General features: G+C 36.3%; 1 protein-coding gene and 1 long non-coding RNA gene across 5 annotated transcripts; both read left to right on the top strand.

The window, feature by feature from the left end:
- The first annotated feature begins 13,659 nt into the window (after window positions 1–13,659).
- On the top strand, window positions 13,660–118,017 carry CABCOCO1 (ciliary associated calcium binding coiled-coil 1). Of its 4 annotated transcripts, none has more exons than XM_009214862.3 (8): window positions 13,663–13,785; window positions 22,976–23,079; window positions 30,925–31,094; window positions 36,379–36,523; window positions 41,146–41,218; window positions 111,694–111,816; window positions 112,498–112,638; window positions 117,564–118,017. In XM_009214862.3, exons 1-8 carry the CDS (start codon window positions 13,711–13,713, stop codon window positions 117,636–117,638), a joined length of 906 nt encoding a protein of 301 aa, XP_009213126.2. In that variant the 5' UTR covers window positions 13,663–13,710; the 3' UTR covers window positions 117,639–118,017. The 4 variants fall into 4 exon arrangements, with proteins under 4 accessions (XP_031508072.1, XP_009213126.2, XP_031508073.1 ...); XM_009214863.4 differs by lacking the exon at window positions 13,663–13,785 and adding an exon at window positions 14,009–14,319; XM_031652212.1 differs by lacking the exons at window positions 111,694–111,816; window positions 112,498–112,638; window positions 117,564–118,017 and adding an exon at window positions 52,317–54,617 and having other exon boundaries at window positions 13,660–13,785.
- LOC116269438 lies at window positions 112,645–115,425 on the top strand. The gene is made up of 2 exons (XR_004176956.1): window positions 112,645–113,907; window positions 114,022–115,425. It is a non-coding gene; the product is annotated as an uncharacterized LOC116269438 (long non-coding RNA).
- Window positions 118,018–144,179: the final 26,162 nt, after the last annotated feature.

Raw genomic sequence — 144,179 nt, forward strand, 5'->3', positions numbered from 1 at the left:
TCTATGTGTCTATTTTTATGTCAGTAGCATGCTGTTTTGGTTACTATACCTCTGTATTTGAAGTCAGGTAATGTGATTCCTTCAGTTTTGTTCCTTTTGTTCAGGATGGTTGTGGCTATTCTGGGTCTTTTGCGATTTCATATACATTTTAGAATTATTATTTCTATTTCTGTGAAGAATGTGATTTGTGTTTTGACACGGATTGCATTGAATCTGTAGATTGCTTTGGGTAGTATGGACGTTCTAACAATATTGATTCCTTGAATCTATGAACATGGAATATCTTTTCCTTTGTGTCCTTTTCAATTTCTTGCATCAATGTTTTATAGCTTTCATTATAGAAAACTTTCATTTCTTTGGTTAAGTTTATGCCTAGGCATCTTGTTTTATTTGTACATATCGCAAATGGGATAACTTTCTTGATTTCTTTTTCAGATTCTTCCCTGTTGGCATATAGAAATGCCACTGATTTTTCTATGTTGATTTTGTATCCTGCAACTTTACTGGATATTTTTTATCAGCTCTAATACTCTTTTGGTGGAAACTTTGTCTTTCCAAATATAAGATTGTATCGTGCAAACAAGGATAATTTGACTTCTTCCTTTCCAACTTGTATGCCTTGTATTTCTTTCTCTTGTTGCTGTAGTTAGGATTCGCATTCTATGTTGAATAACAGTAGTAAAAATGGGCATCTTTTTCTCGTTCCAGATCTTAGAGAAAATGCTCTCAGTTTTCCTCAGTTTTCAGTAGGATGCTAGCTGTGGGTCTGTCATATATGGCTTTCATTGTCTGGTGGTATGTTTCTTTTATACACAGTTTTTTTTAGGGTTTTTATCATGAAGGGATGTTGAATTTTATCCCATCCTTTTTCATATGATCAATTGAAATGACCATGTGGTTTCTGTCCTTCATTCTTTTGATATGATTTATCTTATTGATTTGTATATGTTGAACCATCTTTGCATCCCTGAGATAAATCCAACTTGGTCATAATTAATTATCTTTTTAATATGTTGTTGAATTTGGTTTGCTAGTATTTCGTTGAGGATTTTTGCATCAATGTTCATCAGAGACGTTGGCCTGTAGTTTTCTTTTTTGATATGTCATTGTCTGGCTTTGGTATCAGGGTAATACTGGCCTCATAGAATGAGTCTGGAAGTGTTCCCTCCTCCTCTGGTTTTTGGAGTAGTTTCCTTAGGATCTGTATTAGTTCTTTGAATGTTTGGTCATATTCAGCAGTTAAGTCATCGGGTCTCATGCCTTTTTTGCGGGTAGACTTTTTATTACAGTTTCAATCTAATTACTTGTTATTCGTCTTCAGGTTTTGAGTTTCTTCATGGTTTAATCTTGATAGATTGCATGTGTCTAGGAATTTATTCATTTCTTCTAGGTTTTCCAACTTATTGGCATATACTGGCTCATAGTAGCCTCTAAAGATCCTTGAATTTCTGTGGTATCAATTGTAATGTCTCCTTTGTCATCTCTGGTTTTATTTATGTGGGTCTTCCCTATTTTTTCTCAGTCTGGCTAAAGATTTGTCCATTTTTTTATCTATTCAGAAAACAACTTTTGTTTGTTCATTATTTTTATTGCTTTCTTTGTTTCAATTTCATTTATTTCTGCTCTAATATTTGCCATTTCTTTTCTTCTGGTAATTTTAGTGTGGTTTGCTCTTGCTTTTCTAGTTCTTTAAGATGCATCACGGGTTGCTTATTTGAAGTTCTTCTACTTTTTTGATGTAGGTGCTTACTGCTATAACTTTCCTTTTAGTACTGCTTTTCCTATATTGCATAAGTTTTGGTATGTTGTGTTTTCATTTTCATTTGTTTCAAGAAATGATTACATTTTCTTCTTAATTTCTTCATTGGCCCACTAGTCATTAGGAAGCATATTGTTTAATTTACATGTGTTTGTGTAGTTTCCAAAATTCCTCTTGTAATTGATTTCCAGTTTTATGGATTTCTCTCCACGGTAGTCAGAGAAGATCCTTAATATAATTTCAATGTTTCTGAATTTTTTAAGACTTGTTTTGTGGTCTAACATATGGGCTAACCTTGAGAATGACTCGTGTGCTGAGGAGAATAATAATATGTAGTCTGTAGCCATCAAATGAAATGTCCTGTCAACATGTATTAGGTCCACTTGGTCTATCGTGCAGATTAAGTCCAATGTTTCTTTGTTGATTTTGTGTCTGGATGATCTGTTAAATGCTGAAAGTGGGTGTCGAGGTCTCCAGCTATTACTGTATTGGGGTCTATACAATCATCTGTCCTTTAGTTCTAGTATTTGCTTTATACTCTGGGTGCTCCAGTGTTGGGTGCATATATACTTACAATTGTTATACTCTTTTGATGAATTGATCCCTTAAATCACTATATAATGACCTTATTTGTCTCTTGTTATACTTTTTGCCTTGAAATCCATTTTGTCTGACATAAGGATAGCAATTCCTGCTCTTTTTTGGTTTCCATTTGCATGGAACATCTTTTTTCATCCCTTTATTTTCAGTATATTTGTATCTTTATAGATGAAGTATGGTTTTGCAAGAACAGATCATTGGGTCTTTTTTTTTAAACCCACTCAACAACTCTACATTTTTTTATTGGAGAATTTAGTCAATTTACATTCAATGTTGTTATTGATAAATAAGGACTTATTCCTGCCATTTTATTTGTTTTCTGGTTGTTCCGTGGTCTTCTCTTCCTTCATTCTTTCTTTCTTGTCTTCCTTTCTGTGAAGGTGATATTCTTGGGTTGTATGTTTTAATTTCTTGCTTTTTATTTTTTGTGTATCTGTTCTAGGTTTTTTGATTTGAGGTTACCATGAGGCTTGCAAATAACATCTTCTAACCTATTATTTTAAACTTATGACAACTTAACACTGATTGCAAAAAAAAAAAAAAAGAAAGAAAGAAAGAAAAAAGAAAAACTAACAAGCAAGCGAAGAAAACTAATAAAACCTCTACAGAAAGACCTTTAGTTGTAGGTCTGCAAGTGAATGGAAGGGACAGGTTCTGTGTACATAGCAGTGGCAATCTTAAACTCAAGTGAATTTTCCTTTACCCCCACCACTCCAGCAATTACCCTTCCCCAAGTTTACTCATCTAAAGTCAATGACTGAGAAATGAAATTGTGAAGGTTTTCATATTATTTTACTTCCTTTAATGGTACAATTATACAGATTAAAATAGGTGAGAGAAAACAATTTTTTTTTTTTTTTTTTTTTGAGACAGAGTTTCACTCTTGTTGCCCAGGCTGGAGTCCAATGATGCAATCTTGGCTCACCACGACCTCCAACTCCCAGGTTCAAGTGATTCTCCTGCCTCAGCCTCCCGAGTAGCTGGGATTGCAGGCATGCACCACCATGCCCGGCTAATTTTGTATTTTTAGTAGAGCCGGGGTTTCTCCATGTTGGTCAGGCTCATCTCAAACTCCCAACCTCAGGTGATCTGGCCACCTCAGCCTCTCAAAGTGCTGGGATTACAGGTGTGAGCCACTGTGCCCGGCCGAGAAAACAGATTATTTTGGTCATTAGACTATTTATATTCACAAAACGTGCAATATTCCTTAGCTTCGGTTAAAGCAAGTGTGTGCACAGTCTATGTTTTCTATTTCCTTTTGAACAGCAGACACTCCTCATTTTCAGGGATACATTCCAAGACTCCCAGTGGATGCCTGAAATTGCAAGTAGTGTTGAACTCTATAAATACTGTGTTTTTTCCTACATATACATACCTATGACGAAGATTAATTTAAAAATTAATCACAATAAGAAAGTAACAATGACTAAAAAAATAGAACAACTATGACAATACACTGTAATAAAAGTTACATAAAAGTGGTCTCTCTCTTCCCCCTCCACACCAAATATCTTATTGCACTGCACCACGTGTATGAAAAGCAAAACCATGGAAAAGGGGGGATTACTGTAGTTGCCATTTTAGAAATCCATGTCCATGTTTACATCACTGGATTTTACCCCATTCATCTCCCTTGCTAATTTTTAAAAAATTAAACTTCAAAGGTAAATAAATGAATGTGTTGTATTATTTATATAAATTACTGTCTACAGTATATTTTAATGTACTTATTATAACTATAAACATATATTTACTTATTATAACATACATTTGTTTGTTATTGTAAAAGCTAGTGTAATGAGACTCTTCCAGTCACATCAGTCTCAACATCAAATTTATTTCAATATTCTGACTTGGTTTCATAGTACTAAAATAAATTTTTGAACTACATAAGTAATTACAAATGATGGTTTGGAAAAAGAAACAAAAACCTTCCCTAGTTGTCTCAAGATGTGGTTCAATTAGGTAATTCAGAGCTTAAAATAAAATCAAGGTTTAATCACTAATTGTATCCCAGCTTTTCTCAAAATAAGGCAGGCAAAAAGCACCTAAACCTAATAACACTAGAAATACCTTTAATATCACACTACATAAATATGTTATAGGTTCCCTTATTAATGAGCTATCAATGATTCCACTACGATGTGAACATGTAACCACCAGACATACTTGATTCTACTCCATGCTATATTTGAGCTGTTAAGCAATTTTATGTAAACAGGCATGCTAAGGCCTGATTTTTTTTTACATCATGAAAAATCAAAACACTCCTAGCCAAGGAAACATTTACATACTGTTCAAATGCATAGAGATGAGAAAACATTTGCACATCTGCAAAAAGTACCTACCTAACACAGTTTAGTAAGTTGGGTCCCTCCAATATGGTAATATGTGGACTATAATATATTTAAGTATGTGCTTTTAAGTATAGCATGAAAATATGGTTAATAATAGATGCTTTAAAAGCTAATAATATCCTGGTGATCTGTATTTATAAATATGAATACAGTTTGTAAGCTACTGCTTTGAGACATAGTACAATGTATGTAACTTGGGTTCTTAATCAGATAGTCCTGAGTTAAAATTCTATTGTCTCTATGAAATAGCTGTGTAATACTGGGTAGATAATTAACTTTTTTAAGCCTCGGTGACCACATCTGTTGCAAGGTTTAAGGAAGAAACACACAAAAGGCACTTAGCCAGAATGCTAGTTACGACAATAGCGATGATACACTTTGCTCAATTCTCATCTTTTGTCTAAGGCCTATCCTGACTATCCTATTCAAGACTGCAACACACCTTGATTTTTTTAACCCCACACTTCTGATCTCCTCAGTCTGCCCCATTTTTCCCACTTTCTAAACAAACTATTAACCATCAGCCCACAGGTTTTCCAGTTTTTAAAATAATCACATGTAATTAGGCTCTTTGTACATCTTAACTTCTCAGAGTCACAAAAACAGGATGCCTTCCAAAATAATAATTAGCAAGTTAGTGAATCTTCAGATAGAATGTAGATTTTTTCAACTCATCAGAATAGAATTTCTGAGAGGACAGAGTTTTTGCCTCTTTTATTGACCAAATGCTTAGAATAGTACTGGATACTTATACAGTAGTCCATAAGTATTCGTTGGATGAACTCATGATAATAGGAAAATGTCTCAGTATGCATTTTCAACAATTTTACCTGGTCTTAAATTGTGGAAAAAAATTCCTTACTCCATTTTGTTGTTCCTGATTCTCAGTGTAATAGCATAATTAATCACTAATCACTAAAGGTGGAGTTAGAAACCGGGCCTTAATAAGGAGTTTGACTCTCCATATATGGATACAACCCAAGCCAGCTTCATTGGTATCCCCCAGGATTTAGGGTTTGCATAAGGAAGAAAGGGACAGCTATCTGGGCAAAGACAGAGCTAAAGTCTACAATGTTTCATCTAGCATATGCTGCTGCCAGAGAAAAATTATTCCAACATTATGTGTCCACAAGAAAAATGGGCCCTTCTTTGTCCAGTCAAGGAAGGAACAGCAATTTTGCCAACGGTTTTTAGAGGATGCAACAGCAACATGAAATCGGAAGCATACTCTGCTCTACTATCTTAAGCTGTCCTTGGACCCTGGACCTGTGACCACCAGACTCTCCCATTTATAGAGTCCATCGAGTAGTCTGACTCTTCTTGAGTGTGGCTCAAGATTTGATGGGAAGGCTGCCACATCAAGAATAGCCAGACATTCATGAGAAGACTGCCCAGGCAAGAGTAACCCACCAAGTCTTTAAGAATCTAAGTTTAAACAAATCTCCACTACCTAATTCATCTGCTGAATTGTAATCAAGTTGCATCAGTCATACAACTTGCATCTATGGCCATGGCATCAATTTAAGTCTAACGATCAAAAGGGAAAAAAAGACTCATTTCAGAGTGTCATTTGTCTAGAGGATGCAGGTCCCAAAAAGGGCATTGTCCTAGTGACCTTCCTAGTAATTACTAGGCCAATTCCTGAGCAAAGCAGAATCTACTGGAATACTGTGGCCTAATCTCATATGACTCCTGATGACAGCTGTGTGATCTCATGTCGTGGTGGTTTTGACTTAGATGTTCTGTTTGACTCCATTTTCTCTCTCCAAAGTCTGAACATCACTTCTGTTCTGCCATCCACCTTCCCTTCTTTTCTCTTTTTCAATTGTCTACTTTTGTTTTTCTGTGCAAACATTCTGAGTTTGTATTCCTTAGCATAAGGAACTGCTTAAAAATTTTCTGAGAAGAATCATCGTTACACGGAGATAGAGTAATTTTTCCTAAGGTTTCTTAGCTGGTCAAAAATATCCCTCAACCGAATTCACTATTCTAACTTGCACCAAAGCTATGCCTATCTGTGTACCAGTGACCATGAGGTGGCACCATAAGGGGCATGATGAGACTATCATCAAAATAACAGGCTGGAGACCAACCATTAACCATCAAGAGGCTATGATTTCTAGCTTCAGAAATATCATATATAATCTTCTCATGCTCTTTACAGACCTAGATTTCCAGCACACATAGGCAAACAGCCTATTTCCTCCCAAAATCAATGACTTCTATTATTATAAAATAAAATAGAAAATGGCTAGTAAATCCTGTGATCATTTGTTACAATCTTCTGAAAGCTGCACAATGACACCCTGAATTTCTCTCACGTAGATGCTTAACCTAGCTTTGAGGCATATGAAATGCATTTCATTCAAAAAGAAGGCACATGGGCCTTTTAGCAATGTAGAAAAATAATATTTAAATTTTTCCTGCTGGTCTCAGTGGCTCACACCTATAATTCCAGCACTTTGGGAGGCCGAAGCAGGCGGATTATTTGAGGTCAGGAGTTTGAGACTAGCCTGACCAACATGGTGAAACCCCTTCTCTATTAAAAACGACAAAAGTTAGCCAAGCTAACAGGTAGCATGCGCCTGTAGTCCTCGCTATTCAGGAGGCTGAGGTGAGAGAATCACTTGAACCTAGGAGACGGAGGCTGCAGTGAGCCAAGACTGAACCACTGTACTCCAGCTTGGGCAACAGAGTGAGACCCTGTCTCAAAAAAAAAAAAAAAAAAAAAAATGTGCACTCGAATCAGGATTAACCATAGCTACAAGGATATTTTCTACTGATTAATTTGCTTTTTTTCATCATCATGCTCTACCATTTACTGGATGTTTATCAAAGCACTGTAACAGATTCTGTGGAGGGTAGAAGAAATCATCATAACAGCTTCTGACACTAGTAAGTGGAATAAAGCTGTCTCTCAGGTGAAGTCTTTGAAGGCACCAGAAAAGACCTTCTGTTTTGAAAATATAAGCCCCACGAGTTGGCAATCCTCTATTAAAACCTCGTTCATTTGAGCTGCGAAAGAATTTTCCATCTTCAAGTGTCTCCTAGTACAAAACAAAACAAATGCCTCCTGGTAAGAGCTAAGCCATATCATCTCATACTTTAGTTATGACTATACACCTGGCTTGATAACCTACAAGAGTAACACACTAAATGGATTAGCAATTATTGTGAAGACCTTGGGGAAGTGGGAAGTACGTGGTGAGAGGAGAGGCACTGAAGGAGAAATGGAACGGCTCCAGAGATAAATTTCAACGACCCGGCCAGGGTCTTGAGCACGGCACACAGCTGAGGTAGTGCGGCATAGCGAGCAGAGTGGGCGGGCTGCAGAATCATAGAAACTAGTTAATACCTGTGCCTGCCTGCCACATACTTAGCCATGAGACATTAGGTCAGTTACCTTGGCCCTCTGAACCTCAGTGTCCTTGTCTGCAAAACAAAAATAATACCATATGCCTCTTAGTGTAAGTCTGGTGATGAGATGAAATAATGCATGTTATTTCATTTCCCTGGAATTATAAATGTGCAAATACACCAGAAATATTTAATAACAGTAATGCTTTGTATTTGCCAAGGTGAATGTCTCAGGCAATGAATTCTTTGGGAAATTACATCACAATAGAATTTTCAGAGATGAAGCTTCCTTGGAGATTATCTAGTGGCTTTTAAACTTCTTAAAGCTCAAAATGCTTCCTTCTAACAAAATTTATAAGAAGGTGTTATGTAAAACAGGTAAAACTAGAATTGCTATTTTTCAAAGTTAGGGGGGCGAGAAGTAGTACAGAGAAGGGGGCAATAGTTGTTCAGTGGAGGCACTTCCCAGAATCTCCTAGAAGAGGTTTCCTCAAAAATGTCTTCAAAGAGCAATGGAGTCCCCTGCCATTAATTAAGTGGCACCCAGTGACTTTTAGGCAGCTTCAGAAGGAAAAAAGAAAAAGTCTGTGAAACCGTTTGATCATACATATTTTGCAAATTTCAAGTGCAGGATGAATTTTGATTTTTACAAAAATTCTTCATAGCTAGCTCAAATCATCTGTTTAAAAATTCTGCCTTTGCTTTAGGAATTTGGGTAAGTCTACCTTGGCTAACATTCTGGAAATCGGGTGCAGTGTTTCCTCAGCTGAAGTATTTTCACATAATACGTATGTCCCTGCTTAGGACGGTTAACTTGTTTTTTGCATTAAACTACCAGTTCACAAACATGGATCAGTGACCTAAAAGTGGTTCACTGAAGCATAAAAGGAGTGATGAAAATACTAACGTAAATACTGCCATAAAGAACAATCTGTAAATGGAAATAATTAACAAGACTTGCGTGCAAATACAGATTATGAATCTAAATGTGCTGGGACAAGTGAATGTGTGAATGACACGCATTCTCACAAGCAGCAGCCCCTGCCAGGTATGATCCTCCTGGCTTCCAAATTCACAACCTCCTGTGACATGGGATAGGTTTTATTGGGAGAGGTCAAAGCTTCAAGGCCAGGATCGGCAAGAACAAAAAAGGAAGCCACTGTTGTTTCTCAAACACACCCCAGCATCTATGGAAAGGCTTGCCAGGGCCCAGGACCTGTTCTTTTGACTTTTTATAGCACAAATTTTAAATGAGTCTTGTCAACAGGGGGACTATACTACACAGTCTGCTTGACATTGGAAAGTTAAGATTTGAGGAACCAGCAATCTACACAAGTTGTCTGAGACAGCCAGCTGTCCAAGACAGGGATAACACAGGTCCCATGGGTAGTTACAGTCTCCACTGTCTGCCATCAGTCCTGAGGGTAATTGGGTACAGCCTCTCCAGCTGGAGAAAGGGGTGGGCTGGGGTGCAGCCCTACCTAGATAATTGTGCAAGAAATCCACAAGAAGTAGCCAGGATCACTTACAGACAATACTGCTTGCTGCACAGCAACTAAGCAGTGGGCAATAACAACGGTGTTGAACAAGCCAGACATCTTCCTTATTAAATGTTTTGGAGTTAGTTTTTGCTGAAATCAGTCAAAGTCCCATCAGGAAGCAGAACAAATGTGGTAACTGAGGAGAGCTTATTAAAGGAACTGTTCACAAACAGGTGAGCAGCCATAAGTAAAATCAACAGCAGCAGGAGGAAGCCATTACCACCTCTAGGCCTGGAGGGGCGAGGGGAGGAATCGTTACCCAAACCCCAAGACGGCTCTAGCTGTGGAGGGGTCCGAAGCACAGAAGGTGGCCTTCAGGGCTTTTGGTGTAGGAATCCAGCTACTTCTAATCTGTAATCCTGCAGAGAGGGGACTGGGAGAATAAATACCCTGATCTCACTCTTCCACCTTCCAAACCCCTGGTGATGCTCCCATTGGCAAAACCCAACCACAAGTCAGAGGGCAAGGAATGTGGCAAAATCAGCTGGTGAGGCCCATAAAGGTTGGCACGAGACCAAGCGGAGATGGGGAGAGAGTGGATATGAGGGGTGAGCGAAAGTGTCCACATACTAAGAAAGACAGGAACCAGTGGCAATTTTGGGGAGGTTGGCTTAGGAGAGCTAAGGAGATGAGAGACTGATTACAGAGCTGGAGTGGGTAAGGAGAGATGATAAGAGAGGGACTATTTTTTCAGTATTTTGATCAGGAAGGAAAGCAAAATGGCATAAAACTATCTTAAAGAGATCTCTGTAGTTGGAAAAGATAGTATTGTCTGGTTTGGAAAAAGGACTTAAGTTTCATCTGAAGAGCAGAAGGATCCATTGTAAAGGGAGTGACTACAGAAAGAGGGACAAACATATGGACCCAAAATGGGAAAGGACAGAGTTTTGAAGACAAGTATTAGTGTTACATAAATATTCTCAAAATAGTATTATACCAACTGTTTTCTGGAAATCATTATCCCACCCTACAATAATTACTCACTCTTAGAATGTATACTATAGTATGTTTACTATATCATGTTCTAAGTGTGTTTTATTAAGGTAAGACTTCACAATGTTCTCACATATGACCTGAACAGACTATAGTACTTGGTTGAAATGAGAAGACCAGATTTAAGTATTAGGTAAAGGTTAAGAAAACTTTAAATACATTTCAAAATTAACTATTGGAATACTTTCTTTGCTAAAAATAAAATATGTAACCAGAGTGAAGGCAATTACAAATTAAATTGCTTTCAGTCTTTTTTCATTCTGCATCTATCAAGTTTCACGGATCTCAAGGCAAGAAACAATGCGCTGTCTAAATTCGATCACTAGAATGATGAGATCTCTCATTACCATTTAGGGGCATACTGAATTGTTTCCTGCCTGATCTTCTTAAGATTATCATTATCTATCACTTAATAGATTGAAGACCTCAGGAATCACAGTGTTTGAACTACTAACATGTCATTAATCTCATGAATGGCATTATTTTGTTTATTGTTGAAGAGCCTCACCATATTTAAAATGAGCCAGAGACACAGGAACCACAAAGAATGGAGTAGAAATGTTTACCCACTCTAAGAATACAGTTAAAATCTGTCAGTATTCATTGCCAAATATTGCCACACTGGACTGTCGACATCCATTATAAAATTATCTAGCCCTTTCTTAAGCGTTTTCCTGATACTTAAAAGTATGCTTTATTTTAAACATCCAATACTTGGTTAAACTGGTAGAATTATGAAAATGCCCCTCTTCAAGAGAATTTGATTTTATTTATAAAGTGTTGTACTACTCACAGGTTTATGGACACATCGATTGGAAAACTTTCTTTAGAACAGGAACCTGAATTCAATTGATCAAGTAATATCAAGCTACCCCACATTTCAATGTGATGGGGTAAAAGTCAGTGGTCTTTTAAAAAAATAACTGTGAACTAGACCCATATGCTTCCTTTTCTCTTCCAGTCCTAAAACAATAGACTAAGATAACAAATGGAATTTTGCAGGCTTTGGTTAGAGGCCTGTATCTTCAAAAGAGACCTAGGAAGGAAGACTTAAATGACTTCCCACGTAAGAAAGCATATCACCTACTGAGATTTGTCTTTCTTGTTGGCACCTATCTACAAAAGAAATGGGAGGCTAAAATCAGCTTCAACTTGTGCAAATTAAAAGTAACCTTCAGGCTAATGGGTTTTCAACACCACTTCTTACTGAGCAAAACATTTGTGTCCCATAAAATTAAATTACCTCCTCAAAACTGACTTCTCTAACAAATTACAACATTGAATTTTTTCAAGTAAAATTGTAATTCCTACAAAACAATTCCCCACTCCCTGAGGTAACCTTCCTATTACTGTTAGAATTGATTCCATTTTTAATGGAGTTTTGCATCTGGTTCTGGGGTGCAAAACCAAAAACAGGAGAAGAAAAACTAAAAACTGTCAAATAAATGGCAGCAAAATTAAAGGCCTGAAAAGTAAGCCAAATCTTTGAGATCACTGGAACTCCCCGTTAGAGAAATAAATGCTTTACCATGTCACCAAACACTAAATTCAAGGAATATGGTAGGGTCCTTACCTTGAAGAAGGTGACCAGCTATCTTCAATTTCTTTGGAGCAGTGATCAGAAGGAAGTAATGAAAAAAATTAAGCACTGTAATGACTTTCTAAGGTGGTGACTTTTGCATTAACTCTAGCAATCACTAAAAAGTGACTATATTTTCACCAATTGAAGAAGTTTTAATATGGTCCTATTAATGTCCTATATAATGGGGTCCTATATAATGGGGTTGCAAGTCATAAACGTATTGTTGCATGCATTCTTTGTACTGAGAACTAAACTAGCCCCTTCAGAAGTGAAAATATCAAGGGAAACAGTAAAACCCACTTGAAAAGATGGGCCATACAAGACTAGAGACGACTCAAAAACACAGGTTGACAGTACAAATTGTATAATTTGAACTATGAGACAATTTGAAGGCAAGGCACAGTTATAAGGTTATATAAAGCTAATGTGTTAAATTTGGTCTAAAAGACAATGGGCTAACATAAAGGAGAGGTTCATGATGAAATATTATCCTGGCAGCTGTGTACAAGATGGACTAACGTCAGGAGAAGCACAATATTAATACTAACACTAATAATATCAAACACAGACCACTACTAGGTGTCAAGGCTGATATAAGCATTTTCATATATATATTAACCTGTTAAATCCTCATAGCCATGTTTGAAGGCCAACACTGTTATTTCACTCAACAGATGAGGAAACTGAATCACTTAAATAATGTCTGATTTTTACAGGAAGTGTCCTGCATAGCAACCTCCATGCAGGTAAATATAAGCCAAGTACATTTCATTTTCAAAGCAGGAGTTGATCATCCAAAGAAGTCAAGAATACTCATGCTGCTATGTGATATTTCTTATTGTTTTTAAATGTTTTTGTTGTGGGACACTTCAAACATATACAAAAGTAGAAAGAATAGTACACTGACGGAACCCCTTCCATTCACATACCTAATCTAGATTCATCTACTATACCTTCACTCATTTCCTGTGCCCCTCCCTCATTATTTTGGAATAAATCACATATTTTACATCATTTCATCATCACTAAATTGTTAGGCATGTATCTCTAAAAGATAAAGACATATTTTTCCTTCTAAACATGACCACAATACCACCATGATACTTTAGAATTTACAATGATTGCTTAGTATCAAACATCACTCAGTGGTTGAAGTTCTAATAATATATCTTACTTTAATACTTGTTGAAACTTGCAATGTGCTAGCATTAGGTACTTTGACATATATCATTTCATTTAAATTACTGCTACTTGAATTGCCTTTTCCCCACGTTCATTCCTACTAACTGGAACGACTCTGTCTCTTCAAGAGGATTCAGAGCCTCCGCAGCGGGCTGCTGTCGGCCTCCCTCCCGGCCTCCTGCTCCTCAGCGCGGTCCCCAGCCCTGTACCCGTTGGGAGGAGGCTCAGGCCCGGCGCCGCCTTCCGCTGGGATCTGTTCCCAGGCCCAGGGACGCCGGCCCCACCCCAGTTGCCTAGGTGACGAGGGGCCGCTTCTCTCGGCCGGCCGAGATCGCGGCGATGTCGCAGGGGACGACTCCCTGGGGGCCGACCCCAGCAGGGCCCACCCCGGCGGGAACAACGCCCGAATCGGAGGTACGCCGCCCCTTTCCCTTCCCGGTCCCAGTGCCGCTACCAGAGACCTCCGAGCTCTCATTCCCCGTCCGCGGAGTCAGCGGCCGAGCCAAATCCGGTCTCTGAAAAGGCGCCACACGTCCGGCCCCGGCTGGTGAGCGGCCCGGGAGGGCGGCGGGGCTGGGAGCTGCGCTGGGGTCCCGGACACCCTCTGCTGCCCGGCGCCCCCCAGCCGTTCCCGGCGCGCCGTGCACGGTGCCAGCGGGTCTAAATGTATGAATTCTTCCATTGGACGGCTCTTGCCCAAACGCCCTCATAACCACGCGTTTCTACCGCAGGTTTTGTTTTTTGTTTTTTGGGTGTTTTTTTTGTTTTGTTTTGTTTTGTTTTTTGTTTTTTGTTTTAATTCTAAGTAAAATAAGTGATCTCAGATTTTTTAATGGGCCAGTCTCTTTGAAATTGCTACTAATTCTGTAATGATTACAGTTGCGATTGCTCAAAATATGTCATGAAATAATAGCTGTTTACTGGTGATGGACTGATTAATATTAGAAGGTTGGTGTTTCCATTATTTTGCCATTTTTTCTAAACAAATAAATACAGGTCAAAGGACACTGGCTGGAAAATCTTCTCTCGTTATGGCTTTAGTTGCTCATCAACTTGACTTTAAGGAATGTTATTTAATCTCCTTGGACACCAGCGGCCTCCTGTGTGACAAAAGGTTGATCTTTAGGCCCCTCCCGTCACCAACTCTCCATAATAAATGGGTTTTAAGTAACTTTACTCATAAACTTAATATCCTGAGATTTTAAGAACACATCTGCCGTGCCAGATATTACAAACAAAACATGTTTAAATCTTTGCACACAGAGTCTATTATTATTGTTCCTGGGAAGTTGTTTTTCTTCCATCAAGGCTCTAAAGGTGAATAATCATGTCTTAATTAACATTGCTTGTCTTCATTATTCGTTGTTTTAAACAACATTCTTTGTGCAGAAGATAAGTGTTAGCTACAATTTTATAATGAGGAAACACAGAGAGCCAATAATTCCATGCCTTGCTCAGAGATATGTAAGCTGTTCCCAGCCGAGATTCCTACCAAAATCAAATGCAGACCGCTAAGGCATGCGGACTCTCATATGAGCCTTTTGAAATTAGCAGACATTAAAGTACATTTTAATGTGATAAACTGGTTATTAAGCCTATTACTCCCTTGTGATCGCTAATGTAAGTAATACAATTTCAAAAGTAGCACAGGAAATTTTCCAGTTAAATTGTGTTATTTAAATATATACCAAGCTTAAGACAATGCACAATTGTCAGTGTACACATACACATGCTCACCCATGTAGATCATGTCCTTTCCAAAAAGACTGATCATTTGGGGTCTTAATGAATCTGGACTTTAAAAATTACATAATTTTTTAAAAGATGTAAAGAAGTGCTATGCTTCGGGAGAAAAGACATCATTTGATAATGGTTGAGTCAGATGAATGAGCTAGTTACAGGCCTTACATGATTATCTACCGTCTTAGGATTGTCAGCTTGCACATTTGTCAACTTCTTGGAGGGGCAGGTATTCTCATGACATGCAATTCAGGATGTGCTCAATCACTTAGTAACAAACAGAAGAAATCAAGTTGAAACAGAGACTCAATTAGCAGTGCTCATTTACTAACATAACACACTAATTCGCTGCTTGGTGGAAACTCCATTTTCCATTTTAATGAAAGCAGAGTTCCTGTAGTTCATGGGGAATATAGTTGATCCACAGAGCTGTGTCATTCGTTAAAACAAGTCCTGCCTGCCACCCATTTGTGCTGGTTGGGGGTGTCGTATGTTAGCTAGAAAAGATGGCAAGATTCTCTCTTGTGGTCTGTTCCCAAGGCCACCACTTTTTAGCTAAATACTGAAACGTTCTTCTCAGATCAGATTATTTGCAGTGTTGATCCCCCAACAGCTAATCACTTATGGTGTCATTTCTAATAAATTCTGTATCCAAAATGACTTAGCCAATAGCCCATGTAGTCGACTGAGCCAAACAGTACTGAATTAGTTCCTTTCTTGCCAAGTGCATCAGAAAGAAAGCATAAGCTTTCAGTAGTCCCATGTTTCCCATTTGTTGTTTGTGGCCAATATCTAGAATAGAAGTAATTATCCCAATCACGTAGTAGGCGCTCAGTAAATTATGACTAATTAAAATCATGGATGGTCTGAGGCATGCTAGGAAAGGTGGTTATCATAGATTAAAATCTACTCTATGAGTTACTGTGAACAAGCATATATGAGGTGCAGATCCAGAGAACTAATTTTTTCTGTGGCATTGAATAAGTCCTGCTTGCCAGCCTTCTGAATTCAGCATCCCGAGTTCTTTAGTAATACTGGAGGAAATGCCTCCCTTTACATGGTAAAACTAAACTTTTGGCAGATATCTGTATGAGTGCATAACAGAAAAAAATGACAAAAATCTGAAAATAAATGTTTGTTATGAATAGACCTGTAAGTGAAAGGAGTTTATAAATGTGCACTTGGAATTCAGTGATCAATCTTGTATTAATAAATTGTTCATATACTGACTTTCTTAATATCTTCAAAAATATCTAGGGAATAGAATCATAAGTAGTATACTTACAAGGAATATACTTCAACTTACATCAGAGACCTCAAAGAAAACACAAATGATTATTTCCCAATTGCTTCTTCTGAATAGTGTCTCTTGAAGTATGACCACATCACCCAATAGGTGACAATTAATGCATTCACGGCTTTATCAGGATAGGACACTTACATCATTTTGAGGGGCAAGATGATGTAACCTGTCTAGGAGATCATCAACATGTCCTGGAGCAGGCCATAGACAACTCTGTCTACATTGGGTGGTCCCTAAAGACTTTAGAAAACAGACCCCACTCCATCATTACAGAGAAAACTCAGGGCTCAATTGAGCAGCAAAAGTATCAGTTTCCTGCAACATCAGTGTCATTCAAGAAGTATTTCTTGAAATTATGAATAAGTCAATGTAAGGGAACACGTTGTGATCACATCGTACAGATCAACCTATGCAGGCTGTGGGGAAAATGCCAAAAACGTCACTTAAAATATTGTTGAGAAAACAGTACTAATGGAACTCAAAATGTGAGTACATGGTAGTTGTATTTATCAGACACTTAGAACCTGTAGCAAATTCTGGCTGCAGCATGGAGATATTGACGAACACTTAGGCTTGTCATTCTTACTGTCGATCTTTGGGTTTACTGTCTTATTTAGGAAGTCCGGCTCCTCCTCTCCCTTTTGTCTTCCTCCCTAGATGGCACAAATCATCTTCAAAATTTTTCTAATATTGAAAGTTGTATTTTACTATGAATTTGGTCTTTAGCAAGTCTAGAATATTTTTATATTTGAAATGAGGATCTAATTTTATTTCCTTCTAGAAGTGAATTACCGATTATGTCAGCTTCATTTACTAAATAAACTATCCTGTCTCTTCCTATTGAGAATAGACTGACTGTTGCTATCACATTATACATATATATGAATGGACAAAATAGGCAGCAGAAGAGAATAGCAAATCCCAAAATATGGGTGTATATTATATATATAATTTTATATATTATATAAATATAATTACATTATATATAAATTTTATATACTATATATAGTATAATTATATTACATATACATTTTACATATATAAGTATAATTATAAATTATATATTTTATTATATACATTTTTATTTAAAAAAATTTATATATGCATACATATACACATGGTTATCTATATAAAATAAATTTTTGGATCCTCTATGCTTTTCCACTCACATGTTTGTCCATTAATGTGTCAATATCATGTCGTTTTATATTCATCTTTAAAATCTATTTTGGAAAGTTCACTCTATTTTTTTTGACAAGTATGTCTTCTTCCATAGGAACTAAAAAGTTATTTTGTAAAGTTCCAGAATAATCTCATTGGGGCTTGAGATTGTCATTACATTACATTTATAATGTAGGAAGGACTTAGTTCTTTGAATTTGAAAGTTTTTAATAAATCTCTTTTATCAAGTCTTGTTCTTGAACTTTTGATAGTTTTATAATTTATATAGATACTCTACCTTTCTCATTATATTTATAACCAAGTATAATTCAATCAAGATTTTACCATTTCTGTTTCTAATTAGCCTCTTATATAGGAGAAAACTGACTTTTATATATTTATGTTATATAGAACCATCTTGCCAAATTTTTTATTAGCAATAACTTTTTTGTTAGTACAACATCAGCTTTCTTAGGTATGCAACCTTGTAATCTTCAAATAAGGATTTTTAAATTCCCTCATTTCTGCTATTTAAGTTACATATTTAGTTTTCTTATTGTATTAGCTAGAACATCTATAGTGTATTGAATTACAATAATGTTAGCATCCATAACCTTTTTTTAGTTCCTTGTTTTCGTAAGAAGGACTTAGGATTTCACTATTCAATATGATGCTTGCAATATGATTTTGCCAAATAGTCTTTTTCATGTTTAGCATTTTTTTCTTTTCATATTTTACTGGGAGTTTTGCTGCTGAGTCTTAGTAAGTGCAAGTTTATTATATATTTAAATAATCATAAAATTTGCACCACTTAATTTGACATAAAAATTATATTAGACCTGTTAATGATGATCCATCCTTGGATCTCTAAAATTAATCTTATGTGGTCATAGGTATATCTTGTAATTGTTTTAGTACATTTTAAGATTTGATTTTCTAAGATGTATTTTAATTATAATTTTTGCATCTGCATTGATATGTGATTTTGGTTTATAATTTCCTTTTTTGTTAGTTCAGGGTTTTGTGTGTAGACTATGCTGGCCTCTTAAAAATGAACTCTCTACAGTCTGTAAATATTAGGCTAACATAGAATTTATGTGTTCTTTGATTAATAAGTAAAACTACAAGTGTAAAACCATCTGGGCATGGTGACTTTTTAGAAAGCAGACTTCCAGTTTAGTTCATCTTTGATCAGATCAATTTTGTCATCTACCCCTGACCAATTTTGAGAACTTAACATTTTCCCAGGAAACCACCCACTTTCTTACAATTTTCTAATATATTGCCCCTGAATGTGACAAAATTTATATTATGTTTTAGTCACATTTGTCAAAAATTTGCCCATTTTATTAACTATTCTAAGGAATCAGCTCTTGCTTTTACTTATTCTTCTTTCACTTTTTTTTAATTGTTTTTTAAAATACTGGCTTTTTAGCTTCATACCAGGACTATGGTAAGGTGAATGAGGCACTCTCCTTGGGCACGGAATTGAAGGAAGTACCAAAATACTCAGTAATCAAGATAAGTTGTATTTTAATGCAATACTTTAAAACATCAAACCTAATGCCCCAGAAAAATCCCTGGTGGATTAAATTTTTCAATAAAGACCAGATCTGTATTACTGACTTTTCCTTTCGCTTCAGCTCCAGTATGGCTTAGCACAGCACTGCTCCTGCTCCTTGGTTCATTTACTTTCAGGCTTGAAAACAACAACAACAACAACAACAACAACAACAACAAAAACAAAAACACATTCCAAGTCTAGAATTTGCAGACCAGTCTATGTCCTCTGTGACTAGGAAACTTCTCCTTAGTAATCCTTGGTGAAATCTGTTATCTTTCTTTTGATGAATACTTATTAAGAATCTTTTTAATATAAAGCACCACCAGTGATGGATACAAAGATGTCCCTAAAAGTTTACATTCTAGAAAGAAAAAATATATACAAATGTGAAAAGTTTAGTTGACATTAGAGAGGGGAAAAAATTAGAGAAAAACATTATCTGGCAGATAGTATCAGGCTTATAGTTTTATTGCTCTTGGAATAACTCCTAAAATCCACCAGGTGGTGGAGTAAAATGAATTAACAGTGCCATTTAACTTACATATTTTCCTAGTTGGAGATGTAATTTTACAGAGAAAGCCACAATTACATAGCACATATTTTAGCTTATTTATGAATTTTCTATTATATCTTTAATTTTTACAAAGCAGAATGTATGTGTTGAAAGATTAAACATTTTTAGCCATCTGATATCTTTCTCATGCAAGGCACTGTATAAACAAACAAGAAAGCAGTCTGGTTTAAAATAGGTCCAGGAATATAATTTAAAACAAAAGAAAAAACCCAGAGGCAAACTCCCCTAAAAGATGATTATATGAAGCCTGCAAATTTTAGTAAAGGAATGAGGCTCTAATATTAGGCATCTTAGCTAGAATTAGTACTGTCCAAAAGGTTAAGATTATTGGATTCTCTTTCATATAGTTCTTGTGTGACCTACTTTTCTCCTATCCAGAGATTTTTCAAATCAGATAAATTGATCTGAATGTCTGTATAATTCACTTTTCATGTATATCTTTATTCATTATTAATATGACAGTAATCTTGTGTGTATTAAAACACATAAAAATGATATTTAATATGAATTCAAATTTAGGTTCAAATGACTTGCCTTGAGTCATAAAATTAATCAGTAGTCAAACTATCATGAGATCTGGAGTTCCTCTAAGTCCTGCTTTTCATCATGCTCCACTATCTAACAATGTCATCAGATGATGAAGATGAATTTAGACAGTCAGTTAGCAACCTATGTTGACATATCAAGAACTGCGGAATTCTAAAAAGAAATGAAAGATTGAATGACTGTCCCTGAGGAATTTACAATCTAATGAGATTGACACCATAGGAATAATTATACTTTACCACTAATAAAAATGTGTATAACCAAAATCATTTAAACAAACATATAACCATATATTATAGATCAAAACAGTATCCTCAACAAAAACTGGGTGCATTTAATTCAATTTGTAAGTATCTGAGTACCTACTAGATGCAGCATACTAAAATACTTTTTCCTTAATGAGTTTATAATCTAATTATATGACCTAGTTTAGATTAATTGACTCACCCTAGCTTACAAAAAAAGTGGCTAATAATGTAGCATATTTTATTTCTAAATTAGATTTTCAAAGATAAAAACATAGCACAATAACCTAACATTAAATTACAAACATTAAGCCAATTACCATTACCAATAAGTGGTAGGTTTGATATTTTTCCACTCTTGAAAAAGAAAAAGAATTTGGTATGTTATCTGGTAAACTACAGCAAGGCAGTTTTTTTTTTTTTTTTTTTTTTTTTTTTTTTTTTTTTTTTTTTTTTTTTTTTTGCTGCCCTTATCTATCAGAATTCAGTTGCATGGAACACTCAATAACTATTTGTTGAACTGAGAAATATTTGCCCTCTTTCCCCACAAAGTCTCATAATTTTTTATTTTTGTGTAGCTGCTGCTGTCTTGCCTCTATTTCCCAATCTCTTCTTCCGTCTCCCCTTCACAGCTCTTCTCTACATGCCCTGGCTTTGAGCAGTCTCATCCATTGTCACCGTTGCAGTTGACTCCTAAACCAACGTCTGTAAACTTGACCTTTATGACTCCAGCCTTTCTAACTAAACTCTAAACATTTCTTTCTCGCTATTGGTATTCCACCTTAAACTCAGCCACTGAAATCAACTCATCATCTTGCTATTTAAAAATTAGCATCATCTTCCAACACTCTATTTCTAGCATATAAAAAGGGTTGGCTGAGCGCGGTGGCTCACACCTATAATCCCAACGCTTTGGGAGGCTGAGGCGGGCGGATCACGAGTTCAGGAGATCGAGACCATCCTGGCTAACGCGGTGAAACCCCGTCTCTACTAAAAATACAAAAAAATTAGGCACACGTGGTGGCGGGCGCCTGTAGTCCCAGCTACTCGGGAGGCTGAGGCAGGAGAATGGCGTGAACCCGGGAGGCGGAGCTTGCAGTGAGCCGAGACTGCGCCACTGCACTCCAGCCTGGGTGACAGAGCGAGACTCCGTCTCAAAAAAAAAAAAAGTTGACATGTACAGTTATGCAGGTTGTGCTCTGAACAAAAGCACTTGGCTGAGGGGTGAATGGGGTCTAAAACTAGACTCTATTCACAGGCAATATACTTGGACACAGGGCTGTGTCAGCCTTAGGGAAATCTTTTTAGCACTTCCTCCACCCAAAGAGGATACCTTTGTCTAACGCACATAAAGGTGGCGTATGTATTATTAGTATCACCACCATTTTCTCCAACTCACCTATTTCAGAAACTCAGAATCTCCATTCTTTCTCCCCTCTTTTAGGCCCCCATAACATGACTACATTCACCACTTTCTTTTTCATCCACACTGCCAAGGAGATCAGAGCAGTGCAATGCTTCATCCCTGCACTGTTTAAATGACCTCTTTGTTTAACTCTTCCTCTGCTCCTGTCTTTCCTTCACCCTCCAGTAGATTACCCTTCCTTAAAGCACAGTTTTGTCTTGTCATTTACCTGCTCAGAACCTTCATGGTTCTGAGCGCTACTAGCTGTGTTACCAGAAACAAACTTCTCAGACTACCATTGTTCAACCAGCCAGGGTCTAAAATATCTATGATGCCTTCACAATGTCCTGTATTTTGTGAGCGCTCACTTGTTGAATCATTAAATTTAAGATCGCCCACCATACCTTTCCAATGCCCACTTCCACCTAAGTCCAACTAGTCCTCCTCATGTAACCTAGGTAATATTGTGAGTTGCTGATATTTACAGAACTCATTCCTAACTATCCTATCTTCATAACCTCGGTGTTGCTGGTTCATTCACATGGGGCATTCATTGGCCACACCCAACCCTCCAAAGCCTATTCCTGGAACTCCTCTCTGTGGAGTTTGCTTGTCTTTTGCCTATACTTGTCCTTTCTTTTAGACTGAATGCTGCATTTATTATGGCTTATTTGTGTTCTTTTCTTCTTTTAACATCATCCTAGGCTTGTTTCTCTCACTAGATGTTAAGCTTCTTGAGGTTAGCACATCTTTCTTGTTTATATTTGCCTCCTCATAAGCCCTAGATTCAATGAAGAATGTGCAGATAATAAATATTTGTTGAATTGGAAACCATCGCCCAGTTGTACATATGCCCCAAAGACAGATTGACTGTTAGCCATTTGACTTTTCAGGTAAAAGGTACCATTGCATAATATGGAAAAGAAAAAATGTCATCTCGAAGGTTGTTGTTTTTAAATGTTTGTCCTGACAACAACTAGACCATAAGAAGAATCAATTTTGATTTATTGGGTTTAATATATGAATGTACGATTGCAATAACTCACTCCGCATTGTGTTTTGGTAGAGAGACACTGAATTCCAGGAGCATGAAAAGATTCTGTCTCCAGATTTTCTTTCAGCTGAACAAATCACTGATTTGTTAATGGAGGACATCGATGGAGTTCAAGAGTAAGCACTTCACTATTACAATCATATGTAGAACAGTTCGAGTTTTGCATCTGTAAACCATTGTGATTACGTATTTAAGATTTCTTCAAAATATTTTTTATGATATTATGCGCTGAAATATATCTGGACTCTGAAACACAAAAATTCTCAAATAACTGACTTTTTGCACTACTCAACAGTCTCCTTTATAAAGAAAATGTATTGCAAACCAGCTTACTAATACTTACTAATACCAAGAGCAGAGGTTTGTTGATAAAAGCAAGCTCTAGCATATGCCATCTTCTTTTCTCTTTCATTCATAAAACTGTCAGTATGCACATTAACTTAAAGGATGTTCTCCCTCGTTGTAAGAAAAGTAAGTTGTATTTTCTGTAATGATAATGGCCAATACACTTTATTTTTTGGAAATCTTGAGTATTTGCCATCCACCTGTGATTTTCATCAGAAGTAATGCTATACTAAGTACTCTGATTGAGTACATGTTACTTAAAAATGTGAATACGATGGAATTTATAGTCATTAATTCCAATATATGTACATCTCACTCTTTAGGCCATTTATTTCTATAGTAGATCATCTATTTAGAACTTTTGTCAGATCTATCCAACAACATAATATCCTAAAAGGTATTTTTAGTAATCACCCATTAAAAAAATGATCCTAATTTAGAATGGAAGCCTAATTGGCCATCATGTGTGGAGAGTGGGGATGATGTCATGCACTAGCATCCTGGTATCAGGTCTCTGCAGACCAGTCCTTGGGACACAAGCAGGGTGTCGTGGACTATAACGGACAAATAGAAAATGGTTCTGTCAGTGGTTATCACTGACAAATCTTACAAATGTTATAGCATAAAGATGACTTGCTACTGAGAAGGGAATATGACAAATGTCCTGGCTGGAAGAAAAATCCGAGAAGGGAAGGTTTATCAAGAACGGGTGAATAATACTGACAGGGCGTTTCCCGAACTCTCAGCTCCAGCGCTGGCAACCTCTGCTGGAAATTGATGATCTGTGATCAGCCATACCGCTTACTATCTGCATCTCTACAAGCATGAGTGAATTTAAAATTTCACAGATTTTTAAGCAAGTATCTTCTGATGATTTTTACCATTTTTATAGAAATTAAGATTTGTTAGGAATTCTGATTCTTAATGTAAGAATTGATCCATGATACCACTGATCATGTCTTTACGTAAAATGTTGTATTACTTTTCCAGGTAACCCCAAATGTTATTGATCATTGCAATGCAAAACAATAGGTATTTGATACTAGGCAAAATAGCACAATGCAAATAGCACACATTTTATACAGTTCATAATGTATTTATATTAAATGTCAAGTAAAAGATATTATATTAAATACAATTAATATTAAATAAAAGATATTGCAAATAAGTGCTTTTTAGAATTATTTCTTCCCACGTTGTAAATTTTGCTATGTATCATACTTTGTGTGATGATTTTTTTTAAATTATAGGCTCTCTTTGTTGTTGAAAATCTAAATTCTGAACATATTTTTAATCTTTAGGGGGTAAGGCCTAGGATACAGTAAATGATACAGAAGGTGTTGCAGAAGTTAGTGGTATAACAACAGCCAGGTTCAATAGCAGGTTGACCTTTTTAGACTGTCTCATTAATGTAGAAATCACCTGAAGTGACCTCAAATTTTAAGACATCGTCTTTGGATAAATAACGTCAGTATTATGTTAGGAGCCATTTCTTTGTAAAACAATTTTCTTGAGATTTTTTACATGATTTTTATAATAGTAATCCTGAAATATTTGCAATCTGTCACTCACTTTCAATTTAAAATAGCATTATTATAAATGGGGGTTATATGCTTTTCAAAATGACAGAAATATAGTTAAAATATCCTATCACCAAGTGACAGAAGTATGTGAAAATCATAGAGTCTACAAAGTTATAAGCCTATTTAAATAAGTTAGAAGAAATCAGCACATTTCTCTACCTCTTAAAATTAAAAATTGCTCTCCATGAAAGCAGCCAACCAAATGAAACATTAAAGTATCATTAAAACATATTTCTGAAATTCACTGTAAGCAGTTAAATGTCTGGGTACATCTCTCATGATCCCTTAGCTGCTATCCATCATAAATATTTTAATGTAACCTTGACTTTATTTATAGATCCATCTCAATCTTTTTAAAAAAGAATAAGGACTAAAATGAAAGTAACTATATAAACACAAAAATAACACTGAGACATCTTTAATAACCTTTCGGTAACTGGGCCTCCATGAGCTATTTAGCTCTTGCCTTGAGGCTTATTTCTGCATGTCATATTTAAGAATTAAAATGCACCCCATTGTCCAGAACATGCAAGAATAATGTAATATTTTTACCCAAATTCTCGGTGAGACAAAATAGATAGGTATATCACCCATCATCACTATACCAAACTTCCTAAAACACAGTGAATCATCTTTCTCTTTCCCTACATTCTCTCATGTTACAGCTGTAGCCATCTCTCCCCTCTCCCCTGTTGCAGCTCCCCTTATTCCCAGAGAAAAAGTTTACGTATTTGCCAGTAAAATACTGGAAACTGTGCATTCAAACCGTAGCAGTATCTTGCTCCAAATGCCTCCCTACATAATCTTTGGAGTGAAATGACTGAGCAAAGAATGGAAATGATAAATCCTTAGCCCTGTGGTTCCAGTTAAAAGGGAAGAGACAAATGGTATTAGGGAAAGTGGTGGAGAGAGTGTCGGGGACAGCAAAAGTGAAGAAGGTCAAAGAGATTTCACCAAAATATTCTTTGGCAAGTAGTTACTGTCATTCAAACACTGCTAAACATTGAAAAGTAAAAATAAAAAGCAAAGAACATATGCAAATATTCAGGGCAAATACTTAATTAAAAATACATAGTATGCAGATGGCAGATGATGAGTACACTTAGAAGGAAAACTAACTGCTAGAAACAGAAGAAAATGTTAGGTTGAAGCTAATAATTAAAAAGGGCATCAGTTTCACAAAACAAGAGACCAAAAACTAAAAAACATGGTAAAATATATAGAGAAGTAGCTTTTAGAACTAAGGCAAGAAACTAAGGCTAAGAGTAAAACCAATGTAGAACTTACCTTGCTGAAAATCAAGTCAGTAACATGAAAGACAAATTTAAGAAAACTTACATAAAGTGTAGATTAAAGCAATTATTTGAAGAAGTTAGAATATACATTCAATATAGTCAATCAGAAAAAAAAATCTACACTTCATAAAAGCTTTGATTTTAATATTTTAGTAGAATAAAACTTCATGTATTGCCTTTTTGTGGGATAAATTTAAAGCAAGTCACCTAAAGAGGAAAATAACAGGCCTCAGACTTTTCCTTAGCAAGGTTAGTCTGCAAAAATCAGTGGTGCAACAAGTAACCAAAATTTAGGAAGTCAAAAGAGTATGATTGCAAAATAAAATACTAATTTTGTCTGATGTTTAGTTATAGGGGCAACAAGACATTGCAATATTTAGAACAACTCAGAAAATACAGTATTCCTGTGGTCTTATTAAAAAATTTACTTCATAACCCAGCTGAAAGATAAATTGTGAATTTTAAACAACAAAACTGCCAATGAGAAATTGTGATATAAGAAGCCTGGTAGTATGTACGGGTCATTTAAAATTAAAATAAAATCCAATATGATAATAATAGACTGAAATAGTTATTCTAGAACTTGTCAACAAAAATAGACAAGCACATGAGAAAAAAGGTAATTGAATTTCCTTTTCTCACCAAAATAAAACCGAATTGAAGCAGATGACCCTTATTTACAGTAATGCTATTTTAAATTGAAAGTGAGTGATTGCAAATACTTCAGGATTAGTGTTACAAAAATCATAAAATCACAAGAAAATTGCTTTAAGAAATGGCTCATAATAAAATGCTTTTAAAAACTTGTATCATAAATCTAAAGGGTTAATATCCCTAAGTATGCAAAAAACTTTTATAAACTTACAAGAAAAAGTAACCAATAGAGGACATTAAAAAGAAATCCAATCTAGTAAATAAGCAAAGAAATACATAAGATTGTAACCTTTGGCCAGGCGTGGTGGTTTACGCCTGTAATCCCAGCACTTTGGGAGGCCTAGGCGGGCAGATCACGAGGTCAGGAGATCAAGACCATCCTGGCTAACATGATGAAACCCCGTCTCTACTAAAGATACAAAAAAAATTAGCTGGGCATGGTGGCAGGTGCCTGTAGTCCCAGCTACTCGGGAGGCTGAAGCTAAAGAATGGCGTGAACCCGGGAGGCAGAGCTTGCAGTGAGCCGAGATCGCGCCACTGCACTCTGGCCTGGGTGACAGAGTGAGATTCTGTCTCCAAAAAAAAAGAAAAAAGTAATCTTTTCTATTAGATTAGATTAGTAAATTATGGACAAAATCCAAACTAGATTGGAGTATAGAGAAGTGGACTTTTCTGTGTGGTCTTGATGAAAGACCTATTTGGCACTGCCTTTCTGGAGGGAGGGTTAGCAGCGTATCTCACCATGGCCAATATAATCCAGCAGTCCCAATTTTAGGAGTTTATTGCAAAAGATAATTGGAGTTTTGGAAAGATCTTAACTGATCATTTCTCTTTACTTTGGATTCTTAACCAATGGAGGACATCAAAGCCAATTTGGGAATACATACTTCTGATCTATTATTAACTGTATTTAGACCTCTCTCCTACTGATAAGACTTAAGAATGTATGAAGGCTTCCTACTTCTCCTTCCTTACTGAATACTAATCCTTTTATGTTCATTACAATTTTTTTCCCCGTCTGCAGCTTGTCCTTTCAATGTAGTTAGATTGTCTCTGGTTCTCCAGAAGTGTTTCATTTGTTTAACAAGGACCAACTTATTAGTCTTTTTCTTTATGGTTTGTATTTTGTGGTGTCACTTTTAAGAAATTTTGGCCTATCCAAATGTCAGTAATATATTTTTTTATTAAAAGGTTGTAATTTTTGCTATTGCCATTTAAATCTTTAACCCACCTGGATTTTATTTTAATGTATTGTATGGGATGGTATTTTATTTTATTTTCCATTTGGATAACCAATTCTCTCAGCACCATTTTTGAAGAATTTATACTTCCTCTACTGATTTGAAATAATACCTCTGCCATATACCAGGCTCCCACATGTATTGGGTCTGTTTCTGGACTTTCTACATATTCCACTGGCCTACTTACTTATCTCATAACAATACCACAAGTTTTCACTATTGTGGAAGTTTTCATACTGACTTTCACTTAAGAGTAAATGATACTGTACATTAAACATTGAGAAATAAACCTTGCCAAGTAATGTCCAGTGCAAATTAAAGTTCCCTGGCTAATAGACTAAAACCCTGCCACCACCATCATCAGGATGTCTGTATCTGCCATTTGAATCGAATGCCTGAAAAAATGTATCAAAGTGCATAGTGACATGCAATATAAAAAACTGACCTTATTGACCTAAAAATTAAAAATATACAATGTTCACATATATACATATATGTACATATGTATGACATAACAGGAAATTCAGAGATAGATTAACTTCAAAGTTAATTGAGTCAAGGTCTAAATAGTATCATCGAGAAATGAGGCTTAATCTTAGAAGCCATTTTTCTTAGGGTTACAAGATAACTGGCAGTAGCAACTAAAGCCACTTATTTGCTCTTTTTTATTTTTATTCAACAGGAAAAAAAGAAACTTCATCCTCTGTTATGAATTATTTAGAATAATTTAGGAGTGTGCCCATCATAGAACAACAATTATTATTCAGACATGCCATATACCAAATGGCATTAAGGCAAGGGGTGAAATTACCATGATTAGCTTAGAATAATCAGAACTCGCTTTTGGGTTTGAGGTCTACCCTGATAACCACTGTAGATGAAATGGATGTTGAAGAAATAGACCCATATCAACATCAGCTTTATTTGTTCCCAAACTTGTTTAATCTTGCTGTATTTATTAATCTGATTATATCATTTATTTTGATGTTAAGAATAATAAGGACTTCCATTTTTGAAGACGGCAGTAAAAAGTTGTCACACACGTATTACCCCTCTCAAAATCACATAAAAACAACAAGGAAATACCACCTTCATCTTTGTCAAAACCAAGAGAATGCTAATGGTCCAAACCACAAAATATAAAGATAATGGCTACTGTCATTATAGATCAACCAGAAGTGCAGGAGAAAATATAAGGAAGGATGCTCATAGTCACAGAGCTTAGAATGAGCTAATATCTATATATCTATATCTATATCTATCTACCTATCTATCTGCTAATCTCCCAGGAGGAGAAACCCTAAAGTACCATTCCAGGAACGCTTATCTGCAATAGCAGGACCAGGGTGTGCAGGCTTGGAGCAGATTCTTTCTGTAGCACAGGAAATTGACTGTTTATATGATAATCAAGAGAGCCTATCTGTTCTTTTCTTTCTTTTTCCTTACCAATTAAAAAAAAATAAGTGCTAGAATAAATGACACAAAGTTACTTCATACAGAAAATGCCTACTAGTTTGTAACTTGGCCAGGTCTCCACCTCCAGTGTACTTCCCAAAAGTAGGTATTCAAGGACAAAAACTCACTTCATCCAAAGATAAGGTGTAAACAAAGAATATGCATTCCAGGACACTGCAAGAAAAAATAGAAGAGGAACAGGAAAGAGAAATAGCAAATCAAACACACCAGAAAGATACAACCATGAGCAGACAAAAAAGATAATCAACTATTTTATCATGAATTTTAAAACATATGAAGCAATTACAAAAAGCATACAACAGAGATATAAAAGCTCAAGGAAGAGATAAAGAAATAAAAGATTATAAAACTTGTTTTTAAGAAAGAGTAGAAAAGGAAAGATCTTGCAGAATTTGGGGGGAAATTTAGAGCCACCCACAGAAGAAGTAACACTGCTGAAAACACACTAAGACACATAGAAGACGTTAATGAGAAAAGTATCCAAAATGAAAACAAAATAGACTTGAAAAATTTTTAAGGTTGAGGAGAAAATTATAACTCTAGAAAAAAATGACTAAAATATACATAATTGGAATTCTTTTTAAAATATAGCAGAATGAACTGGGTGCAGTGGTTTACGCCTGTAATCCCAGCACTTTGAAAGGCTAAGGTGGGCAGATCACTTGAGATCATGAGTTCGAGACCAGCCTTGCCAACATGGTGAAACCCCCTCTCTACTAAAAATACAAAAAAATTAGTCGGGCGCAGTGGTGGGCACCTGTAATTCCAGTTACTCTGGAGGCGGAGGCAGGAGAATCGCTTGGACTGGAGAGGCAGCAGTTGCAGTGAGCCAAGATCACACAACTGCACTCAGCCTGGCCGATGGAGCAAGGCCCTGCCTTAAAAAAAAAAAAAAAAAAAAAAAAGTGTGTGTATATATATGTGTGTGTGTATGTGTGTGTGTATATATATGTATATATATCATAATATTTAACAATTTAGTTCCAGAACATTTTCAGAAATAAAAGAAACTTAATTTTATAAATGCAAAAAGACATTGAATTTCAGAGAAAAAAATACTAGTAAAATTGCTATACATACACAAGGAAGAAAGAAAGGGAAGGGGGAAGACTGAGGAGAACCAGAAAATAAAGAGGAAGAGGAGGCAGGAGACCAAAAATAGAGTTTGCTCCCCCCTCCTCGTTCTGTCTCTATTTCTTTTTTGAATGTCATTTTGGTTTTATGAAGTTTGATGTAACTGAATATTTTCAGATTATGGGCATTATAGAATTTTCATTAAAGAAAAAGACCTGTTTTCAAAACTTAGGAAAAGAAATGGTTCTATATCTAATCTGACTTAATGTGTGGATTTTTCTTTTATTTTACAGAAAACTGGGAACATTTTTGAATTTCAAAAACCTTGAAACTTGTTTAAAGGATGCTATTCTACTAGATTATTATGTATCTGGATTTTTGTGGGCTAGAGGAATGGATTTTTCTATTATTCAGTATTCAAAATTTATGACTTTACTAGCTATGTTACTTCAAAATCTTAAAAGTGAGTACATTATTTTTCTTTTTTTAAGTAAAACAAATTCAGTTTACCATCTAAATTGAGGTTCTTAAGCAAAAGTTACAGATTTTATTGTAATTTCTTTAATGAAAAATAAGGGTTCTTCCTGAGTATAGCAAATATATAGTTCATATCTCCATTGAGTTATAAAACCTCAAGTAATACTTAACAAAGGTTACAGTTTTCTTAATAGTCAATTTGCCAAAGATATGTTAATTTCATTTTAAAGTTGTATCAGTGTCATTCACCCTCTAAATATCTGAGGACTCTGTGATATTCTTGTAACCTTTCCGTAAATTTAAAACTACACTGAAATTAAAAGTTTATCAGTAATGATTAGCCATCTCTAGAATAGAATACTAGGAAGCAATAAAAAGGAAAAAATGAAGAAGCTTTCTGTGTACTATATGGGAAGCAATATATAGTTATTAAGTAAAGCAAGGTGCAGAACTACATGCTTTCATTTATAAAAGAGGCAAAAACAAGAATCTATCCATATTTTTATTTGTGTGTACACAAAGAAATGCTGGAAGATACAGAAAAAAACTAATAATAGATATTCCCTGGGGTGAATGGTAGTAAGAACCGGGCATGTGGGCAACAGATATTGGAGGAAGTCTTTTCATAAGATTTCTTCGTTTGTATTTTTGAAATATGAATACATCACTTATGCAAAAATTAAATTTTAAAAGAGAATATGTAACATGGACAGTCCTAAGTTTTGGCAACTTCTGAGCTGAGTATTCATACACTAGAAATAGAATAAAGGAAAGTAAAAATTTTCATGGACCTCACATCCCAAATTTGAGAACATATTTCTTTTTTAACCTTTTCCCGTAACTTATAACTGACTCAATAACATTTTTTTCTAGATGAAACTTTATATTGTTGATATTACTGCAAAAATGAATTTCTAAAACCTGAGCAGGATCCCTCCAGCTCCTCATAAACCATGAGAAAGAAAGTACATATGTAGAACCTAACCAGAAAAAAAGCAAGGAATCTAGTTTTACCTTCTGGCAGAAAAAAAAAAAAAAAAAAAATCCCTCCACACTTTTAAACTGAACAAAGTTATAGTCATCATTAGGAAAGAATGTAATTTTAGCCAAATGTGCCAAGGAAAAAGGTAAAGTATGTTTACACTTCAACTAGGTAGCAGTAGAGTCCTGAGCACATAGCCACCACTCCCATTCAGCAACGTCATAATAGAAAAAGCCCAAAAGCACACACTCTGGGCCTCTGGTAGGGGTGTACTCTGTCCAGTGTGGGAATTCCATTTCATGCTAGCTCAGTCTCTGATCGATCCTTGTCTCAAACTTGGCTGCATATCTACCAGGCATTCTACAGTCAACCCATCTGGAATCAAATTAGATCAAGCTAAAAAATATGGGACACAGAATTTGGAGACTCGTCTTAACAGTATATATTGTGAGGTCTGGTTTTTCTAGGACCTGACCGAACATAAGCTGTAGAGCAAGTTTATCCAACCCATGGCCCGCAAGCTGCATGTGGCCCAGGACGGCTTTGAATGCGGCCCAACACACGTTCGTAAAGTGTCTTAAAACATTACGGGATTTCCCTTGTGATTTTTTTTTTATGCTCATCAGCTATTGTTAGTGCTAATGCATTTTATGTGTGGCCCAGGGCGATTCTTCTTCTTCCAGTGTGGCCCAGGGAACCTAAAAGATTCGACGTTCCCACTGTAAAGTATTGGATAGACTGGATATTGGGCCTCCAGCCAGGTCCATAGGCCTAGATGGACTCCCCTCTGTATGATGTGAATGTTTGCAAGTAACTGTAGAATATTTTTTAGTTCTTATGATGCTAAATTGGTTTTCCCCTCAATAGGAACGGCAAATTCAGGTAACATTTATGTAGATTAACTTGTGCCAGTCACAGTGTCGATTGCTTTAAAAATATTGTCTTATTTAATTCACATGCCACCTTATGAGAGAAATTGGTAAGAGTCAGAGGGGTTCAGTGACTCCTTAAGGTCACACAGGGTCTACACTAGCAAGTGAAGGCCCATCCTCTTAAATACTACATCAAATGTGCTGGCTTCGGGCTAAATCTAGAAAGCACTATACACATATAATAGTACCAGGAGTTCCATATGAACTTTTTTTTGTTGAGACAGAATCTAGCTCTGTCGCCTGGCCGGGCTGGAGTGCAGTGGCATGATCTTTGCTCGCTGCAACCTCTGCCTCCTGGGTTCAAGCAATTCTCCTACCTCAGCCTCCCAAGTAGCTGGGATTACAGGCACGCGCTACCACGCCCAGCTAATTTTTGTATTTTTAGTAGAGACGGGGTTTCACCATGTTGGCCTGGCTGGTCTCTGAAGCTCAGGTGATCTGCCCACTTTGGCCTCCCAAAGTGCTAGGATTACAGGCGTTAGCCACTGTGCCCGGCCATGAATTTCTTATTTAATCCTCACAACGGCACTATAATTTTGAAAACAGGTATTGCAGCATTCTCATTTTACATAGAAAGGAAATGAGGCCAGATGTAGTGGCTCATGCCTGTAATCCCAGCACTTTAGGAGGCCAAGGCAAGAGAAGCATTTGAGGCCAGGAGTCCAAGACCAGCCTGAGCAACATGGAGAAACCCCATATCTAAAAAAAGACTGAAAAATTAACCGGGTATGGTGGCCCACATCTGTGGTCTCAGCTACTTGGGATGCTGAAGTGGGAGAATCGCTTGAGCTCAGGAGGCTGAGGCTGCAGTGACCCATGATTGCATCATTGCATTCCAGTCTGGGCAACACAGCAAGACCCTGTCTCCAAAAATAAATAAATAAATAAAAAGAGACTCAGGTCACCTAACTACTAACAGTAAAGGTCAGTTATGAGGTATCATCCTACATTTTCCAATTAATTTTAAGTCTGGTATATTCTTTCATTACTCTAAATTTTCAAGAATACATTTTGTTTCTAGAAGCTTTTGCTATTTGAGTGGTTTAATCTTTTATATTTTAATCACATCACTAAATGTGATTTTTAAAAGAGCAAATATTTCAGTTCGATAAATGAAATTATAACTTCCCTAATTTTTAAAGCAATTATCTACAGAAAGACATTAGACATAGAAAAACAGTTTTAAAGATTCAACTATTTTCAGAAGGAAATAGTCATATAAATTATTTTTGTTTGATAAGTATAATTTCATCTAGAATTATAATCAATTATCTAAGAATTTCTCTTTTCTCTGCATCTCTAATTAATATCATTTTATTAATAAAATGATTCAGATTTTCCATTTATTTATGAATTGCTTTTATCCAACAGATTTTTCATTTCTGAAGCTACTTCCACTATTATCAAAAGAAGTTTATCATGGAGAGAGAAATGTACAATAATAATTGAATTCCACTTCGAATGATATAGGAAAACCTAGTTATCCAGAAATAATTCACTGTATCTGACATACATAAAAGATGATCTGGAGGGAGGCAATGGGAAATGAACCAATTGTAATTCATTAAACCAGATTTTAATTGTTGTATATAGTTTTTATGCTTCTTTCTAATTCCTGTAAGTAGAAAAGAAGCTATACTAAACAAATTACAAGTTCGTGTTTATAGTGTCTTCCTAATATTTTAAATTACTTTCCTTTCACCTTATTAGTAATTTTGGTATTTAGGGTAGAGCACTTACACCCCAGTGGGAAAGAGCAGCTGTTTAATCCAGAAATACCTGGTCCAGCAATCAGCCTATGTTCTCGTAACTTCTTTTAATCTCCACCCCCTCCCTTCCAAATCAACTCCATTACAACAAGTGTAATGTTGACTGATGACTTCAGAGAGAGAGAGAGACAGGGATTTGGTTGGTGGGGTCCACACTGAGCAGCACAATTCCCGCAGATCCCACATTCAGGCTCCCCGCTGACATTCACCTCCCCCAGGCGGCCAGTCCAGCCTGGCTTTAGTGTCTTTCTACTCTCCACCTCCAGCATCCTCGGTTTTATGTCCACATACCCATCGCTTTTCCGCAAACATAGGACAATCTGGCCAGTCCACTTACCTGACTCCATCTTCCCGGGGAAGGGTGGATAGTGTGTGTGTGGGTTGTAAATAATATTTTATCTGTCACAAGTAACACTGAGCATAATGGAACCAAATGAGAAAAGAAAATGGAAGTTTATGTTTTTATTACAGACACTTTAAAAGTTAAGTCTAAGGTGTTCTTTTTCAACTGGACAAATGCCACACAAGACAGTTTCGGGTGTTTGTTTGCGCTGGTGTGTAGCTGTGAGAGAATAGACGAGAATCACTGAGCTGTTTACTTCTGGTGGTGGTGGCCAGGTTGTGTCACTCTGTGCATTTTCATCCGGCTCTCACCAGCACCACAGGGCAGACATTTGAGAAACAGCTTACATGAGTTATAAGTCTGTGGCTGTGGAAAAGAAAAAAAAAAACTTGATGTTTTACATAAAAATCCATATTTCTGACTTCCATTGAAAATCTTCAGACCCAGATTTACACATGGAAACAATTGGCTAAAGCCCGGTGTTGATTGACTCCATTCATTTACATTTTCAGCTCTAAGTTCAGTTCTGCTGTCTAGTAACTGAACCTCCCATCTAAGTCTTCCATTCCTCACCAGCTGTCAAACATCTTTTTTTGTAGTTTTCATGCTTTTATTCTAAGATTGTAGAAAAAAGAAAAAACAAACCCTTTTCATTTTAAAGATTTTAAAGTACAATTTGAACTTTTTTCTTTTTTTAATCCTAAAATGGAATCATAAATTCTACAGACAATTGTGTAGCATATAGTAATTCACAAATGTTGGGGCGGGGTCAGTTGCTATTCCTGAGACAGAGTCTCACTCTGTCACCCATGCTGGAGTGCTGTGGCACCATCCCAGTTCACTGCAACCTCTGCCGCCCAGGCTCAAGCCATCCTCCCACCTCAGCCCCCCAAGTAGCTGGGACCACAGGCATGTGCCACCATGCCTGGCTAATTTTTGGAATTTTTGAAGAGACAGGATTTCGCCATGTTGCCCTGGCTGGACTCTAACTCATGGGCTCGAGTGATCCACCTACCTTGGCCTCCCAAAGTGCTGGGATTACAGACTTGAGCCACCATGTCCAGCCAGCTGCTATTCTTCTGCATAAAATGTATTAATGTGTTAAGAAGAAACAAGAGTTTTACCATTTATCCTCACAAATACTTAACAAAGTAAACTTTGGCACATTAAAAACATCTTAGATTATCTTATTCTGAAAACATCCATCAAAATAATACTTAAGATCTCTCTGGATTTTATTTCAGCACTACACATGTCTTTAGAGGACAGCATAAAATGGCTTGGAGAAGTTATGGCTGAAATAGGACCAACACATTCACAAAAAAGTGAGGACTGGAATATCTTTGATGTAAAACAAGCCAATGCTATCATTGATTACTTAAAAATCAGGTATGGATTATTTTCAGTAACATTTATTTTGCATTTCACATCTTCTGGAAAATGTCTGTTAAGTAAAAAGTAATTCAGTTTTTGGCAAATTCAGATATTTACAGAATTTATGCTGTAATTAGCCCAACCAATAATTAGGTAATTAAATCTTCTTTAAATTAGATGTTCAAATCTTTCATCTAATAACTAAAAGTCAGAACAGTGACTAGTTTGGCTAACTTTGCATTACCAGAAAAAAAGGTTTGCGTTTGATAAATATAATTTCATCTAGAATTAAAATAAATTAAGATTTCCGTTTTCTTTGCATCTCTAATTAATATTTATTAATAGGATGATTCAGATTAATCAGATGCAATTACAATAGACTCTATATTTTAGGTAGTTGATCTTTCCAACTACCTGATTCTACATTTTGAAGAGCAACATTCATTGCTATTTAAATATTTATTTTGAATGCTTTGTATTAGAAATTGAAGAGATTTATGAATATACTTCCTCAAATTTATTACATCCCCTGAAATATCTTGTAATATTGACCAATTAAACTCATTAAGTCTTTCTTACTGCTTAGAAAATGATGGAAGGAAAAGTATTTTTATTACAGTGATTCTTCATTGGTGAACTAAGAAATTTGTCTTTTTATATAATCTGTCACAAGGTCTCCAGTAGAGTCATGCATCTCTCTAAAGGGACATTTTTAGAGTTTGCAAATACTCAAACAAGAGTAGGTTAAAATCTTTTGTCAAGCTGAAAGCTTCTGCATAATATTTTTGTTTCTCTTATACTATATACTCCAGTGTTTTTCAACTTTAAAATTTAAAATTCTAAAATAAGAGTGCTGACTGATATCCTAGACATGCTCATGATTTGCTTGGCAAGGATTCTAGCTGAAATCTAGAAAGCTTTTTAAATGCTAGCGTGTTTAATATGATAAAGTTTATATATTGGTTTCTGGCATGAATTAATAATGTCATATGATATAATATGGTTTTTACGTAAGAGCATTTGATATAATGTGGTTTCTTAATATTAAAACAGAGCTCCTAAGGGGCATCTCTCAGTAAAAGCCGAAGTAGTTTTCATATCAATTAAAGTAAGGCAAGGTCCTTGTGTTGGGGGAGATGATGGCAATCCAGAATTGGAGGAGAGCCTATTCCTGAAGGTCTTTCTACCCGTCAGGGTTTGGGAATCACTGGGCAAGAGGAATTCTACTTTGCACATTGTGTTAGCATCCTTCTTTTCCTTCTCTATTTGAAAAATCCCAGTTTCTCTTGCAGAACACATTTTTAAAACTGAGCTAGCCCAGGAAGTTTCTAATGGGCACAGGGACTGATAGTTAACCAGGGCCACAAAACCCATGCCATAATGACCCCTTCTAGAAGGTAAAGGATGGCAGCTCTTTTCCCCTTCTTCTTGTCTCTCTGGGCAAATGTTCATTGACGTATTTCTTGACATTGTCCTTCAGAAAACAATTAAGTTAAGAGAGGATGTCACCTTTAGATCCTAACCAGGGTAATTTCGCATATTATAAATCCCTAATATTATTACTTCACTAAAAATAAAACGAAAAGTAGTATTTAAGAAATTAGTCAAAGTAAATCACAACAATTGTTGATGCTGTTAAGTCTTCATATTGTTATTTCAAAGAAATTATGCAATTTAAATATCCCTATTACAGAACTATAAAATATCAGTTAGTAGGATATCTGGAATTGATTCTGAAGTTGTGTAAAAGAAAATATGCTTTTCTACAACACCTGTTGAGAATCCCTCAAAAGTCCACAAATGAGAGTTTAGGGGGGACTGGGAGGAGGGGCAGCATCAAGAAGAATAACTAATAGATGCTGGGCTTAATACCTAAGTGATAGGTTGATCTCTACAGCAAACCACCATGGCACCCATTTAAACCTACACATCCTGCACATATACCCTCAAAGTGAAAAGTTGAAGGAAAAAAACAGTTTAATAACAACGAAATCATATAATATTTTTCATTTTGATTACTACAAAGCAATGTTATAAATATGAAGGCAACCCAGTTATCAAAAGTATAAGTGTTTGAATTTAACCCGATACTAAGTTTTCCCAACCACTAAAAGCCCTAGTCAATTTAGGTAGAGCAGTTTTTAGAACATGACCTATAGCACATGAAACTTAACTGACAATAAAATTGAAATTTCATTTGATGCCCTTAACACACTCTGTCATGTGTCTGTGATTTGAAAAAAACTAATACCAAATTTCCTCCCTTACATGACTGTAAGTACTGGCAAATCTAGCTGTACAAATCTAGTTTTACATTCGTACAATGTATTGTATAATGTATACAAATACAAATACTTCTGCAGCTTTTTAGTATAAAACATCATTTACATATATATGGCCCAAGTACACGTCTGTCATTGTGGATTCTACCTATTTATGGGAATTAGGCGATAGTAATCTCAGGTGTACACCCAATATAAGAGGCAGGTACCCAAAATAAGAAAATCAACCCTGCCGCTCTGTAAACCACAGGGTATTGCACTTCCAGGCATCGAGCCAGACATCTTGAATTATTTTCACTTCATCTCTCTTCAATTTAGAACTAAGACTAAATGTTTGACAAAATAATCTAGGAGGTTGAGTCAGTCAGAAGAGGAAGAAAATGCATTATCGCAGTTGAAGTGTCACTTTGTTCCCATACAGCACTACCTAATCGCTCCTGGTAAATCTGGACAAGTCCTGGCCTTGCCCCCAAGTCTGCACCTTTGACCACCACATCCAAATCACTCATTTTATTTTCAGTGTTAAGAAGTGAATTTCCCTCTTGGCATGGGACAACCTAATTCCTATATGCAGTGAAAAGAATAAGCCTGAAAGATTATGAAATTTCAGGAAGGAAGATCTATGAACTAAATTCTTTGTGTGACACAAGATAGAGAAAGGGAAATTTTATGCTGGTTCACTGAGAGGAAGCCAAGCTGTTTCCAAAATACTCTATAGTCTTTAATTTTTCTACTTAAAATCGGTTGTTGCCAGTGTAATATTTTTGACCTTAAGGCTTTCTCTAGATAACCAGTGTAAGTTAGGGAGAGTTTGAATTTATTTTGTGTCATTGAATTATCAGACTTCACTAATCTTGATGTATTTTTCTAGCCAACAAATCAAAGTAATGTCAAAAGCTAAGTTACTTTTCTGAATATTGATGAGTAATTTGAATGTACAAGAGGTTTTTTTCCCCAAAAAATACCATGACAGAGTCTGCACACCCATCACTTTTTAATGGATTGTGTTACTAGTGAGATCAACTGCTAATATAACTCAGAGAGACTCAGCTGCCTGAGGATTTCTTCATTGATTTCAAATGAATTGAAACTTTGATCCATTACAACATCCAGGAGAAGCCATTATTATACATGCTCTGTAGCTACATTTTGCAAATGTTAATTTCTCAGTTATATTAAAATCAATTTCCTTAAATAGCAAAAGGCACCAGAGTGAGAGAGAAACCACTAAGACAATTTTTTGTTCTTGGGCATTTTGCTGTATTATGAGTCTATTAATTTTCTCAACCAGCAGGAAGAGAACTAGAAAAATTCAAATATTATCACAAACAGGATATTAGAAGTCAGCCCTTCAGTAAATTTTTAACTCTTAATAATGCATTGCTCCTTAAACTTACTAGAATACTTATTTTAAGGACCTCCTATCCTTTGGTTCTTTATAGGGTTTTGTATGCTGACCACCTAGTCTTTAGGGTAAGAACTGAAGAAATGATCTTTTTTTTTTCTGTCGCCCAGGCTGGAGTGTAGTGGCACGATCTTGGCTCACTGCAAGCTCTGCCTCCTGGGTTCAGGCCACTCTCCCACCTCAGCCTCCCAAGTAGCTGGGACTACAGGCACCTGCCACCACGCCCGGCTAATTTTTTGTATTTTTAGTAGAGGTGGGGTTTCACCGTGTTAGCCAGGATGGTCTCAATCTCCTAACCTTGTGATCTGCCCGCCTTGGCCTCCCAAAGTGCTGGGATTACAAGCATGAAGGAATTATCTTTCTTAAATTAATGTTTCCCTTTCATGTGTGACCGAATATTCTGCAGAAAACTCAGACATTTTCTAAATGGATTTTAATTCATGCGCCCTCATTTTTCAGGTATTATTAGAGATTAATTTAACATTGAAACAGTTTGAGAATGTGAGAAGTAATTGATATAGAGGTAGATTATATAATTCAGTGCCATTTTTCCAGAGGAAAATGATTCCTGTTTGCAGCAAAACATAGCAAATAATGTGAAGTTTCATGTTATTTAGGAATGGTGCATTATTTGCTTTTAAGCTAGGAAAAGTCAAGATGCCATCCAATTTCTCCCTTATTTCTAACTTACCCACTCATTACAGATGGATTTACTGATATTATTCTAGGTATTGTGTTATATTGTCATCTCCTTAAAAACTAAAACTCTTAATTTCTTAGCATTTCCAGACAATTTCTTTTGGAATAAAAGAGGGTACTAACTCTATTTTGGTGTTTGATAGCATTAGCTTAGTCAATATGAAGTTTCCTTTAATAAATGTCTTTACATATTGTGGGGTTTTTTTTCCTGAAATCAACGTATCAGAGTGCACATTTATTTTATATTTCAGCTTATTTCAACACTACAAGCTATACGAGTTTATGTTCTTCTCTGCCAGGGAAGAAATTGTGATAGGAACTGAGGTAAGTAATTTATCTAGATGGAACCAATTAAGCAGAATCACTTAATGCATGCTGATCAGCATCTGGATCTTTAACTGCTTAAAGCAACTTCTTGTCAAGATTATTCAAGTGTTAATATAACCAACTCGTAGTTTGCAAAAAGAATAATTGTATAAAGCGATCTTTGGATTAGGAAAATAAGCTGTCTTTTGGCATTAAAAGCATTGTTAATCATTTATACTTTGTGTATTTATGGATTATTTGACAAAGTTCTATTGGATAGGTACATATGTCTTCAAAAAAATAAAATCAGAAAAACTGATAAACTAGTAATTTGCAAAAAGAATATAATTATACAAAGTAAATGTAATGATAACTCAGTGAAATCTCTTCTAATTTCGCTTTTTTTTTCATTCTACTCATTGTTTAAGACCTAATTTAAATCCCACTTCCTCAATGAATCAAACTTACCTTAATTGTATCATAATCCCAAACAAAAGGTTTAGACAAACTCTGTAATCAATCCTATTATTGTGTGCCAACTGATCTCTTATTGCTGAGTTTGGGCTACTGTCGCACCAATAAGCATATCAATATTCACCGTGTTATATGGTTTCCTAATTGTTTCCTGTGAGTTGATATAGTCAGTACAACTCAACAGTAATTTTCCTGAAGACAAGGATATCTGCTGCTTTTCTGCTACAGCATATAGTACAATGTTGGATACAGTAACCCCTCAATTAATACTACATAAACAATTCAGTGCCTAGGACAGCAGTTCTACAATGAAAGGTCTATCTGGAGACACTTTCAAACAGGCTTTCTTATAGTCATATATTTGTAATTCCTAGAAATGAATCCTGAGTAGGAAAACATTTTTTTTTACTTTATTTTGTTTTATTTTATTTTTTATTATACTTTAAGTTCTGGGATATATGGGCAGAACGTGCAGGTTTGTTAAATAGCTATACACATGCCAGGTGGTTTGCTGCACCCGTCAACCCGTCATCTACATTAGGTATTTCTCCTGATACTATCCCTCCCTGTACTCCCCACTCCCCGACAGGCCCTGGTATGTGATGTTCCCCTCCCTGTGTCCATGTGTTCTCATTGTTCAACTCCCACTTATGAGTGAGAACATGCAGTGTTTGGTTTTCTGTTTCTGTGTTAGTTTGCTGAGAATGATGGTTTCCAGCTTCATCCATGTCCCTGCAAAGGACATGAACTTATCCTTTTTTTATGGCTATATAGTATTCTATGGTGTATATGTGCCACAGTTTCTTTATCCAATCTGTCATTGATGGGCATTTCGGTTGGTTTCAAATATTTACTACTGTGAATACTCCTGCAATAAACATGTGTGTGCATGTGTCTTTATAGTAGCATGATTTATAATCCTTTGGGTATATACCCAGTAATGGGATGGCTGGGTCAAATAGTATTTCTGGTTCTAGATCCTTGAGGAATTGCTACACTGTCTTCCACAATGGTTGAACTAATTTACACTCCCACCAACAGTGTAAAAGCATTCCTGTTTCTCCATATCCTCTCCAGCATCTGTTGTTTCCTGACTTTTTAATGATTGCCATTCTAACTGCCAAGAGATGGTATCTCATTGTGGTTTTGATTTGCATTTCTCTAATGATCAGTAATGATGAGCTTCTTTTCATATGTTTCTTGGCTACATAAATGTCTTCTTTTGAGAAGTGTCTGTTCATGTCCTTCACCCACTTTTTGACAGGGTTGTTTGTTTTTTTCTTGTAAATTTGTTTAAGTTCCTTATAGATTCCAGGAAATCATTTTAAGGAGACTAAAGATGCCATTAAAAAATAGTGCTTTTGTAGGTCCTCAATTACTTTAGGGGGCTTTGCTGCCTCCTAGAAGTACCAGGGACAAGAGTGGCAATAATCAGAAATAAACAGTGAGTAAGGGGATATTCACATTACCTTTGTAATTTTCCTGATATTAAGAAACACATGGAACATGCCAGCTATTCTGACTTCCTGGGTATTGTTATTCTGGAATTTATAAATTACTTGCTTCATAAACACCTCAGTCACCATCCCTCACTCTTCATTTGGGTACTTGTTCTAATGCCAGCCTTTTAAAAGTGAACTGCCAGAAAACAAGGAACCCTTTTTGCTTCTGACTTTCCTAAAAATTACTTCTTTGCAGTCTCCTCATACTGTAGCTTAAATTAGGTGTCACTTGACAAAGTTTCACTGAAAAACGTTTCCATTTCAGAATTACATCATATCGTGTGACAGCCCTTGCAATAATTATCAGTTTGGAATATAATCCTATCTCATCTATTCAAGCAAAACTTTGGGGAAATGATAGTGGCTTCAATAACAGCATAAGTAGACATTTAGAGTGATCAAGAAAAAATTTCAGAAAGAACTCCCTTTTCCTTTGTTAATTACACAATCATGCCTTTCTTCTATATTGTAAGGATATATTTAGGTGACATTTACACTATGGAAAGATAAAATGGAGAAAGTAGACAGGGATTGGCTGCTTTATTTTCCATTGTCATTTGTATTTTCCCCAGGCTGACCAGGGCAATTAAAAAAAAAAGTCTTTAAGAGAATGATGTTGGGTCTTTAAGAATTAGGCCCCTCATGGCATTTTAAAGGATTAGTGAAAGTATTTTATGACATTTTAGAAGTGTTTGCTAACCTTTGGTACAAATATCTGTTTTTTAATTAACAACCTTTCATGGAGGAGGTAGGGGCCTGCCCCAGTAATATGATTATTCATGCTGATATCAGGGCTCTGGGACCAAATAATGGCCGCAAGACAAACACACGAATGTTTGAAATTTAACTCTTAGGCAAGCATTCAAGTTAGATAACACTGATGAAATTTAGTTTCTTTAATCATGGATAGATGAGAAAAAAACATAAATCCCCTCTAATCATAGAAGTGTCCGTTTCATAAGTGAGAACAGAGTGATGAAATAGAATATCACCATTTGTCAACCTTTAATAAAATAATAGATCTAGGCAATGATGATGAGTAGCTCCTGACATCACAAAAAGAAAGAAAACCAGACATCACTTGCTTGTTAATAAAATTATACAAAACCCCATATAAATTGCTCTTGCAGTTTGAACTGGATAGTCTTTTAGTCGGTCTTCTAACACTAACTTCCCATTTACTGGAAATATGGAAGATAAAGGAATATGTTAAGGATATCACAAAAAGGCAATTAGCAAACCAGGGTATAGAAGATTCTATAGGACAGAAGACATGGAATATTCAACAAATAAATTGCAAAGAAATAACAAAAACATAAAAGGTGAACCTGTGGATTAAAAAATGACTGAATCAAATTCAATGTAGGTATCTTATTTGGATCCTACTTCAAACAGACAGATAGACAAGCCAAACAACAAAACAAAACAGTTATGAGACCATCGAAGCATTTGAATATTGGCCACATAGTTGATGATGACTGTTACTAATTCCTGGAACTTGTTAGTATATTCCTTTACATGGTAAAAGGGACTTTGCAGATTTGATTAAGTTTATGAATTTGAGATGGAGCGATTATTCTAGATTACTGAAGTGGGATCAATGTAATCTCCATGTAAGAGAAAGAGAAAGACAGGAGGGTCAGAGTCAGAAAAAGGGAGATTTGAAGATGTCACACTGTTGGCCTGGAAGTTGGAGGAAGAGGCCACAACTTTATCAACTGTCTTGTCATCTCCTTCTCATAGTTCTTTTTAATCCTTAATTATTATTGTTCATTTTTCTTAAATATGAAATTTAGAAATAAACCTGTGCATATGTGGATTTTTAGTATGTGGCATATACAAATATTTAGTAAATTGGCATGTAAAGTTACTTGGGATGATTGGCTATATGTTTGTTAAAAACAAATTAGATTTTTACCTTATACCAAACTTAAAACTAAATCCAATTTATTAAGAGTTTCATTTCCCGTAATGGAAGACATATTCCTTAATGGCAAACTATAATTTGGTCAACACTTCCACTGAGAACAACTGGAAAAACTGGACAAGATTGTTTTAAGACTTAAATATTTGAAAGCTCAGCTAGCAAAGCTCAAAAAAGATTATGAGCCTGACAGTCACAAATGCTTTCTACCTATAGGCATCTACAAGTTTGGAAAAGGTGGCTAAGAAACTTAAAAGCTGAGAAGTGAAGCTTTGGTAGACACATGGAGCTAGGAGAACAAAAATTGGAGGGGGAAGAGAATATAGCAAATTTTACAAGTAGCATGTTGGGTCTGCACAAGACCACATTGTAGGACATCAGCCCTAACTACCATGGACTGAACTTCAATTCCAAATTTTCTCCATTTCTGGTGGATTCAGGTTAGCTGTGTATAGTGTTGTTAACTTCCTCTGTAAAATAAAATCATGCTACACTCCAGATTGTATCAACAGTGTTTCATAACCAATGTCTGTTACATAATAAAAATCACACAGAAAAAAATAGACCACAAGTGTTCCAGATGATGGAGTAATTGGTCATGTACTTGAAAATAATTATCCTTAAGAAATATTCTAAAAAATATTCTTGAAAATAAAATATATAAATTTTAGCAGATAAAAATGATTACAATATTAAATGGAAGTTCTGAAATAGAAAAATACAATAAAAATTCAAAACCAAGTGGATGTGTTTAACAAGTTAGTCCGTAGCTAAAGAGAAAAATTGGTAAACTGGAAGATAAATCAAAAGAAAAAATCTAAAATAAAGCATGGGGATGCAAAAGCATGGTAAACACAGAAAATGGATGAGAGAGTATGGATATAGTAAAAGGTATAACGAGAGAACAAAAGTCAATTCTAGAATGAGAATATAGAAGTCACATGTGAAGAGTTAATTTTCCAGAACTAGTCAACACCATTAGGACACAGATTTAGGATTTACTTGAACCTCAAATACATGTCAATCCCCACCTAAGCATATTATAGTAAAATGTCTAAAAACGAAAGATGAAGACAGTCTTAAAACCGGCCATAGAAAACAAAAGATATATGTCCTTCAGAGGAGCAACAATAAGACTGACAGCCAACTTCTCAACAGTAACAATGAGAGCCAGAGGACCACAAAGTAATTCCAAATCGTCTTAAGAAAATAACTGTCAATCTAGAACTTCATTCCAAGAAAAAACACTTTCTGTGATAAAATAAGAAAAAGGCAAACAAGGCAGCGCAAACATGGGCAAAGAATATGAACAGACAATATGAGGATTTTAATAAAGGGATTTTTAGATTAAAAAAATAAGAAAATTTATTACAAACAGAAACACACTAAAGGAAGTACTAACGGGTGCTCTCTGGGCATAAAGAAAATGATTCCAAACAGCAAGTGAGAGAAATAGAAAGGAATGAAGAGCAAGTAAAACGGGACAGATTAGGATGGATGGATGGATGGATAGATAGATAGATAGATAGATAGATAGATAGATAGATAGATAGATCTAAATTAATATCAAACGTGTTACACAAAATGTTTTGTGAGGTTTAAAATACACAATGACAATAGCATATAAGTTGAGAGCGAGGTAAGTGAGTCAGTTTTCTAAGCCCCTCCTGTTGTTTGAGGAAAGTAAAAGTACTTATTTATAAATATTTAATAAGTTGAGGATGCATATTATATCCTTGGGGTAAGCATTGAATAAATGACAATGCTAAGCTAAGAGAGGAGGAAGATGGAACAACAAAATCAGTTGAAGTACTAAATTTAAAATGCAAAACTATAGTAATAAATATAAGAAAAATATTAAGGAAAATAGTTTAATTGTGGAATTGGCTATATAAATTTTTTTAACATGTGATGAAAAATACTGTGAATAAAATTTTGTTAAGTCACTGGGAGAAAACATTTGCAAATTAACATACGAAGGTCAAAAAAAAATTTTTTTTTATCGTTTTACAGATGGGGTCTCATTCTTTTCCTCAGGCTGGAATGCAGTGGTATGATTACAGCTCACTGCAGCTTTGAACTCCTGGGCTCAAGTGATCCTTCCACCTCAGCCTCCCATGTAGCTGGGACTGCAGACACACACCCTCATACCCAGCTAATTTTTTTTTTTTTTTTTTTGGTTGAGATGGAGGTCTCACTTTGCTGCCCAGGCTGATCTTGAATTCCTGGCCTCAAGAGATCCTTCAGCTTCAGCCTCCTAAAGTGCTAGGATTACAGGTGTGAGCCACCAATTCCAGCCCAAAAATATTTTATACACAAATAGTTTCTTTGATAAAATAAGAAAAAGGCAAACAAGGCAACAGAAACATGGGCAAAGAATATCAACAGATAACATACTTTACCAATAAACAGATACAAAGATATCCAACCTTAATAGTTATCAAGGACCTGCAAAAAAATATGTGTTTCTTAAATATAAGATTGGCTAACAGTAAAAGGATGGAATAATATCTTGTAAATGAGGCTGCAAGAAAACATAGCTATATTTAGTTGGTGCAATGTTAAATTTGTAAAGCCACTGTAGAGAGAAGATTGGCAAAATCTATAAAGTTTTTGTGAATGTGAATATCTTTCTTCCCTAAATTCAAAGTATCTTCTCTATAGACATATGTATTCATATTATATAAAGCTATTCATACCTGAATATTCATCAAAGCATGGTTTATTACAGCTAAAAATTGCAGAAGGTAAATCAGAAGGGAAATACTTTATTTAAATGAAGTACTCAATAAATACTTCATGTGTACATTCATTTAAATAAAATGAAGTACAATCACACTATAAAAAACTATCAAGTCTTTAGAATGAATGTAGTAGATTCCTATGTATGGTTATGTTAATATCTCTACCATATATTCTTAATTTAAAAAGTGTAGAAGTAGAACAATATGAATAGTGTTCCCATTTATTTTTAAAAGCAAATAAAAATGAAAATATATAGACGTGTATATGCATGTAAGTGATTGTATAAAAACCAAAAGAATTTATATTAACAATTAATATGGCTTACCTTTGGGTAGTTGGGTAGAAATAGGAATGGAACAGGATGTGAAAAGGGACATTTTATTCTGTATATTTCAGATTTAATGTTAGGCTTTTACAATGTGAATGTCTTCACATATTTTTGTACAATAATAAAATTGTTCCCTAGTTCATTCCCGAGAAGTATAGTACTAAGGCACATTTTGTGAATTAAGTGCAGCATATAAACAAGCTTATATACTAACATATTGATAGAGTGACTTCATCTGGGTTTTTACAAGATGAAAGGCTGCATGGGAAAAAATACGTGAACTCTCAATCCATAAAATTAAGTGCTTTACAAGTGTGTTGCTACCATATTAAAATTTTCAATATAAACTAGGTTTAGCTAAAAAGTCATTTATAGAGTAAAAATCTGGTGTTGTGCTATAACATCCCAAATTTTCCCCAAGAAAATAAAATTTATATCATGAATTATGCATATTTATCATATTGTAAAAATATTTATTCAGCTTAATTTCACCAAAGTGGCAACACATCAAATCTTAGATCATTTTTATTTTCAAAGGTTATATCCTATGTATGCATTTCAACACACACACACATATATACGCATTTGTGTTTGGATATAAAAACATAAGAATAAATCTGCTTTAATAATTTCTCTAACTTACAAAATGTGATAGATAGGTATAGCTTTATTTGTAACCATTTAAGCCAACTCACTCACTCAGTTTCAAGATTTTATTTTGCAGCATGGACATTTTTCACATAAGCCCCTTTGCACAGCTCCAGGGGCACCATTCACATTGCAGTCCACGTGTTTAATGGAGTTGTGCATTGTACAGACCATGCAGTCATTGGTGGAGGCCCTGTTTTCGAAAGCGGTTCTGTAGCAGAATCTGACTATAATAAATATGATATATTTAGAAGGATATTTAAAGAAAATCATAAACATGCCTAAGTGGTTACCTTGACTAGAGTCACATTTTGGCAGCCTTTCATAACCCGAAATAATACCACTTAAGGTCAATAAATGTACCTCTCTAAAGTCAGTGAATGTCAACTGTATATAATTTCATGTTCTGAGCACTTATTCCTATAGCAAAAACAAAATAAAACACTTTTCCCTTCCTTATTTCAAAACCCACACAGATTGTGGGTGTTAATGACACTATGCTTAAACATCGTTAGCTTTGTGGCAGAAAATAACCATATAAAAACATAAATTTTATTTTCTTTCTTTAAACTATAAGGTTATAGTGTCCTGAATAAACAAACTATGAGACTTATGTAAACATTCACCCTTTTAAGAAAAAAAAGGACCAAAACAGCATTGCACATTAGATCATATTTTGGAAAGGAGGAAGGCAACTGAAGCATAGCCATAAAGATACCTTTTTTCTCTTCAGTTTACCCTTGAGATGTACCTATCAAAATAATCTAAACTTATCCAGATGATGTTTTTAATCTTGAAAAAGGCTTTTTTCTTGTTGGATGATCCTATTAGCAAACTACTGGAAGGGAAAATCATACAGGGCATAATTTGTAGTTTGACCTACTCACATTGGGTGTTGCTAAAGAAAATCAATCAGAAATTGTTGTGTTAAAATAACTCTACCTGCTCTACCTGGCATGTGTGACTAACTGACTTTAGAATCTATCATTTAAAGAAAATGGTTGATTCTTGGATATACAATTTATCAAACTTCACTCCAGTCCTTTTTCTCCAAAGCACAGAAAAATAATCATCCCTCTCTAAATATAAATCTTTTAAGAGAAATTCAAGGAATCTGTCTCCAGCAAAATAATTGATAAATGGCAGGAGCATAATTTAAAGATGATTTCCATCACAGATCACATGGCATCTCAACTCTTGAGTCTGTCACCCAAGTCTTCCCATCTGTTGCCCCAGGAGCATCAATCTTAGCTCCTCTGTGACCGGTTCTCTGATTGAGCTAGGTTGGCCTTTTCGTAATTACAGCTTTCTCATTTCCCTCTGCCTTGCAGTATGAGGCTGTTCTTACTGCTGCCTGAAAAGTTCTCCAACACTTTTCTACCAACCCATGCCTACTATCCCCTCATAGCTTCGTCTGAGAGACACTTTTCTTACAGAAAAAAAAAAGTGAGCAAAGAAGGAAGGAATACAAAGTACTTTCTCTTACATTACCTTTTGCTTGTTATTTCCCCAACATTAAACGTCTTGTTCAAAAACACTGTCATCATACACGCTCCTAGAAATTGACTTCTAATTATAAAGTGATACCTCAAGCAACCAATTACTATCTATAATTCCATGAGATCCGGGTAACTGACATTATTGTTTCTCCTGTTTTTCTGCGTATAGGAATTACATACATTCACCTAGTGTTCAATAACTGTTTACTAAATCAATTAATGTAAAGGAGGAACGTTTTATTTTATTGATTAGTTACACAAAGTTATGTTTGGAAAATATTATTTTGGTGTGTAGACTGAAAAAGCTAGATCAATCTCTTAAATTATTAATCATTAAGTCCATGACCAGGAAATTAAAAGCTGGTAATAGAATAACACATGTTTATATTAGTCATGTTTTTTATTATAAACTGCCTTATATGGACCACCTTGGGAAATGGCTAACTATAGCCCACTGTAAGTCAAGACTGTAAGATACCAGAGGCCACTAATATTATTGACTATATCAAAATTTAAATTTTCTATTCTAGGGGAAGGAAAGGAAACATCATAAACGAATTTAAAAATCAAACTCTAAAAATAAAATTTCCAGTATAAATGACAAAAAAGACATAATAGTCTTAATATTCTATATAATCAATAAGAAAAAGGTCACCACACTAATGGGAAAATTAACAAAGCATATTTACAAGAGAAAATATATAAATAGCCAATAAACTTATGCAAAGATTTTCACCCTTTATAGTAAGTACCCAAAGAAACGTAGATTCAACAAAAATCAAATTCTCGAAAATTAAAATGAAACCATTGGCTTGTGAGAATGTGATGAATGGCATTCTCATACATCACTGGGAAGAATGTAAATTGGTAAACTTTTCAGAGAGTGGTTTGGCAAGATATATCAAATTTTTTATTTGTATTTACCTTTTGAGCCAAGGATTGTCCTTCACTGGGTTTATCCCAAGTAGATAATCAGACAATGGGCAGAAATATGGGTGCATATATTTGATTATAATGGAAAAAAACTGTGGAGTAGCCAAATGTCTGTTATTAGAAGGAAGTTTAAAATTCTTATGGTGCCTCTATATAATTCTGTCATCATTAAGAGTATTCATATAGTGTTGTACTTACAATGGAAAGTTATTCACACTGTGTTAATTATTTGATAACAAGCTACTAAATTGTGTCCATTGTGACTGCAGTTTATAGTTTTACATCCACATCTGTGTATGTATATGTACACATACACAGAAAGAACATATACATATGTATATGTATACATTTATAGTTTTACATCCACATCTGTGTCTGTAGAGAACAAGTCCCGAAGGACATACATCAAATTGTTAGCAGTAGTCCTGGGTTGTCAAGAAAATGATGAAGAGCATTTGATGTCGATGGTATACCAGATAATCTTCGCTTTCTCTTTCCTTTGTACTTGTCTTTATGAAATTATTTTTCTGAAATTATTTTTTGCAATCAGCATGTATTATAGCATATATACATGTTCTCGTTTTTAAAAAGTAACAGCTTAAACTACCAAAGTTTTACTCCATTCCCTTTTATTTTCCTTACTCAGCATTATTTCTTCTTTTCTTGCTTATTTAACTTTTTAAAAATGCATAACATTATAAAAATGTCTGTTTTATTTTGAACAGATGCATTTCATGTTTATGTGATTAGGCAGTGCTCTTTTTCCCTAAAGCAAAAGGTTCTATTGCAAATGAAGATTTAATTATTACTCGAGGATGAGTATGTTATTATTCATGAGTTATATAAGTCATAAAAAATGTCCAGGGTGGTAACAATACGACCTAGAAAACAAGGGCTTTAGCTAAGGGGATTTACTCTGCTATTTATGATACTATCTGGCCAATAGATGGCAGGACTTGGGGGGATGAATGCAGTCTAAGAAAAATTGTGTTTCCATTCTGTGATTACAAACCCACAGAATCCATTAATAATCCATACTTCTGGCTTAAAGTGTTCTTTTCAGTCTTTTTTAGGATGCCCAGAAGTAAACTCTATCAGGTTCAGCAACCCACATTTTGAAGTGAACATTTTCAAATCAAATGTTTTCAAAGGAAAATAACCTGGATTTTCCAGGACCAGAGGCCTCTGAAAAAGAAAAGATTCAGAGTGGATATAATAACTGTCTTCAAATCTAAAGGACTAGCAAGATAAAGAAGAGATTTGTCTTGTCTGCATAACTCCCAGATGGCAAACCAAAGATCGCTGGATCTTCTAGGGAGGATTTTTACTAAATAAATGCAATCCCTTTCTAAATATAGAAGTATCTAGAAATGGAAGGGATGAAATGTGGGAGGGCAGAGGTTTAGGCCTTCCTCAGTTTTATACTACCAACTCTCAGCACAGGTCCTGGCAGACAGATGGCACTTTAAGTTTGTTGGAATGAATTGAGAGGTAATAGGTTACATCTTCATTGAATATATTTCAAGTTTAGCAATATGGCTTTTGTTGAATGATATTTTCTGAAGTTGTTTAAAGCACTAGAAGGAAAATTGAACTAGATGATCTATGAGTATGTGACCATCACACCCAGATTTTTCTAGGATTTTTTAGGACTTTCAATTTAAACTATTTTGTCCTATTCTTCCCACGAGTATACTTCCAAATGTTATTCTCATTAGTAAAGTACAAAATTTATGATCAGCCAGTCTTACTCTGGGTAGCAATTACTAATAGAATGACAAAGTGAATTCCTTTCTATGGGCTGGAAATCATGTAGGATTGCTTACAGTTGGAGTGGATAAATGCAGTTGTTTATAACTAAAAGGTCACTTACCATAAATATGTAGCTGGCTCTATCTTGGTGAATGCAGACTTACATGTCAATGTAAGTCAACCAAGACTCTAGGGTGATATATTTTTATTGATTTTTTTTTTTTAAAAAGAAGATTTTGATCACAGTTCTATAATATTGGGCCACATACTAATGTTTTCATAGTGTTTAAGTTGGCTTATGAGGCCACTCTTTAGGCTTGGTGAGTGTTTGACAGATGGCTGAGAATATACAAGCAGATATGCATTGTGCAGGAAAGCATGCAAGTGAAGAGTCAATTAAGAAAGAATAAACATGCTTAGAAAGAGGCCACCTGATTGGTATTCTGATGGCAGAATTGAGAAACTTTCTATGCAAATTATGCAGCTGCATCGGCACCATTGACATTATAGGAGTGAAGAGGGAAAAAAAAAAACAACAAAGTTCTCTGTGGCAAAATAGCTCTGTGCTCGATCAAGGAAATAATATAAGGGGAGATGTGGTAGAGGGAAGTTGCTTTTTCTTCTGTTCGCCTGAACCACTAATGACCACAGCACAAGTGGCAAGTTTGACTGATGAATATGGAGTGTCATAGCTCCCAGAGCACTGATTTTGGACTAAGAAGAATTTAGATGAGAGATGCAACCTACTTTCCCTTATTTCAAGATTTGCATGCCTGGTACATACAGTATCATATAAATGTACCAAAGCTTGTGAGGAGGCGCGCGCGCACACACACACACACACACACACACGTACACATGTCATACTCTAAACAGCGGGAGGACCAAAGAGATAGATCATCCATTATTCTAGGAATTTTTTTCTGCTCCTATTCAATACACAGTAACTTAAAGAATAAGGGACTTTCATATAAAAAAGATGAAGTATTTTAGATTGGAAAAAAAGACATAATATAAGCTCACAAATGAACCCAGTTATTTTGCTTCATTTAAAGAGTGGAAATCTGACTTGAATGATATTTTCCTCAGTAATAAGCAAAATACATTAAATAAATACAACATACTAATATTCATGACCTGGAGCAACTCATGTGTCTTCTATGAAGACTTTTCTGACTTCTGTAGACCATGCTGAATCCTCCCTCCTGTAGACCACCATTGATTTGAACTAAGGCACTGTGCTTTTTGGTATCAATTTATATGTAATCTGACTTTAGCCAGGCGGCCTTCAAGCCTGCCTCTGCTCTCTCTCGCGCTCTCTCACGCTCTCTCTCTCACTCACACACACTCTCTCTCTCTCTCTCTCTCTCACATATGCACTCACATAAACTCCTCTTGCTGCCCCCTACACACAACTGATTCCTAGGAGCTTGAGGGAAATGGTGACTCCTTACTATATATCTTTAGCTTTCTTTAAAAGCTCAGCCCAAAGATGATACATAGGGCATCACACAGAGACCTGGATACTCTCCTAAGTTTTCTGTTAGTTTTAAAAATATGTGCAAAGGCCAGGCGCAGTGGCTTACACCTGTAATCCCAACACTTTGGGAGGCCGAGGTGGGCAGATGGAACACTTGAGGCCAGTAGTTCGAGACCAGCCTGGCCAACGTGGTGAAACCCCCCCCCATCTCTACTAAAAACACAAAAAGAATTAGCTGGGCATGGTGGCAGGCACCTGTAATTCCAGCTACTCAGGAGGCTGAGTCAGGAGAATCGCTTGAACCTAGGAGGTGGAGGTTGCAGTGAGCCGAGATCGTGCCACTGCATTCTAGCCTGCGTGACAGGGTGAAACCCTGTCTAAAAAAAAAAAAAAAAAACATATATATACACACACACACACACACACAAACACATACACATACACACACATATATAAATATATGCCCAAATTCTTCCAAATGTTCTAGAACTTTCCTCTTGAAAGTGGGCTGGGCTTAGTGCCTTTCTTCTAGTGAATAGAATATGGCAGAAATGGCAGAATACCACTTCTAAGATGAGGCTATAAAAAACCTGTGGCTTCCATCTTGGTTCCTCTCTTGATCCCTCTCTTGCACTGGTGATGCCTGTTGCTACACTACAAGGACACTCGGCAGCATCTGGAGAGGCCCACAAGGCAAGAGCCTGAGGCCCACCTACAGATGCCTGAATGAGCTTGGAAGTAGATCCTCCTCTAGTTGATCCCTAAGATGAATGCAAGCCTGATTGACAGCTTGACTGAAACATCATGAAAGACCCTGAGAAAGTACCACATAGCTAGACTGCGCTCAGATCCCTGACCCACAGAATTGTGTATTTCTAAATATTTGCTGTTTTAAGCGCCCAGGCTTGGGGTAATTTGTTACATAGCAATAGGTAACAATACATTTCCCATTCATAACAGCAGCTGAAATCTCTCTCTTTTGCCCCATATTTCAATCATCCCCAAAATGCTTACTTTTCTCTTTTTTTTTTTCGTTTTCTCCTCCCCTGTGTCTGGCTGCTCCTTGCACAACCCACTCTAGCCTCCTGTTATTGCTCTTCAATTTCAGAAAAGTCCCCTTGGATTTCTGGTTTAAAAAAAAAAACAGTTCTCCTCCATGAATGGCTTGTCTCCCAAACCATTGTACATAATAGGTGCTTAATAAATATCTGTTCATAGTATAAGGAAACTTCAAATTCTTTTGACTTGCGCAAACAAAATTTATTCATTTGAAAAATATTTTCTTCACAATTGAGACTGAAGTTATGGAGAGAGGTGCTTCAGTGTTTGAAGCTAAGCCTTTTGTGAGCAAGACTCAATACTGATAACTCTAAAACCTTATCTAGTACCTGAGCCAGACAGACATTGGACTCTATGTACTCTTTGGCTTCTTCAGCTTCTGGAACAGGAAGAAGCATACATTTTAATTTCACATGATCAAAGCTGCTGTACAGTTAAAGCCCAGCAAGTACTTTCCTCTCAGGAACAATTTTGGGTTCAAGATCATTTTCTTCTAAATGCATTTTACAGGTCAGTGTCTGTGGCCACCTGATTATCAAGGTATTTATCAAACAAATGCAGTATGCCTACCAGCATTCTAAGTACTCTGGAGACTTTCTGTCAGTCAGTAAGTTCCTGTACAAATATTACTTTTACTGCTATCGTGTGACACTGGCTAGAAAAACAAACACAGTTTCAAAATGCTAAGAGCCTAGCAAGAGAAACAGACATTAATTTAGTAAACCCACAGGCATATAATCACAAACCAAGTACTGTAAAGGAAAAATAGAGGTTACTCTAAAGAGATATATTAGAGGGCTTCTTATAATCAGTGGATCAAAGAAGGCTCCTCTGAGTTTATTATCTTTGTGAAGAGGTCTGGGCATAACCTGTTACCAGGCAAATGTGTAGGGCAAAGGGAAGTGGAGTTAGTTGAGCATTTACTGTATTCTAGGCACTAAGCACTTTAAATATCACACACACATAATCTTCACAACAACCATAGAGGGTGAACACCTCTTCAACCATATTTTAAAAACATGAAATCTATGACTAATCTCCACAAGCCTAACTGCTGTCCCAAGCTTCCTCTGCAAAGACTTTGAGTTAATCCTTAAAAGTATCAAAGACAACCTTGAATGAAAAAGACTGTTTAGATCATTTTTCAGTTAAGCAGCATGTGATATCGATTACCTACAGAAGTTTCAACAGTTAAAACCCAAACAAAATAGAACTTAGTTTAAATTACTGCCTTCCAAACATGCACTCTAAAAGAATAAAGGATGATATAAATAATAGTGTAATGAAGTTATTTTCAATTATTCTTTTACAACCCTCTCCATTTCTTTATACTTTCTACCCAAGAACCCCATGATGCTCTTTTTATATAATAAATACTGCTAACCAAATATATATGTTTCAGTTTATGTGCAGTTTATGAAAACCAACACTGTACCGTGTATTAAATTACAGCCAAAATTGAGAAAAGAAAAGGGAATGCAGTTCATTATTCTTTGTTAAATAATGAATGTTTTTGAAATAATATGATCATTAAATGCAAATGAGCATAACTGATATAAATGTAAATTTTTCAAAACTTGAAATGTTCCTTAAGATAAACTCTTTGGCTGAATTCTGAATATTTAATTGTTCCACTTTCACAAAATGAATGCAGTCACCTATTCAACATAATTAGTTATCTAGGGAAAAACAATTATAATTGAACATAGCTGCTTCCCAAATGCATTTTAAATAACATAAACAGTCCTATGTTAAATATTTGGCCTACTGCTTGGACATCTTGTATTTGCCTCTCCAGACCCCTTTTTCTATCCTACCACGTGCCTCAGAATGCTAATGTTATGGAAACCATCCAGAGGCTCCTTTGCTTCCTGGGCTTCTACCTGTGCCAGCAGGGTGCCTGGGTGGGAGAAAGCGCAAGGCTGAGGTGGTTTCATTCCCAGCTCCCTCCGCATTGAATCACTACATGTTGGGTGCATCCTTCACAGGTTATAGTTTCTGTCCTGTCTATGCAGCTCTTCTCCCTGCGTTCTGGAAACTGTTCCTTCCTCTTTCCCAATCACCCGAGGGATAACAGAGGTAGAGTGCTGTGCCATCCCCGTTACTTTCCCTCAAACCAGCCTGCACCTTTGTATAAAGTCCTTTTATTAAACCCTCCTCAATGATCCATTTTCAGTGCACTATTTTCTCTTAGAACTCTAACTCTATAGTAATTGATACCAGGAATGGCCTCAGGAAACTGATCCTCAAGTGAGATTCTGAATTGGGTTGTTCACATATGTGTGTGGTGTCCAGAAAGCTTACTGGGCAAGAGTAGGTGTAGGGAGAAATTGGGATGCAACACTGAGGAACATGACTGAGCATTGACTCTAAGGATATCCAACAGAAGATAATCAAATAGCAAGTTGAGCAGGCGAATGTGTTGATGTGGGTGCACTCAGGATTTGTTACTTGAGAATGTGGTTCCAGCACCCAGGAGTGACATTAAGAGTCTGCTAGGCTGCTAGGCTTGCCATACAGTCAATTAGGTTGTTGTGGCAGAACTTCCCTGGCAGGATACAAAGAAAAGAAAGGATTTTGATAGTGCAGGGAGATGAAATAATGTACTATCCGTTTAGCCATTTTCTACTTATCATCCCTGTGAATGTCCAGAGGATGCACTCCTCTTATCCAGGCATTCGGGAATCCCTTGTTGGGGAGCTTTCCATCATCACTGACCACCCCAGTAGTGGCTATTCTCAGTAGGCTGACTTCTAATCAGAGGCGTGAGATGCTTTGAACTATGTTTGGGATGAAGAGCTTGCTAAAGTGAACAGTCCACACACACCGTTCTAATGACAAGCTTATAGGTTTTTAATCACTAAATGAGTCTTCAGTATTAGTGAGAAAAATGTGTAGTAATGGAACTTTTTTAAAAGAAATCTCCTGAAAATATACATGCTCACTAATGCTTGCATGAATGTACTCTGTATAATTGACACAAAAAAGTGTGGAGAGTTATTTCAAGTTTTGCACAAGGTAAAAACAGAAGCTGATACATGAGCTTAGTTGAAAGGTAAGCATCCCCCCACAAGTACTTGGATTACCATTAACTATTTTCTTAATCTCTATGAAGCTCGATTCTTCATCTACAAAATAAGGGAACTAATATCTGTCTCCCATTGTTGTGGGGATAAACAAGACAGGGCCTGGCATAGGACAGCATCTCAACTAACAGGGCAAAGTAAGTTTGCCTTGGGCATTCCTCTCTCATTGGCATTTGCAATCTATTACTACATCCTATACTGGAGCCTTGAGGTGAGGCTCCACAACTGCTTATTTCACAGAAGCATACCAGATCCTAACTAGTGAGGGTGACTGAATGAATTTATGAATGTGTTATTGTGAGGATGCAATGCAAGTGGTTACTTTAAGGTGTACCTTTCTTTCCTTCCCTCTATTGGTGTTTACATTTCACCTCTTCATTTGTTGCCTTTATAGTCAGGGACAATTTATTTAACTGCAGGTTTGCGGTAGGTTTCTCCTCATTAAAATTGAGATGACATCTCTCTCTTGTCCATTTGGGCTGCTATAACAAAAATGTAAACCGGATGGCTCATAAGCAACAAGAATTTATTTCTTATGGTTCTAGAGACTGGTAAATCCAAGATAAGGCACCAGCAGATTTCTAGTGTCTAGAGAAGACTTGCTCTCTGTTTCATAAGGAGTGCCTTCTTACTGTGTCCTCACTTGGTGGAAGGGGTGAACAAACTCCCTTTGGCCTCTTTCATAAAGGCATTAATACTTTATGAGGGTGGAGGCATCGTGACCTAATTGCTTCCCAAAGGCCACCCCTCTTAACACCATATATTGGGGACTAAGTTTCAACATATCAATGTTGGGGAGATGGTAACATTCAGACCATAGCAACCTATTACCCTCGTAGCAATGCTGTGAAATAAATTAGATAACAGTCTAAATACCTACAAAATAGGGAGTACTCCATACATTTTATTTTCCTTTCTTTTGTCCAATTTGTATTTCAAGGACTCAATACATTACAGACACTGAAATAAATGTTGTCCATTATGGAGCACGCATAAACTTCTAATTTGGAAAGTTTATACACTGTACATTTCTTAAAAAAAAAAACTCCCAAATATCAGATTACTGCCCATGGGATTGCAAAATATTTTTATGCCTTTTATGGTTAAAATGCTCTAAGAATTTGGAAGAAGTCCTACTTCTGAAAGTTATTTCAATAAATTCAAAATGAATAGATGTGGAAAATATTTAACATTCAACGGTTAATTCTGAGTAAGAGACATGTAGTTGATTTTATCCCTTTTATTTCTACAAACCATAAGAAGAAACAGTTTGGACAGGTTCCTCAAAAGAGTCTCCCCAAATCCTTTTTAATGGGATACATCAACTCAAGTGTCACCCAAAGATTATTCCTAACAAATGTACATATTGTTTGACTTTGCTTGGAATAAACAAAAAGCTTAAAATTAGATTATTGCTTAGAAACAGAGCCATTAAATTAAAATAAGGCCAGACATTTGGAACTAAGTCAGTTTAAGAGAGTCACCTTTCATTAAATTATGGCTACCATGTTTGGATTGTTTTATTAGCTTTATGCCACAACCATAAAAACTCAGTTAAAATTTCACAGTAAGTGCCTAGTCCCTTCACACAAATTCACAAAATCAGTGCCTCTAAACAAATTCATTTTTCATACTAAAAGAAATGCCAATAACCACTAAATCACTAAAACTAAAAGGCAAAAAAATGGAAAATTTTTTTAACATCATTTAAATCACTATTGGCCTGACTTACTTTTCCCCTTAAAAAAAAAAAAAAAAATGTATATATGTAGACAACTTAATGGTGTTTCCCCTCATTTCTCTCATTTTTCATAGGGTTCCAGCACTCTATCACTATTTGAAATGTAACTAATTTAAACTTATTTAGCAAAAGAAGCTTTATTTATAGCCTTTTTTGTGCTGAGCAGCTTTTCAAAAAACACATTTTTCAGATTAATGGAAATGTTTGTGGTAACATTAGCTCTACTTGCCATTCCAAAACTATAAAATGAATTAAGAGGGGGAACAACTTGAATTAAAGCATGAGTGACTTCATAAAAATAAACACTTTATATAATTTGTAAATTTAAATGTTTGTTACCTCAAAATGTAGACAGAATGATTTACAAACATAATGCTTTTATTTGCCAAAAATAAGAAGAAATTTGCCTGATTACTGATTAAAATTATTTTAAATGATTTTTCCAGTGAGTTTGTTGTGTGTATATCACTGATGGAAACTTTTTATTCTGTGCCACAGATTCTCATTTCCACATACAGTTTTGTGACTGGAGACTTGACATGCTGAATTAATGGGGTGTGTGTGTGTGTGTGTGTGTGTGTGTGTGTGTGTGGAGAGACATAAATATAGAGATAATGACAGAGACATCATTGTAATAGCTTCTTTAGGGAGCTCTTAGAGTTAACTGGAGAAACCCTAACTTTCATTGAACACAGTTTGAATTCTAAAGTAGTTGTGATGCTATTTACATTCTCCGAATATACTATAAACACAAAATATTCCACTTTTTAAAATAGTGGAAATATATTAACAATAAAGCATAAAATTTACAAATAATTTTATCTTTCAAATATGAAAAATGCTTCATCCAAAAACTAATGATGCTGGTCCACCTGGTTTCAGCTCTGATGGACTACCTTGCAAGAAATCATGCTCTAATCAAGAACACATAAAAAAGTGGATACTTTTTTAAAAGTAAGTTTGAAGGCATTGGAGATTTTCCAAGGTAGTCAGGATTTTTAAGAGGCTACAATCCTAGAGAGAAGTGAAGATTTTTGAAGTGAACCCAATATTTGTGTTGCTCTTCCTCTAGGGGAATTTGTTGAATTTTAGGAAGTACAAGGCAAGAAGTTGAGAAGCAAGCGGAGGACAGTCCTTAAGAAGCAGAGAAGCCAATAGAACTTTTGACAGTTTTCTAAGACTAGAAAACAAAACTCTGAATATAAGCATGTCAAGGTGGCCAGGATCAAGAGGACAAGATTACAGGAAGAAGAGGGGGTACACAGAAGTGAACCTGATACTCTGTGACAGCTTTTCACTCCAGGCATTTGCTGATTCTTAAGCCATGGTGGGAAAATGACCCAAATGTATACTATAAACCCCAAAACAATCACCAAAAACAAACAAAAACTTATAGCTAAAAAGCAAGCAGAAGGGATAAAATGAAACACAAAAATACTCAATGCAAAAGAAGGCAAAAAAAGAGAACAAAGGAGTTATGGGACAAATAGAAACAAATAGTGAAGATGGTAGATTTAAACCGAACTAAATCAGTTATCACACTAAAAAGAAATGTATGCCTAACCATATAAATTATCACATTAAACATAACACCCCTTGTGAAAAGAAAAAAGCAAAGATGATCAGATTGCCAACTATATGACCCACTATATAATCCCTACAAGAATAAGGACATAAACAGTTTACAAGTGAGGAAATTATGGAAAATATGTATACCATGTTAACAGCAATCATAAAAAGCAGGAGTGGTTTCATAAGTATCAGACTCAATAGATGTCAGAGCAAAGAATATGACCAGTGAGAAAGAAGGTCACTTCCTAATGAAAAAGGCATCAAATCATCAAGAGGACATAACAATCCTAAATGTTTATATACTTAACAGAGATTGAAAATATATGAAGCAAAAGTCAATAGACCTGCAAGGAAAATAGACACATTTACTCTTATAATGGTAAATGTCAACACCCTCTTTTAACGATTAATAAAGACAAAGTTAGTAAAAATATAGACAACTTGAACAAGACTATCAAATAATTTGACATTATTGACATTTATATAAGGAAAACAACAGAAAACACATTCATTTTAAGTGCACAAAAAATATTTACAAGTTAGTTCATATTCTAGACTATAAAACAAGTCTAAATTAATTTCAAAAGATTCAAATCGTACAAAGTATGCTTTCTGATCAAAATTGAGTTTCAGAAGTCAGTAACAGAAAATCCCAAATATGTACAGACTAAATACACAGTTCTCCATAATCCATGGATAAAAGAAGAAATAAAAAAGGAATTTAAAAAGCATTTTGAATCGGTTGAAAATGAAAACACAAAATATCAAAGCTAAAACAGCATTTTGAGGGAACTTTATAGCACTAAACAGTCTTAAATCTTTAACTTCAACTTGCACCTTAAGAAGCTAACAAAGAAGAGAAGTTTAAACACAAATTAAGCTGAAGAAAAGTAGTAACAAATAACAGAAAAAAAATAAAAAACAAAATAAAAATAGAGCTTTTTATTTTAAAATCAACTAAATTAATAAATATCAAGACCAAGCAGGAAAAGAGAGAGAAGACAAAATTACCAAAATCAGGATTGAGAGTGGTGACATTATTAAAATTTCTACAAATATAAACAGAATAATAAGTTATTATTATTGTCAAAAACTGTGAAGAGTCAGATTTTACCTATTTTACAGGTTAGCCTGTCTCTGTCTTGTGGATACTGGCAGAAGATTCAAGACTCCTTAGTCAGAGAGAGTTAGAGAAATAAAACTCAATATTCTCAAATTGAGCTGAAAGAAAGGATAAGAAAGTAAATAAAAAGAGCAGAAATTAAAGAAAAAGAAAGTATGTACAATGAGGAAAATAAAGCTATGAGGTGATTCTTTAGAAAGGCTAATGAAATTAATAATCCTCTAGTAAGACTTTAAGAATAAAAAAAGAAAGATGAAAATACAATGTGAGTAATAAATTGAGGGGTCTCTAAAGATCACATAAAATAAAGATAAGATAATATGAATAACATTGTGTCTAAATTTTCATACTACATAAAAATGATAAAATTTGAAAACTTCTCTATCAAATAAATGGAATTAAATTATAATATCTAAAAATACTACCTTTTTATTTTTTAATTTTTTATTATACGTTAAGTTCTAGGGTACATGTGCACAACGTACAGGTTTGATACATAGATAGACACATGCCATGTTGGTTTGCTGCACCCATCAACTCATCATTTACATTAGGTGTTTCTCCTAATGCTATCTCTCTCCCAGCCCCCTATGCTCTGACAGGTCTAGGTGTGTGATGTTCCCTGCACTGTATCCAAGTGGTCTCATTTTTCAGTTCCCACCTATAAGTGAGAACATGCAGTGTTTGGTTTTCTGCCCTTGTGACAGTTTGCTGAGAATGATGGTTTCCAGCTTCATCCTTGTCCCTGCAAAGGACATTAACTCATCATTTTTATGGCTGCATAGTATTCCATGGTTTATATATGCCACATTTTCTTAATTCAGTATATCAATTGGTTCCAAGTCTTTGCTATTGTGAATAGTGCTGCAATAAACATACGCGTGTGTGTGTCTTTACAGTAGCATGATTTACAATCCTTTGGTTATATACCCAATAATGGGATTGCTGGGTCAAATGGTACTTCTGGTTCTAGATCCTTGAGGGATCAGCACACTGTCTTCCACAATGGTTGAACTAATTTACACTCCCACCAACAGTGTAAAAGCATTCCTATTTCTCCAAACCCTCTCCAGCATCTGTTGTTTCCTGACTTTTTAATGATCTCCATTCTAACTGCCATGAGATGGTATCTCATTGTGGTTTTGATTTGCATTTCTCTAGTGACCAGTGATGATGAGCTTCTTTTCATATGTTTCTTTGCTGCATAACTATCTTCTTTTGAGAAGTGTCTGTTCATGTCCTTCACCCACTTTTTGATGGGGTTGTTTGTTTTTTTTCTTGTAAATTTGTTTGAGTTCTTTGCAGATTCTGGATATTAGCCCTTTGTGAGATGGGTAGATTGCAAAAATTTTCTCCCATTCTGTAGGTTGCCTGTTCACTCTGATGGTAGTTTCGTTTGCCTTGCAGAAGCACTTTAGTTTAATTAGATCCCATTTGACTATTTTGGCTTTTGTTGCCATTGCTTTTGGTGTTTTAGTCATGAAGTCCTTGCCCATTCCTATGTCCTGAATGGTATTGTCTAGGTTTTTTTCTAGGATTTTTATGGTTTTATAGCTAACATTTAAGTCTTTAATCCATCTTGAATTAATTTTTGTATGAGGTGTAAGGAAGGGATTTAGTTTCAGCTTTCTACATATGGCTAGCCAGTTTTCCCAGCACCATTTATTAAATAGGGAATCCTTTCCCCATTTCTTGCTTTTGTCAGGTTTGTCAAAGATCAGATTGTTGTAGATGTGTGGTGTTATTTCTGAGGCCTCTGTTCTGTTCCATTGGTCTATGTATCTGTTTTTGTACCAGGACCATGCTCTTTTGGTTACTGTAGCCTTGTAGTATAGTTTGAAGTCAGGCAGCATGATGTCTCCAGCTTTATTCTTTTTGCTTAGGATTGCCTTGGCAGTGCGGACTCTTCTTTGGTTCCATATGAACTTTAAAGTAGTTTTTTCCAATTCTGTGGAGAAAGTAATTGGTAGCTTGATGGGGATGGCATTGAATCTATAAATTGCCTTGGGCAGTATGGCCATTTTCACGATATTGATTCTTCCTATCCATGAGCATGGAATGTTCTTCCATTTGTTTGTGTTCTCTCTTATTTTGTCAAGCAGTGTTTAGTAGTTCTCCTGGAAGAGGTCCCTCACATCCCTTGTAAGTTGGATTTCTAGGTATTTTATTCTCTTTGTAGCAATTGTGAATGGGAGTTCATTCATGATTTGGCTCTCTGTTTGTCTGTTATTCGTCCATAAGAATGCTTGTCATTGATTTTTGCACATTGATTTTGTATCCTGAGACTTTGCTGAAGTTGCTTATCAGCTTAGGTAGATTTTGGGCTGGATGATGGGGTTTTCTAAATATGCAATCATGTCATCTGCAAATGGGGACAATTTGACTTCCTCTTTTCCTAATTGAATACCCTTTATTTCTTTCTCTTGCCTGATAGCCCTGGCCAGAACTTCCAACACTACGTTGAATAGGGGTGGTGAGAGAGGGCATCCTTGTCTTGTGCTGGTTTTCCAAAGGAATGCTTCCAGTTTTGCCCATTCAGTATGATATTGGCTGTGGGTTTGTCATAAATAGCTCTTATTATTTTGAGATACATTCCATCAATACCTAGTTTATTGAGAGTTTTTAGCATGAAGGGCTGTTGAATTTTGTTGAATGCCTTTTCTGCATCTATTGAGATAATCATGTGGTTTTTGTCATTGGTTCTGTTTATGTGATGGATTATGTTTATTGATTTGTGTATGCTGAACCAGCCTTGCATCCCAGGGATGAAGCCAACCTGATCATGGTGGATAAGCTGTTTGATGTGCTGCTGGATTTGGTTTGCCAGTATTTTATTGAGGATTTTTGCATCAATGTTCATCAGGGATATTGGTCTAAAATTCTCTCTTTTGGTTGTGTCTCTGCCAGGCTTTGGTATTAGGATGTTGCTGGCATCATAAAATGAATTAGGGAGGATTCCCTCCTTTTCTATTGATTGGAATAGTTTCAGGAGGAATAGTACTAGCTCCTCTTTGTACCTCTGGTAGAATTCGGCTGTGAATCTGTCTTGTCCTGGACTTTTTTTGGTTGGTAGGCTATTAATTATTGCAATTTCAGAGCCTGCTATTGGTCTATTCAGGGATTCAACTTCTTCCTGGTTTAGTCTTGGGAGGGTGTATGTGTCCAGGAATTTATCCATTTCTTGTAGCTTTTCTAGTTTATTTGCATAGAGGTGTTTATAGTATTCTCTGATGGTAGTTTGTATTTCTGTAGGATTGGTGGTGATATCCCCATTATCATTTTTTATTGCACCTATTTGATTCTTCTCTCTTTTCTTCTTTATTAGTCTTGCTAGGGGTCTATCAATTTTGTTGATCTTTTCATAAAACAGCTCCTGGATTCATTGATTTTTTTGAAGGGTTTTTTTTGTGTGTGTGTCTCTATCTCTTTCAGTTCTGCTCTGATCTTAGTTATTTCTTGCCTTCTGCTAGATTTTGAATTTGTTTGTCCTTGCTTCTCTAGTTCTTTTCATTGTGATGTTAGGGTATTGATTTTAGATCTTTCCTGCTTTCTTTTATGGGCATTTAGTGCTATAAATTTCCCTCTACACACTGCTTTAAATGTGTTCTAGAGATTCTAGTACATTGTGTCTTTGTTCTCATTGGTTTCAAAGAACATCTTTATTTCTGCCTTCATTTTGTTACTTACCCAGTAGTCATTCAGGAGCGGGTTGTTCAGTTTCCATGTAGTTGTGCACTTTTGAGTGAGTTTCTTAATCCTAAGTTCTAATTTGATTGCACTGTGGTCTGAGAGACAGTTTGTTGTGATTTCTGTTCTTTTACATTTGCTGAGGAGTGCTTTACTTCCAATTATGTGGTCAATTTTAGAATAAATGTGATGTGGTGCTGAGAAGACTGTATACTCTGTTGATCTGGGGTGGAGAGTTCTGTAGATATCTATTAGGTCTGCTTGGTGCAGAGCTGAGTTCAAGTCCTGGATATCCTTGTTAACCTTCTGTCTCATTGATTTGTCTAATGTTGACAATGGGGTGTTAAAGTCTCCCATTATTATTGTTTGGGAGTCTAAGTCTCTTTGTAGGTCTCTAAGGACTTGCTTTATGAAGCTGGGTGCTCCTGTATTGGGTGCATATATATTTAGGATAGTTAGCTCTTCTTGTTGAATTGATCCCTTTACCATTATGTAATGGTCTTCTTTGTCTCTTTTAATCTTTGTTGGTTTACAATCTGTTTTATCAGAGATTAGGCTTGTAACCCTGCTTTTTTTTTTTTTCTTCCCATTTGCTTGGTAGATCTTCCTCCATCCCTTTGGTTTTAGCCTATATGCATCTTTGCACGTGAGATGGGTCTCCTGAATACGGCACACTGATGGGTTTTGACTCTTTATCCAATTTGCCAGTCTGGGTCTTTTAATTGGGGCATTTAGCCCATTTACATTTAAGGTTAATATTGTTATGTGTGAATTTGATCCTGTCATTGTGACATTAGCTGGTTATTTTGCCCATTAATTGATGCAGTGTCTTCATAGCATTGATGGTCTTTACAATTTCGCATGTTTTTGCAGTGGCTGGTACTGGTTGTTTCTTTCCATGTTTAGTGCTTCCTTCAGGAGCTCTTGTAAGGCAGGCCTGGTGGTGACAAAATCTCTTAGCATTTGCTTGTCTGTAAAGGATTTTATTTCTCCTTCACTTATGAAACTTAGCTTGCCTGGATATGAAATTCTGGGTTGAAAATTTTTTTCTTTAAGAATATTGAGGCCGGGCGCGGTGGCTCAAGCCTGTAATCCCAGCACTTTGGGAGGCCGAGACGGGCGGATCACGAGGTCAGGAGATCGAGACCATCCTGGCTAACACGGTGAAACCCCGTCTCTACTAAAAAAATACAAAAAACTAGCCGGGCGAAGTGGCGGGCGCCTGTGGTCCCAGCTACTCGGGAGGCTGAGGCAGGAGAATGGCGTGAACCCGGGAGGCGGAGCTTGCAGTGAGCTGAGATCCGGCCACCGCACTCCAGCCTGGGCGACAGAGCCAGACTCAGTCTCAAAAAAAAAAAAAAAAAAAAAAAGAATATTGAATATTGGCCCCTACCCTCTTCTGGCTTGTAGGGTTTCTGCCAAGAGATCCGCTGTTAGTCTGATGGACTTCCCTTTGTGGGTAACTCGACCTTTCTCTCTGGCTGCCCTTAACATTTTTTCCTTCATTTCAACCTTGGCAAATCTCACAATTATGTGTCTTGGGGTTGCTCTTCTCGAGGAATATCTTTGTGCTGTTCTCTGTGTTTCCTGAATTTGAATGTTGGCCTCCCTTGCTAGTTTAGGGAACTTCTCCTAGATAATATCCTAAAGAGTGTTTTCTAACTTGGTTTCTTGGTGTTGCTCTTCTTGAGGAGTATCTTTGTGGAATTAAAATAAATGGAATTAAATTATAATATTTAAAAATATTTTCCACAAGCAAACTTCCCAGTCTAAGTTGCTTCATATTTAAGATGATATAAAATTATATGAAGTTTTCCTATAAATTTTTAATATTTAATATTTTTTCTATATTTCCTATAATGCCATAACATGACAAGGACATTCATTGTAAGAAAGGAAAATTACTGACATATCTTCCTTATGAATACACAAATTACATTTTAGTATATCCTAAAAGTGAGAGTTGCAACAGGGAGGAAGCAGAAGCTGCCAGTCCTCTTGGAAGTCAGGCCCAGAACTGGCACAGTGTCCCTTCAGTCTTGTTGCATTGGTTGAAGCAGTCACAGAGTCAGCTAGGGCACAAGGGGAGCAGAAATAAACCCCACCTTTCAATGGGGGGAGTGACAGGGAATTAGCAGGCACCCACAATTCATCACATCTTCCCTCCTCTCTCAAATTTATGCTTGTCCAAAACCAGCTCTATCACCAAAGTTCATTTCAAATCCTCTCTAGTATGAATTATTAACCCCTAAACTGAAAATAGCTCTTCCATTTTCCCCTGTGAACTCTCATTTTTATCTCTACCTTTCTTGGGGCACTTTTAACTTCCAATCTTGAATTATTTATATGAGTCTTATCTCCTCTACATTTTAAATAACATTTATTTCTAGTTACTGAAATAAGAAACTCATATTGTAGAAAATTGTCAAGGTTCATTTCTGAATAATACCTCTCTCAAACTGCTTTGCAAATATGAGATGCTTGATAAACATTTAATAAGTGAAGATTGTAATAAAATCCAAACTTTCTAATAGGTCAATACAAGGTATGTCTGAGATTGTTTGGCTTGTAACTTTCTTCTGTATACTAATCATATATTTTCAAATACAGATAGGTAAAGTGAAGCTGAATAATAGTTGTGTGTATTTTACCCGACTTACGTTGGGGAGAATAAAAGAAAAAGAAAATAGTGTAATGGCGAACACTTACTGAATTCTTAACTATGTGTCAGGCACGTTTCTAAAGACTTCATCCTCCTAACATCCTACAAAGTTTCGAAGAAAAGGAAAAAATTACCAAGGAATGCAAAACAAAGGAAACAAAAGATGCAGAAAAAAATATCCTATAGACCTGAAGAGCTCCAAAACATCTGAAATTCTGACATAAGTTGGCTACATGGTGAGGGAAGCTGGCTTCTAAGAACACACACAGGAAAGAACTTTGGAATAAAGGGCACTTTTCCTATGACTTAATCTATTCTTTCCATATTTAATGGAGTACTATTTTATGAATTCTTATTTTTGAAAATAAATACATCAATTTTCTGGCGATTGGAAGTTTGAGGTCTTCAAATTACCTTCACTTTTAATATAATGTTAACATCTTTAACTGCCAGGAAAAGAAAAGCCTAATAATGACTTAGTTTTTAAAACTGGTGCTGTACCTGGAGATCCACAACTACAATGAGACAAAATTAAACAAATTTCTGATATTTTTATTTAACAACCAAAAGGTATTGCCTGTTCAGTACTATGCTTTATAATGGTGGAAAAACAGAAAAGGAGTATAATATGGTACCCGACATCAGAGAATTATGCAATCTATTTGAAAAGATAGAATTAAATATTTAGGACATTAACAGGAAAGCTTTAGTTTAAAAAACAAGATAGAGGTCAGGAAAGGGAGGAATCACTTTGGAATATAACAGCAAAATAAACTTTTGTTGGAAGCATTGGGAATTGAGGTGGGCTTTCAGAGAAGGGCAGAATTTAGAAAGGTTAGCAAAGAATATTCCAGATTTGAGAAGGTGAAAATTAGTAACTGCACAAGCAAGGGCATAGAGGCAAGAATGATTGTAATGTTTTAACCCAATAGCAGGGAAGAGATGACTCATCTTGAGCAGGGTTATGTATTTGAGATTATTGGAAAATAGAATCTAATGGGTAAGGTAGATTACGACAAGCTCTGAATGGATGCTGGTCAGCGTGGTTCAGGCTGAGTACAGTAAAAACAACCTGAGGCCGTTTTCATCCCTGACTGTGAGAGTATTTAATGTACTAACGGGACCTTTACTGAGTTTTAACATAGGAAAGTTCCTCCCAAAGCGTAGTTGGAATGAAATCTTCCTACTTGTTTTCCATAAAATCAGTATGATTTTCCATAAAGAGATTATTATTTTTGACACGAAGCAAAGGTCAGAGTTTGGGTGTGTATTTGTGTCCATGAACATTATGATGTGTGTAGGTGTTTTAATTTCCAAAGTCAGGGTCAGGAGGCAGATTAGGGCTATGGTGTCATGACAACCAATCAAGCTGTTTGTTTCAGTCCAAAAAGTAGTCAATTCACTGGAAAATGCTCAATCAACTAAGTGTAAATTAAAATAGTTATGAATTGTTTGTGTGCGCTAAACTACTGCTCGGCGCTCGTGGCTCACGCCTCGTAATCCCAGCACTTTGGGAGGCCGAGAGGCGGGCGGATCATCAGAGGATCGGCACCACCAGGTGAAACCCCGCCTCTACTAAAAATACAAAATTAGCCGGCCGTTGTACTGTAGTCCCAGCTACCGAGGCTGAGGCAGAAGAATGGCGGAACCCGGAGAGCGAGAGCTTGCAGTGAGCCGGATCGCCACTGCACTCCAGGCCTGGGCTGCACAGAGCCAGACTCTGCCTCAAAAGCAACCACAGTTTGTTTTAAAAAGGTATGAATAATTTTGCATATGCATAATTTTCCATAAAGACATTATTCTTTAAATATACAGCAAAGGTCAGAATTTGGCTGTGTTTATATGCATGTGTGTTTGTGTTTTAATTTCCTAAGTGGGGGTTAGGAGGCAGATTAGGACTGCAAGGGGCCAAGCCAACCAATCAAGTTGTCATTTTGGTCTTTGTCCTTGTCTACAAAGTAGACAGTTCACTGGAAAAAGTTCAAGCAATTAAGTTTAAAATAAAATATTTACCAATTCATTATGAAAAGTTGCCTTAAGTTTATCTAATGAAAGGTATTAATGTATCTATTATTTTACCATATCTAACAGCTTATCACTCTATTATATAAATAAATATGATTAAACTGAGGGGACATATTTCTCACAAGAAGGTGTTCATTTCTACCCAATACCTATATCTTCTAGGTGCTTAGAAATTGATTTCCAATTCATAATAAAAAATCCAGTAAAATTGTCAAATGAAAAGCTTTCATCAATTACTTTTTATTTTATAAACATGCTTTCAAAACACTTTGTTAATTTTACAGAAAGTCATTAGGCTGCATAAATCACTTTTTGGGTACATTTACTAATGGAATAAAATAATTCCAATATATCATTTGCTTCTGAATGCCTCAGAGTTTCAGGAAGGTATTAATAAGGCCCTGCTTCCTGTATCTTAAAACAAACATTTAGTTTGATTATTGCTTTCTTGAGTCTTAGAAAAACAAATTATGAAAGTTATAATGGACTTCTTGGAAAGGTAATGACATAAGGGCATGGTTACAAAACTGCTTTGTTTGATTTCCAACTTAAACTAAGAAAGGCTAGGCCTACTTTATAAACTCCAAAGAGCAATTATTAGGTAAATATTACTTAGACAATATTGAGAGTAGACACTGATATGCTAGTTTAACTTAACCTCTCCAGTTAATGAACACAATATAGTTACAGGTTACACATGATTTAAAAAAAAATCTAGATACTCACCCCCACACCCTCCACACACACACATTTTTTTGGTTAGCTTTGAAAAACACAGAAAATACTCAGCATAGGGTCTACACTTGCACTGCTGATGAGCAAGATGGGAAATGACTTTTCAAAACAGCATCTTGTTATGTTTGACCTGTTCTTTTAATTAAGAGTGGTGTCATCGGGCCAGGCGCAGTGGCTCATGCCTGTAAACCCACCACTTTGGGAGGCCAAGGCGGGTGGATCACCTGAGGTCAGGAGTTCGAGACCAGCCTGGCCAACATGGTAAAACCCCATCTCTACTAAAAACACAAAAAATTAGCTGGGCGTGGTGGCGGGTGCCTGTAATCCCAGCTACTCTGGAGATTGAAGTAGGAGAATCACTTGAACCCAGGAGTCAGATGTTTCAATGAGCCGAGATCGCACCGCTGCCCTCCAGCCTGGGCGACAAAGTGAGACTCCATCTCAAAAGAAAAAATAGACAAAGAAAAAAGCAAAGAAAATCACACAAAAACTGTGAGGGAATAGACATAGAAACAAGGAAAACAAGGATTGCCAGAGAGTCATTCAACATGCATCGGACTGCTGTCTCTGAAGGAAACAGTAGAACGAATGGAATAAAAAATCATTCAAAGACATCATTGAAATAACATTTCGGCAAAGAAGAAACACGCAGGATCTGAAGAACAAAAGGAGCCACTGTTCTAAAAGAAAAAGATAAATGACACACTCTGAGATGTCTTACAATTGAACCTCAGTGATTTTTTTAAGCATGCAAGCAATAAAAATGCGACACCAACAAAGGAAGAGGTAAAAAATAAAAAATAAGAATAAAAAAACACTGACTTACAAATTCATGTTAGCAGCTTTACATGCAAAAAAAACTGGAACAATATCAACAGGATTTTCGAAGAAAAGAGATTCGAATTACAAACTTAGTCAAATTGGCATTTAAATGTCCAGATGATAGGAAATGATCTCAAATTTACAAAGTCCGAGGAAGTATATCTCCCACATATCCAGCTAGCATTTCTAAAAATATCTACTTGTCACAATCTAGCCAATATACAGATTAATCCAAATAAAAACGGCAGGAATGGGAAAGTCACAGGATGAGAAATGGCAGATTATTAAATTCAGTTGAACATAAAATTAAGGCCAAACAACTAATTAGTGTAAAATGGTATAATGTTTCTAATTCTTGAAAGAAACACTACATCATATGGTGGGGGGGGCGGGTAATGAGGACAAAACCTTCAGAGAATACCACAGTATCTACCAGGATTCTGGGCATGAAACAGCATCTTCAAAAAGACTTAAAGAACGGTCTCTTTATATAGTAGTGAACCTCCATGGGCTGGTAAGCACCCATGTACAAGCAGTAGTAGGAAAGCATAATATTTCTGTTAGATTGTATTGCTGGTCACCCACCTCTGCCTTTTTTTTTTTTTTTTTTTCCTTTGAGACAGAGTCTCGCTCTGTTACCCAGGCTGGAGTGCAATGGCGCCTCAGCCTCCCGAGTAGCTGGGACTACAGGTGCCCACCACCACACCCGGCTAATTTTTTGTATTTTTTGCGGAGATGGGGCTTCACCATGTTAGCCAGGATGGTCTTGATCTCCTGACCTCATGATCCACCCGCCTCTGCCTCCCAAAGTGCTGGGATTGCACGCCCGGCCCCATCTCTGCTTTTTCTGGGGGAGGCTTATACTTCCCTGCCCCACCTAAAGTTAGATTTGCCTATTTACCTGAATAAAATGTGAGCTGAAATGTCATGAAACAGATGGGAAGAAGCTTCTGAAGCTTGTTTGTGCTTCTCCATCACGTGAATCCCTAGCTAGACATCAGGAAGAAGCACCACAACCAACCTGTGATGGATATGCACCACAAACAATAGTTGTAAGTCATTGATATTTGGGAGTAATTTTGTAGCAGCAAATCTAACCTTTCCTCAGCCTGAAGAGGAAAGGGAAGGGCAATGTGTAATAGAGTCTAATAAGGGATGGAATCGTGGAAGAGGAGCCACAAAAGAGGAACTGAAGTCACAGAGTACAGCATAGGCCACAGCCATGATGAAGCAGTCGGATGTGGGGCAACAATACCCTGACTTCTCTTTCCTCCCACCATTTTACTTACTGCTTGTGGCTCCCTTTCACCAAATCCAGCTGGAAGCAGAAGACTGACGAGTGATGCATTCCATAGAATTCAGTGTCACAAGCCAGGTTTCCCATTATCCAGTGCTGCGACAGATTTTGGGTGCAAAATCTTTATTAGGAATCAACACCTGTGAAGAGAAGGGGGAAGAAGCAGGATCGGACAGAGAAAGATGTTGAACGTGTACTTATGCAGACAATGAACTAGAAAACCTTAGCCAGTCCACTGGGGAGCTCTGACCTAAGAATTATCTATAAAAATCTTCCACAGAGGGCCAAAATGCTCAGCCATGTGCCCATCATGACAGCCCTGAAAAAGGCTGATGGCCAAAGATATTTGTTGTCAATTGGATGAGTCACTTTGTATACTTGTTTGTTTAGTTCTTCTGTGGTGAATGGTCTCTGGTGGGCATTAACATGTGACATATACATACACACAAACTATATTTCCTCTTTTTACCTATGGAGAAAACATCATTTTAAGCAGCCATAACAAATTTTTTAATGTAATATTTTGTCCACAAAATAAACCTCAATAAATTCCTATATTAGAAATAGTATATAATGAACTGTCTGACAATGATGGTTTAAAGTTAGGAATACAAAACAAATGTATAAAGAAACAATACAACAGCTGTTGCAAATTTTTTAATTTACTGGAACAACTCTTAGCCAAAAAGTAAATTAAATGAAAATTGTTAGAAAAATAACAATCTACAAATTAATTGCCAAACCTATGACACACAACCAGAGCTGTACTCAGGCCCCTAAAATTGTTTTAGTGTGAAACAGTACAAAAATTAATAAAGCATTTACTCAAGAGTTTATTAAAAAACATTAACAGCAAAGAAATCAGAAGAAAGTCATTAATGATCACAGCGGAAATAAATGAATTTTTTAAAGAAAAGTGGTAGAACTCATAAATTCAAGAATTGCTTCTTCTAAAAAAAACTAGGTAAAATACTAGCTAGTTTAAATTTTACAAAGAAAATTAAAGGATAAGCACCAATACAAAAAATACATAAATTAGAAAGCAGCAATGGCCATAGATCACCACAGAGAAATGTGGTTGAAAGAGAAGTAAAAATTATCAAAATAGACACCAGATTGTATTGAAAGCCTTAATCAACCAATACCTATGGGAGAAAAACTGAAAACAAAGAAGTCTTCAAAGGGAAATTTTTAAACCTTCAAATAATTGATAATTGACACGTATTTAACAAGGCTAGAGAAAGTAGAAAAGCTGCTCACATTTTTTATAAATGAAAAATAATGATTCAAATCCTGTCAAAAGTACTCTAAAAGGGCAAATTACAAACAATTCACTTCTGAATATTGGTATAAATGACCTAATTAAAATGTTGGCAAGTAGAATTCGGCAACACTTTAAAAGAATAACAGATCGTGATCAAGTGGAGTTATTGCAGAACGGCAAGGATGGCTCATTGACATAAGTCACCACTTGGTGGACAAGAAGAAAAAACTGTTATAATTTTGATATCTTCTTGATAAACACTAAAAAACACTTGATACAATTTAATATTCTCACACATTACTGATAGGGGCTTTTACTAAAATACGAATATAAGGATATTTAATATTTTTATAGTATACAGTCCCCAAATCAAAAGTGAAAATATAAAATACTAGAAGCATTCCCATTAAAAATGATGCTAAGACAAGGTCCTATATTATTTAACATTTACATGACTGGCTTTTACTAGTCAATGTAATAAAAGATGGAAATAGGCAGGGTATTCGTGTGCTCAGATTGCCGTAGCCAAGCACCACAGGCTAGGTGATGGAAACAATAGAAATTTGTTTTCTCACAGTTGAGTCTGGAAGCCCAAGACCAGGGGCCAGCATACTTAGCTTTTGGTGAGGGGTCTCTTTTTGGTTTGCAGATGGCCACCTTCTCACTGTGTCCTCTCAGGGCAAAGAGGAAGAGCCAGCTCTCTAGTGTCTCTTTTAATAAGGACACTAATTCTGTCAGATCAGGATCCCACCCTTAGGACCTCATTTAACCTTGATTACTTCCTTATGCTAAATGCAGTAACATTGGAGGTTAAGGTTTCAACCTATAAATTGAGGCTGGAGGGAACACAACTGATCATGGCAAAAAAAAGTATTAATACTGGAAAGAAGGTAAAATTGTGATGACCTTTAAACTGTATAACTATTTATCTGAAAAAGCCCAGAGAATCAATTGAAAATTCTGAGGAAAAAAAAAAAAAAGTAGCATTCAGTATGCTGGCTTTAAAAACCAAAACACAAAAGTCAGTAGCATTTTTATGTTTAAGCAATATAATTAGAAAATATAGCAGAGTAAAAAGTCCATTCACAAAAGTAAGAAAAGTTTTAGATAGCTATGAAAATCCCAAAAGAATGACCCAAATGATCAAACTATAAACTTTCCTGAAAAAACTAAAGGAAGACCTTAACAGAAGAAGCATACTTTCTTCGTTGATAGAAATACTCAATATTATACAAATTCAAGCCCTTTCTTAATGTTTAAATCCAATGCTATGCCAATCAAAACTCTAACCAAAAAAATTTTTTTTTTCTAACAAAATTTTTGACTGGAGTATACCCATTCAGGATATGTAGACTGAGAATAGAGAATATTGCAAAATTATTCTTTCATCTGGAGAAATAAACATATGATGTAATAAAGAAAAGCTGACTATACCGTATACAATTATACAGGATATGGAAAAGACCAACAGATCACTGTAGCACAATAAAGAGTTTAGAAATAGCTGTGAGCCTTTTCTTTATCTTAATATCTGATAAACATGGCATTGAAATTAATGATTGAAATATGGAAAATGGGAAAACACTCCCATATCTAAAAATTAGATACCAGAAGTAGATTTTATATAAGTGAACATTCATAATTTGTTTATAGTTTTGGATGGGAAGTCCTTTGAAAATGTCTCATAAGCCACAAAGGAAACAATGGATAATTGTAAAATATCAAAATTATATTTTTAATTGAATCAGGCACCAAAAACAAGCTTGAACTTTTTTAAAAAAGAAATATTATTTGTAACACATGTTAAAGGGTTAACATCATCAGCATCTCATATATCAATAAGAGAAAGGAAAACACCACAACAGCAAAATAAACAACATGAACAGGTATCTCCTAAAAGAAGAAAGAAAATGTCCCCTAATATATGAAAAACATATTCAGGCTTGCTAATAGTAAAAGGGATACAAACAAGATAGTAGGACACTATCCCTCCTATATCAGATTGGCAACTTTGTATGTTATCCCTGTGTGAGAGAAACTCTCATACTGTTTGTGGAATCTTAAATTGGGACTCCACTACAGTGCAATTTTTTAAAATCTATCAAAATTTTAGGAAGGCATACCCCTTGACACAGCAATTTTAATTTCAAAGCTTTGTTCCAAGAAGATAATTCAATATGTGTAACAATATGTCCATGAAGACTTCTGTTCTAGTGTTATTTATGACAATCATGAAAATTTGGAAAATAGCGTTCCTCAATAAGAAATCGATTAAGCACACATTTGTACATACATCCAACATAAGGCTACATACCGATTAAAAATTATGAGCTTGTGCATTTCCACAGGAGATTGACAACAAAATTACAAAATACCTGTATCATGGTATCTTATTTATTAAAATAAGTACATATATAATATTAAGTGTCACAATATAAAACATGTGGGCTATATTTTTACTTGATTACAGTGCAAAATATCTGGGAAAATGTTTAATTATTTACAATGGGATTTGGAGTGATTTTGTTTTTTAAAAATATTTTTACTGTTTGTATTGCTTGAACTCTTTTACAATGATTCTGTTTATTTTTATGAATAAAAAGCAATAAAGCCCCTTTATCTGGTGGGGAAAATGTTCTAAGAGGGGTTACTTTGTGCATTCATAATAGTTAGAAAATATTATTATTCATGGAATCATATATGATGGCCCAGAACTGGATGACCTCCTTTTTACTCCTACAGCCTTCATTTATGGCACTTGTACAAATTATAATAATAAGGCCAGGTGCAGTGGCTCACTCCTGTAATCCCAGCACTTTGGGAGGCTGGGGGCGGATGGATCACCTGAGGTCAGGCGTTGGAGACCAGCCTGGCCAACATGGCAAAACCTCGTCCCTACAAAAAAAAAATAATAATAAAGTACCAAGTGTGGTGGCGCACACCTGTAATCCCAGCTACTACGGAGGCTGAGGCACAAGAATTGCTTGAGCCTGACAGGTATACTTTGCAGTGAGCCGAGATTGTGCCATTGCACTCCAGCCTGGGCGACACAGTAAGACCCTACCCCACACACACACACACACACACAATTATAATAATAAGAGATAAAATGTGATCTTAGAGCTATCACCTTCTATTAGATTATAAACTTCTTGAAGGTTGGATTATTTCTTATTTTTTAGACTCCCATAGATCTTAACATAGGAAAGTACTCAGTAAATGCTTATTGAATTGAACCAATTATACTCTACAACCAAAAAAATCCATCATAATCTCTATACCTACACTAATAAAACTGGAATTTTCAATTATGTAAGAATTTCAAATTTATCTAGTTACAAAGAGAAAGATGTATAAATTGTTCATTTCATAAATCTCAAGAATAGTTTTACATTAATAAGATTTTCACTGATATTCTCAGAATATTGAAGATTTAAATTGTTTTAATTAAAATGCATCTGAAAGAGCTCTAGAGTTCAAAGAATGTATAATCAAACCCCTTATACACAGAATTTCTCTCCTGTAAAAGAAGAAAAAACTAGAAATGTCTGTTTTCATCCATAACTGTCTTCAAATAGCAGAAGCTTGGTTAAGGAAAAATAAAGATTTTTGCATGTTTCTAGGATAAAAGAAAAGCAGAAATATTTTCCTGATAATTGTCATTCTATTCCTTTTCTGTATTTTCTGTAGCATGTATTTATGTTGATTGGGAACATTTTATAATTTTGCAAATTGTCAGCATGACTCAATACAAAATAGACCAAAATAATTTTGAACACCTAACTGATAATATTTTTAAATATTCCTTGAGCTGGAACAATTAGATGTTTGAATTACTTACTCTGAATGCTAATGTATGAATACTTTTCTCCTGTTCCACATTCGTCCCTCTATATATAAACTATTTAAGTCACAGTATAATTATGGAATATGTTAGTAGAAGGAAGGCAAAGTGTTTTATCAATGCCTGTAAGCATCATTTACATTAGCATCTGTTACAGAATTGGTTTTAAATTTTATTTCTAGATCCTTAAAACCTGTGGGTTACACACATCAGTATTTTTAGACTGTAATTTCAAAGGACTAAACCCATTTTTGAACCTTTGTTTCAACATGCGTTTGAAAACATATAAAGATATGGGTATTATATTTTTCTGATTTTTTTATCTTTCTTTCTGATTTCTTTAGTTTCTTCTAGATCTGTAAGTCTTCTTGTGTATTGTTGGTTTTTCTACTTTTTTGTATGTTTTTCCCTTAAATATACAAATTTAGTTCTTACCTACGTTTATGTACAAGGCCTTTAACACTTGACATGTCAGTTCTGTGATATTCGGTAACAAAATACCTTTCCTGAAATATGGAATTGTGGAGACAGACCTGCCAGCATTACAATTGGCCTGTCAGTCTTTGCAAAGCATCACCAAATAACACCCAGCCCCTGTAGATCTCTGGGCAAAAACATATCAATCCTCATAAGTGAATTCAATAGAATTCTTCTTGTCAATTACAAAGATATAATAATTTGTATTATCTCTTCACATTTATAACTTCCTTAAAGGTGAAAAATGTATTGAATCCTTGAGAGTACAAGGAATTACTAGTTTTAAAAATACACATACATACGCAATTTGAGTGTTTCAATTAATATTAAATAGATCCCAAAAGATTACTTCAGAATTTGAATTTTCAGAAATTTTGACCAAGCTAAGCTTCTGCCAGCACAACCAGAAGGAGGCTAGCTAGATGGAGCTTATCCATCCACAGGCCACCTTTGAGTCAACACAACCGGCAGTAGTATAGGAGACTGCTATAGCCAGAGGCAAGTTTTCTAAGCCTTTCCTTCTTCCTCCTTTCTTCATCCCATTTCCATTCTCCTTCTTGAAGTCATGGCCAGGATACTGGAGACAGGGTAATGGCAGCGCATGTCTACAGTCAAGATGGTCATAGCACGGCTTTGAAATGTGGTTACGTATGGGGGGAACTGGGCAAATAAGTAAATATATCAAAAACAATGAGCTTTGTGACTGTAGAAGGGAGTTATATCTGTGGTAACGGGGAAGACTAGAATAAACCATGTGGTGTTAGACGTATCAGTGTGAACTAAGGGTTTTAAGGCAAATAGACAGATAGGTATAATAAGACATAATATAATATTTTTTCTAATTTTGTCTTCTAAGAGGGCTGGAACAATGATACCTCATTAGCAATGAGCAAACTTAGCAAACTTAAGGATTATGATTTACTTTGAGATTCTGATTACTATTATCTATGATTATATACGATGTACTATTTCATTTTCTAGTAGCTGTTGTTGTGCTTTCATTGAATCGTAAATCCAGTTTAAGACATTTCTCCAAGGAAGACAGACAAATAGCCAACAGGTATATGGGGAAAAAATGCTCGATGTCACCAGTCATCAGGGAAATGCAAATTAAAACCACACACTCGTCAGGATGGCTATTATCAAAAACAAACAAAAGACAAGGTGAAGATGTGGAGAAATTGGTACACTTGTACACTTTTGGTGGGAATGCAAAATTTCTAACCACTATGGAAAACAGTATGGAGGTTCCTCAAAAATTAAAAATATAACTGCCATATATGATCCAGCAATCACACTTCTTAGTATTTATCAAAAAGAATTTAAATCAAGATCCCAAAGAGATTTTAGCACTCCTATGTTCACCACAGTACTATTCACAGTAGTGAAGATGTGGAAAACCCTAAATGCCCATCAACAGATAATGGATTTTAAAATGTGGTGTATACATACAATGGAACATTATTCAGCCTTTAAAAAGAAGACACTTCTGCAATATGGACAGCATGGATAAACTTTGAGGACATAGTGCTAAGTGAAATAAGCCAGTTCCAGAAAGGCAAATTCTGTATGATTTCGTTTATATCAGTTATCTAAAATAGAGGCCAGCAGGGAGAGGAAAATGGGGAGTTACTGATTAATGGACATAAGGTTTCAGTCAAGTAAAATGAATAAGCTCTAGAGATCTCCTGCACAACATTGTGCCTACAGTCAATAATGATGTATTGTAGACTTAAAAATTTGTTAAAGGGATAGATCTCACGTTGCATTCTCACCACTAAAAGTAAAATACGCCATCCAAAACAAAACAATGAGCACTCTTAGCACCCAGCTCTTGGTTTCTAAATACCGTTGTCCAATGAAAGAAACTATGGCTTCTTAAGAAATGCCTGACTTTGGGTTTGGGAAAGGAAAAAAATTAGATGGGGCTGGAATATGTTATAATGACAAAAAGTGAAGAAGAATGATGGGATCTTGCCCAAAAGACACAGGATCCAGCTTGAAGGGTCTCCTACTAGCCAATGTGAACATCCAAGTAAATTATGATAGGAACAAATTGTAACTATTTGAGTAAAATACATATCCATGAAGCACTACAGTTATAAATAGGTGAATGAAAAAAAAAAAGATATATGAAGAGGAAGGAAGATGCATCAGTAGAATGACAACCAATAAATCCAAAAGAAACAATACAGTTACAATATTGTCATTTAGTAACCATCCCACTAATCGATTTAGGAATGAATGATCAAAGAGTGCTAAACTTGGTAGGTGTAAGTTTGGTAAGGAATCAAATATCTAAAGAGTGCCAATGTATTTTCCCATAAAATTATTATTAATTGTTTAAGTAATAAATATAATGTACTGAATAATTAATTTCACAGTTGAGAAACTTGGTAGATACCATTTTATCTAAGTAATAAACATTCATAATGTAAGTAATACTGCAAATTATCATTGTTTCCTCCTCATATACTGCATCGAGATAAACAACATGAATTCTGTGATATTCCTGTCAAAAATGCATAAATCTTGAAGAAACATCAGACAAACCCAAAGAGGAAGATCCTAAAAAGTAACTGTTGTAGGCTCTTTAAAAATGTCAAGGTCAAGAAAAATAAGGAAACACTGAGAACTCTTGTAAATTGAAAGAGACTAAAGGAATATTTAAATACAACACATGCTCCTAAATTGGATACTGGACTTATAAATAATATTATTGGGATAACTGGTAAATGTTATTGCAGTAGAGGGATCATATGGCAATGTTAGATCTAAGTTAATTTTAATAGCTGTTTTCTGGTTATGTAGGAAAGTGTCATTGTACTTAAGAAATGCACATTGAAGTATGACAAGGGATGCTGCATTAGTCTGCAATTTATTTTCAATAGTTATATGGGAGCACTATGTATTATTTCTCTAACTATATGTAAATGTGACGTTATTTCCAAAAAAAAATTAGACAAACAGAATTCCCGAGGTCGTGGGAATTCTAGGAATGTTCATCTGAGCTATCAGGAGAAGCTGCTTCCACACATTCTGGCTCTTGTTTTTGCTGGGTTTTGTTACATAATCCTCCCCAAGGAGGCATGGTTCTTTCAGTCCTTCACCTGAAGATGAAACCCACATAAAACCCAGGATCTTCCTCTTATCTCCCTTGCATTGTAGAGGTTTTTAGTATTTACCAAATCTCATATTTCACTTTCTCATTTTTTTTTTTTTTGTTTTAAGAGAAATACAACAGTTGCCCCTCAAAATACTTTCAAGGAGTCAAACTTGAAAATTAAACAGAATTTTGCAGCAAAATTTTGATTAGTATGGAGCATTTTGCTTAACCAAAATTTGCTTTTGACATATGATATTTTATGAAAACTACTACACAGTTTCTCTCTGACTGGAAAACACAAAATGTGGAGGGAGGGAGGGAGGAGGAGGAAGGAAGGAAGGAAGGGAGGAAGGAAGGAAGGAAGGAAGGAAGGAAGGAAGGAAGGAAGGAAGGAAGGAAGGAAGGAAGGAAGGAAGGAAGAAGGGAGGAGGGAGGGGGAGGGAGGGAGGAGGGGAGGGGGGAGGGAGGGAGGGAGGGGGGAGGGGGAGGGAAGGACGGAAAGGAAGGGAGATCTTTAAACAAAATTATATAAAATCCAGTGTAGAAATTAAAGCCACTTAATATAGATGCCAGAAGTTGCATTATTTTATGGACTGATGGTGCCATTTGGATATAATTAATGGAAATGAAAATAACAATAAGAACCTTTATACTGAAATAAAATGGACCAGATTCTGAAGTAAAAGAAAATGGATTGTATATGGAAACAGCATGGATTGTATAAAAGCAGCAGGAAAAGTAATCTTATTATGTGAAAGCAGATTACCCAAGTCTTTCTTTAAATCTACTTTTTGAATCCTTTATTGGCATAAAGATCTGTATGAGCTGAAAGAAAAGATATTTAAATTAATACAGTCTGCCTGGATTCCCCAGGGGAGTGATGAACTAGCGTTTTAATTACTAACAAATTTAATTATTCAATCCAGGTGTGAACCATCAAAAATTTAGAGAACTCCTTTGCTTTAAGCAAGTACTTTTCATTTCTAGGAAAACATGATGCCATCAATGTCTAATCTAGAATGCAGGTTCAGAAAGCTGTCAGATGTGTACTGTGGTTACATTACTTTGTTTCAATTGTAAATTCCCAGAACATTAAATCTATCAATAGTTGACTGTAAAGACAACAACTACCACCCAAAAGTTAAGCCCTGCTGATATAGCCCACTTTAACTTTGTATCGGTCTTGGATTTACCTAAATCCTTTTGGCAAAACTGAAAAATGAAAAGTTTCCTTACTGGAAATAGATTTGCTATGTAAACAGTTATTAGAACCATATAATCTGTATCTATAACTACTGCTCCTGCGACTTTTCAAATTTAATGAAACTGTCTATTCGATACAGCTTTCTTGGATTTGCAAGGCTCTGTTAGTCCTCAAAATAATAAGGCAAGTCTCATAAAGACAGATGGCAATTGCCAAGATTACAATTACTTTTATATTGATTTTAAAAACTTTAGTAAAATATCAAAATATGTTATCTCCTGAAGAACAACTTGAAAATAAACGTGAAACTGAAAGTTAGGATGAGAAACACTTATTAAATCTTAATCTTGGCCATCTTTATGTCCTTAATCTCCATCTTTATCATTACAGTGAATGTTTTTAGAGCTTTTATTGGGATCAGGCAAACCAGTTTGTAAATGCTTTGGTATTTATGTTTTGATTCTGTTTCTACATTTACTAAGATTTATGTAACTGTCTACCATCTAATTAGCTAGACACACCATTGCAAGTAATATATACCATGTTTAAGTAATACCATTTATATGTGCTTTTTATACATACTATCATTTATAAGTAATAAATGCATTTATCTGTTGTAATGTCTTTTGGTTTTGATTGCTTAACCAAATGTTCTAAACTATTTCTGTTATTTTAAAGCATTATATAATTTTAACCTACTTACAGTTTATTTCACTCAGAGCATGCATCCTGCCATTTTTTGCTGTATTTTTGAGATAAGATTTTATGTTGAATATATGCCTCAAAAGAAAGATTAAATTACCTATAGCCATGTTTTAGCAAAGAAAAAATATTTACCATATATGAAATCTACCTAGCTTGAGTTTTGAAATCTAGACTTTTCTAATCCAAGAGAAGGACTCACTGTTTAAGGTTTTTAACCAAGAGCTGGAGAAGGACAGAATGAATTGCTGTGGCTGCAACTTACACCAGAGTCACACTATAGTGCCCTCCTGTGGAGGTTTGGTTAAAACTTCATTTTTGTGCCCATGAGAATGATTTTCAAACCAAGTGACAGAGTCATCACATTCAGAATTGCCAAAGTTCAATATAGTTTGGTCATTTTTTTTCATTTGCAACTAGACTTTAAATTACTTTTAAAATACAAGAAACATTCACAGTGCAGAAGATTTGCAGTTCAAAATACAAATTGAGACTTGTTGGCATTTTATCTACATTTCTTATTTTATTTTAGTGGATTTTTAAGCTATTTATAGATTTATGTAATAAAAATAGTTTTCTTGTTAAAAGCATAAAGATTATAATATTGTAGAATCACAAAACAAAAAATAGCAACAAAAGTTTAGGCTATACACTCATTTATATTCATCAAAAAATGTGCAAAGTGTTTCTTTTTCAAACTGTGATACTTCCCCCCGCTTACTCCCCACCCCCAGTTAAAGAGTTAATGTTTTCTCTGAAGATAAATTAATGCTACTTATTAGTTATTTATTTCAAAATAATTTGGTTCATTTGTTTTTTCTCTCTGCCCTAAACCTCCTTTTACCCTTAATTTCAAGGATATGAAAATGTGAATTTTATCGTATGTGGCACGTGCACACTCATATATGCCCTGAGACCTCTTTACACATTTATCCTTTGTACACCTTTATAATTAAGTTTCAATGTATACAAAATTCTCAGGTCAATGGATTAGGTATTTCCTTTTGCATTTCCTCTTTTCCTCCCCAGCCAAGTGCTCCAGCACCCAAGCTTTTCTAATTTGTGACTGCCAGGGATGCCTGTTAAGTAGTGAAAACCTGAAGCCCACCTTCACTCTTCAATGGGATATTAAACAGGTGTTAAGAATCATAGAACCTAATTAAGACTTTATTCAAGAAGTAGGAAGGGGGAAAAAAGAAACTAAAAAGACTTAAGAGAAAAACCAGAAAGTTATATGCAGCATTTTATGTCAACAAGAAATACAATGGATTTTTGTCTCTTCACGTAAATCTTTTTAAATCTGTCTCCTGAAAATGGGAAGGAGAAAACATTGGTTTTTCAAAGTTTAAATGTCTGTAATTACAGACCATTAACTAACTGGCAATGTTCATAACTAAAGAAGTAAGTGGAGTGCTTTCTGTAGGAATGGCCATGATCAAAGAGATTGTAAGTAAGCTCATCCAAACTAGAAGTGTTGGATAAAATCTTAAAACAAGAACAGAAATAGGATGAGAAAATGCAGAACAGGGTGGAAGATGGTGTTCATTTCCTTTAGTAAAAATGGCTTAATTTGTGGGACCAGATTAGATAAGAAACATAACTGAGAAACTCAACCTAACCTGAAAGTAACCTTAAAATTTTAAATAAAATATGCTTAGTACTGCGCATTCTCATTGTTCTGTGTTCAAAAGAGAATTTAGAAGAATGAGATTTTTCCAAGGCCAGGAATACATAAAGTTCCATTAATGAGTGAAGGTGATATCTAAGATACCTCTTTAGAATAGTTTCAAGTCAAGAGAATAAAATTGGGAGTCAGCTAGAAAATATCCCTCAAAATGATCCAGGATGAACCCCCAAAAGCCATTTATAAAGTAAGTAAGCATCACAGGGCTCATAGTCAAAAGGGAATGTGTGGGGCTCAGAACACATCCTCTCCAGAAATCTAATTTAGTATCATCGAGAACTTGGTTTGCTCTCTTTGTAGGCTCCATGCAGATCTGAGAGCAGTTTTCTATCAATAAAATCAGATAAAGTCATTGAGGTGAAATCATCTAAGATAAGGTAGCTGGAACCCTTACATCTTTAGTCCTAGTTTCCCACCCTGGAGCAACCAAAGTTAGACAGAGGGCTACAGTCTAGTACCAATATAGCTTATTCCCCTGTCAACTTCTCTGGAGCTTCTGCTGTCCAATGGAGGTCTTGTTGAAAAAGATGAGGGCCTTGCTTTCAAGGAGTTCACCTTACAGATGTGAATGTTAGCTTTTATCTATCACCTAAGTTTATTTCAGGAATGTTTTTGTTTTAATCCTAAATTTCATTTCCCTCTCTATTTCTTCTGTCACATGAGCCATGGCAAAAATTGCTCCAAAGGCTTGAGAGAGTTGGAGAAGAGAAGAATATGTAACCAAGTCTGATAAGTGAGGGGAAGAAAGAGAGGTTTGAAGAGGTGCTCACAATTCTCACTCAGTCTTTCCTATAATTCCTTCCCATAGCAGTTCTGAAGTAATGTGGCTCAGAACCCTGACCATGTAGCTGAATCACTTGCAGTGCTTTAAAAACAAACTATGTTTCTCTAATTATCAGTGATACTGAGCTTTTTATCACATGCTTGTTGGCCAAAAGTATGCCTTCTTTTGCGAAGTATCTGTTCATGTCCTTTGCCCACTTTTTAATGGGGTTATTTATTTTTCTCTTGTAAATTTGTTTAAGTTCCTTATAGATGCTGAATATTAGACATTTGTCAGATGTATAGTTTGCAAATATGTTCTCACATTCTGTAGATTGTATGTTTACTCTGATAGTTTCTTTTGCTTGCAGAAGCTCTCAAGTTTAATTAGATCCCATTTGTCAATTTTTGCTTTTGTTGAGATTGTTTTTGGTGTCTTTGTCATGAAATCTTTGCTCATTCCTAGATCCAGGATGGTATTGCCTAGGTTGTCTTCCAGGGTTCTTATAGTTTTGGGTTTTACATTTATGTCTTTAATCCATCTTGAGTTGATTTTTATATATAGTGTAAGAAAGGGTTCCAGCTTCAATCTTCCACATGCAGCTAGCCAGTTATCCCAGCACCATTTATTTAACAGGGAATCTTTTCCCCATTGCTTGTTTTTGTCAGCTTCATCAAAGATCGGATGGTCATAGATGTGCAGCCTTATTTCTGGGCTCTCTATTCTGTTCCATTGGTTTACGTGCCTGTTTTTATATCAATGCCATGCTGTTTTGGTTGCTGTAGCTATGTGGTATAGTTTCAAGTTGGGTAATGTGATTCCTCTATATTTGTTCTTTCTGCTTAGGCTTGCTTTGGCTATGTAGGCTCTTTCATGGGTCCATATAAATTTCAATATAATTTTTTCTAGTTCTGTGAAGAATGTCATTGGTAGTTTGATAAGAATAGCATTAAATATGTACATTACTTGGGGCACTATAGCCATTTTAATGATGTTGATTCTTCTTATCCATGAGCATGGGATGTTTTTCCACTTATTTGTGTCTTCTCTGATTTCTTTGAGCAGTGTTTTGTAATTCTCATTGTCGAGATCTTTCACCTCCCTCATTAGCTGTTTACCTAGGTATTTTATTGTGTTTTTGTGGTTGTTGTGAATGGGATTACCTTTCTGATTTGGCTCTCAGTTTGGTTGTTGCTGATGTGTAGGAATACTAGTGATTTTTGTACACTGATTTTGTATCCTGCAACTTTGCTGAAGTTGATTATCAGCTGAAGGAGCTTTTGCACCAAGACTATGGGGTTTTATAGATAGGGAAGAATCATGTCATATGCAAACAGAAATAGTTTGGCTTCCTCTCTTCCTATTTGGATGCCTTTAATTTCTTTCTCTTGCCTGATTGCTCCAAAGAAGACATACATGCAACCAACAAGCATATGAAAAAAAGCCCAATATCACTGATTATTAGAGAAATGCAAATCAAAACCACAATGAGATAGCATCTCACAGCAGTCAGAATGGTTATTATTAAAAAGTCAAAAAATAACAGATGCTGGTGAGGTTGCAGAGAAAAGGGAACCCCTCTACACTGTTGGTGGGAGTGTAAATTAGTTCAATCATTGTGGAAAGCAGTGTGGTGATTTCTCAAAAAGCTAAAAGCAGAACTGGTAACCATTTGACCGAGCAATCCCATTACTGGGTATATACCCAGAGGAATATAAAGCATTCTACCGTAAAGACAGATTCACGCGAATTTTCGTTGCAGCACTATTCACAATAGCAAAGACATGGAATCAATCTAAATGCTCATCAGTGACAGACTGGATAAAGGAAATGTGGTACATATACACCATGGAATATTATGCAGCCATAAAAAAGAACAAGATCATGTCTTTTGCAGGAACATGGTCGGAGCTGAAGGCTATCATCTTTAGCAAACTAACACAGGAACAGAAAACCAAATACTACATGTTCTCTTTATAAGTGAGAGCTAAATGATAAGAATTTATGAACACAAAGAAGGAAACAACAGACACTGGGGTCTACTTGAAGGGGGATGGTGGGAGGAGGGAGAGGAACAGAAAAGATAACTATTGGGTACTGAGTTAAATACATGGGTGATATAATAATATGTACAAGAAACCCCTGTGGTACATGTTTATATATGTAAGAAACTTCCACATGTACCCCCAAACCTAAAACAAAATTTTTTTTAAATGATATCTGGGAAAAACAAGCAAATATCTTTGCTTATCAATTAAAGAGTATACAAAAAACAATAAATAAAATATTTTTTTAAAAAAACTACAACACTTCCCCCACCACCATTCTAATTCAATCGGTCTGGGATAGGGCTTGGCATCTCTAGTTTTTAAATGCTCTGTGGAGATTCTAACGCACAACCAATGGCTGAAAACCAGCAAATTAAATTTTGCTGCAACTGTGTATAATTTGCCAGCATACATTCATCTACCATCCACTCCCCCAAAGAGACAGAAATGGAGGCCAGTTACAGGAGCAGAAAGGTAGCAGGAGCCTAGATCCCAAAAGATTTTGTGAAAAGCAGAGCCACCATACAGGTTGGTACTGCCTACTTCTGGATTTTTATGTGAAGGCAAGATAAAATACTATCATGTCAAAGCTGCTGGAATTTTGGATTTTCTGTCACTTTAACAGCTAAATATAATACCATCTAAATATACCAATATCACTACTTTATATTGCTGGTTAATAAATATATTTTTGCTAGTAAACAAATATTATATTACTAGTAAACAAAAATTAGCCACCTTTCATTTTTAAATAGTTAAATTCAAAACATCTTAATGATAAGTCCAGAATCACCTCTATTATAACATATTTTGTCTTCTCAAAAAAATTTTTTCTTATAATTGTAACTAAATATTATTGTAGTCTACATTATGTCTTAACAATTATACAATAAATGTTGTAGTGGCTTGAACCTTCTTGCAAATTATGCACAGTAAAAACTATATTAAATCAAACACAGATAACTTTGAATTTCAAATACATCAACTTGGCCTGCACTAATAGTAAATTTTGGTCTATAAAAGAACAAAGACACTCATAATTTAGAGAATATTACATGGAGGCTGTTTATAAACCAGCTCTTGCTCTCTTAAGCAGAGCAGTTTGAATTTGGCAGCATTTGTTGTTTATATGCAAATGGACATTGCTAATTATAAGTGAGGTTTTTTTTTTTCTTTCTTAAGTCATTAAGGTATATCCAGAATCTCAACTTGTAACCTTTCATTAGCTCTGTCAGTTACTATACCAGTCTTTTAGGGATCTGCAACAGAACTACATTCTACGGAAAACAATTAAATGACTATTTTCTGAATTTTCTCAAGGATGGTTGCATAGCTAGTAAGATTCTAGATGCATAGGAGAGAAATTAATTCATTACAAAAGTTGATGCCTTGGGCATGAGGGATAAATTCTCTAGGAATCTTGCTTGAGAGGTTGAGAATTGCTACCACTTGAAAGTGAAGTTTTATTTAGAAATATTCTATAATTCAGACTGCTCTCAAATTTAGACTGGCTTTCCACCAAATTCATCCAAATTAAAAATATTTACTAGATATGAAAGTAGCTTTAATTCTTCAGAAATTTGAGTTCATTTTTAAAATTATATCTTTGGTAAAAGTTCTCATGTAAATGTTATAAACAGCAATTTAGATTGCAAGTTTTAAGCATGAGACTGGTATAACAGCAGTATTTTGAGCAAAGTAACTTGGCAATGTTATAACAACATTTTGAAATGAAAAGTGATTAGGGACAGAGAGATTAATTAGAAAATTAGGAAATTGCTAAGTTATTTTTTTTAATGCTAGCATATAGCAATGGTAATGGAAAGGAATGGACTTATGTAAAATATATTGGCTGGGTGCGGTGACTCAGGCCTGTAATCCCAGCACTTTGGGAGGCTGAGGCACGAAGTCAAGAGATCGAGACCATCCTAGCTAACACGGTGAAACCCCCTCTCTACTAAAACTACAAAAAATTAGCCAGGCATGGTGGCACGCGCCTGTAGTGCCAGCTACTCGGGAGGCTGAGGCAGGAGAATCTCTTGAACCCAGAAGGCGGAGGTTGCAATGAGCAGAGATCACACCACTGCACTCCAGCCTGGGCGACAGAGCGAGACTCTATCTCAAAAAAATAAAAATAAAAAAAAATAAAGGAAATTTAACATAGACGTTGGTAATCACTTGGATATAAAAGACCTGAGAAGTTAAGACAAACCAAAATTTGCACACATTTGAACAACAGGATCTAAAAGAGAAATTGTGCCATTAACATAGCCATTAACATAATTTGAAGCCAAATTTTCATAATAATAGTAAGAGATGTGAATACAAGTTTAGTTTTAAATACATTAAGTTTAATGTGATATTAGAATGACAAAATATAAACTTCCAACAAACAGATAGGACTGGATATGTATATTAGGTCATTGACTCAACTGGGAGAGGGAACTCTTGCATAATAATCTATACCCATCTTTGTGTAGATACAGCTTCTCATACCATAAACTGTGACATCATGATAGAAAGGTACCAGGTTCTGCCATATTGCAGTGTGACTGTGTGTCCTTTGCGGCCAGGCTCTGGACATGTGTGAGTAATGGAGGGGAAACCAGGTTTGAAATGTATGGAGCAAGCAGCAAGCCTACGGGATATTCATCTAAACATCAGCTGTGTAAAAAGCTATTCAAGTCTTGCCATGAGTTAAGTGACATTTTAAGAACTCTAAAATATATTTTTGAAGACTTGGAATAAAAACCAAAGTGCAAATGAAATGCAAACATTTTATTCAGTAAATTTTGAATATACCATTTTAACTGCAATTTGGGCAGACTTTTGGAATGTTTTAGTTCAACAAGTGAGAAATTACAACTTCGGATTTGGAATTATATGCAGAGTACCTTCTTTTGTCATCTTTAAATTGACTTATTTACTGAGAACCGAGAAAAAAATTAAAATATAGTGGAATGTGAAACAAGAGCAATATAAATGAGCAATGAAATCAATAGAAATTAATTTAACATCAAGAAGTAAATCATAACCCCCCAAAATTGAGGTCATAACTAAAGTAGGAATCCAATAAGAGGGCTGGGCGCAGTGACTCACGCCTGTAATCCCGACAATTTGGGAGGCCAACGCGGGAGGATCATTTGAGGTCAGGAGTTCGAGACCAGCCTGACCAACACGGTGAAATCCCATCTCTACTAAAAATACAAAAATTAGCTGGGTGTGGTGCGCACCTGTAATCCCAGCTACTCGGGAGACTGAGGCAGGAGAATTGCTTGAACCCGGGAGGCAGAGGTTGCAGTGAGCCAAGATCGCACCATTGCGCTCCAGCCTGGTTGACAAGAGTGAGACTCCATCTCAAAGAAAAAAACAAAATAATAAAATAAAATAAATAACAATAAATTTCAAAAATCCAATAAAAGGAAGAAATACATTTTAAATGGAAGCAGTGAATAAGTTTCTACACTGCTTATTATTGATTGCTAACACAATTAATAGAAGTGAATAATATGACAACATTAAAAATAGATTTAAGCTTCTTGCATTTTTACCAAAAAAAACCTTGTATTGATTAAGGTAGCATAAATTGTACAATATGACTTTACAAGGAGGGCAACAACACAACTCGGTTAATGAGTGCCACCTATTTAAGGAGTAAAGAGTATTTTAAATTGTTTCCTGCATAAAATAACCTGAAAAGAAGCTTAAATCTTGTAGTTAATGTATGAAGAAAACTTGCTAAATGTTTTCTGAAATTGGACATCAATGCTAAAATCTACAGGATGTTACCAAAAATAAATCGTGAGGCTGAAGTTTTCCTAAACTATTAATAACTTAAAAACATATCCTTTAACCAAGCTAGAAGAAAGACTAATTTTTCTATTTTTTTCTAAGGAAAATAATATCCTAATATTGTTGTACCTGAAGAGCAGATTAGAATATGAAGCCCAAAAAAGTAGGGTAAAGTGTATTATTGAGATAGGTTAAGCACTTAATTGTTAAATTTAATTTTTAATTTTGTGCTATTTTTGGAATTTGTTAGCTTTTTAATAAAAGTAATTTGTTGTTCTTTTATTATTCTGTATACCCACTTCTGTGAATTCTATAGATTCACTTCTGTACCTAATTTTGTGTCCTGATTTAGCTTCAGGCTTCACAAAATCTTCTCTGGCTGCTGTTTGTACATGTTTCTTACCAAATGTGGGGAAGCAGGGAGACCAGGTAGAAGGTAATGGCTGTGGTCTGAGTCACATGGAACAGAATGGTGGCATGGAAGGTAGAGAGAAGTCTATTTCAGTTTTATTTCAGAGCATATATGACAGGACTTGTCAAAGAATTGGGTGCAAAGAGTGAGCGAAAGGGAGGAATTAAGAATGCCTTCCAGGATTTAGTTTGAGTAGCTGAAAGACTGGGGAGGAGACAGGGCTAAGGGAAGAAAAAAAGCTTCTTTGCCCTGGACCTTGAGTTTGTCATGTTTTCTCCATGCTGCCTAATGTATTGTACTTTATAGTGCCACCCACATTAGACTATAAACTCAAAGAGGGCAAGAACTGACTTTTTTTACACTCATGACATAAGATTTCTATTCAGTTGAATTTAACATGTGTTGCACCAACTATATGCAAGATGCTCCACCAGAACTAGATTCAAATCCTTTGACTCAAACTCAAGCTACAAAGAAAAAAAAGACAAGTGGATAAGAGCCCAGATTTGGAATGAGATAGACCAGACTTAGCACCTTAGTTCTGTCACCTGCTAATTGTGGGACCTTGGAACAGTAACATCACCTCTCAGAGCTTCTTGTTCCTCGTCTAAAAATGAGAATGATTATCCCTGTCTTATAGGATTATCACAAAGTAAAAATAAAACAATGTGTGCAAAATTCTTATTACAGTGCCCAGCATACATTAGCACTCAATAAATGGTAGGATGTACTTGCATTTGGTTTCCCTGCCAATACAGACAATATCTATAGCACAGACATCACAAAATCAGTGTACTAGAAAATGCTGAGAGAGAAGTTATTTTTTTCAGCATAAGAACATATCTTAAATAATTTCAGGAGAAGATAATAGGTTTCTGTATTCTTCTAGTCCTGAAAAGGAGGAAGGGGACTAAAAGGCACCATGAGCAAAAATAGAATGAATTTACCCAATTCTTTACTGCACTATTTAACCTCTGCTTTCTTAATCATATGCACAGCAGGGGAAAGGATGTGCTAAAACAATTCATGTGTCATGAACAAAGCAGCCGCAGATTTTAGCTCAAAAATCACACTAGGAAAACCACCAGTTGGAAGTAAAGTAATAAGACCAAATTTATTTTTTTAATTGAGTCTTGAGTTACAAGCAACCCTTTAATTACATTAATCAAGCAGGCTTCCTCTCAACAAATGATGAGGGAAATACATTGTCTTAACTTTTGCTAAACTTGTTTTTTAAATAGCTGAATATTATTTGGACATATGGAAAATAAATCCCTTGATTTCTTTTTTATTTTTTTCTCCATCTTTCAATGTAGCCATAGCAAAAGACAAACAGATACTTACTTCTAGGCATGACTTACTCTGAAAGATTGTAAATCACATTTTAAATTTAAAACACTTACATTTCAATATTTAAAGCATTAGCACTCGACTAAATTTCACTTTAATTTTCCTTTCCATTTTTCTAATTTTTGCATTTTTAAATATGTTTCTAAGAAAGTTGGCTCTACCAAATCAGCAGGTCATTTCTCCCATTTAACGGGTGGAAAACCCAAGGCTTGTAGGAGATTAGATGATTTGCCCAGAGGTCTTGTAGTTACAAAATACCAAAGCTGGGGCTGAACCCAGGCCTGTTTGACCCTAGCTTTTCACCAATGTCACACACATCTTTTGTTCTAAAATGCTCTCCTTATGTATCTATTCATTTGTACATGCCACTTCCTCTGTCTGTCTATCTGGTATTTTCCCTCCCTGTCCAACCCCATCTGCATGCTAACTCGTATTTCTCCTTTGAGATTCAACTCAAGCACCACTTCCCTTTTTAAGCTTTCTCTGAATCTGTTCTTCTCTTCCCTCCCACCAAAAATAAATTGGCTATCCTTCTTCTGTATTTCTAGAACACTCTACATATGCTTCTAATAATTGTTTCATTCTGCAAATTATGTTATTTCTACCAAGCGTCCCCACCACCCACACTATAGACTGAGACCTCCTCGAAAGTCAGAGACTATGTGTTGTTTGTCTCTGAATCCCCATGACCTAGTACAGTACGTGGCTTGGAGTGCATGTTCAGTGAAGGTGAAAATGATAATATAAATGAGAGTTTATAAAATATAAAGTTCCTTGTTTTCTGAAAAAAAAAATGAAAGCTTTAAATAATTGCTGAGACCTTAACTTTTGAAGATGCACAGGATTTATAGACGAAGGCAGGAGGAATGTTAAAATCTAAAACAAGTGATTTGAAATAAACCCTGAATTGAATTGAAATTTCCAAAGTATAACATTATTACAAGAAATGTAAATAACTTTAATTTATATTTCTATTATTTCAGTCGTACTTTGAGAATGCAGTAAAATTGTTCGTATTTTGTAGTGAGGGCTCTAAACGTTCACATTAAACATTTCGTGTTTCCTGGCTTTTAAAAATGATTACTACCATGTAATTTACACTTTGTTCAAGCAAATGAACAAACATAGCATCAGTTTAATCAGGTCATCAAGCAGCTCAGCAGCAACTCATTTGGCCTAATATATGATTAAACTTGTTTGAGCCAGGTGGTATTTCTCGTATTTCTCAGATAATCACGTACAATCTCAGTTTGTGATGAAATAAAACTAGTCCTTCAGTACATGGCACTCCTATGTTGTGCTGGCATAATAGCCCTCCTCACACTAGGAGGTGCTAGCGAGTCAGACCTATTGTCCTCAGAAAGGAGACATCATCAGCCCTGGTACTTACTGCCCTACTGTAACATAAATCAGCTTAGGCCCTACCTAAGAAAAATGACACCATAGAGGTCTTAGTAAGAGAATTAACTTAAATAACACCAGCAATTCAATAAAATAAAAATAAAATATGGCAAACACTTTGCAACCAAGTTGAAATGGTATGAGTTCATTTCCAAATGCACACTATGTTCTGCAGACCTATATTTCCATTTGCTACTTTTTCCTTGAATTAATGTCTAGTCTTTTGAAAGGGTAGCAGCATTTCAGTGCTATTCCTCTGTGTATACAGTCAGTAATGTTTGTCAAGAGCTTTGGGAGGAAAGGACTACATAAATGTCAGTAGTTATTAATATTAGGATTTTTATATCTACTATCAAATGTGTTTTTCATAATCTATGACCAGAGGTCTATTTGTATCCATCTAAGTATAAACGTTTTAAGTAAAAATAACCATTGACCAAAAACAGTATTTCTTCTGTTCTTCTTTATAATCAAAGTAATATTTATCAGAAGTTAACAATTATACTCAAATTCTTCCAGAGCCAAGTTTATTTTGACATGTTTTTATATTCCAGGTCACTTAATGCCACTTATTCCTCTGGCTTTGGGTGACTATCATGAGGCATAGCTAGTTGACAAGGTCCACCTACAAACCCCACTATGCCCTCCCTGTCCTTGCTCTTCTCTTTGGCCCATCCCTAACAGGTACATTGTTTTGCTGTCAGCTAAAATCAAGGTCTCACCCAACAGTCCTCTACTCCTATGACCCAACTGTAGCCATTTTTAAATAGTGTTACAATGAATCGTACAGGCATTTATATCCCTGCCTTCTTTCTCCACCTTCAGACCTTAACTCTTTTGAGGCAGAAATCCTGCCTATGACATGTTTTGCACATGGAAGGCACACAGATCAATTGAATTGAACCAAAATCTAAATCTTACGCAAAAAACAAGACTCTTCTTTTAAACATGTGATGTGCTGTAGCATAAAGCTTACTGGCAGAGGGTCACAGCAAGATGGCTTTTCACTTTTTTCTCAAATGTATTTCAACTCCATTTTCTTTGAAAGACCCCAAGTGTTCTTTAAAAAGGAAAGGATGGAACAGTTGGGTTGACCCAACTGGTTCTCTGAGACTACAGTTCAAATCTTAATTCGAATTAAAAACCAAGATGGATTTGAGGGCCTCTTACCACAAACCCTATCTGCTAATGCATTTTTCAAGGATCACACAAATTCCCATGTTTATCATGTACTCATAAAAAACAGAATAGGTCAACATATATTGGCTGAGTTACAGAAAGAAGTCTACAAATATAGGCCTATGCTCTTCCTGGCTCTGGTCAGCAACATTAGCCCTTCACTTTTATATGCACTAAATTTTACTCTAGTTTTAATAATAATCACAATAAATATAATAATAAAATCATGTTTATATGAGGTTCATCTTGTTTAAAATGCACGGAAAATCGTAGTGCTTTATAGGACACAATTTATGCTCTCCTTGGTGATTTAAAGGTGATAACTTCATGTGATTCACTACCACCTAGTTCTGAACTTTCATAATACAATGACTCATTATGATTTTTACATTTCTTAGGGAACCAGCTTGGTTAAAAACCTTGCAGTTGTTTTTACTGGGGTCATCTGAACTATGGTTTCCAGAATGTTCATGAAAAAGACATGCTTATATATTCTGAACCGCTGTAATCTATCATGGCTGGTGCTTGGTCTGCGGATTATGAGTTTACAGTGTCAGCCCAGTGAATTAAAGCTTTGCTGTATATCAGCTTGCCACACAATTATTTCCAGTTCATATCATATAAATCATCACTCTTCACATGACAATCAGTAATTTCCATCTCGTGTTCTAAGCATCCATGTTTTGTCTTAATGGTTCTGTCTGATTCTGCACCTAGGATGGTGTGACATGACTGGTACTAATAGCTTAGAAAATAAATTTCACTGTCACTAGAGCCTATTTAAGGAATATTCTTTGTTCTCACTCTTTTTTGTAAAGCTGTTTTGTATATGTTGAAATAATAGGAAATGAATTTAAATAGAAACACTTCTCGTGTCTTATCTCTGCAAAAAAAAAAAAAACATAATTTACAATAAATTAGCACAGCAGTTGTTAGTGTAGCTCAGCTTTATTTTGCAATTCTCACACCTAAGCTCAGAAGATGACACTTTTTCTGATAAGGTAATCTTTATAAGGTAGTTCTGTAGGTGATTAAATCTGACAGATGCTAGTGAGATGGTGAAGTTCAGAGATATAACAGTAAACGCTTTAAAAAAATTCTTGTAAAAATAATAAAATGTCTTATGATCTACCAATAGAAAAATCAATCTGACAAAAGAATAAATTAGTTATAATGTTGCATTTCTGTGTCTAAAACCAAAATAAAATTATTTACCAATAAGTAGATAAATATACCAATTATAACAAAATACACTGCAAGGAAACTGGTATTTTTTAGATAAAGAATTCGTGTAGTAACATTACTTTCCCAGTCATTTTTTAGTATTTACACAGCATTGTTGAGTAGAATGAGAATAATAAGCTTCTAACACAAACAGAAGCTAAAGAAACAGAGTGTGTCATTTCATAACATTTTGATAGTCTATCTGTTCTTCACAACATACCTTGAACACCAGATCTTTCAAAGGCACAACCTTCATCTTTTCCTGGGGCAATGACAATAATCAGTGGGTTGGTGTTTCCAATGATACTAGCAATCTGAAATATGTTAAGGCTTAATTGTAGATTGTATAATTAGATTAAACCAATTAATGCTATGGCTTGGTTTTGCAATGCTCCTTTATTATTTGAATGTTTTTAGCCCTGGTTTCTTATTTCTAGCAGAGTTTCCCAACAGTAGCTCATTGTCCTTGCTTGTTTTTGATTACTTAAACGATGTTAGCTTTGCTAGAGTCGATTGATACTTCAATCTGTTGAAGTGCTATGTTGCAGAACGTGCTGTTTTCTGATTTTCTTATGTAAATATTAGTTGCCTAATGTACAGAGTTAATTTATAAATACTGGAAAGTTCCCTGGATCAAGTAAATTAACATACTGGGCCAGATTCATCGGCTTCATTAGCAAACCTTCATATCAAGGCTGTCTTCATACAAGTGTGAAAATCAGAAGGACCCTTATAAGGTTTTCTTGGCGGGAATAATTCTCTCATCAGGTAAAAGGCTATACCCATCCTAATATTCCGGTCTTATCACCACAATGAGTTCATTCTACGCAACTTCATCTAGCATGGACACTTTTTGGAAGACCATTAACATAGGAGGAATATGGAAAAGCCAAGGAGCAAGATTGGACACCCAGCTGAGGGGCAGCCTGATGTATAGGTTGTATTGGGGAGGTGAAGTGGGGGGAGATACAGGAGAAAAACAAAACCCTAAAATTTGGCACTATTAATCAAGAGACTCTATAAAGGGGACAATCGCAATATATAGTGACTTACTGACCATATAAAACTACAATTATTTCCTACATTTAATTCTTCAGTAAGTATTTATTTATTTTCCCACTGTTTCTTAGCTACCTGCCAGGCAGTGAAGTTAGGAACAAAACAGACCAAGTCCCTGCCCTCAGAGAGCTTTGTTTAGCATTCTTGTAGACATAAATATGTGACGTGGAAATTTAAAAAACAAAAAGCCTCACGCTTTTAAGCTTTTTCTACATGCCAGGCACTGTGTGAGTACCTTCCACATATTGACTTAGTCCTCTGAAGAAAACACGCAGTGGGTAACCACCGTTATGGCCATTTTCTAGGCAAGGAAACTGTGACCCTTGCTGGAGAACTGTGAATGAACATGAATCCTCAGAGAGCTGCAGTTATGCCTTTGACTGGTGACAATGGCAGTGTTCTAACCTAGCAGATGATACAGCTTTTTTGGTGTTCGAGTTTTAAAACAGTATTTGTGCAGTAAGATGGCATTCTCTGTTTCCCACTCAAAGAAAATAAATTATTCAAACCGTGAAAATAGGTGCCTAAAATCCATAGGGCCGAAGCAGCACTCTAAGCCCTGTGGGACAATTGTTGAGAAAACACCAATGCACCCCTGGGTCTCTGTTAGAAGAGTTACTTGGTACAGCTGTATAATTCCTTTTATGAAATGGATGGGTCTGATCAGGAATCAGAGCCGCGGGATGGACAATGAGACTCATCCACAACAGAACTAATATCTTATTCACCCAGGTTTGACTTTAAAATTATATCAGCCATGAAAATTATTTCACTGCCTTCTGTCGTGAACAATCGGACTATATTTAATTTTAATCATTCGTATGTAAAAATAATAAAAGCCACCAAAATAGTCTATAGTCAATTTTCTGATAAAGTAAATTTGTTTTTTCCCCATTTGTGATTTAAATGGCCTCCAGAAAGTTTTTTTGGAAGTAAGTGTTAATTAAAAATATGGAAATGGATTTAAAGCACATTACAGCGCACAGTGGAAGAATAATCACAGGGGCTCAGGTCACATGACCATCCTCATTTCTCTATGTATTTTTTAACTGTCTAGGTTATTGGTTGTTTTTCTGCATGCCTGTTCCTAGAGAAAACTGTGATTCCAGTGAAAACAGTAATTACACTTATAACAAATAGGACAAATTGCCATTTGAGCAGGAACATGCAGTTTTAGTGGCCAAAAGCAAACTGATGTCCCTATGCTTTCCTGTTTACACAAATGAATTAAGTGTGTTCTCAGCTTTCTTTATACACGCAATGCTTTTTATATCTTGCCATCTTTAAAACCTATTCAACCCCTCATTCCTGACTTTCACTGACTTATTTTGGAACAATGCACTGTAGTTGGTGCCAACACGATGTAAAGCCAGTGAACAAATTCTCTTTCTGAATTTACCAGAGAATGCCTGCTTTCACAGCTCTAGTATACACATGTCATTTTACTTTTCTGAACCTGTATTTCCTCATTTATAAACTAGAGATAAACATTTTTTGGAATCCGTAATGAACTACTGGGGTTCCCCTTCCCGCTAAGGTTAGGTGCATGGGTTTCAGAGTCAGATAGATCCGGGTTCAAGTTCTGAAAGAATTCTCCATTTTTTAGTTGTGGGGCATTGGCCGAGTTATTTAACTTCTTTGAGCTTTTGGCTCTTTATCAAAAAAATGAAGTCAATAAAACCTTTCCTCCAAATGCAGTATGACTTTTTATACTATTTATAACGTGCTTTCTAACCAGCCCAATGCCAGACACAGAGTAAGTTCTCAATAAATGAGAGCTGCTTTTTTTTTTTTTTTTTTTTTTTTATCATCACACTTTATTTTCCCGAATGGTGGCCAGCACTGCCCCTAGGGCCTCCCCATTGCACACCTCCAGTGGGTACCTTTCACATTGTATTGTAAGTGGGGGACCAGAGGAGGCTCATGGAAAGCGATGTGAATCATGGCCCCTAGAGTCAGGCAACTTGTCAGCCCTCCTAGAAATTCACTTCCTGATGTTACTTTCATCAGGAGCTAAGTGAGGGGTGTGTTCTCTGAAGAACTCTTTATGATTTTAAACTACACTGTGTCTATAAAACAGTTTAATTATAAGTCAGTTAAAAATAACTATCAGGCCAGGTGCAGTGGCTCATGCCTATAATCTCAGCACTTTGGGAGGCCAAGACAGGTGGATCACCTGAGGTCAGGAGTTCGAGACTAGCCTGGCCAACATGTTGAAACACTGTCTCTACTAAAAATACAAAAATTATCTTAGTGTGATGGCAGGCACCTGTAATCCCAGGTACTTGGGAGGCTGAGAGAGGAGAATTGCTTGAACCTGGGAAGTGGAGGTTGCAGTGAGCCGAAATCGTGCCACTGGACTCCAGCCTGGGTGACAGAGCAAGACTCGGTTTCAAAAAAAAAAAATGATAACAAGAACTATCAATGAAGTCAAATCAGTGAGAATCTGTTTGGTTGTTTAGAATTCTGCTAATCAAACAAATACTGTAGGGCTCCACTGATACGAAATACAGACAGTTGCACCTGATGCAACAATACAATGACTAGGTTTGCTTCTCCAAGCGTTAACCATTTTTCAAGGCAAATATTTAAAGTGATCTGTAGCTGGTCTAAAAAACTAGGCAGCCCCGAAGATTTTTAAATGAATGGACACTCTGATGAAATACTCAACATCCAATGACTGCCCCCTGTGTACAAAGACCTGAGCTAGGTAGGGGTCCTTAAGTTGAATATGACGTGCCCTATGTCCTTGAGTTGTTTCCACACAATGGCAAGAGATCACTCTACCTGGCTGTCACTCAAGGCCAATGTGACAAATACTATGAAGTGGAATAAGCAAGAAACTCTGAGAGCACAAGGGTGATGGGGAGAAACGTCGCAGAGGTGATTGAGCTGGGTGAGAAGTCCAGATGGATGAGATGGGCTGGCAGGATGTGGGGGAAAAGCGCCCCCAGCAGAGGGAGCAGCACAGGCAAGACGCGGCTGAGACCGCAGCTTCCTCCACGCCTTGCTTTGCTTTGCTCTGTTTTGCTTTGCCTTTTTTTTTTTCTTATTCTTTCTTTCTTTTTTTTTTTTTTTTTTTCCATATAACAATTATGGAGCATCCACTCTGCTGCAGGCACTGGGCAAGCAGGAAAAGAGTAAGTAGTCTAGTACAGCTGGAGCTCAAGATCTGTGAAGGCAAGAACATGGAGCTGAAGGCTTCAAAAAATAGAAGGGCACAAGTGGGACCTGCATCAGTAGGTGCCCCCAGTGAGTTTTATGGCTGACTTAATGTTAGGGACGAGTGAGAGGGCTGAAGACAGCTGCAAGGCTTTGAGTCCAGTAACTGAGAAGCTGGTGATGCCACCAAAAGATAAAGGAATTGGAGGAGGAGCGGGTTTGGGGAAGGTAATTAAGGAAAAATAAATGGACAAGCTTCAGCCTGTCAGTGATTCCAGTAAGCACTAAATGTGTAATCCAAATATTCTTCTACATCGTGACAGAGAAAATACTGAATCTGGGGATCTACACAGGCAAGCAACTTTGAGTTTTTGTCTAAATAGAGAAAAAGCCACTTGAAATTTAGTAACATAAGATGTAACATCTGTAGCTGGACTAGAGATGACCTAGTCCAACTCCCTAATTTTACAAACAAAGAAACCACATCTCAGACTGAGCAGCAGAGCCAATCCAGAACTCTGACTACACATTTAAGGGGGAAAAAAATCCACATTTTTAGAACATTCAAATCTGGAATAAAGATACCACCTAGATTTTTCAGAGCTGCTGCTATTTCAGTTTGTTTATTTTTAACTAAACTAGTGTGATTCGCAGATTGTAGGTGAGAGGTCTCTTTTGAGAACTTGTATTGCTATGTACACCTTTGTCCACAAAATCAGTTTTGTAGTTAATTTCTGAGATTTCAGATTTCATGAAAAGCCAGAGAAACTTAGAGTACCTAGACCCATTCTTTATAAGGGAAGACATGCTTCTTTAGGTTACTGAAATAATGACATTTGCCATGTATGGAATAAAAAGCTGCCTTGCCTAGGAGGAAGGACTTGGGTGCTCACTGAAAGTGTCCTGTTTCTAGAATGCCAAGCACATACAACTAATTGGCAGTAGTTTCCTCCCAAGCAAGAAAATCCTGCCTGCTGACCAGAGAAAAGTGCCTAATACGGTTAAAGAATCACTAAATGAGACTTTTTTTAAAAAATAAAAAAAAAAAAAAAGGGTAGGGGTTAGGGAGAGCTAAGCAGAGAGGGAAATATTGAGAACTGTAACATGTTTCCTGGTAATAATTTATGAGCCTACTGGAGAAAAAGGAAACACACAAACTATGAATAAAATATCTAAACGTAAACATCATGCTTTCTGCAAATTTTCTTTAGTTAAAAATTAAGGCTGAGGTTGACTAAAGTAAATGACTACATTTTCATGGTCTCTTATTTCCTTGATGCTAAGGGTTACCAACTGATTTACAACTTCCTGTGTTGTTTTTTAAATCTATATTTGTCAGCATATTTTTAATGTCAGATTACTTAAAATAGACATCTTGGCTCTAAGAGGTCAGAAATAATAATATTAGGTTGACTTCTCTGAAGATTTCATAGCACTTTACAAACATTCTAATTTAGCACCAAAAACTTTTTATTTCTAACTGAATATGGTCTTAAGAAATTTCGCCCCCACCTTTCAATTGCAGACTTCGGGACTGAAGTGCAGTTCAATCAGTATGCTTTGAAGTTAAGTAAATTACATGATAGCTTTATCCAAATAGTTTCAGCCTCCTCCTATTCAGGTAGTTTCAACTGTTAACATAACAGGAAGTGCATGAAAAAAAGAAAGACTCGAACCAAGGACCTAGCATTCTTCCATTGTAGTTTCTTTCTGTTCTAACCATTATAATTTATTATCTCATATGACTTCTGCAAATTATAGGTGCTTATTCAAAAAGAGTATAATATGAGAGCCTTGAAATAGCTTCATCTTCTTGTAAGCTATCATAATGTGTAATGAAAATGCAATCTCCATAAAATAAAATTTTAAAATATTAAAAACCTCAATTTTAAATAGAACACTCTAGAAGAAACCAAACAAAAATCTATGCTTAGAATTGTTTGAAATATTTTATACTGAGTTCAAGGGTATGCCTTTTAGAGTGTAACCTAGTAAGCTAAACAAATATACTCTGAGTGGCTTCTAAAAAATATTTTGAAAAGCATTAGATTTTTTAAACTATTTATAATTGAACCATACTTTTCCATCTCTCACCCTGAGGAAGTTGCAAGGTAAGGTCAATCTAAGAATCAAAAGTACAATGCTGAATTTAGTAGTTGAGCTCCAGTATTTCATTTTCACAAGAGAGACGTGTTGAAAGTTTGCCCTGTAAGCCCTGACTCTTTACTTTTGACAAAATTTGTTAAAGGCAATCTTTTAAAAATGAATGCAATCAGGGCAACCACAGGCCATATTTGAAGCTGAAAAACAAAAGATAAAGAGAGTGATAAATTGGGTGGGGAAAGGGGAGAGGCAGATTCTCTAATTGGAAAGTTAGGTGTAAACACTCTCCTTTTCTAAATAGGTGTCTTGCCCTACTCCTGATCATGCTACATATCTACCTCATTATGTCATTCTATCTAGGCCTCAAAAGAGAAATTGTTTGGGACCAAGGAACTCTTCAAATAACATGGTATTGAATATATGTTTGATATTTTAAAGACTGTCACTATATGGAAACACAGTGATGGCATGTCCTCATTAACAAATTCTTCCCAGTTAATTGGGCTGCTTGGGCAATGTTAACAATTACATATAAAAATAGCATGGACCAGCATCCTCAATATGGCTACTCTAGTCTGTCTTTCAATGATGGCATTAGAAAGATGATCCTTTCAATAATAACAGTAATTATAAGTAATAATAATAATACACCTTGAGGTTTAATAATGCTTTCCCTTTGAAGAACTCCCAGTATTTTCATCCACATTATCTAGTTTGTGCTTGAAACAATTCGATGAAGTAGCCAGGTAGCAATTATCATTATCCTCCTTTTACAGATAAATAAACTGAGGCCTAGGGTTGTTCTTAGCATCCCACAGTTAGGAATAGAGCCAAGTCTAAAGCCTATAATTCCGTGATCTATCTTCCAGATTATTGCATCTTTAGAAAATATCTGGGTATCTGAAGCACTGCTCTATCCCTCAGGAAATGTTTACACCACGGCCAGATCAAAACATCTTTTCCTTTTAAATTGCATTTACACTACAAGAAGATGCTCCTTTTCTGATTCATGAAAGAGGATTTTATTGTCTGAGGTCATTAAAATAGGAATACTCAGATTTCTTTCCAAATTGTCATATTGGCCTTAAGCAGGAGTACACTTAAAAATTCAAAAGATATCTAAAATACTCTGGAATCAGTTACTTTAATTATCTAACTTTTAAAAAATTATTATTTGAAGCCCAAGCGAAACAAGATCAAATCAAGAGATAAATAAAAATGGACACAAGGTGTTAACTGGAGTGTCCTAGCCAGATTGCAAATTGGTTTACCGTGGCCTGCCAACTTAAATTTCTCCCTGCAGCTTCAGCTGGAATGGGTAATCTTCATTTCCTGTCCTAACTTGTTGTACTGTGTTACCGTTCACTGTTTAGGTGATTAGCATGTGTGGATCTGATGGTCTCAAAGCTCTATTAAGTTATAAATGTTCAAACTACCAGTATGCCGTGGATAAAAATAGAACTTGCTATTAGATGTCTATTCATACTCTGCAGAAGCCTGGCAACATTTTGAACCTTTTCAAAATGTAAATACTGCATATTAAGCATAGGAAAGAAAATTAATGTGCTGCATTTGCAAATTTATTTCCAAGTCAAAAATGCAAAGGAGGAGGAGGACTCTTGTTAGTAGAATTGATATTCTACATTTACAGAGTATATTAAGAAGATTGTAATGGCCCTATCACAAAAGAAAAATACTTTAAAAATGGATTAATTAGTTTCTCTGATAATGTTGGCTTTTGAATTTCCTCTTTTCATTTAAAATTTATGGCCTCAGTATGACATTAGTAGAGTTTATTGCATTTTGCAGGTGGCATTCATATGTTGTTGCTTTATGTGCCATATATTGTGGGCAATGGGTTGCAAATTTTTGTTAAAAATTTCCAGAACCACACAAGTACTTCTTAATTAGACTTGCAAATGAGTAATGCCTTTCTTCAAGGGGGGGAAATCGTTAAAACATTACAGGAATTTCTGTGCTTTTTTTCCCTTAGTTAATAGTCAGGAAAGTTTGCAGTAAAGTTTACTTTTTGAAACTTTGACATTTTATAGTAAGTTCTGATTTACATATGAAGTCATCATCTGACAATTCCAAACAAATGTCTTTACAAAGCAAACCAGTATTTTGTCTATGTGCCTGTGTCTCAAAAAAGCTTGAGCAGATTTATCTTGCTTTCTGCTATTCAAAATAGTGGAAAGATGTAATCTTAACTGCATATTTAATATCTTAAAAATTTAATAATAGATTTTAATAATGTAATAATTACCCCCTTAGTCATAGATTCCAGTGGCACAACCACTACACACAAATCACTATACTTTCTCCAAACAAGCATTACTAAAGTAAAACAATACATCAGAGCTCATACTATTGATAATGTTAACACGGAAAGTAGAAAAAAGAAAGCATGAAGTGATCAAATGTTCAGATAAAATCTTTATACCACTTCTCAGACACAGTAAGATCTAGAAACAGAGTCTAATTTCTATAAGCATGGTTTTAGATCCAAACTGACCCTGTACTTAGTTCCAAGAGAGTTCAAAATTCTTAGTATTTATTCCCATGGCAGATGTCCATTTCATCTTGAATATGCAAATTTTTAAAAGATTTCTTATGATTTTATTTGGCTTGTAAATAACAACCTTGATTTTTTAAGATACATAATGTTTGGCAATGAAATTTTATACTTACGAGTATTAAATTATGCCAAAAAGCCATTTACTTGATATTCTTCAAATACTATAGCACAATTCAACTTAAAGCACAATTCAACTTTAAATACCATAGCACAAGTCAGGTAAAGATGTAAACCATCTTAAATAACACTAATGCAATGTGCACGTAATGAACAATATAACTAACTTAATTTTCATGTAACAGATAACATCTGGGGGAAATGTATATTGGCAAGTTATGCAAAACTAATTTTCTAGCAACCACATCTGTAGATGTTATTTATTGTATGTTCACTTAACAGTCCATTATTCTGTTTAGAAATCTATTCTCTTCTTTATTAGAGCTTTTAATGTACTCACCTTAGTTCAAATGGTCTGCTCATTATCAGAAAAAATATAAATGGCATTCACATGGAACAACGTGATTGTTTTTATTATATCCATTTGTGTTCAAGCATTCAAAAATGGCAAGAGAAACACATTTATTGCTTTACATTCAAAGTAATATTTAGGGGGTATTTGAAAGTCAAGCAAAACCAATCATTTGGCCAAATGGATGTATGTGTATAATCAGAAACTCCTGATTTTTAATCTCAGCATTAGGCCTCAGGCAACTCACTTAAAGGCCTTCCCTTTGTTTCCTGATCTGAAGATTATGGGTGCTATTCTCATATAGAAAAAGGGAGGTTGCTAAATCAGGGTACCAAATAGGAGTGTTTTTTTAATAAACATTCTTGATCCTTTTCTGTTTTTATTTTTCCAGATTTAAGAGGTAACATATTAGACTTTTGAGGAAAAAAAAAATGAGACAATTACAATTCTGCAGGAATGTATAAAAATAGTTATAAAACTAGCTTTATTTAATTTGCTTCAACTATTCATAGACTTGAGGAAATTATAACGTTCTTTCAGAAAATCTAACTTAATAAAGCTGACCATGTCTCTCTGTTTTTAAATAGATTTTATTACAGAACCAGCGATGTTGTAAAACATGAGGTTTTGTTAAAAAAAATACAAAGGCCTAATTGTATTTTTTAAAGAAACTATTGCATCAGACGGTTTCATTTAAACATATTTTTCTGGCTCTGGGCTCTCACCACAATTATTGATTCTAATTTTCCTTAAACTTGCTTTTTAAAAAGACTACCATTTTTAATGTGAAAAAAATCACTGTGATGCTTCTGGGCATTATGTTTATTTCAAACCATATATTTGACAATGTACTTTATTATTATTAATGAAAAGACTTTATATTTACCCTCTTCTGAAATTGGGACATTTCTTTCCCTTGCAGTATCTCACTAACACAGCTAAGCGTAATTCTTCATAAAAAAGAAAAACAGAGCTAGGGTTTGGTTCACTAATAGTATGCAAAACACCCTGAAGAAATTCTCACCCCCTAGTTTCTGTGCACCAATTAAATCAAATTAATAGTTATGTGGGCTACACTCATAAAAATGAGGGCAAAGAAAAGCTCAACTCTCAGTCAGAACTTCAGGTTCTTGGGAGTTTCACTCCACCAAAGAAATGATGATGTGGAAGCTGGGAAGTTCCAAGTTTCCAAGTGTGTGCCCAGTACACACACACACACACACACACACACACACACACACACGGTGCCAAAGACCAGGAAACTGGGTAGTTGGTGAGTCATTCAGATGAGCCTTATAAAGAAATCCAGAGCACAGGGATGTGAGAGAAAGAAATGAGAGAATTGGACACAAATGCCTGCTTACATTTAAGTGTATAATCTGATGGGGAAATGGGTACAAGTAGAAAAGGGCCGATGGTAGAATCTGCTACTACCAGGCTGGAGAGGCAACCTATTGAGAACTTCCACAGGGTGTGAGGGCAAGTGAGCAGGAAGGCCTAGCCTGTGTATGGCCAAGCTCAGCAACAAGACAAATATGGTGACAGTAGACCAGAGAAAATTCTACTGCCTTAAAAACAACACTTTTACCTTGCAGATTATCTCAGTGCCTGCAGTAAATTCAGTAAACTCCATTCAATTCCTTTCTCCCTTCTTTTTGCCATCTCACTCATCCCCACCACCCCCACTCCTGTTCCTCAGTGTATATTAAAGTCTATACCACTAAGTAAATACCTCATCATCTTCCCTTGTCTCTGATTCCCATGTGCAGCTTATTTATTTTACCTATAATGTTTCAGAGGCCACTAAAATATGTTTAGCTGTCTCCTTTTCCTAGCTTGGTAAGATAAAGAGCAATAGAAGGTAAAGGAAGGATGAAAAACAAGAGTGCTGAAAAAAGGTACAAATCATTTTGTGGGAAGATGAAATTCTTGTATGCCCCATTTACGAAAAATGCAATGGCTCGTGGAAGTGCATAAGAGAAAAGAACCGTTCTGATATGTTTTCTAAATATTCTATTTTGATTAACATTTAGTTGACTTAAGATAAACAATCTGGAATGATGTCACCTAACAGAATAAAAATTAAGTGCTTGATAATAGCAGTAATTTCCAAATATGGCAACTTAATGACGTATTACAGTTTACTGAAAACCACAAAGGACAAGAAGTCAGCACACCAGAGTTTAACTCCCAGCCCTGTCAAGAAGTAATTATTTGACCTTAGGCCAATCATTTAACCTCTTGGTTTCCAAATCTTTTTGCCTATAAAGTTAGGACACGTTGGGGCTTCTATATATTTACACTAAGCAGCAACTTTGTATAAAATCAAGTTAAAATTAATAATATTAATTCAATGCAAAACACATAAGCATTTGTAAGACCAAAAATAAAACTTAGCTGCCAGTACATTCCAAAACCTATCTAAATCAAAAACATTAATATTTAAATGCTGACATGTAACATACAAATTCATTTGAAATATCGTGGAGACATTAAAAATGAATTCATGATTATTTCATTGGTTTTTCTTTTCAGGCTTCACAGGATGATAATTATTTGGCGAATTTATGCATTTTCAAATTTTTGTCTTCAAACTTACATTTGAAGCTCTAATCTTGGGGCCTGACTTTGTCAGCATACTGTGGGTGACTTCATCTCTGGGCCACAATAACAGGCTCCTATAAAGTAAAACAATTTATCAATCTACAATGAGGCATGTAGTAGGCGTGAAAACGAGAACCCTCAAGTGGGCATGTCTCTACAGATCAACTGGGATGGGAATTCAAATTATAACCAAAATATTGCTTATTAAACATGGAATTAGAACAACACCTAATTAAATGAATCAAATGTTTAATGTTATGAATACCCTCATCTCCCCTTTCCCTCCCCTGAGACAGAGTGAGATGGGCACTGCCAAAGTTGGCTTCCTTGACTCTCCTTTCCCTTCATTTCCAGTGTTAACCAACCATCAGCCTCCTTCTGAGCGGCACGCTGCTGCTAAAGAATTCTTCAATGCTCATAGTGAAGTCTTGCCTTGCCCTCTGGGTGTTTGGCAAATCTCCTCCCTGGTCTACCGGCTTCATATATTAACCTTTGCAGCCCTTATCGTCTTCATCACCAAGTTCTTGATGGCCACTTCAGCAGCTACATTCTGCCGAGTCATAGCAGTCCCCATCAGGATGTCATTAAGTGTATTAAACACCTAATCCTCTGCCAGAACTAGAGAAGATACACATAGCATCTAAAACTTGGTTCTCCACCTACAGAGGGCTTATAGTCAGGAGAAAGGGGATACTGAAGCACAAAACAGTTAAGATCGAGGAGATACTACATGAAATCATAAACCACAGAGTATAGAAAGGGAATGAGACAGTGAGCAAACAAAGTGTTAATTTTGAGAAATGGAGCTCAAAAAGCACTAGAGAACCAAGAGGGCAATGGCATCAAAAATTCAAAGGAGGTGGCACTTGAAATATAACAGACTTGGAACTATGGTACATATGTAACGGAACTGACCGAAACTGTGGTTGCTCACCAAAGGCTGTGTCATAATTCAACTTTTTTCTTCCCATCAGCAAGTAATAGAGGTTGTCAAGTCTGCATGTAGCCCTTTCCCAAATCCTCTGGAAGAAGGAATCTCATCTGATATTTATTCAACATTCATAGAGCCCCCCACAACATTGGATACAGAAATGAAGGTATGTTTCTTTTTGTCTTTTCATTCACCCTACCTCATCATTATATTCTCTTGGGGTGGGAGGAAACGAACTAAAGGTTTTCTTCATTTTCTTTGCCTCTGATTTTTCCCAACCAAATACAAATATTTCTCGAAGTGTCAATTCAAAGATGAGTCCGCTGATGGTAGTTCAGCAATTTTAATCCTTTGCACCCCACCCTTCCTAATCTCCACCTTCACTTTCCCCTAGGCACCACGTTGATACCATGACTTGATCTGTCATAATCTTTATGAATAGGAATATAAATGCAGAGTAACATCAAATCAAAATCTCCCTCCAGATTGACATTGTTTCTGCTAGAAAAGTATCCAATAGAAATTTGAGGTTCAAGTGAGAACACATGGACACAGGGAGGGGAACAACGCACATGTGGGCCAGTTGGAGGGTGGGCAAGGAAGGGAAGGGAGAACATCAGGACAAATAGCTAATGCATGCGGGCCTTAAAACCTAGATGACAGGTTGATAGGTGCAGCAAACCACCATGGTACTCGTATACTTATGTAACAAACCTACACATTTTGCACTTGTATCCTGGAACTTAAAGTAAAATAAAATAAATTTAAAACAAGAAGTTTTACATTCCATATAAATCAATGAATGCTCTAGAAATCACCTGAGTGTTGTTTACCTTCAATATTCTAGGGGTTGGATCAAGAACAAAGTCCTGAGGAGTCTCAGCCAGAAACTGACACCTCAAACATGGATCCTTTAGTTGGATTCACCATTGAAGATGTAAAATCAGTGCTGGATCAAGTCACAGATGACATTTTAATCAGCATTCAGGTACTCAGTATTGATAGTATGCTCACTTACTTTATTACTGGTTAATTAGCCAACCTTAACTTTAATGTCTATAAACACTTCCCACACGGCCACCACGAGTGATGCTTATGATGAAGTTCAATTTAACAGCTTCACATAATTCTCAGTTGCGTCATCAGAGATTCAGTAAGATCACAAAATAGATTTTCCAACAGCATCTAGTGTGGTGCATGTTATCAGTTAACAAAATCAACGACAAAATCCGGAAAATAACATGGTACAGGCTTTATATCTTGTCAAACTGTAAATGTTGCTCATGCAAAAGGAATTGGAGTGCATTTCTAAATGGTAAACACTGAAGATCAAACCTTAATCCTTAGCTAAGTGTTCTCCCCAAATTTCTAAAGACTTTCAGATCTTTGAACTGCCTCTCAGACAGTTTGTTCCTTTTCACCTATCATTAATGGCTAGGCAGTTTACACCAATAACTACACGAACATAGTGATGGCAGCAGCCATATGAATAGCAGCTGCCAATGATTTATTAACTGGCTTAGGTTTATGCTTAGTTCTTTCTCATTTCTGTTCAAAAAACAAACAGCCATTTCTACCCCAACTCAAAGACTTACAGGAATTCACATAATTTTTCAGGCCAAATGATTAAATAAGTAAAATGCATATTCTGAGTACACTTGCAATTTCTTTAGAAATGACTATAAATCAGGAGGGCAACCTAGTGCATATTTAAAATATTAATGCACCTCCGGAGAAGATTTAGTTGTCATCTGAACATGAGACCATATATTAAAAGCCCACTGTATTAACAACTAATTTAAAAAGAGCACAAGATTAGCTTGGCATAAACATACCTTGTTACTTGTTTAATCATCAAATGTTATTGCACTATTTACACGAACATTTAATGATTTGGTGCCAACAGGCTCAGCCAAAGTCCTCAGCTTAATAAGGGGTGTTTAGTGTTTACCAGAAATAGTGGAAGAACACGTTTTACACAAAGCTTTATTGTTAACAACCCCATGAATGTAATAACTGGTTATTGTGTAGAAGGGCAGAGTGCAGTTGAATTAAGCTGAGTTCAGAACATATCTCCTTTTTAGATTTGATAACATTTCATCTAAATATAGTTTATGTATAATCATGGCTCTGGGCTCCTTTGCAATCCTGCAGCTCTGAAATTATTGCCGAGGAACTACTAGACAGTAACTGAATTGTTTGCAGGCCCAAAAAATCGAAAACGTCTTTACCAAAGCTGTCTTCCATGCAGTGAACAGTATGTTTTTAACTATTCATTGAAATTATTTTAAATATTACAGTCTACAGCATTTATACCCCTACTCTGTATGATAGCTGTGTGTCTGTATGTTATCTTCCCATTGGCCTGAAGCCATCCTGGAGGTTCAATAGCTTGCTCACCTAAATGTAATTAAGCACGGAGAGGACATGGACCAGAGGACAGGGATGCAGATCCGCTAGGTGCCACAATCATTTCCATAGTAAGTGGATTTGTAGATATCAGCCTGGGCCAAATTACTGCCAATTTTTCAATGAAATAGCATGATGATGTGGAATTATACAATGGCTCGAGATGGCAAACCCCTTTATGTATTTTTTCTCAGTAATCCTAGTAAACTCCATGTGAGTGAGGCAGACACTTCCCCTGATAAATTGAAAAATGGGACACAGAAAGACTTAAGTTATTTGTGCAGAGTTCCCAGGGTCGACAACTGATGAAAGACCCTGAATGGGAGCTGTGACCTGGGTTCTAGTTCTAATTCCAGTGCTATCCACAAAAACCACATAACTTCAAATATCACAACCAGACTACTTTGGATGTTAATACTCCCGTGGTGTGGCACTTTTTCCGTGTTTACCCTTGCGTCTTGGTCAGATTCCAAGTTGGGTAATTACTCTCTGCTTACCTAAATTCCTCCTCCTATTTTAGATGTATAAGTTATTTTCCACTTCTAAAACCTGCCTTCCAGTGTTCCTTGTTCTAAGAACTGCCATATCCCTTTTCAAAGGTAGCTATGTGTCAGTGGTCAGTCCTGACCTGCTGTAGGAACATTTAATGAATTACTGCTTGTGAGATGTTTTAAATTTTCCCACAGTTTTTTTTTCTCCTCCTTTGTGTAAAGGTCATACTGTTACTACAATTTTTGCAAAAAAAAAAAACTTGGCAGTAAATAATTCATGTTTTAAGTACAGTTTTTTTCAAAACTCCTTTTCTATGTGGTTTCAGGCATATTTGACCTTCTCTAATACAGAAATTTCTGAAAATGTAGTATGAATCCATAAGTTTTTTATGTTAATTCACTTATTTTCCCATTGACTCATTTTATGGTTTTAGAGATTTATTAAGAATGAAGTTATCTTGGCCCTGAGATGTTAATTAAAATTATACTGAATAGAGCAAACATTTTAAGCCTGTATAGTTTAGGTATTTTAATTTTAAAGATACATTCAAAATGAAATTATTTTGGCCCTGAGTTGTGTAATAAAAATTATACCCAATGGAGCAAACTTAAATATATTTAAAGAACTACATTTCAGAGAAATATGAATGCTAACACTAAATTCTTACATTACATGTTGGCTGTTGGCCCTGTCTAAGCAATAGGGTAAAATAATGTAAAAACTTTGAGGGAAGTTTGCCATCTTGGGATGCTAGATGTTTTTAGGTCAACTTGAATTTTCCAGGTTAGAAAAGCTGAGCGTGAGATCATCTCAAAGAAGTGGTCAGTGAGAGACTACTGAACCTATTTTTTTTTTTTTCCTTAAAAAAAAAAAAGTAGAACCAGACCCAACCACAGTATTTGCAGGATTGTTTGTCTGTTCAGCAAGGTTCTGAAGAATGATAAAGAAAAGTGGCTAATGGCAGCCTGTTCTTGACTAGAAGTAGAGCCTTTAGATCCAAACTCCGCTGGTTGTGACTGAACTAAAGTACTAAGCACTAAAGTCTGGAGATCTGAAACATTATTCACCTTTGTCAGTATGCCACTCTTTTAGGTGCACCTTCATGAACCTTTTCCCAAGGCCTACACTTGTTTTGATAATTTCTGTCTCAGTAAAATACCAGAAAGGCCTCCAAGTGAATGTAAAATCTCTATGCAGTAGTGAAACAGAAACTGGTAGATGATAAGCACATTAATCCTTAGCTGAAAAGAAATGAGATTACTGGTGGGCATAGAGGGACATTAATTGAAAGTGGGAAGAATCAATTGTTTGAGTGGAGCAATTCTTCCCAATCCCTTGAAATTGTGGTAAAATTATTTCAAACCGTTTTAATCCCTATGTGGTCCAATATGTTGTATGCCATAAATTTATTTTAATGAGGCAGGAGTAACAGATTTTTAAGTATTTCATGACATCATAACAATGAAAGATAACATTGGTGAAGCATATCACAAAATTGGAAGTTGGAATTACGAATCCAAAAACTAAAGTGTGATGTTAACATAATCCTATTCCCCTACTTAATTTTTAAGGTAAGAGCTAAAATCCAGGTGGTGAAGTGAGTTACCTAAGGCGACATAGCTGAACTAGTACCTAGATCGTCCCAGTCCGAGACCAGTGCTCCTTTCGACCCTACCTAAAATCATGCGTAGATGATGATTTCTTTAGAGTTAGTACACCCTAAAGAAAAAGTTCCTCTGTGACCTGGAGGACAGTTCCATCCCTCCTTGCCTCCTCCACCCAACCACCAAGAAGGGAAAAAAGAAACCAGAGGCCAGAGCTTGATCCCAAGGTTTACTAAAGCTTGAATCAGAAAAGACTCATACTTATGAGAATTCTGAACCCAGAATTGTTGGCACATATATGATCTTTCCAGAAATATCATATCTTACTGTGAGATGAGATCAAATCTCATCAGATAAGGCAGCATGGACATTTCAAAACTATCTGTTATAGTTACCCTCTTGTAAATAAATATGAAAAATTATATCTGGGCTTAAAACAGTATTTGATTTTTTTAAATGTCTTCTATTTAAATTAAAATAATAAAAGGTTTGCAAAGTACATTTACCCTGAAGCCCTCAAATAATGTTACAGCTATTAGAAATGTAACTTTTTGAGTTTATTAACACAGATGTGTATAAGCTACTCCTTATACAGTGGTAGACATTTTTTAAATCACCTAAACAAGAACAAAAACACCAATTTTGCCACGTCAACCACCACTGGTTTTTCTGTACCTAATTTTATTATCCCTTGTGAAAAAGGGAAGATATTTCCAGGGCTACTAATGTTTAGATAATGTGAAAGTATTTATGGAATTATGCAGGTAGCAATATGAGTCCACAGAAGATCACTGCCAGAGGCAAAATGCTATCACCACCTCGGCAATCACAAAACCTGAGAGTAATTGCTTACTTTTTTTTACCAAAAATATACCACAAAGTGGCATCATTCCAAGAGTTCTAATGTATGATGAATACTCTTAATTATGGGAATTGTTCTAATTGTAAGATTATTTGTGTTGTTTTTTCGCAACAGAAGCTTCCTGGGATCTCATTTAGAATGTATTACACAGAAGACACAGACATCCATTGCAGATGGGTGGAGGGACCCACAGCACTGCAATAACTGAGCCCAAAGCAGTTATTCTGATTCGGTGCTTACTGGTAAAGTCTGTCTGAAAATACAGATAAATTATCCTATCTTCCAACACAAGGCTATGTGAAAAATGGCCGTCCAAATACCACTTCCTGTTCATAGCAGACATGCTATACATTGGAAATGTGCAGAGAAATATGATAAAGTGTTATCACATCACTACAGGCTGAAACACAGCTATGTCTGCAAAACAGGAAGGTGTGTGAGGGATAATGTCTGTCTTTAGGCACTATAGTATGTCAAAACCACAAAGACAATGTGCAGCAAAAGATAGCTCCATCATAACCACGTTTTTTATGATTGTCTTCACAGACCGAGATAAACGAAAAACTGCAAATACAGGAAGAGGCCTTTAACGCACGAATAGAAAAATTGAAAAAGGCCTGAGGACTCGGTACAAGGAGAGTGATGCTAAACTTCACAGAAACAAACAAAACCAGTCAGAATAATAGACTCTCTGGAGCGTCGTATCTCCGTCACTTAGTTGTGAAAGGAAAACCAAGCCCCACTTTTTATTTTCCTAAGTAATTAGGAAAGTATTGGTCCCAATTTTGCTATCTCCCATCCCATAACAGCCTCTGAATTTATTGCACCAAGTGTAATAAGAATATTTTGTATACAAGAGTTTGGAGAATTATATATAAAAATACAATTACTTTTATGATAGTCCTTTGACGTTTTGACTAATAAATGCTATTCATCTTCAAGGAGAATGAAGCCAAACTTTTTAAATAACCAGAAATAAAGAAAAATGATAATAACTTTATCCATTTTGACCCAAATGAACTGCCACATTACTGGAACACTGTGAAAAGATACCAGTACCACACTACTGAGGATAAAATTTGTTAAACAATAGCAATTCAAGTGCATATACGAGGGTTTTTTGTTTTTGTTTTTTTTTTTACTGAAATCATTTGTTTTTCTTATTTAAACGTTTCAGTGTGAAACCAATTTTCTGAAATTATATAATGCAGTTTGAAGCACTTTAATTTATTCTGTACTGTATTTGTTATTTCTAATCTTGTTACTCTCCCAGGAGAATACATGACCTATATAAAAAGAAGCAATGTATAAATGGTTATTAAAGACCAACCTATATATAGATTGTAAAAATCTTAAATACAAATCAAACTCATAGAGTTCCCAAAATTAACCATTATATTGCAGTGGAATGATTTTTTTTTTAATCTCAAGTCTTTAAATACCTTTATTAAAATATAATTTCAAAAGAAAAAATATCAACTTGCCAGCTGATTGTCCCCAGTTGGACAAATTAATTAATTACTACCCAACTCTTTTCCAAAGTTCTTATACGTCAGAGTATGCTGGAATGGAGAGCAGTTTCCTCAAAAATTTTCTAGGTTATACAGTACTTTGATCGGGGTGACACTTGATTGAATATCAGCTTTAACCCTACTTTCTCCATCAGTTCAAAGAAACTGCCCAAAATATATTCACTGGGGGCACAGGCAGATCTGACAGCATTTGGTAATTTTCTAACTACACTGATCAGCGAAGTAAGAGTACCTATTAAGGTAAAACAATGTTTATTGTTCCTGCAGTTCCAAGACTAAAAGGCCTGGAGATGTGTTTCTTCTCTGAGCTGTCCTTCCTAAATGAAAACGTTGATGGCTGCAGATCAGTAGGAGGGCTCATGAAGTCTGGATTCCATCAGGCGGTGTTTTCTCCAGAACAAACTGAAACTGGGGAGACTGCAAATGTGGAATAAAGGAGCTTCCAGAAGTCACCAAAAACAGCTTCACGTGCAATCGTTGGCACAGAATAGACCTGCATCTCCAATAAAGAGTGCTTATCTGAGCAAGGATATCAGTCAGAAGTATCAGGACTCTAAGTCTGAACCAAAATAGCACTAGGATCCCTAAACACCATATAGAGACAATATATGTAAGCATGCCTAAAGCTGTGGTCTCTAGACTGAGACTCCCACAGTGTGATACTGGCTTCACACTGGTGAGTGTGTGACCTTGGACAGGCTACTCAACTTCTATTTGCTCATCTGTTAATTGGAAGTAATACTTTTTTTGAAGTGGTTATGAGGACTCAATATGCCGCTGCCCATCCCTAATACCCATTGCCCAGTTGCTTGATTAGGCTGTCTGCCAGAATTCCGAGCCTTCTCTGTCTCTCCACTGGCACCTGTGGGGCAGCATGTCCTCTCCCTCTGTTGAAGTCATCCCATGGTAGCCACCCTGCCACTCTGCTCTCCTGTATTTTCCATGGTGGAGAAGCCCAGGGATCTCTCTGGCAACCCAACTTGAAGATATAATAATAATAGGAGTAAGAGCAACCACAACTTGCAAAAGTATTTTTTGCCCATTCAAACAATTGGATACATGCATAAGTGGTCTTTTTTTAATATTGCTCTTTACATTCCTTTTCAGCAAGTAATATATCGGAGAGAGAATTTCCTATCAGTACATTTTAGCAACCATGTAATATTTCATTTTATCAATTTCATGATTTTTTGATGGGTCCTCCTGCTGAACTTTTTGGTTTCCAGCAGTTTGTTATCGCCATGCTGCATGGCCACCCTTGCGCACACATCTTTGTGAATGTGTATGATTATACCTGTAGGACAAAACTCTAGAGGTGGAATTCCTAGGTCCAATTGTATGTGCATTCCAATATTCTTAGATATTGTCAAAGATATTTCACCATTTTGTATGCCCACCAACAGTGTGTAAGAATACCTCTTTCTCAGCCGGGCGCGGTGGCTCAAGCCTGTAATCCCAGCACTTTGGGAGGCCGAGACGGGCGGATCATGAGGTAAGGAGATCGAGACCATCCTGGCTAACCCGGTGAAACTCCGTCTCTACTAAAAAATACAAAAAACTAGCCGGGCGAGGTGGCGGGCGCCTGTAGTCCCAGCTACTCGGGAGGCTGAGGCAGGAGAATGGCGTGAACCCGGGAGGCGGAGCTTGCAGTGAGCTGAGATCCGGCCACTGCACTCCAGCCTGGGCGACAGAGTGAGACTCCGTCTCAAAAAAAAAAAAAAAAAAAAGAATACCTCTTTCTCTACATTTTACCAACAACATACATTAGTCAATTTTTTGTCTTTGATATTCTGATAGAAAATAATGTCACACTATTGCTTTAATTTGCTTTTATTGTTTTACTCCACATGGGTTGAATACCTTTTCATATATTTATAAGAAAATATATATATATTCATTTAACATATATAATGTGTGATAATAATATATATATTATGGTTATTAGGAAGACTATATTCATTTAGTCTTCCTAATAACCCTGAGAGAGAGAGAGAGAGATGATAGATAGATAGATAGATAGATAGATAGATAGATAGATAGATAACTATTAGTCTTTAATAGTTAGCCTCATTTTATAGTTATGGAGCCTGAAGCTTAGAGGGATTATTAACCTAAACAGAGTTACACATTTAATGATTGGTGAGACGGGGCTTCCAAACCGAGTCTGACCTACTTTACAGATGACGAAACTGGAATACAGAGAAAGTTTAGGTAACTCTCCATGATCATACTGCCTGCAGGTGGTAGAATTAAGTTTGGAACTTGGGCCAGTATGATCACAAAACCCAAGTGCTTAACCTTTATCTTCATCTAGCCATCTCGTAGTTGACATGAAATAAAGAGAAAGCTGACCTTTCCTTTTCCTTACTATATGATAGTATTATTAGAATAAGCAAGTTTGTTGCTGTTCCCTTATTACTATAATAAGGGAACAAACTTGCTTATGCTAATGAGTGTATTAAGTTTTTGAAAAATGTATCCAAGGATAGAATATATAACTCATTTCCATTCATCTATTCATTGTGATGTATTCGTTGAGCACCTTCTATTTGCCTGGGCATTTAGTGGTGAGCCAAATAGACATGGTATCTGCCCTAATAACTTAGTGGGGGCAGTTAATAGTAACTGTGATAAAGACAAGCTCAGGGAGTTAGGAGAATATAGGGCAAAGGAGCTTGGTGGCATCTAAAAGGTTAGAGAATCTTCCTATCGGTATCAACATCAGGGCTGGGCCCAAGAAAATTTAACCAAAGAGAAGGTGAAGGAAGATGTGTTTCTGACAGAACGAGGCATGTGCCAAGTCCCTGGGACACAAGCTGAAGCTGAAGAATTGTCCAGAGCCAACGCTATTGTGGGGTTGTGGAGCACATTACAGATTTTTATTTTTATTTTTTATTTTTATTATATTTTACTTATTTATTTATTTATTTTGAGACAGAGTCTGGCTCTGTCACCCAGGCTGGAGTTCTGTGGCGTGATCTTAGCTCACTGCAAGCTCCGCTCCCGGGTTCACGCCATTCTCCCACCCCAGCCTCCCGAGTAGCTGGGACTACAGGCGCCCGCCACTACACCCGGCTAATTCTTTTGTATTTTTAGTAGAGACAGGGTTTCACCATGTTAGCCAAGATGGTCTCGATCTCCTGACCTCGTGATCTGCCCACCTTGGCCTCCCAAAGTGCTGGAATTACAGGCGTGAGCCACCGTGCCTGGCCACAGATTTTTATTTTTAACTTAAAAACAATGACTCATTGTTGACAAAGCTGAAGTAGCAAGTGACATCAGATTTGTGTTTTTAAAAAGGTCATCTCTCTGGTACCAAGACTTCTAGCCGTGGAGACCTGGAAAAGGGAATATTCTTATAAAAAGAGTCCTACTGCTAATGATGTCATAGCAACACTTCATAGCAGTTTCTAAGAGAGGGAGAAATAAAGAAAATGTTTGACTTTTTTAAAGTGACAGAGTCCACCTACTCTAAGCACTTTTTGGCATAAAGGTTGCCCTCTGAAGAGCCAGTTTAAAAATAATACCAACCTATCACTTAGGAGCAGCTTTTCTCTCGTCATCCACAATAAAGTATGTTTCTTCTATTTGCAGGAATAATTTGGAAAACTTTTTGCATAGATCCCATGATAAGTTTCAAAGAGCAAATATATTCATTGTGTTATAAACAAGCCACAGACTGCCACTATTTCAGGTATTTGCAGGCACTGTTGTGCCTAAATATAACTGTGGAGTCATTTTTCCAAAATCTGAATATAAAGCCCCTATTTCTATCCTTCATTTGATTGGAACCATTCAATCATCCTGGTAGATAATAAGTTTGCATGTTCTTAGATTGCATTTCATTATGTTTCAGTTCCCCTAGAGAATAAATGTGCTCCTTTTCCCAACAATTGTAGAAGAGAAATACTTCTGACATCTCAAATTTCAGCCTCTGGAAGACGTCCCTCTTCTGGACATGAAAGTCATTTGTTTCCTGGACATTCATTTGTTAAATAAGAGAAATCAAGATCCCCTCATGACAGCCAAAATACCTATTAATTTAAGTTTCCAAAGAAAAACGAATCCAGATCAAAATAATTCCATCCAGATCAAAATAATTTCAAACCAAAGAGAGAATACTAAAAATTCCTTTTGCTTTCAGGATGACTTTCCTTTTCACAGAAGTACCTTCAGTGAAGAAGATTGGTTTATCATATTTTATTTGTCAGAGCTGCCAAAGTGTTTTATGTTAATATAATTTTTAGCTTCAGAGAATGTTCATTGAAAATGTCTTCAACGGTCATTTTGGTGTTTGTTTCTTCCTTTTAATCTAGCTTGTAATTTATTCTGGGCTTTCTAAGTACCACAATGAAAGAAGACAATTAAGGTCCTTAACTTGAGAGAGTCCATGGAATTAATGACGTTTATAATCTAGAGACAGAAGACACGCAAGTGAATTATTTTTTCAAAATAACATGCAGAATTATAATCACAAAATGTTTATAAGGATAATCCTCAAACCCATATAAACCCACTTACTTAAAATAATGTTGGTCCAAATCTTCTTTGCAGAATTCCAAATAAATTATGTGGATACTCCACTCCAAAGGAGGAGGAGTGTAACTCCACTGATGTATGGGCTGTACATAGTGACTTCCAAAGAATATACTATGGAAAAAATAATGCTTTTATAGTTGAGAAACCTGACAAACACTGCTTCAGCCAGGTTATCAAGGTCAACATCAAAAGTCAATAAATCATGTTAATTCATGTACCCTTGATATGAGGTGAAAATGTTGAAGATCTCTGTGATCGTCATGCCAAAAAACCAAAACCCCGGTCTAATCATGAAGAAAACATCAGGCAAATTCCAAAAAAGGAACAGTCTATACCTGATTAGTACTCCTCAAAACTGCCAAAATCATCAAAACAAGGAAAGTGTGAGAAAATGTCACAGCCAAGAGGAGCTTAAAGAGAATGACAACTAAAATGTAATAAGGTATCCTGGATGGGATTCTGAAACAGAAAAAGGAAATCTTAAAAAATATGAATAAACTATGAATCTCAATTAATAAAAATGTGTCAATAGTAGTTCATGGACTGCACCAAATGTACTATACTAACGTAAGATTAATAATAATACTAAGAGGAAACTGTGCAGTGCTGGAGTGGGGACAGCATAGGGGAATTCTGTACTATCTGCCCAATTATTCTACAAATCTACAACTATCCTTAAAAAATCTAAAACTGTTTTAAAAGAATAAAATCTATTAATTTTTTAAAAGAATCTTAGTCAAAACAAAATTAATTAGAAGAAAAAATGCCCACAGTCAGATGTCACTATTGATAAAATGATACCCCTTTGCAAATGTCACATGGAAAATCAAATATAGTCATCTTGCAAATTAGAAAAAATATGCTCAGAAAAAAGAGAAAGTAATACATCCCATTTTAAAGAGGTAATTGTAAATTTCAACCGTTCTGGACTTATTCATACCTTCTTAGTTCCATAGTAGAATTTGAAACTTTTCCAAAAATATGCATACTTTATAAAAGCAGAGAACATAGATTTCTTTTAGTACCAAACTTGTTGTATAACACAACATTATAATGTGTTCTATCAGCTGATCTTAAATAGAGAGATCAACCAGGCTGGGTACAGTGGCTCACGCCTGTAATCCCAACACTTTGGGAGGCCAAGGCAGGAGAACTGCTTTAGGCCAGGAATTCAAGACCGGCCTAGGCAACATAGAGAGACCCTCATCTCTACAAAAGAAACTTAAAAATTATTCATGCCTGGTGGCACATGCCTGTAGTCCCAACTACTTGTGAGGCTGAAGTAGGAGGATCATTTGAGCGTAGGAATTCGAGGCTGCAGTAAGTTATGATTGCACCACTGCATTCCAGCCTGGGGGACAGAGTGAGACCCCATCTCTAAAGCAAAAAGAGAGAGAGAGAGACAGAGAGAGAAATCACCCATTTATAGAATGGCCCCAGTCTCTCAAGCAGCTCACAATGAGGTAAGGCTTCTTTAGATTCCGCTAAGATTTCTCTAAATGAGCAGTCCTTGTTTTATATAACATGGAAAACACAGTAAATACATAAACAAATAAATGCTATCCAGCTACTTGAAATCAAGCCTGGTAATAATCATATCACCTGCCATCCTGGCACCAAAAAAAAAAGAGATCAAAATAGCCTGGTTATTAATATTTTCATTGAATATTCATCTCAAAATCAAAAAGAGGAAAAAAGTAGCCCCTGTTTTTGTTGTTGTTGTTGTTGTTGTTGTTTGTCTTTTTTTTCTTTTGAGATGGAGTCTTGCTTTGTCCCCCAGGTTGGAGTGCAGCGGCGAGATCTCGGCTCACTGCAAGCTCCACCTCCCAGGTTCACGCCATTCTTCTGCCTCAGCCTCCTGAGTAGCTGGGACTACAGGCGCCCGCCACCACGTCCAGCTAATGTTTTGTGTTTTTAGTAGAGATGGGATTTCACCGTGTTAGCCAGGATGGTCTCGATCTCCTGACCTCGTGATCCACCTGCCTCAGCCTCCCAAAGTGCTGGGATTACAGGCGTGAGCCACTGCGCCCGGCCCCTAGGCCCTGTTTTTATACCAGTGACATTTTATATTAATGCATTGTCAATACATGTATAGCTTTCACAAAACCAAGGCCCAAATTCAACCAGAATAAAAGTAACATAGTACTCATCTTCCAACCTCACGTGGGAGTTGTTAAACTGTTACAATGACCAACAAAATATGGATTTTTTTCCTTTTTTAGTATAAAAATTGATATGATAATTTTTCATTAACTCTACCCAGTCCCTTTTTGGGTTGTTATTGGACTTTATGGATTAGGATAAATTTAAAGTTTGCATTGAATTTGCAATAGTCAAAAATTCCAAATAAAAAGTGTTCTCACTTGATTTTGCCAGAGCCAGAATTGTTCCATTTGCTTAGTATGCATAACTGAATGATCGAACAAAATCCATGACCAACAAGATTCGATTTAAAAATAGTACTACCGTAGGACCATGGTGGTAAAAGTCCTAAACATCTTCTAGTTTAACCCTTTCACAATAAAGAAACTGAGGGCCAGGAAAGTGAAAAGACACTGTAATAACACAAGTAATTTATGGCAAAGTCCAAATTAGCATCCACCTTATCATTCATTCATTCAAACATGGTTATATTCAACAAATGTTTACTGGGTGTCTTCTGTGTGTCAGAAGCTATGCTAAGCATACATCAGCAAAACAAATAAAACCACTGCCTCATGGAGTTTATAGTCTACTGAGAGAGGTAGATTTTAATCAATCACATAAACAATTAGTTTTTAAAAACTATAATGCATTCTATGAAAAAGGGTATGCCCTGCAGCAAGAGCTCACATAGAGAAATTTGACTAAATCAAGGAAGGTTCTAATGAAGAGGCACATGTCAAGGATGAATTGGGCACTCATTAAGGAGAGGAGGAAGTTTTTAAGCGAAGGGAACAGCAAGTGCAAATCCCTGTGGAAATAAAATATGGAAGGCAGAGCGTGTGAAAGGAGGCCTGTGTGGCTGAAGTCTCTAAGTAAGAACATTTTCAAAGTTGAGGATGAATAGGTAAGTGGAGATTAGATAATGCAGAACCTTGTAAGTCAGAGTAAAGAGTTTTGTCTTTGTCCTAAATACAATCAGAAGTTACTAAAAGATTTTAAGCAGAACTTGGAGGTGGTTGGTGAAGGACAGGCATTTTGCACTATGCAAGGATTACTCTAGTTGCAGTAGGGAGAATGAAGAAGAGACCTGGGAGGATGGGGTCACCCCAGTTAGGATATTTTCCAGCCCAGTGCTCTTTCTATTACCCTACATATGTGTCAGAATCTGCCCACCAAAATCCATTTTCCCATTCTCCCTAACCATGTGGCTGGACTCCATTTCCCAGATCCCTTTGCAGTTAGGTATGGCCATGTGATGAAGTTCTACCCAGTGGAATGTGGGCAGAAGTGAAATTGGCTATGTTAAGGGCTTTGCTCAAGACCAGGCAACACCTCCTGCATGTTCTCTTCTCTCATCTTCTGCTGGCTGTGGGGACAATGAGAATTTGAAGGTAACAGTGCACTTACCAGCCTCAGTTCCTGAATAAACACATGACAGGAGAAACTCACCAACCTGGAGCACACATCCAGACTTTCTGACAAGCAATAAATATAAACTTCCACATCTTAGAGCCACTTCATTCTTGGGTCTATTCTTTACAACAATTTAGCCTGTTCTAATTAACTCAATCGATATGTCTTTCTATGTTATGCATACATAATATGTCTCATATGGGTCAATGTCTATAAACTGGAAAAACAACTAGCAAATTCATTAACTAGGGACCTGCTTATAGTTTTATTATATAAGGTAATTACTTCTTAGTTTATATAAGCCCACAGTCCCTCCTAAACTGGCATTCTATGAAATAGTTGACTGAGCTTCACAAGTATGATGAATTGCACACTTAGGAATTTTCTACCAGGGTCCACACCTTAACTACTTTCTCCTTCAAGTGAGGCTAGTAATTTTTAAAATGTCTATGATTGGCTTGGGATTTCTCCAATAAGAAATGTAAAAAACAAGGCCCTAAATTATTAATTTGCTAGTAATTTTCCCCTTAGGCCAAGGTCATTTTTTCAGCTGATATAGTCTTTAATTCACTAAAAATTATTTACTAAATACCTACTCCAAGAACCCAGCTAAGTCCCTCAGCAGAGCCAATATTGATGTGTTGACTGCTACGGATATTAACTATATCCAGTTCTAAACACTAGTATGTATTTCTGAAGTATTAATCTGGCTTGGATAGTAGACAGTTCCATAGGTTAAAATAAGAGGCACAGTCAGATCATACACAGAGTTGGAAAGAGAAACAGAACTTTGTTTTTCCCTCCTGCAAACATGCTCAGTTAGTAGTTGTCCACTTGTGATGGGTACCACCTGAATCAGCTGGCATACTCTTGGCTGCAAGTAAGCAAAATTCTAAACCTAAAATGACTCAAAAAATAACAAAAAAAAAGATGTAGAGACCCTTCATGACGTCATGGAGGACCCAGATCATTTCTCTATCTGTGGTGCCCTCACCAGCACCTTGGCTTTTGTCCCCAGTATTGTTCCTTTATAGTCCAAAAATGGCAGCAATATCCTCTCAAAAGGACTAAATACTCAAAAAAAAAAAAAAATTCTTTTTAAGAAACTTTTTTTCTTCTTTTATATCTCTTCTTAAGAACAAGAAAAACTTCCCAAAGCCTGCCAAGAGAATTTTCTGTGTCCCTTTGGCCAGAATTGTGTCACATGGTGAACCCTAAACCAGATATTGATAAGCGAAGTAGAATTCTCATGATAGATTTAGGTGGGTTAACATTTGCTAACCAGGACTAGAGGATGGCCCTGAAAAACAGAGTCAGCCAATACTTGAACAAAACTGGGATTCTGTTAGAGAGAGAAAAAAAAGAACAGCTATTGGGCAGGTAATTGCCATTTCTACTCCACAAAGTGATCTTCCCTTTATAATATTTCATATCTTGAAATGACCTAACATTCTCTTCATTCTTCATTTCCAAATTTAGATATAGATAATAGATAGGTAGATAGATAAACAAATAGATAGAAATTTTCTTCTTTTTCAAAGATTATGCTACTGGTGCTAATTATTATCTCTATGTGTAGGTGTGGTTTAAAAATAATTGTCATAGAAAAACCTACTGCATTCTAACATGTCTGTGAAAAATAGCTAGAAAGTTTTGAAACCAAGTCTATTCAGTTCTTAGGGTGCTGGCCTCATATTGAATTATTATTGCCATTTCCTTTCTGCTGAAATTTTGATGACATGGTCATCACTCATTCAACCAAGTGTGGTTATTTCAGATTTAGTTAAGTGTCTTTATTCAAGGTGTCCTCATAGGCTCCTTTATTTGTTAGAACTATTTCAAAATGAATAGACAGATGAATCACCAGGGCACTGCACAGCACTAAATGGAGGAAATAAAACAAACAAAATAATAAGACAATTACAGATTTGGGAAATTGTTTATAATATACTATCAAATGATAAAAGGGTGAAATCTATCATTTAGTATGACTTGTGTTTGTGGGGGAACATTGATAGGCAAAGAAAAAGAATTCAAACAAATTGGAGGGTTATCTGTTAGTGGTGAAACTACAGGTGATTTTTTAAAAATCTTTTTGTGTTTTTCATGCATTCTATATTGACTTTTTATGAATAAGAAAAATTAACCACTGCTTCTGACAGGCGTATGCTGCATCCCAGCTTTCAGTATCATTTGCCAGCCTCCAGATCAATCCACTGGAAGCTTGGAGATTAAAAGTAGCAATCATTAGAATGCAGCAGGCACTGTTTTGACCCAGGGAAGCCCAAAGAGCATCCCAGAAACAGTTTTGTTCTGGAAAAGCTTCCAATCTAAGTTAGACACATTGACAGGCTCATGACATCTGGTAAATAGACACATTGCCTTTGCAGTACTGAGATAAATTCTAAAGATGGATTCCAGCAAGGATTCAGTCGAAATCAATTTCATAATGGTGGGCCTGTCACATCGCCCCAACTAAGCTTCAGGTTTATTGTTTATAAAATGCATGAAGTTGAAAACAGGTGAAAGGAGGCAACACTGAGAAATCTTTTCCTAAAAGTCAAGAGACATACTGACTTTAGTTTAAAAAAAAAAAAAAAGAACTAGAAAACTAGTCTTAGAAGAACACATCTTAAAGAATATCTCAAATTGACTAAAAATTGAAACACCAGATGCATTCCCATTAAAATCAGGAATGAGATAAGGGTTGTGATTTGAAGTAATTGTATCATTCCATGTTTAATGTCTGTCTCCAGCTTAGGCTGTAGCTCTGGAAGGACAGAAACTGTTTCTATCTCATTTGGTGCTCTATCTCCAAGGTCGAGCACGGTGTCTGGTGCAGAATAGGTACTTTGTAAATCTCTTGTGAAAAGAAAGTGCAGAAGGCAGACTGATACGCTGGTTGGTTGGCTGTTTTCACCAATAGTATTTTGATTTTTCTACCACTGCCATAAGACAGCGTGTAGGACTTAAAAGTATAATTAACACAAAGCCAAAATCATTATTGTTTGTAGACTGTAAGACTATCTACAATGAAAACCCATGAGAAAATCATTCTAAACATTTCAGTAAGAAGCCAAATGAGAAAATAAATATTAAAACATAGATTATCTGGCCGGGCTTGGTTGGTGGCTCATGCCTGTAATCCCAACACTTTGGGAGGCCAAGATGGGAGGATCACTTGAGGTCAGGAGTTTGCGACCAGCCTGGCCAACGTGGCAAAACCCCATCTCTACCCAAAATACAAAAATTAACCGGGCATGGTGTGCACACCTGTAATTCCAGCTACCCAGGAGGCTGAGGCAGGAGAATTGCTTGATCCCAGTGGGTGGAGGTTGCAGTGAGCCGAGATCGTGCCACTGCACTCCAGCCTGGGTGACAAAGTGAGACTCCATCTCAAAAAAAAAATAGATTATAAATTAACAATGGTTAGAAAATATAATGGAAAAAAATCTCTTACAAGAATGACAAACATACAGAATACTTAAAGTGGCAGTAAGATGTAAAGGACCAGTTTGAAGAAAATTATAAAACTCTTCTAAAGGACATTTTGCTAGATGCAAAGTTTAAATATAGGAAAGATGTCAAGTTTTAAAAGTAACTCCACTGAAAATCTCAGGAAGCATTTTTGTATTTGCTGATGTTAGTCTGAGGTGAACATGAATATTGAACCAGTGAGAGTTCAATATTTGAAAAGCTGAAGAGTAATAAAGTGTGACAGCTTTCAGTTTTAAAACCGTTATAAAGCTAAAACACTTAAAAGTATGATATTAGTGCAAAAAAATAGAAACCTAGTTAATGAAACAGAATACAAAACCCTAAAATGACCTATACTAAGAATGTGTTTTGTGGTAAAACTGATTTGGGTGACTGAGTCTGTGGACTTTGGAGTCACTCGATCTTCAGGTTGCCTCTCCGCTCTGCCTCTTAATAGACAAGCAACTTGAGCTATCTAAGCCTCTGTTTGCTCATCTGTAAAAGGGAATTAAAAATAACTCCTAGAATGTTGTTGTAAGAACCAAATAAAATATATATGCATTAAAATGAATAATTCATTAAATATATTTAGCACTGTACCTAAGTATACAATAAATGGTAGTTACCATGTATTTTACAAACCAATTAGAAAGTAATATACAGGAAATGATGCTAGGACAACTATTTGAGGAATAATGTTTATATGTTATATATTTATATTTTGTATGTTACATTTTACAAAGCATACCAACAAGTGAAAGCAGCAAATCCAAATATTAGAACTACAAAATAGCTATAAGAAAGTATAAGTAATGATTTTCCTGATCTTGTGATAGGGAGAGCTTTAACAAATAAAACTGATGAAACATCATCACAAAGAACAAAAAAAAAGCAATGAGTTTAATGTTTCTGTAGAAAAAGTTTAAACTGCTCCATATAAAAGAAAATTAACCATAAATAAACAAAAAACAGAAAAACACTTTCAGGAAATTGTATGACAGATATGGAGTTAATAACTTTAATAAAAAACAGCTCTTTAAAAACAATACCAAAAAAAGCCAGCAACTCAGTAGAGAAGTTCACAAAGGATCTGAAAAATGATTCACAAAGAATTAAAGAATAAATACAAATTGTTAGCAACAATGAAAAAGTGTTTAATTTCATCAATTCTGGAATTTAAATACATGGAGAATTTAAATTAAAATTTCAGTGTATTTAAGTCCAAAGAAATCTATAAAGGGAAATGCAAAAGTAAAAATATTTTGTACACTGCTATCTTAGCAACTGCCTAAAATTGACTCAAATATGTGAAGCATTGTGCATCTCCCATTTAACCCCTATGTGTTAGGGAGAACTTTAAATTTTCAAATGAGATTTCAGAACTGATTTTTGCTAAACTGCAACATGCCACTCTCTGCGACTCCATGTTCTTTTCCTTTCTAATATGGCACATGTGACTTTCATACTACCAATAATTTCCATGTCATAAATGTCAGTTCGCATGAGCATGAACTAAGTACATGATGAACGACCCTTGAGGAAACATGTAGAGATCCAGTTCTGGGCTTGACTCTCTTATCACTAGCTGTGAGGAAGGCCATGGATGAGGACTGTCACCCCTCCAAATGCAAAACAACTAAGTCAGCATTCCTCCCAGGGAGGGGTATAATTCCATTCCTGCATCCCATTCCAGCCCCTCAGAATCAGAAGGCAGGATCTGGAAACTGGCATTTTTTTAAGAAGCACCCTAATTAATAGTTAAGTACTTTAAAATTTGAAAGCCAATATAACGGCAGACCTTTAAGTCCCTCCTAACACCAAAAATCAAGTTCTTTAAAGAAAAAAATATGCATGCTGAAGAGTAGCTCCTCTATGCACATCTGAGAGTGACCACCCACCTCAATGCTCAAATTTGGCTTCTCAGATCCTTGTTATATTTGAGGTGATATCTCTTTAGGTATCAACTAGGTTTGTTCTCCCAATCCCACACATCAAATTACATTCATCAAAACTGCCAGTCTACAAAAGGGCTCTCAGAAGCACATAAATTCAATCCCAAGTCCTGATGATTCAGACACTTAATCACACCATAAAGTTAATGGAATCCTATTCGAATGTAGACACCTCAACAGCTACATTACATTGAATTCACAGCATTCATAAAGTGTGGATTTCAAAGTGAATCATCAGCCTAATGGAAAGTTCAGAGCAGAATGCTCCCCTCTCATTGGTCACTGTGCAGATCCTCAGCTGCCAGGAAAAGGACCAGAGCTGTCAACACAACACTGTAACCCAGGCAACCAGCCACACTGCTAGGAACTTTTCAACACTTGAAAAAAAAAAATACAAGTTATTATAGAAACTTTCAGGTGCTCCATAGGCTGTTTGGACACCTCCTGGTTTATAACAGTCATGATGTTTAGACGTCAGACTCCGCCTGTCAGTTTAGGACCTCCCATCATTAACAGCCCAGAAACCGGTGGCTCTCTGGCTGCTCCTGATTTGACCAGATTGCCATAAAGTGTGCTCCTGCAGCAGAGCAACTCTGGGGTAAGAGGAAATAGAGACTATGTTCCCAAGATCCCCCAAATCCATTATTTAAACAGCAGGAAATAAAAATGTCATTGGCCCACTAAACATCCAGATGTGGTCTCAGTGATATTTGGCCTCCACTAGATGAAGACATCTGGATGACTGACTGAGCTTCCCAACCAGGTGGTCTACGCAAGTGGCATCTCAACTCTGAACTGAAGGTGTGTGGGGTTTGCAGTTATGACGTCGCTGTGTGAACTCCTTCTATTGAGAATGTCTTTTCACATTAGCTTTTCCACCTTGGATAGGGCGGCTTTGCCTAAAAGAATTTCGAGGTCCACAGAACAGCTTAGATCCACCTTCTCAACTAGGCTTTCTGTTCTTCAAACATTTGCAGTCATTGGGAAGCTAAGTGGAAGGTAGACCAAAGCTTTTCTTAATTTTTTCCTTAAAGACAGCTGCTGGAATCCACTCATTCTTAAAAACTTATTTACCTGAAGTAGGAACTATGCATATAAAGGAAGGAGACAGGACTCTCAAAATGTCTTGTATACTTTTTGAGTCTAATGTGCTGAACTGCAAATTTAATCCACTGAAGTGGTTTCATGCAAACGCTCCTCTCAAATTCCTTTTGTACAAAATCTTGATGCATAATGTATAGAGTCTGAAAATGGATTAAACTACATTTGGAGATGGCTTGAGTTGTTTTTTTCTTAAGCAAGCAGCAAAAATGAGCAGGTTTTTTGTTGTTGCCTTTTTTAACCCTTCTTGCTCTCAAACAATCACACATGGATTATGTGTTCTTGAAGCTGCCTTCCACACAATTTTTCTTTTTATTTTCCTGTCAAAAAGCTTGAAATGTAAAAAGTTTTAATTAGAAATGTGAAGGGTGAATTAAACTCATTTCCTTCAGATCTCCCAACTAAGGCAGGCAAATAGAATGGTAAAACCTTCTGATGTATTCCTGGAAGATAGTTCAGCAACTGAATAAGCAAATGAGTATAATCTTACTGAATAAAATATTTCCTGTTACTCCACAATCTTAATTACCCTTAGGACTGTGGCCATAGAAAGAATGCCAGTCTGTGTATTGGGGGAGGCAGGTGTAGTAGATACTCACAGACACCTTTTTACCAGTGCCCAATCAGGGCCAAAAGAGTGAGACAGGAGGTAGCCAAGGGCAAATGCCAAAGTCTCCAGGAGAATCACAGAGATGTGGTTACAATCTTACCCTTATGTCTTGCAAAATGCTGTGTTTCATTACTTGCTTATTTTTTACATATCATTTGAATACTAGTAAATTGTAATGGAAAGAGTTACAGCTAGAATGAGGAGATTTACACTCGAGCCCTGACCCTACATAGTTATATGACCTTAAACTCACTCACTCTTGCTGGTTTCAAGTTCATCATCTGTGGAATGGGGAGAACCATCCTCCATCTAGCTACCTTTCTTCATCCTGGGGTCACTGAGAAGGACAAAAGAAAAGGATGGGAAAGTATTTTGTAAAGTCTCAAGCTTCATGTACACTGCTGAATTCTCCTCTGCTTTGAGTTAACCACCATTTCCTGCAGAGAAAATGGTGGCCTCCTTGTCTTCTCCCACCTTCTTCTTCATCCAGGTTTCCCAATGCTGTGGGTGAAGTGAACAAGTTGTCCTAGGGGAGACTTCCAGCTGCTGCACAGCCAACTACTTCTGGTGGGCTCCATGTATGTGGCCTAATAAGAGCTGTTCAGCTGACAGTCCCCTCCCTACCCATTACACTGAGAAGCAGGGCTTGAGATAAAACACAGCCACCCCACTCCCCACCTCCCGACATTCCTCACAGTCTACTTTCTGAACCACTTCCCTTGACTCACCTTGCTCCTGACCTTATGACTAATCCTTTTGCTTTTGTTCACCACACCCCTCCAGTTTCATAGGTAGTTCCAGTTACCTGGCTTGGGCTTTTTGCTTCTCTTCTCCATCCTGATGTAATTAACTCAGTGAATCACACTCCCTTTGCCGACAACTGGTCCCAGCACCTTGTACTTCAGCCCTGTGAATGGGACACAGACAAAGAGAAAGTTGTATATGCAGATGTAGGAACTGAGATGTCTCCCCCAAAAAATAGGCTGTTTCAGGACTTCTGCCAGCACTTGGGGCATTTTCTCTTTTGGGGCAAAAACTTGGACCAATTGAAAAATTTCAAATTCTATGGGACAGGTACTTTGGGAGAAGGTGATGAGGGGAGAAGGGGAAGTTTCCCCCCACTCATCTTTTCTTCATATCTGAAACGGAGCCACATACCAGCATATGTCAAAAACATAGAGGAACCATATTCTGCTCATGCCTCTCCATATAGATGTTGACTCAGTAGACGAAGAGTGCTGAATGGGAATGGAACTTTAACTCAAATTCATTCCCCATAATTTCACAATAATATAGACACCAAACTTAAACATTTTGTTTAAAATGTACTGAGAGCAAAGGCCATGTCTATCTTTTCACTGGAGTATTTCTAGAACCTAGCACAATGTCTGGCACCCAGTAGGTGTTTTAAAATATTTGTTGCCTGAATGAATATATAAGAAGAAAAAAAGTAATAATTTGAAGGATTTCTTATTATCTGATGCTGACAGAGAGTAGAGTTACTGATTTACGGAACAAGTATCCAGCAGTACAGCTCGCTAATACCTTTTAAAACATGTTGATGCTCATAAATCCAAAATAAACGACCTGTAAAATCACTTAAGAAGAAATAATACGCATTTAATCAGGCTTCCAGAGGAAAGTCTGAAGAAAAAGCAGAGAATTTCATGAAGAATTATTAAATCCCTTCAAATTCAATCGCTGGCCGATCACAGACACGCCACATGTCCCTCTGCCCACGGGGCCGTCACTTTAGGCGGTCTTCCTCAGTGCTTCCTTATAAAACTCCTAAATTACAGCCACCTCCTGGAGCCAGAGAAAAAGGCTTTGGATTGACTGAAAAAAGGGCAAGTCCTCTTACAGGTCTAGCCAGCACACTTTTCCATATTCCACAGAGAGATCTTAAATAAAGGGGGAGAAACTGAACACATCACCCACATACTAAAGCCAGTATCTTCAAAGTCTTACACACAGCTTTAGCTTCATGTCAAAAGGGCTCTTCCTCTGGCAAATGAAATTCAAAACACTGCGAAATGCCAGTCTGTGCCTCTGCTTTATAATCCTGTTGAAGTTTCTGGAATTTAACAGTGTTCTGGTACCTTCCATTCCATCCTGGATTTTGCCTCTTAGTCTGCTAATGAGAGTGACTTTACCTTTCCTGGAGTTTGATTAAGGTCCTGAGGGTGGCAGTAAAATGGATCCATGTTTTTATTACAAACTCAATTAGCAGAAGTTGGAATTGCTCTCTTCAACAAAGTTAAATAAATTGTTAATGAGAAATTTACCTTCACTGGATTTGCTAGTTGCCTTATTAGCTTGGAGTCAACACTATTAAAGAAGATGTTTATTAAAGCTTAAGGTGTTTGCTAGATGGAATGTTAAAAAGAAGATGGCAGGATAGTGCCTGCTTCCAAAACCCAGAGGGGATCCCATGATCCATCCAAAATAACTGACTTCCAGCGCTCATTTGGGTGCCTTCATCAGGGAAATAGCAATTTACCCAGTAGATAAAAGTACTGGACATTCCTGGATAGCATCTAAACCTTCTCTTTTCACTCAATGTCATGGGGATGTTTTTAAAGATGGACACTAGCATGAAGAAAGATTACCCAGTAGTAGATGTGTCTGAACGGGGTATAGGAACACTTTTCCATCTCTGCTCAGAAGGAAACTAAAACACACCACCATAAATGTCAGGAGCATAGAAGGAGGAGCCTATTTACTCAAGAAACTTTACATACAGACCTCAAAACCACTTACCCAAGGAAAACAATAATGTCTCCCTGTTGTGGCATTCCCAAAATGCCTCATTTTAATAATCAGGACCAGCTCTAGGCAAAGCTGTGAGGCCAGTCAAGATTCTTTTCAGCCCCCTCTCCATTTATGTCTCTCTCAAAAATGTTCCTGTGGCCCCCATGTCCCGCCTCACCCCGACTATGTAACCCCTGCAATAGAATCTGCAGACTGATTCACTCTGGTCCATTGCAAGATCCCTCCTCATAGCTACTGTATGGCCCTCAAGAGTCAGAAAAGCTAAGAACCTCATTTCCCAGAGTCCTCTGCTGCTTAGGTTCCATGTGAAACCCAGCATGAGCCAAACAGACTCCTTCATGAGAGCTGGATGATAGAAGCAGACATCAAGGCTGAGGCTGCAGCCCACTACTTCTGCTGACCAGCACAGTGTGGAGATATGTGGGAATTATAACAGAGCCCCCAGGATCCAGACCCTATCACTGTGGCTATTGAGAGGCAAGTGCAGGTTGGATAGACGTGGTGAGGTGCAGAGCCAGCAGTTGTAGAGGCGACCTCCTTATTCACCAACTTGATCATGGCAGAGGCAGCAGCTACCTCCGTGGGCCAGTCCTGAGGCGTTGTTCTGAGGTGTGATTCCTGGAAGTTCTGCCTCAAGAACTCCAGCCTTTCTAGTGATCTTTGTAAGCTCTTATTCCTTGTATGAAACACATTTCTGCTAAAAATGACTACACTGAATTATGTTATGTACAACTAAATTCTGACAGAAATGCTTCCTTCCCACATAGGCAACCAAGTGACTTAATACTTGGCCCTTCATCTTCTCAGATGAAATGGTTGAGAAACTAATTCACAATAGTCAATAACTAATATAGGAACTTATTATGAATAATGGCCTTAATCACAGCAAAAGATTTTAGTGGTAGACAACCATGAGTGGTCTATGATGTTGATGGAGATCTTTTTTTCCTAGACAAAGAAGGCAAAGGTTTTTTAAAATTTAAAGAAGCTGTTATTAGTTGTTGCTGATGATGATAATGTTGGCGGTGATGTTTAAAAGCTGTCCTCACGTGTAAAGTTCCCTGGGCTGACAACTTCAACTCACCCTCTCCACCTAACCCTCTAAATGGGGCTAGAAACACCATGATCATGACCCAGTTTCTTGCCTCTTACTGCAAACTTCATCTATGGAGCTTTCATGAAACTATACAGAGAAAACTTGGCATATGAGAAAATGAACAAGGGTTCTAGCATCTCTCTGAAAATTGATAGTGCACGTTTAGACAGAAGACAGAGAACAGGCTGAGGAAGAAGGCAAATAGGTAGAGAGAGATGATTGACAATGTCCACCTGCACATCCACAGATGTTCCTGAATCAGCTACTTTGTCAAGACCCCATCCTAGGGGCTTCTGGTAAAGAGGTGAGGCTTGTCCTGGCTTCCAGGATCTCACAGTGTAGGGGAACACGGGAAATTGCCATTTCTTAATCACCTACCGTTTGCTAGTAGACTTTGTCTCTGTTGATTTCATTCATTAAATAAATATTTTGTTTTTGTTCTAGTTTATGAGACAGATGAATAAGTTAGGTTTCCTAATCCCTTATAGAAGGAGCCAAACATGACATTAGTACTGACACAAAATGTTTTCAATTATAAATGAGGCAAGTACTACAAGGAAAATCATAGCACAAGGTCTAATGGAGGAGGAGGAGGAGGAGTTAGCATGACTCGGTCTGAGGGTCCATGGAAGCCTTCCCAGAAGAAAGCTATTCCAGCTGGGTTCTGGGGCCAAGCATGAATTAGCCCAGTGGAAGGAACAGCACTAGCAAAGGCCCTGAATTGGAAGGAGCTTACTTCAAGAATGAGGTACATATTATTATCCCCATTTTACACATGAAGCAGCTGAGATCTACAAAGATTAAGTAACTTCCTAAGGTTACGCACAACTCATGAACTCAAAGATAGTGATCTACCATATAATCCAGCCTCTCCTAGAGGCAGAAACAAAGATACATGGCAGCCTTTAAAAACAATTACCAGGAGACCCTCTCATGCCCCTCAAGGCCACCGCTCCTCCTGAAGGAGCTGAGGACAGGTTTTCATTTGCTCACTCTACTGGACTCCAGATCAAATTAAATTAAAAGCCAGCTATTTCAGACAAAAAAGTCCTGCGTCCTTTTTGGGAATGAAATCGTCTTCCCTCCTCCCCAAGGCCTTTCATACCATTATGGTGCAGTCCCAAGCTATCAATGATAGTGAAAAAATGGGGCTTTGCGATAGAGGAAAGAGGCTATTCAAACTGCTCCTGATTTCTATAAAAGAGAGATCTTTTGATCTTTGAAACAGCTATAGGGCAGTTTGATCTTTCTCAAACTCATTTATTTTAGATTCTTGCAAATTTCTTTTCTGTAGGTTTACTTCCTTAGAAAACTCAATATCCAATTGAACAGTGACTTTTATACATTGAAATGCAATATTGAATAGCTGAAGCCTAATAAATGCCATCCCAGCTATATAGGATATTTTAAAAATCATAAAAGGGCTGATTGAGCCCGATCCAGGCAAAGATGACAAAGCGAATTCAATGCTTCTTTTGAAAATGAGTCATGGTCAGAAATACTCACTTTGACCAAAAGCATTTCTTTGAATGCCAGAGGTAAATTTGCTCACTTTCATTTTCTGCCTGGGTTTCAGATCGGCCCTGCAGAACTGAACAAAATCTACTCTGAGAGGCCCTGGCAGCTGTTCCAGATGTAAATGTGAACAGGATACTGAGATTGGGCCTATTTCCTTCAATGTGTTATTTTCAAATTATGCAGATAATATTCTGATATGGGTCTATCAGACTTGGTATATTTTTTTCAGGGAGGAGTAAATCATTGCTATTTTCTGCTGCATTAAAATTCCCCAGGACCTCTCTTTTTTTACTTAGAAAAAGGATGTTTTATTATCATGAGCCTCTAAATTACCGGCACAAGAAGAATCTGACATATGTTCCCAGTCGTGGGGGGCTCATGGGAGGACAGGTACAACATACTCAATAGATTAGCCAAAAGAAACAGCCTTTGATGTCAGGGTAACTTTCCAAATTTCATGCAAGACTCAAACAATCTGTGGGAAATCAAAGTTCTTAATCAGAACTTCTGTCCCACTTCTCTGGGTGCAGCTATGGCTGGAGGAACTTTTGTTTTAACTTTTTGTAGATTATTACTCAGTTTGAGAGTGTGTTACTCTCATGACCCTTCCAACATTATGAACTTTAAGAAGATCAATAACTTCATTCTCCATCTTCATCTTAACACACGCACTTTTTCCCTCTTGGGTATTTGTTTTAGGAAAATGCAGATTAGCATTGCCAAAGAGCCAATTGTTTTTAGCAACATTCCCCTTGGTGTGACCTCCTGAGAAGATCTGATTTTATAAAGTACTAAAGGAACACTCTACGTTTTCCATACTCCCTGTATCAGCTAAAGGCTGGAAAGGGCAGGAAAAGCAGGATCTCCATGGAGGAGGAATGATAACTACTTGGAAGAAGATGGTGGAGAAAAAGTACGTATTGGCTATGCACAGAAGATTTGGGTCTTGCTTTAACAGTCTCCCTTAAGGCTTGCTGCCCCTCACTTTCCTTATGGTGTCAGGATTCTAAGAACATTCTTTGGGAACCAGAGACAAAGGTGGCGCCAGTATCTCAGAGTCTTTTGATTAAAGAACTTGTTGTTTTCCATCTTGGGACCATGGAAAACAACTTTTACATAAGAAAGTTTCTCTCAAGGGTGAGTAAACTATCCACAGCTTAAAAATAAAAATTGATAATTAATATCCATGAAAGGACTCTAAGGAAAAGATTCCCAACAAATCAAGGGTAAAATTCTGAGCTTGTACGACTATATCCATAGACATGTCCATGCCTGTCTCTAGAGCCATTAGCTATCCAAGCGACATTGGGGGAAATAAATTATTTTTTCCTTAGAAGCAAATGGAGGCTTCCTTTCCCTTCCATCAAGAACACTTTAAAACAAACAAACAAAAAACAATATCTGGATTTCTAGACACTCACAAATGTGTTATTCATAGGTTTCTTACACCCTGGGCCTAGAACATAAGGTAGCATGTTCTGAGAATAATGTTCTGAGAGAAACGTAAGATATACAAGAGCTAATGTCATTCAAGGCACAGTAATACAATCCAAAGACGAAACAACACCACACACATCTTACAGGGCATGTGCTCTGTGTCCAGTCTATCATTGTTCTGAAAAACTCTAGTGCAATGAGATTGCCTTTGTCACTCAGTTAGCACCTCTTGTCTCCTTTCATTGACTCTGCTGTTTCCTGGTTATAATTTCAGCAGAAGATTGAATCAAGCTGTAGACTTACGGAATAACGTCCCCAGACATTCACCCAAGAGTAGTTTGGGCAAAGTTTTCTGTGTCAGGAATAAAAACGTTGGATTTGAAAATGAAGTACAACCAAGTGGAAATATAAAATGGCAGAGGAGGGCCAGATGTGATGGCTCGCACCTGTAATCCCAGCACTCTGGGAGGCTGAGACAGGCAAATCACTTCAGCTCAGGAGTTCAAGACCAGCCTGGGCAACACAGTAAAACCTCATCTTTACAAAAAAGACAATAGTTAGCTGGGCATGGTGGCACACGCCTATTGTCCCTGCTTCTTGAGGGGCTGAGGCAGGAGGAACACTCCATCACAGGAGGTTGAGGCTGCAGTGAGCCCGATTGTACCACTGCATTTCAGCCTGGATGACAGAGTAAGACCCTGTCTCTAAAATAAAATAAAATAAAATAAAATAAAATAAAATAAAATAAAATGGCAGAGGAAGGCTGCCTGCCTAATTAGAGTGGTGGAACAAAGTTATGAAGCAGGAATGCTCAATATCAGGAGAAAAATGGAGGATTATGACTTTAAATAAATAGGACTCACTCTCCTAACAGCATCTTCCCCATTCCAGTGCAATCCTCCACACTGGACCATCTGCCAGTTGCTCTGGCAAGAGTGTGTCACCAAGTAGAATGGATCTATCAGCACAGTCATTGGCTATACTCACTAATTCTGGGATAAAGTCAAGAAAATTCCTCCAATGCAGAAGACAACACTAACCTCAGTGACTGTAACCCTTATATATCCAACAATCTTCTAGGGAAGCAAGAGAGAAAGCAGCAATAAAATCCCAAAGCAAAAAGATAATTCTGTGAAACATCACTTGTCAATGAAGCAATGGGGTACAACTTGGAGAAAATGTTCACTGATAATAAATCAAAAGCTCAATATTTGCCCCCTCAAGCTTTCCCAAACTTCCTATCAGTAAAATGCTATCAAAACAAGCAAGGAAAAATATATTCCTATTTCAATTTCTATTCCAGTGCAAAATATAGTTCTCAAAATGTCAGTTTCATCCAGTTTGGCCTTTCCAAGAACGTGCATAGTTAATCATCAATGAACTGTAGTGTTTGGAGAATGTTGTTTAATTGAATTTTCAGGTTAACTGGGGCTAAGCAGAAAACATTTTTTCTCTTTTTGGTTCCAGTAGGAATCCTATAAAGTACTGATGGAATGGAAATGATGGTGTCCTCAAGACCCAGGGACCTATGTTCCTAGGAAATTTCTTGGGAAGTCATACGCAAAAGAAATCCTGACAAAAAGAAGGCAAATAATACCTCATTGTCAGCTGTGCTTGTGTCCCAGGCCTTTAGGTAGAGCCCTCTGATACGGTGAGGTGGAGCCCATGCCTTCACTCAGGATTTTTAGGTCCTCACCCTGCCCATGTGCCTAAAGCCAAATCTTATTATTAGGACATCACAGGAAAAGAGCAAATAAAGAATGTTTACAATGAGAAGAAAATACAAAATATCCTTGCTGAATATACCACATGGAAGTGAGTGCTAAACTTTGCCTACTTCTGCCTCCTGAAGAAGAGAAGCTGATTTTACCTCTTAATAATAAATGTGGTTCACGGCAAAAATGGGTTTCACCTCATGGATAATTTTATGCCTTTTTAATTGAAATTTTACTCTATTATATATGTGATGATTTGCATGTTACTCCTACATGTCTTTACCAGATTCAGAGAGTGTAACACTACTCTCTGAGATAGTAGAGATAGTCAAATACATTTTTTTGTGATAGTCAAATACATTTTTAAATGATATATGAATACTTCATGGATAATACAGGCCCTTATATAAACAACAGGTATGGAACATATAATTCCATTTTAAACTTGTCATTTTACATTTTTGCAATTTAATAGTAATTAGATCCTAATCTCATTATCTTAAGACTTTGCAGTTTGTATCTTGGATTTCAGGACAATGAAAGCTCACCTCTGAGATATGTAAAGCTGTAGCCTTGTTTGGGAACACAATTCCCAAATATAACACTGTTTGAATGGGAATATATTATCTATTATACACATTCAGTGAAAGCATAAGGCAATGATCCAGTTTCCAGAAATAGATTTTGGCAAATAGCGAGGACTGAATTTCTATTAATGATACTCCTGCCTCCCTGCTTTAATTACTTCCTTGAATCAGGTATAGAGAGCAATTGATTCATCTATTGATTATGGTAAACAAGCACCATAGGGAGCTTCAGTGGCATTTCATAGAGGGCTTCTGGGAAAAAGGAATGCATCCGTCCTTCAGTTCATAGGACAGAGAAGCCCATGTGCGAAGTCACCATAGCACTTAGAGACCAGTGTCCACCAACCATGAAAACCAAATAGCCTGCAATTCCTTGTGATTCTTCAGCTCTCTAAGGGGGAATGAAGTTTCTCCAAAGAGGGTTTGAAGGCCTTGTCTGCCGAGATCTGGACGCAAAACTCAGTTAGGTTCAGCTCTGAGGCTCTGACTCCACAGGCTCAGGAGTTTGCTTACATCACTCTGAGATCACAGGTCACCCTCCCAGATCCCAGCGAATTCACTCTCCCACAGTTTACCCTGGGAGTCCAACAGGCAGAGTGTGAGAGGGTGAAAGATGAATCCGTGTAAAGTCATCACCATTCGCAGAAAAAGAATCCCAAGCATGTACTCAGCTCAGATATGAACTGGGGGACATCCAATGAGCCTGTCACGTGACATTGGACTTGGGAAAAGTCAGTCAAAAATATGCTCACTTACTTAGTTCATGATTAACTATTTAAGACAAGTTGCATGGATGCAAAACATATATGAAAAAGTGAAAGCATAAGGCAAATCCACAAAGGGACAAAAAGCACTAATGTCAGTAATAAAAATAGCATGATATTTTGTTTCCAACTGAGCTGGTCAGAACACTATCAGCTATCGGTGACTGACAATAATGCACCTCAAATTAGTTGCAAACAGAAAGGGAATCTATCAGTTCATAAACTTGGAAATTCTATCCTGCTTCAGGTACCACTGAACCCCAGGTACTCAAATGATGTCTTCATTATGCCTTCACTCTATCACTATCTCCTGGCTCTGGATGTTCTGTGTTGGATTCACTGATGTCTTCAGAAATTCCCAAAGAACCTATAGTTCCAGGCTTGTTCTGTTGCTTGCAATCTTAGAAAGAAAAAAAACAGACCCTCTACTCTAAGAGTTTCAGCAGAAATCCAAGGGTTACGTGCATCAACCCAGTTTGGGTTGAATGCCATCCATAAGCTTTA

The sequence above is a fragment of the Papio anubis genome, chromosome 11 (genome assembly GCF_008728515.1).
Source record: "Papio anubis isolate 15944 chromosome 11, Panubis1.0, whole genome shotgun sequence".
In the NCBI taxonomy this organism is placed as follows: domain Eukaryota; kingdom Metazoa; phylum Chordata; class Mammalia; order Primates; family Cercopithecidae; genus Papio; species Papio anubis.

Bases quoted from the DNA above. Each gene is read 5' to 3' on its own strand.
- CABCOCO1 (XM_009214862.3), top strand. From the start codon at position 13,711: ATGTCGCAGGGGACGACTCCCTGGGGGCCGACCCCAGCAGGGCCCACC. The intron at 36,524-41,145 runs GTATGGATTATT...TTTATATTTCAG, and splicing joins ATTGATTACTTAAAAATCAG to CTTATTTCAACACTACAAGC. The intron at 111,817-112,497 runs GTATGTTTCTTT...TCAATATTCTAG, and splicing joins CATTGGATACAGAAATGAAG to GGGTTGGATCAAGAACAAAG.